Consider the following 130,528-nt stretch of genomic DNA (forward strand, 5'->3'; position numbering starts at 1 on the left):
AAGTAGATCACAAAATATTATGAAGTAGAAGTAGAAGTAGCAAAAATCAGATATACTTGAGTAAGTACCAGAAGTAGAGGAAAACTACTCGAGTACTTCGAAACAGTAGAAGTACTTCGTTACTGACCACCTCTGGTACTGTTACATATTCATTCAGCTACTAGCTCTGTTATCGCACCATCAATGTTTCGTTTGAATACCGTACTCTTTGATTTGTTCTGGATTCTTGATATATGTGTTATAGTTTAGATTTTTAATGTCTTGAATCGGTATTCGTCTGGACTGTGGATCAAGGGAATACCGCTGCGTAGTACACTATGAAAGATAGGGTTTCCCTCACCGCGAATGGTTTGAACAGAAACATGAACAAGGAACGGGAAATTAAACGGCGAAATCTGGGTTTGTGTAACTCTGCGAGGAACAATGAATTTGTTTTTTCAAATATAAATGGAAAACCGATGTGTCATATTTGTCGAGTTATTCATATCGCCCGATCTTTAAAAACGTTGTTATGGATAGGTTACAAGCCCAGCAATCCGTATTTTGATTTCGAGGCATTGTTGAAACCGCCGACGACGTCACAGACGCACTGCAATATCGCTAAACTCAATAAATCTGCTTGAGAAGGTGTGATTACAATAAGACTTCAACATACTGTGCGAATATTCGCTGATTCTGAACTTAGCAGCAAGCTACACCATCCCCTGACAAATTTCTAAGCTAGAGTTGTCTGATTCAACCGTTACCAGAAGAGTAGCAGCAATGTCAGTCGATCTTTTATCGCATGTTCTGAAACACGTTGCTACCTAGACTACTTTAGCCTAGCATTGAACGAATCCCCCGACTCCACAGACATTGCATATAGCTATAATTATCTGGATGCATTTCATCAGAGTGGACACAGTTGCAGAGGAAATGATGGCAACGTAAAAACTAAATCTGTGCGATTGGGGTGTTGGCTAGGCTAGGCCCATAAACAAGTTATGCAGTATAAACTCCGCAGCAAGTATAGAAACCCGTTTTACAATCTGCTCATTATCAATGTAGCAATGGTCAGTGTTGGGATAACTCGAGTCATGACTTGAGTCAGTCTCGAGTCAACTTTTTCGTATGACTTGACTTGATTTGACTCGAGTCACTTTGCCAAAATGACTTGACTTGACTTGACTCGGCGCTTCAGAAATGTGGATTGACTCGTTACTCGGAGCCAAATTCACGAATCAATTTCAAGTCATCCAGCGATATTTAGAACAATATCACCCCTCTCTCCTAGTTTGGTGTCTATAATTTCAAATACTACTCTAAGTCGTTTCGAAACCTTCCTGACTTTTTATTGTATCGTGTCTAGATCTGATAAAATTGTCAGTCCTCTGTCAATCCTCTAGTATACCTGACATATCGATCTCGCCTTGGGAAACGTACCACCTCTTTTTGTCGCCTGTCCTTTTATATTAACTTCTTTTACTTTTCATTCAGTGGTGGTGTATAATTTCGAAGACTACTCCTAGTCGTTTCGACACCTTCCCCTCTTTCATTGTATCGCAGTCTTGTGGTGTATTGAAATGATGAAATTCTTACCAATACATTGTTACAGGATGTTTCCCGTCGTTACTCCAAACTCGAATTCAAGACTCGCTGTAGTAGTTAGGCTTACCATACGTCCTCTTTTAAGAGGATTTGTCCTCTTTTTTGACTTTTTTGAAAGTGTCCTCGGAGGACGCCCATTTGTCCTCTTTTTTGAGATTTTGTCCTCTTTTTTGAAAATTTAGGTCAGATATAGAGGAAATTGCGAGTGATATGCCGCAAATTAGCGCAGAAGTGAAGCTCCGGCGGGTATTTCGGAGGAAAAGCGGTGATTTCAGCTCTGAGCGAAATGAAGACTTTTTTTTTTTTCTTTTTCTTTTTTTTTAGTCATCCACCAAGCAATGTGGAGTGAAAAACGTGTTTTTGAGCTCTGAGCGGAGGTGATGACCTTTTTTTTTAGTCAACCGACCGCAAAGTGGGAAAAATTGACCGGTTTTTGAGAATTCTACTCCGGTTTTGTATCTTGCAAATTTCTGAAAAAGTGTCCTCTTTTTGCATTTTCAAAATATGGTAAGCCTAGTAGTAGTGGCCTAGGTTAATAGGTATGCTACGAAAAATGTGTACTATATGTCTATTAATTATCATCATGTACACTTGTACAGTCCATAAAATCGCGTCCCATCAGAATCTGCAGATACGATTGTGCAACGATTATGATAGGCCTACCCTACAACCAAACTATAGAAAACTAACCTACTAGGTTAGTTATCTATAACCAAACACATTCCAAAATCAATCCACATTTCCACACGCATCAATGATCACAAACAGTTGTGTGTTGTGGGCCAGGTCAGTAAACTAAACAGGCCCAGAAAAACAATTTCCTGCGAAGCTGTGCGTTTTCCGTGATAAGGCATTAAGGCAGCTTATCTAGTTGTCCGAGTTATAAACAGAAGAAGCCTATTGTGCACTTTTGTTCGCTCAATGTTCATAGACACCAACATTTCTACGATGTTGTCGGGTTTGTGCTGGTGTTATACTGTGTAGGCTACTTCTATTCTTACTGGACTCAGTCCAGTGGACTGTATGTATAGTTAATTGTTACATGACCAATGACCATTCGCTGTCAATCTTACCATTATTGGTAGCCGATAGCCTACTCTTCGACATACTCAATCTGATTGAAAACTGAGTGGGATGGCTGGGCAGTGTTACATTTGGCTTCTTTAAGTACAGTAATGAATTGCTGAATGCCGTAAATAGAGTAGGCCTACTGAGTAGCATACAAATATTTCTCAGACTTTTGACTTGGTCTTGGTCACTTGGTAGCTGCCCCATGACTTGAAATTTTATATAGAAAAAGAGAACAAATTCCCCAAAAAGAGGACATTTAGGCGTCCTCCGAGGACACTTTGAATTTTTTGAAAAAAGAGGATAAATCCTCTCCAAAGAAGACGTAATTGTAACCCTACATGCGAGATTGCGAGCTACTGCAGTGCGAAGTGTTCCCTTGGTTGCCCTGCCGAAGTTTGCCTTTGTTGAAAATGTTTTCTGACCCAGCAATAATATTGACACTTAGGCCTACTCTCTTATCTATTGGAAAATCCATTATCACTTTTTAGTTTTGTTCGTTTCTTGGTTGTCATCAGTTTATTTACTTTCTATCAATTTTTTTTATTACTGGGTGGTATGTCTGACTGGGTGATCATAGGAATTTACTCTGTGATTGTATCGCTGCGTTGCACATCGGTGTGTGGTCATGTAATCGGGCTTTCAATGTGTTCCATATTAGCGTGCCAGCATCTATCTTTACTGGCATAGGATATTGAGTGCGAATAAGATAAAAGTTTAATTTGCCACCAATGCATTTTGCCACCAATGCATTTGAATGATATAGTCTCTCTTTTGATTGAATTCATTTTATCTGCCATTATGTTGCTGTAAAAAGTGTGTGAATTGACAGATGGGCTGCATTCTCTTTGAATGGGGCTACAGAGAGCAGATTATCACCCCCTTCCTTCGACTATGGTACGATACAGGTCGGATGCAAACATAGTTTAACGATAAGGCCTACATTACTAACTCTGCAGGCAAATGTTGGGTAGTTTCACTTTATTGCTTTACTGAGATAAGATTGTAGTGTACTTGAGTAAATATTTAACTGATGTGGAAAGTTTAACCGATCATTAGTGTTTGATTTTGTTGAAATCTTGGGCATTCTCTATATATACCGGGTAGTGTGATGCTATTTTTGCCAGATGTCTTGCAACAGAAACCATATAATGTGCCTCTCTTCTCTATACAGATACTATAAATTGTCAGCCACATGCTTATTATAGCTATGATTTGAGCCATTGACAATCCTGTAAACTTAATTTACTGCCGCACAGAAAAGTTGCATTCACATACAAAGCGACACGTGGAGGATGTGAACCATTGGATTACTTTTAATATATTTTCCGAGGGATTTATAAAAGCAGAAGATGGAGCCTCGACATAACCAACAAAGTGGAAGTAAAAATACCACCAGAAATTTTTTGAATCATTTGAGAGGGTGAGTAATAAAGGCAGTGGAATGAATTAGCTTACTGTGCAAGTCTATGCCCTTTTCAGTTTGTAATTTTCTTACGCTTCTGAGAATATTTAAAAAAAAATTCTTGACATTAATTGCTTCACTCATAAAATTGACAAGTCTTACATTTTCCCACCTATGAAGTGTTTTCACAAGGGAAGATTGGCCTATGATACATCCTTTTCATTTTATATCAGGATTCATGATGCTGTCACTCCTCAGCCAAAGGCAGTCATTGATAAAAAGGCGATTGAAAAAGCATCAAAGTGGATGGATAAGGTTGGTAACTTTAATGACGTTGATATTGATATATTGGCAATGCAGACTTAATCAATTCATGTACCAGGAAGTCAACATAATTATTGCGATACTAATACAACCCCTAAGCGCCAACTTAAACAGATTTATTTGGTCTAATTTTTCGACTTAACTGTGTAATTCATATGATGCCATTGTGAATGATCCAAGACACTATGTATATGTATAAACTATAAACTATACAGGGTAAGTTGATATCTTCAATCCAATTGCTGTAAAACAGTTGCTATAATTGTAATTTGTTGTTTTCCTGTTAAACTGCCTACTGAAGTGGTTCCAATAGTGTCATTCGTTCGTTATCTGCCTTCCCAATTTCTCTGCTTCACACAATTGGCTTTCTTTTGGAGATTTGCTAGTCAGAGATATCGATCTGACCTATTGTCTTCAATGGTAATGCATTTTAGAAACTCATCCCTTCCTGAATTTTCTTGTTTTTTACCTTCATTTATTCTGGGAAATTCCCTGCATCATATTACCAAAATTTTGCTTGGAAATCGGGGAATGCGTTCTTATGTGCACATGCACACACTTTATTTCATTTATTAATGCCTTGCTTTGCTTCATCACAAAACTTTGATCTATGAGGCGGGTGGTACGTTTACAGATTACAGAAGTGCATATTTGTATCAAAGCAGCTACTGATCCTCTGGGTTTGTATAGTGTGTCTTATTTCTATACTTCGAACCTTTGGATGTGTTGCTGAATGTCATTCACGTAGAAGACTATAAGTACTCTATTATAATGGAGTAAATCTATTGTTATGAGTTTATATGGTTGTCATACGTGAAGAACAGCCTGATTGGGGCCTATCTGTGTCAAAGTTGATCATTTGCCTCAACTTTTTATTGGTACATCTCTCTTCTTTGAGCTATGAGCCAAGCTGGTTTAGACCTAGATAAATTGTTACTAGTATTGGTAGTGTGGTACGACTCTGTTGACTCTTTTGTGAATTTTAAATTCTTGACTCATATTAACAACTTGTGTGATGCATTGCTGACTTCCCACTCAGACACTTGGACACCAAATTTCTGATTGTATGACTTCTGTAAGCTACCTATCCTGGGACCTCTCTGTCGTATAGAACTGGTTCCCATTGCCATCTCCACTGATGTTATTTATTGCTTTTCACAGCTGAAGATTAGGTTTACTGCCAAATAGTCTCCTGTAAAGGTAATTGTTGTCGGAATGTTGATGACTAGTCAAATTCATCTAGTAGTGTGATACTTAGCTGTGTGGCTTTCGCTCATGAGCTTTGGAGACCCGAAAAAATCACTTGGCTGGCATTGAACTTCCTGTACATGAGAATAGTATCATCATTGCAATGTCCTTATAGAATTTATGATGAATCATGTTTGGCATTATCAGAACCGCCACTCAGAGCTGTTTTTGCGTTACCTGGAACTGGTCAGTAAGAATTTATGAATCACACATTTGCCATGTGTGACAGTGCTGTGATCAGATGTTCAAAATGTGCCTGCCGAGGAATACCACAATTTGAAGATAATACACAACATATTTGGTAGACAGTTCAAAGTCCTTTCGCTAAAGATGTCTATCATATTGTATTGCTACATACATAAATATGTCATAAAGAGCTGGAGACGAGTTGAAGTTTGAGATATCTCAGAAACTATGTGGTTATGGTTAAATGCACTAAACATTCACAATATCACACAATGCTCTGTTTTGATACGTCTCTAATATCTGCAATGGTAATGTGGAACTGAATTCAGTTGTTCATGTTGCCAAATTACACTGCAGTAACAAATATGTGATGTCTTTTAAAGTTTTATGTGTTGGCTATTGTGACTTTCCTTAAATTACATGCTTCAATTGAGCACTTAGCAATCATAATCTCATTGAATTTTGGTTTATCCTACCAAGAGTAACAATCTCACAATTATGACGTAACATGGTTGACCAATGCTTGGCATAATAAACTGATATCTGGTCATATGCAATTCACGGACAATGTCGGGTCATTTGGCTGGACTGAATATAGGCTATCTGTACTGCTATCCAATTAATCTGCATTATTTGGAATTGGTAAGTATTGGAAGCAAGTTACTGAATTGGCCTACTAGGAACAAGTTAGGGCTTCAGTCAACCATACCACACCACACTCCCTGTTTGAGCAGATATAAAGCAAGAATGATTAGCTTTTCCAAGAATACTTGAGCTATCTGCAAGTGGCTGGTGTTAATTCACAACACAACAGCTCGGCTCGGGATTACTATATAATCTGGGCCTTCGATGTTGCCTATAATTGGTTTGGGCATAAGTTTTGAAATGTGAGCTTGCCATCTCAAACGGTCCATGTCTGCTCTTTTACCTTTAACAATTCAGCATTAATATATAGAAAATTATCAATATAGTTATGGACATATAATAATAGGGAAGATTGGATAAATGCTTCAGAAATGCATGATATATAGCCTATATTATTTCATCAACCTATAATTGCATTTTTGACTCTATTTCACCAAATAAACTTTGTAGCAACCTACAGTTCAATCCAAATAAACTTTATAGCAACCTACAGTTCAATAGTCAATTCATGAAATCGTTAGTAGCAATTATTTATTGTTTTAGTATTATAGCAACAGCTAGCTCATCGTCAAGCGGCCACTGGCCATGTAGAAAAGGTTATCATCATTCATAGCCAAGTATATTGTTTTTGTGGATATATAGATCATAGTACTATTGCTGATCAAATTTGTTTCTGAATTAGTTTGGCCAGTGGTTTTTTACTTATGCTCAAGCCCATATTGTTGTGCAGTCTGTGCAATGTGTGTCAATTGTTATTCTAAATGTAAGTAACCACAAAAGTTTCTCACTAACCGCTGGGCAATTTTAGTACTGTATATTTTGAATTATTGCTCTATTTTATGTCAGCTGCCCATTGCAGTATTTAACCTAATAAATTTGCATCAATTTGTATATTAATGGTAAGCAAGTAAATGAGGCATTGGCATGTTTACCAAAGTCTGGATCGAATATTGTTTTATGAATTGATATTCATCATGATAAACAAGAGATTTTCTGGGCACTGTTCCAATCACAGCTGCGTGATTTAAAATATCCGATATAGCCTTAATCTTGGTTTTAGTAGAAGTGGGACATTGGAAATTCAAATATAAAATTTTCACTGTAGTTGGCTAACTGTTGTTGTTTGGAATTTGGTGTTGGCAATTATTTTAAAATCCACTATTGTCTTGGATAAATGCTTGAAATCAAACATCAAATCTTCAAGGTGCATTTTGGATGGCTGTTAACCCATTATCTTTGAATTTAAGTATAAGTATAGTATTAGATTAAAGTAGCTAAATACCTGTAGGCCGTTGCTTAGCTGCAGTAAAAACTACTAACTGCCTAAGATTAAAGTACACCAATTATGTAATGTATGTATAAAGTATGCAGATGCAATAATAGCAATAACTTCTTGGAGGTACAGAATTTCAATATACAATTGAATAGTATAATGTATATTCATATTGAAGTGAACCCGAATATTTCGGCTGACACTCGTCAGGGGTACTAGTAGGGAACTAGTTGCTGACGATTACCCCTCACGAGTGTCAGCCAAAAATATCCGGTTTCATTTCAATATGAATATACTGTTCAATTGAATAATAGCAATATAGATTTTCTATAAGATTTATCATGGTCATCATGGTATCATAGTAATGAGTTTAGTTGGCCATTTATATTTTTTGATATCATCCGCATACTTTTTGGTGGAAATAATTGAGTAAAAATTGACTGTGCTGTTTCGTGTGATTTCCCAAGAGATACATTGTGGCAAAATCAAATTTTTGTATGATTTTTCTTTTCTTTTGTCCGTATCTTGTTCGTGGTTATATTTGACTTCGACACAATATGCAAAACAAAGCCATGGCCAAGATACGGCTGAGCTAAAATGAAAACCTTACAAAAACTTGATTTTCCCAATATGTCAAAAAAAGGGCATATGCGACTGTGATTCCACTGCCATGATACCGCATATGCTTTGTATTCAAGAAAAGAATTTTAGTGGTGCAGCAAGTATACACTAGAATTCTGAAATTTTGCTCAACATCATTCATGTTGCAATATAGTGTAATCCTTAAATTTATGTTTTTACAGGTTGCGAAATTCTGCCAACAGCCAAAAATGAATCTGAAAAACAGTCCGCCATATATATTAGACATTCTGCCCGATACCTACACACAGCTTCGGCTGATTTTGCAAAAGTAAGTCTATTATTTCATGTTGTAACCGTTGGTATCTGCGATTTCGATATGTATTCGCTGATAAAAATATACTAAATATTTACGGCAGTGAACTTTTGATATTATATAGGCTACCGTATGTATAAAATTATGCATTTTATCCGTTCATTTTTCCCTCGTTATTCATACAGGTATGAAAGCAATTTGCCAACATTGAATGATTGCGAATACTTTCGGATATTTCTTGATAACCTAATGAAGAAATGTAAGCAGGTAAGAAATTAGATTTCACGAACTGTTTGTATTCGGTGCGCGGTTCTTCATAAAAGCTGTTATGGAATATATTAAATAACAGGACTATATTTTATTTCATATTGACGTTTTCGTTACCTGACCAAACTTCTATCATTGCTATGTTTTTTTTTATGAACAATTTTTTTACTAAATGTCATGGCTTCATAGTAACCATGAGAATAAAAAACTCCATCTGATGCTCAGTGGTGTGTAACAAGCTTAACCTGTGGCTACAGGACAGGACAGGTACGTGTGAGTAGGCCTATTGAATGACCCCATTTCACTTGGTTTCCAGTATTGTACAGATGTACACTATGTAATTGTGGGAAATCTGCAATGTGATATGTTAGTTTCTCCTTAGGAAATCCGGTACAGGGAGTGCAGTCTCAAATTTCTTCCCTGAAACTAACATGTCCAGCTTTTGTTGTATCTTATGCTGATACTGAGAAATCTTCCCAGTGTTTCTCTACCTAAACATCAAAGTACTCTTTACCGAAAAGAGTACTGGTGTTAATAACTTTTTGCCATTGTTAGCGAATGAATTTGATTGTATGTACCAGAGATTCCTTGTCTTACTAGGATTAAAACCTTGTACCCTGTGTGGATCGATTAGTCGAAGTACTATCCATATTCTTGTAATACTTGTAACCTACTACTCGTACTTGTAATAATGATAGTTTTACAGTTTCTATGTATATCTGTATTGTTTGTGTTGTTAAGTGAATAAGGTGCGATATGGTTACATTGATGTCTATAAACTGCTCGTTCTGGAATACAAGTAGTCCTCCTGAGTCCTGTTTAACCTTGGTCCTTGGGGCTGATAGCTCATCATTCGATTTAGTAATACACCCGCATCCTGAATTTATAGTACTATAGTCTACAACCCATTATTACGAATATAACCAAAAAGCAAGTTTTTCGCCTTGCACTTGATGTGACACTGGTCATACCGTCAAAATTCTGTAGAGCGAGGTCTAATGGCTGCTACTTAACGATCTCTACCAGGTGTGCGTAATGCTCATGGGTGTTATTAGACTTGATATTAATTCAACGTAGTAAGACAGTAGTCTATCACCGACAATTTATCTAGGCCTACACTACACATATGGTACACCGTACCTGGTGTGATAAAATAAATTCATTCATTCATTAGGCTAATAATTTTCTGAACTGTACATATTATGGCTGATTTCATTAATTCTATACCTATAGAGATAGATAGTGTGGGATGCAGTGTGCGCTAATGCAAAACAGCCTGCAACTAATCGGATTTTTCTTCAGCAAATGAGATGCAAATTTAGATTGGGAATGAATGAATGCTGCTTGGTGCTATCAATAAGGTCTGACTTTGTGTCGTTTGCGGCTGATGAAACTAGTGCTCTTACTTTGCTTGGTATATGTATATATATATTATGTATATATTATTTTCATGGATTAACTCCGATGTGAGTTTTGTTAGCCCACAGTACAAAATGGTACGAAGTTTTGTGTCAAGACGAAACAAGGAAGTTGTAAGATATGACTAGAGCTACCTACATAGTACTGGAACTTTGACGTCTCTATCCATTCGTGGTGTTTCTTCCGGACTGTGTGGTGAATTTAAGGCCCTTTTGTATGGTATGCATGGTTTACACTGCCTGACCAGCCTTGAAACTATTCATTATACACTGTAGGCTAAACTAATGATTTCAAACATTGTACAAGGTAACAGTCCCTTTCTCATTTACTTGAATGGAAATCAACTTACATTGGTTGAGAACTAGTGATTGCTGCAGAAGGACTTGGAATTTATTACATCGCAATAGGCCTATAGCCTAGTTATTCTTCTGTAGTTATAAATGCAGCACTTGCAGTATTTGATAATGGCTTAGGATGCTGTAAGAGAGAGAATCCAATACGGGTTCGTTCACAATAAGAGGTTCTTTTTCGTTAATAATACTAGTTCTGTGACTAGCCTATTCAGATACCATGCTTTGTTGATTTTAGTCCACGCCAATCATGAGACATTAAATTATTATTTAAAATTAGGCATTCAAGCCATAAACTAACTCGTAGGAAGTGCATTTCTCAACAACTAAACCTGTGAAATACATCATATTGTGAGGATTTGCTACCGAAAATGCTGTGGTTCTATGATCTTTCCATAATCTGAATAGTTGTTTTTAATTTAAAATGCTGTAATCTTGAAACATTAACGCGCCATCAAGTCTGATATAGAATAAGTAGCATAATCAATCAATCAATCTCTGTAGTAATATCAGACCCAGGAGCTCTTGCTGAATTTTGTTTACCAGAAGTAGCTGAATGCTGATGCGTCAGACTTGCCCATGTCATTATTTTCGTTGCAGGCTAACAAACTATTCAAAGACGGACGTGACAAAATGTTTGATGAGAGCTCCTACTATCGAAGGGGCTTGACAAAGCTATCGTTGATATTCAGTCACATGCTCGCGGAACTGAAAGCGGAATTTCCAGATGGCAAATTTGTTGGCGAATCCTACCGTATAACTAAGTCAGATGCGGCCGATTTCTGGAAGACAACGTTCGAAAACAGGTAGAAACATCTCAATAATTAACATGGTGTAATGTCCATGGTCCATAATAATGTCCGTACGCCTCTGTTACAACTTGGGAGTTCGACACATCCAACTTTGACAAAATATGCATACGGTAACCACATTGCTGTGCTGCAAAACTGAGGCATACTTCTTGGTTGTCAATGTTAAATTATGATTGTCTGACACCTGGTTTGACTTCGGTCGTGTGTCAAGTTGGATCAGGTAGGCCTACTCGATTTTGCCATTTAGACACTGACATGGTACTTTGATACCTTATGGTACATTTTGCTTGTCGTTCCAGAACCATTGTATCATGGAAAGAGTTTCTGCAGGAACTCCACAAAGTCCATCCAATATCTTCCGGTCTTGAAGCCATCGCACTGAAATCAACTATCGATCTTGTTTGCAATGACTATATTTCAAATTTCGAGTTTGACGTTTTCACAAGATTGTTCCAGGTATGCTAGGAAATGGGTCGCCTGATACTGGTACAGCCAACTAGTGCACATGTATAATACTCAGTCATGCCATTTTTTCTCGGTGTCAGTGACTATTTTTCTGTCAATTCCATTGTATTTTTACGTATCAGTTCCTTTGTCTATTAATAATATTTGATTACCAGTTGAAAATGCCATGAGATTGTTGTACAATCAAAGGATAGGAAGAAGTTGAAACGACTTGGAATTAGTTCTTTAGTCAAACATTCATCTCGGTCTACAAACAGAAATAAATAACGAGTAGGCCTACATGCTAGCTAGACCGCGTGCTGTAATTTAATTTTTGATTATTCACACACTGGTCGCTTCCATGTAAACTAGTACTAAAGACGTGGCGTTGTGTAGGCAATATTCAATAGCCCCAAGAATGAAAACTGATTAGTTGCGAGCGGCAGCTTGAATAACCCATTTGCACGATTCTGTCAACAGACATAGCACTCGAGAAGTCACTGTCACTAGGGTTGATGTGACACACGTTTGGCTTCATGGTTAGATTTCCAATGCATTAGCCTCATGTTGGATTTGTGAATGATTGATTTGCGAATAAGTAGGCTACCAGTAGGTTGATGGTGTTATGATATTCCATTGTAAGCTACAAGAGGCAATAGTCTCATCTGGTGACTATGTTTATATTTTGATCACATTCTCGTCTGCAGTGTTATTTAAATAGTAAAGTCCCCACCCTGAGGCTAGCGTGTTGTTTGGGTACTTGTATGATTTGCTATGGTCTTGCTTACATTTTATGGAAAATTATAGGCTTACCATACTACCATGTTTTAGAGTTGAGGTTATTTACTATGACTAGTAGTTCATATATGGGGTGGGCAAGACACACGGAATGGCAATGAATCTTTTGTTCACACTCCGAAATTTATAACCCGTTCTAATTCTATCTGTGTTACATTTCGTTGAGGTTATCAGCAAAATTTTTCTTCAGTTGAACAGGCTGTGGGATTGCATTTGGCATAACATCAATACTGGTAGTGGTTTATTTGATCCTGTCCTTTGAGCTTTGCATTTGGCCATCTTGGATTGGTCTCTTGGGAGTAGCCTACCTCAGTTAGCATTGTTGCATGGATTGCTCCTTAGCGAACCTCTGTGAACCATCTGACAATTTTTGTGCTCTGCAGCCTTGGTCGACGCTTCTGCGGAATTGGAACACTTTGGCTGTCACGCACCCTGGATATATGGCGTTTCTCACTTATGACGAAGTCAGGGCGAGATTGCAAAAATACATCACAAAACCTGGAAGGTATTCGACTTATATGCCTAATTTGGGTTATCTAAATCTTAATCAATGTATTAGAAAACACTGTTGAGAACAATGATTCTTTTGCAGATGCAAAATTAGTCGTGTAAATTAATTCTTTCACACTTGGTCTATGTTTTGACATGAGCATCGACATTCGGCATTGCGATAGGTACTTGCTTGGTTGGCAATCAACTGCCAAGTGGATCCGATGGATTTACGAATTCTATCTCCACTCTTTCAAACTCTCACTTTTAGGTTTTGATAAGCTGACCTCATAAGTCTGATAGTCCCAGTTCATCATTGGGCCATTTCTCTGTAATCACAAGAGGCACAGGCCAATGGACTGTGATGCCTACGTGATGTTACTCAGAACTGTATCGCGCTTTACAACTTCCTGATGAGAACAGCTCGCCAATTCTCCTTGTCGGATCATCTTATCCGTTATTCTGTGGGAATAAAATACATCCGCGTTTTTTTGACCCTTTAACGTGAAAATATTGTATGATATCCACTTGTATGTATTTCTCTGTATGTTTGTTGAATCCTTGGTGTTGTTGTCTAGAGTCTTGCTCCAATATGTGTGCATGCCCTGATGGTAATGTATTTGAACTACGCTAGGCCTTTTGTTGTGTATGTGTAGCAATTATGGTTTGTTATTGATTTCTGTATTCTTTCATCCAAGTGGGTGGCCTTTCTCAAAAAGGCTCTGTCTAGCAACTTGAATATCCTTCAAGTTATTTATCCTGTGTGGGTTGTAAATGGATTGTCTGGCAGTAAAGTAGATCACCTATCTCCTGGATATAAATAGTGTCAATATATTCCTGAATACGCTGTTGTTGAATATCTCTGCCAAAGTTGAATGGTGGCAACTGCAGTAGTTGTTTTTCGTTTGGAGTTGAGCTCTTCTGATTTTTATGTAAATAAACTGATTCCCCTATACCTTTTCGGAATTATTTAAATGCTTTCAATTCCGTCAAATGTTGGACAAGTGCATTTGTGCTTTCAATTTCATAATCTGTATTGCACTGGTATTAACAATGATTTATTTTTCTTTCCGTTGAATTTTGCCACTTCCACTCGATGAAACCCAGTGACAGATTCTATTGTAGACCTACGCCGAAACTCAAACCATTTCGCAAATTATTTTTCAGTTACATATTTCGGCTTAGCTGCACCAGACTGGGCCAATGGGCGGTCGGCTACGTCACGCTTGATGGTCAAATCTTACAAACCATTCCTCAAAATAAGTCACTCTGCCAAGCACTGCTCGACGGCAAGAAGGAAGGATTGTGAGTAACCTATTAATTTCAGGCTTGTCGGTCGGCCTATATGCACACTGCTTGACAAAACATTTCCTGGCACTAGCTTGTAACACGATTAGTCATCGATCGTCTTTGTGTAGATAGACGCAGTATATATCGTTATTGATTTTGACATTATCGGCAGCTATCTCTTTCCTGACGGTCGATCCGCCAATCCTGAACTCTCGTCGCTGGTTGCGGAAGCCGACAATGAAACGATTCGTGTCACCGAAGAGCAGTACGAACTTTACTGCGAGATGGGGTCGACCTTTCAGCTTTGCAAAATCTGTGCTGAAAATAATAAGGATGTCCGAATTGAACCGTGTGGTCACCTGATGTGCAAGCAGTGTCTGGAATCATGGCAGGTATTACTGCGACTTGGGATCGTTATATTTCAGTGGTTCCCAAAGTTGGTGCCAGCTACCCATGGAGGTGTTACCAGCTCCAGAGGGGGCGCTATCGACGTAGTGAGCGATTGAGAGGGCGTTGAGAGCAAAATGGCACAGTATGCACTATAGAAATCAATGTTGAATATCTATCATTTAATATTTGTACACTAAGAAGAGATATATGAATATTTAATCACGTCGTTCAATCTGAAATCATCACCAACTCTCTTCATAGATGTCCATTGGCTTGCCTTATTGAGTTTTCTAACCGTTTAATCGTAACGAACACTATTCTTTGCCAGTGAGGCTTATTGTACACACAGTTATGAATTTTGAAGTAAAATGACATTTGAAGGAAATTGACTTGCACAATTTTATTCCTTGATATGTCTGTCCTGAGATTTCTACAGAGTTGTGACTTTGACATATCGCGTAGCATAGTCAGTGCCTACGAATTATATCACCAAGTAAGCGATAAGTGAGCCAAGTGAGCAATAAGCAACTTTTTGTTGATGTTGGGTTGTAGATGGGGGGTTTAGTACCGGTACTTGGATTATTGGTGAGGGGTTCTGCGTAAAAACGTTTTGGAAACTCCTGGTTACCACCTCACTCTGGTAACCAGGAGTTTCTGCATGAACTGAGTAGGCCTACTTAACAAAATATTTACATGGGTTGACTGCTTCATGCACTTCCAGTTCCAGTCACCATGGCTCTTTGGCATTGTTTTTCCAGCATATTGACTTGCATTGTCTTAGTGGATAATGATATAGCTTCCGTATGTTAACCATGGACATTGTCATGGAAATTATGCCGCTTTGCAACTTATCCATCCCGTATTGTTCGATTTCCACCCTATCATAGATTTGTTCAAAGTGACTTACATATTGATATCTCTTATCAATTTTTACTATTGACAATTGGGGTCAATGTTTTGGATTTCGTTGTTTGTGTTCGTTAGTGAGTGAGTTAGCATCTGATTCTACTGATGATGAACACTTTCTGTTGTTCTCAGAGTCTAGGAATAGACTGTAGAGGTATTTCTGTATACAGGTTGCTGGGATTTTGGTTATATTTTTATGCCTGCTGTTCTTTGGGCCAGCAGCCTCATTCTGATTTTATCTCTGTAGGAGATGTCAGCGATGCTAATATCAATCTTCACAGCGTGAAATCAGGAATAATACAGTTGCGCCTAGTGGGTTTCACACTTGAATGTGGCATCTGCACTTACCTAGGCACATTAAATAATTATAGATTATGTTGTAATTTACGAGATTGCATCCATCTGTTATAAAAGAAAAATGTTTATGGAATCTTCCCTTCTTTATTTGTTATTTCGACACAAGGTTTCTAATGAATTGAATCCACACGTCCACTGAGTAAATGTTTGAATGATCATTGACTATGTGATGAGATGATTTCATGGTTTGTCCGATTTTTTTTTTCATTGCGAGTTCCCATTGACCCATTGATTAATGGAGTAGGCAGACAGTGTGTGATATTTAAGAGTTTTCAACTTGCGAAAGCAAGCCTGCATCGTTCTGGGATCTCGGAATATGTACGCGAGAATTGATTTCATTTCTTATTATTCGAAATGGGCTTGCTATAAACACCTGTCAATATTAGATTGTCAAATATATATCCATACTGAGATGTATTACCCAATACCCAGAAGCAATTCAAACAGTCGGCGATCTGAATATATCGCGTAAAATTTGTACTATTTCAGTAGGATTGCTGAGAATAAAGCTGTCTGCATTTCGAGCGTTCATTTCTTACAACAATAATATAATTTGAATTATCTGTAAAAGTTGTCGAATGCTGTCTAAGCATTTGGCATTCATTTCATAGGAGGTCTAACAGCTGCTGAATTTGAAAAAAAAAACGCTTTGAATTTTTCATTTCCTCGTAGGTTTACTTGACCTGTTAGGGATCTGATGGGGATTTATGGTATATCTTTGCGTCATTCTATCACAAGGCATTTGTTACAGGAAATGGACAACTCGTCTTCTCCAACTTGCCCGTTCTGTCGCTGTGAAATCAAGGGCACCGAGAACGTCACAATCGAACCTTTTAACAAGGGATGTTCCTCTCACGAAAAAGCGGAAGGGGGAGACCCTTGTAAAGAGGATCTGTGAGTATTTTTGTTGAATCGATGTGATTTCAGAGGTCATTGTTGAGTTTGAGTGATGTGAATCTGATTGGGAATGTTAATGTTATGCAGGATGGCTTTTCCATTACGGTAGTTTCCAGGTGGTGTGAAGAATCTGGAGAGTCTGTGGAATTTGATCTGTGATATTTTCATTTTCTCCTCATTATAGCCAATCGACTTTATTTCATTAACGCTAGTAAAATGTATTTGACGATTTTTTCAGTGATCTCGTATGTCTAGCTAGCTAGCTAGCTAGCTACTGTAACTGTTGTTGAGTCATGACACAGACTATGATTTGAATAATCGACCAAAGGCTTCCTTTGAAATATGAAACCTCCATTGATATTTGATACTTTGAACTATATTGAAAGCATTTATAATTCTATAACACTGGTTTATGTATAGGCTATCATGCGTACTTATATCATCTGTGTGGTATCCATCCTCACTGGAAGCTTGACAATAGTTGATCACAGTGTGAGCTTATGGGCTGCACAAGCGACCAAGATTAAACCACCGGGTAGATGCCTACTGGAAACCACGATGGTTTGGTATGGGATAAGAATAGCAGTCCGCGAGTTCTAGGCTGGCCTGTGGTTGACTCATCCTAACAGATACCACAGCGCTGAGTATGTCATTTTGTGTGCTGGTATGACTAGTTGGTATAAGTACGACTGGCCATGAGCTGCAATCAGATGGGGATGCATAAAGCTCTTCATGACATTTCTTCTACTTCTAATCAGGCCTTTATCAATAAAATTCTCTGAATCACCTTGCCTTCCAAGTACACAGTGATAAAGGTGAATTATTGTAACCCACACATGCACAATGCTTTTATTAATGCCAATGAACGAGGAGGTGTGTAATGAAATTTGTGTCCAACCATCTGTCAATATATTGTTCATAGTATTGGAACCTTCTATTATGTTTTCTTGGGTATATTGTGTTGAGAATATTGCTTGAAATTTGATAATCCAATAGATGGCATTTAGTCACCTCAAACTTGACAATTATGCCATGACCGAAACTGGTAATATAGAACCGTACTCTTCAACCTTTTTCGTCGTGGTCCACCCTTTTAACGCTTGTTCGAAACTTGTACACCCCTAGCTAGATAACCGACTGATTCCGTACAGTAAGCCTAATTCACTGGTGTTCACTGTTCAACTTCCTTGTTATTCACGGCCGTGCTTTGATTCCATATATAGCAATAGACCTCATTCCAGCGGAGAGTCCTCCTGGCCCATCTGGTCATCACACTCGTGTTAAAATTGGCTGCTGGGAACTTCGCACCGCGGAGAATGCTTATAGTGCTCTGTGCCATCACTGATTTCTTGTGATGTACCTTGTGTATGAAATTTGTGATTGTAGCAGCAGAACACCCCCGCTGGCTTGCTATCTATGCACCACAATCGCGAGTATAAATGTTAGGAAAGGAATTGTGGATTGACGACTGACGCATCTTCTGGTTTTTATCTTGAAAACGAAAATTTCAAGTCACTTTGAATTGCGCCAAGCGTTACTTATATATTGGAAGGTTAAAATATCTCAAAGATTTGGGGACCAATTACTTCATGCTAACTCCACCCTGTTCTACTTCAAATGAACCGATAAGTCCGTTACCAACGTTTAAATGACGAGGAGAAACATTTGCAAAAGGGATGTAACTTGCATGCTACGTACAGCTGATATGAACATTTTACGAAATTGAACACCCTGTCAACATGTTCTGAAACATAAATTGGCCTGTTTATTGGTTAGCTAGTCATCGGTTCATTTTCATGAGGGTCTGGTACACCCCTGTACGCCCCATCTGCGTGGTACACCATTTTAAAATTTTGGTACACCCGGTGGGAGAGCCCTTATATAGAATATATATGTGCAGTTGTATAGTACAGTTGAGATGATCCCCTACTTGCTGAGTAAGTACAATCTGAAGTAATTGAGTTGGCACCTGGGTTTGTAACAGGTCATTTGTTGGGCCAAGCAAGTAATATGCCGAGTTTTTATCAATATTGCACTCTAGTTGGCTCCATTCAAGTTTAGGAAATAAACCTTTCTTAAATGCCCACCTCCTGAAGCCTATCATATTTGGTGCTCATATTCGAAAGAGCACTCAGTTGAAAGTTAGTTTAATTTGATTTTTTATCTTGACGCTGCCACTTCATACACACTGAGCAATGCTAAGTCCAGTCCTGGTCACGAGTTTTACTGTATTTGTATTGTGTTCAAGTAGCCAAGTGCTGGGGTATTCGGAGATCTGAATTCTATAGTAACGTTAATGTCTATTTAGGAATGAGGCGTCTTCGCCACAGAAAGAAGAGGAGGAAGATCTCTTTGGTACTGTTGGATACATCGATATCAAGGTACTCACCTAACCCTCAATCAATATCGCATTTTCATGGCAAGGCGATTGTCTGGCCATTTTTGGTATTCAGTACCGTTATTATTAAATGCTTCGATTTCCTGTGTGTATTGGTATTTAATTAGGATACTGTTTCCAGTCCGGACAGGGTAATTGGAAAGCAATGGTTGAATCACCATCATTCGCTAATGAGAAATATATTACAGAGTTCGCTTTGAATGTGTGTGCTTGTCTGATGTGTCATAGTTTGTCTTAGTGTAGTGACGAAACCAGCAACTGGACGGATTGATGTTTGTATTGCGAATTTGCGTGTGGCCATTAAAAAGAGATCATACTTTCCCCTGTGATGTGTGTGACAATTCGGCATTCCTTTTCAAGGGTCGACAAGGCGGGAGCTCGGTGGACACGGCCTGTGCTGTGCCCTCCCCGAATATGCCACGGAGAAACCCGCCTCAACCTGCAGAATCCATGGCTGTCGCGGGTCATGCTGCCGCAGCTCCGACTGTTGTGTCTAATGGACGGGAGTCCCCCACAATACCGCTGGCTACGGCCGCCAGCTCTAATGATACCGTGAGTGTTTTTGTACTTTACGATCGGTCGACTGATCTAGTGGTAGGATTCAGCCCATTCGCACAGGTTCTATAGAACCGTCCCATTAAATTCTACGAGATCTGCAAGCTGATTTGCATTGTTGGTTACCTTCAATGACTTTTTCTAATAGAAGTGGCTGGAAAATATGACATTTGCAATGGAGAAGGCTGAAAATAAATTTAAATATGACTACCGTACCTGATACATCATTGCCAGCGATTGCCATGACTTTAAAATTGTACAATGTACACCTACGCACCTGATTGGTGTCGGACCGGCGTTATTGAATATATCAATTTGGAAAAGTAATGATGTTGTGCCTCAACTTGATTGATGCCTCAACTTTTCGGCAACAACTTACTCATGGCTGTATTTATGTTTTTGAAATTGTCCGCTTCAAATTCGCATTCTTCAATTTTCCATTCAGTTATCACATTCTGTTCATTCTCGTCCTTTTCAGCCTCCACAATTATGTTTTTTTCCCTCGGATTTTTTGCATGTAGATCAGTAATGTAAGCCTTTTTCGACGCTATGTTATTTTTAGTTCTTTAGCATATTGAAAACTGGTGTTACTTCATCGCAGGCACCCACGACAGACACCTTGAACTGTCCGGTTCTTCCTCCGAGACCAGGGTCGCATTCGCCTGTGGTAATGGATCAGTCGAGGTGGGTGATTGTCGGGCAACATGCATATATCTTGGAGATTGTAGTTTGGAAACGAATATGATACGCCCAAGCAGTGGCGTATCCAGGGATGGGGTTTAGGGGGTCGGAAGCCCCCCCTTTTCAAAAACCTAAAAATTGATGTCAAATATAGCCTCTAATATTTGCTAATTTATTAGTTTAACATATTCGTTTTTACGTATGAGAAGGCGAATATGGCGTCTTAATGTTATTTAAGGGGACTAACACCCCTAAAAAATATTGGAATTATGCGCCGAATTAGTCGAAAGGATAAAATAGGTCATTATAATTCGCTAATTCCATACGAATTCTGCGCTTGTTCACTGTTCAGCTACATTTCAGCTGTGGCAATTGCTGACGTTCTCAACTTTCTTCCCTCGATTTCTCTCTCGCCTTGCTAAAACGAGAGACGCATTTTAGGAAAATCTAATCTAATTGGCCGACGCGATACGTAATTGCAAAGACGAAGTTGTCGGCAATCAACATCGCTCGCGAATTCCGCTGCACCTACTCGCCTTGAAATCCTAATTAAGAATTGCACGCGGTGTGTTGATTGATCAGCGAGACGCAGACACGACGGCACCAGTACGACAATGCTATTCTCAAATCCACATTGTATTCGCGATTATTGGCGAGAAATGGCCTAGGATTGACAAAATACAAGCCTAGCAATCCACGTTCCCGATTGTTAGGTGGCTTGCTGTCGTCCAAATACAGGCCTATGTTGTCGCTGAACGGGAGAATTTATTAGGCCTAGTAGTAAAGTTAACCTAATTATATCGGCTGACAAGTTTCTCTGTCCATCAAGTTATTATCCCAGTGTGTACTCTGTATTAGTTGACTGACTTGCGTGCTTGCAATTAAGGTCTAATTATCTTCGCGCGGACTACACGCTCAGCCGTATGGCTAGTAAAGCCATCGAAAAGCACACATTCGCGTACGACGTACACTGTTCAGTGTTCACACCACACCTCTCTGTGGCGATCGCGATCGCCCTCGTTTATGCTACCGCCCTATTCCGCGCTTGTTCGTCCGCTGCGATACTACCGACCGTGCGCATAATATCGTCAAAACCGAACAAAATCGCGCATCTCTGACCGGAACTAGGCGCTTGAAGACGGGCGGCGTTTGCCGGCTCATGACTAAATGTGAGCATTTACGAATTTCTTTCAGTCATACCGTAAAAGAAACGCGATTTTCAGGCAATGTCCGTATCGTATTCGTACATCTCCCACTCACCGCAAATCTCTGTTTATTATTAAACTATAATATATTAAATATTCGCCATGGCGTGGCGACGAGTGATCGTAATGATGACGTCACGATAGCCAATTTCGTAACGCAAACCCCCCCCCTTTTCGCGCTCTGGATACGCGCCTGCGCCAAAGCTATGTATGGTAGACTAAGTCACATTGGTAATGCTGCCTGGTCCTACCCCAGTAGTTTAAACGCTCCAAGTGATGGTGGTGGTGAACTTTGAAACTTTCGTAATCTTAGCAATACTGTGATTTGCTGTCGTCAGATTAATCGTAAAGTTGTAAAAATCAGATTTGATTTAGTAAATAATTTTGGATCTCCATCCCAGCAATGCTCCTGTCCCAATTATGGGGCTTATGGTACTGCAACAACGGACTTGCCTGCATGTTCTTGCGTATCAAAAGGTTCCAAACTGCTGATATAGTTTGTATGGTCGTGGAAACTTATCGCTGCGCAATCATAAAGTTTTCATTCACTATTTTAAATGGCGAGAAATGGCCTAGGATTGACAAAATACAAGCCTAGCAATCCACGTTCCCGATTGTTAGGTGGCTTGCTGTCGTCCAAATACAGGCCTATGTTGTCGCTGAACGGGAGAATTTATTAGGCCTAGTAGTAAAGTTAACCTAATTATATCGGCTGACAAGTTTCTCTGTCGATCAAGTTATTATCCCAGTGTGTACTCTGTATTAGTTGACAGACAAACGGATTGCTTCCAGCTGACCAATTTCAGAGGGCAGAAAATTAGCTGTTTATCTTCTATGGCTGACGTACTGTAGTGAAGGCAAAGTAATATGTCATGAAGTCACGCGTAGATCGATAATTGTAAGTAGGGGGAACCCGGTTGGAGTACTCGGGAAAAAAGAGGAAGTGGTTTATCGCTGACCATTCATTGTCAATTGCTGGAAATGAAGTAATAATGAGTTTACTGGCTAGCGTCACTCTTCACATTTCTATTTACTAGGGAAACTAGTATTGTACTTCATGCTAAATAAATTCATACCCTCATGTGTAATAAATTCATACACATCACTTCACAGGTTTCTGTAATCTATGTTATGCGTCGATTGCGATGTCGAATCCAAATCCTTGCAATCAGATATGTGTTCTGTTTCCTTCACTCCTTGAATTACATCTACGTTATTCCATTCACTTTCTTGCCAGTAGCCCAGCTCTGCCAGACTCATTTGAAATCTGGACTGTGAGATTGTCGTCATCGGTGACATGCAGCACATGATATTGGGTGATGGCTTATTACGAGTGACATTGCAGTCGTCTCGTAATACTGCAATTGTGATTCCTGATATTTCAATTTTCAAGTTTTCCCAAAGTGATCGACTGCAATTCAAACTAAATTGAGGAAACCGATTGCCATTGATGAGCAGTTGAGTTGAGTACGGTTTTACTGTTTCTTGCATAAGCATACGTTTTTTAAATCGAGGTAAAATTATGTGCAATGTACATCTACTATACAATTCTTGGGCCCACTTGAACTTTGAAATTGAATAGTGTCAACGCAAGAGGCGCTGATGATATGCTGCAGCACTATAAAATTGCTATGGAACTGCCTGTTTGGTAGCTGCTGTATTTATGTGACGACAGCGTCCAATACTTTGTTGATACTTGCCATGAATAAATGAATCTATCAATTGGTACTATACTTCATTACAGCGATCACGTCCCGAGGTCCAGAAGCCGCGAACTGGACAACGCGGATCTTCGGATTACTTACATGGCGGCAAAGGTACTGCTTGTCGTAGCTGTTCGTTAATTATATTTTCCGTACATTGCAACATCGTCCCGCAATTTCCTAGTCCTCGAGTTTGTCTCCGAACGTATCGCCATCAGTCGCTCGTCGAAGGGGTCTGCAACAACGCCAGAGACCGGTCTCGAGTATCATTGACAGCGTTGCAGCAAGTGAGTACTTGTTTGACGGTGGCTGTGTGATATTTGGCTTCCTTCTTCGTGGTTGACTGATATCTTGGCCATAAAAATAGAGTAATGTATATAGTGGGGATGGTGAAAGGTTCAGGCTCGTGGGAAGAAGAACTTTTTTGAAAGGTTCTGTGTAAACGTGAACCTATGAGGCTATGACGTCATGTAGCTTCATACATATTGCTTATTCCAACCATATATTTCAGTGAAATGATTTACAAGATACCTAGCAACGACTAAGGCCACAAAGCTGAAGTAGGCTACATGCTGACTTTTTAAACATCACCAAATGTATTAACTGGAGCAATCAAATGCTATAATGATCCCACAAAATCAATATCTTCCGTCGCTTTGCCAACAATTCTGACGAGGACTTGCAAGGGAATATAACCTTACACCTTAACGCAGTCCAGTCCGGACTGGACATACGGCTGTTCAAAAATAAGATTTTTTCCCGAATCTTGCGGGCTCCGTGATTAAATCGTTAGGTTGCCTTGAAAAACGATGCACACCAAATTTGGATTCATTCCAACCAGTAATCGCTGATTTCGTAGAGTTTGAAAATTTTGAGTTCACCCATATATGCAAAAAAAAATTTTTCCAAATTTTTCTGTCAACCCCATGAAATTGTTGCGCTGTCTTCAAAGACGATGCAAAACAAATCTGACTCAATTCCAACGAGTAGAAGCTGAGTTATTTGAGTTTTTCTATGATAATTTCATGGGGTTTACAGAAAAATTTGGAAATTTTTTTTTTGCATTTATGGGTAAACTCAAAATTTCTAACTCTACGAAATCAGCGATTATTGGTTGGAATGAATCCAAATTTGGTGTGCGTCGTTTTTCAAGGCAACCTAATGATTTCATCACAGAGCCAGCAAGATTCGGGAAAAAAAGTTATTTTTGAACAGCCCTACTGGACAATGTATTCGGCGTCTGACTATTGCTACATTGATGTTGAGCAGAGTGTAAAACTGTTTTCTACACATAAACATGTTATACAGTAGCCAACACCCCAATCGCGCAGATTTGGTGTTCATGATAGTCAGGTAGACCGACAGGCGGGAGTGACAACGTTGTAGAAGAGTGCAGAGCTCTGACTGCTCTGACCAAATCTGTGTTCAGACCCCGTTATTGTTGCCCTTTGATCTCCAGCTGAATGTGCCAAAATCAATGCAAAGACCATGGATGTGTAGGGCCATGTATTAAATGATTTTTTTGTGACTTGTAGTGATTCCTTGCTTGTACAAAGCGACTTGCTAAAGGTCCCGGGAATAGTTCTGTTGAACCTCCGATGCTCTCTAAACACTATCCTGTTTAAGGCATTTTGGTGAAGATTATTTGCCCTTATTTATTTTGTCCTTGCACTTTTCTGGTGCAGTCCTCAGCATTATTTTGATACATTGAAATGTTTTCCAGTGCGTGACAGGCATACGATGCTACCTCCCGGAACAATACATGAAGGCCACGCGATGACCAACGGCCGAATGCATGTGAGTGTTTCGCTGCTCTGGAATTTAGGATATTATTCCTATCAAGTCATAAACTATGTAGCAGTGCGAGGGAGAGGCCGAGCTGGTGGTAATTTTTTTATGCAAGACTGCCAGGAGTAGCTTGTTAATAATGCTGATGCAGTGATGTGACATTGTAATCTTAATCATAATGTAAAAAGCACACTTCGTTACAATTTTACATGCATTTTACGACTTACGACCTGTTTGAGTTTGCTGCCAGAGTGGTCGATCAAACAACCAATTAGTAGCGCTGTAGAGGGTGTGGAACAAGACAGAACATGTACCTTTCTGAAATAAGAAGCAGTTAGAGCTCTGGTCTCTCAATCTGCAAGCTAGGGATCAATTCACTCCGGCATTTGTTTTCCTATAATCTAACCACTCGCTAGCACAATCCATTATAATGTTGGTCACAAGGAAAATAAGTTGCTGCAGGAAGGACACCCATCATAAACCTCAGCCATACTACAATGCGGATCATTGCTCCGCTTACACGAAAGCAGATATATGGCGAAGTGATTTACAGCTGGAACTACCTGTACTACATGAACCATTAGTCTTATCGGGGGTCTTTAGATTTCTGTTGGTGCAGAAGCAAGTCTAACAGAACTATCACCGTTAGTATCGTTAACGTCTGAAGCAGACATGGGGTGATTACTTCATGAATGTAATCGATTGCGATTACGATTACTTCTGAATGACGCGATTACGATTACGATTACATTGGAAAAGTAATCACGATTACTCACAATTACATTTATTTTGCATCTTAGCAGCCATGTTGGAAGACATCTTAGAAGCTATGCTGGATTGCGCTGAAAAGGCCTAATGAGATAACAAACTCCCTTTAAAGAAGATGCGTCATTTGTTTGTTAGGTCATAATGTATCCATTGCCCACTTTCACAGAGGACAATTTATCACGCCCAACGATTTGCATTCTTGCCAGGGCCATAAATGCTGCACCCCAAATTTCCCAATAGGGTTGAGAGCGAGCTCGAAGGGGACTCAAAAAGTATTTTGTAAACTAACATAAGTTATAGAGTATTTTCGAGACATCTGATTAACTTGAAAATCCTCTCTAGATCAATGATTGCCAACCGCGGGTCCGAGAGCTGCATGTGGCTCTCAGCTAGCCAACTTGCGGCTCACCTTGACGTCGGAATATCCAACAAAATAATAAAAAAATCAATCTATAACAAAAAAATTGATATTCAAAAAGTTCACTTGCTTTGCTTGGAATCTGGAGTTTATAATTTAGGGTGAAGACCAATTCCTTTGGTGTCGATTAGCGATTCTCTACTCAGCAACGATTTCGTTACTCAACTCGCGTCAAAAAGTATGCTCACACTCAAATGCGTCTGGATTGGCTCTCAAATTTAAGTCTGCTCATCACCAGACCTAATTAAGTGCAGGTGGCGTTACAAGACATTTTACAACGCCATCTGACCAGCAAACCCATGGATTATTTGACTTGATTGTTAAGTTCAACGGCCGCATTGAATGAATGCTTTTAAACATTATGAAAATGTTTTCACGTCAAATTGTAGTTAATGTGGCCAACTTGAGTTGCTAGACATGCAGTCAGATATAAAGACATGACAATTTGTTTATGCGTGTCAAGAAAGTTTTTCTTTTAGTCTGCTACGTTTGAGCCACGACAATATCTTTTCATTATATAGCAAACCGGAGGTCACGAATGAAGAACATACACTAAAGTAATTATAACAAGAAACCGGAGGTAATAATTATGAATTACGTTGCCCCAGCTCTACAGGTAGGTAATTGTGTGGCGAGATAGCGCAGTGGTATAATCCACGGCTGCAACATCAATGGGCTGCGGATTCGAGTCTGAACGAGGTCGACTTCGGAATTCCTACCTAAGTGTTGGAGGTTTATCTAGGCTACTCCTCGCCATCTCATCCGCGTAAGGGGTGTCTTACAAAAAGCTTAGAAGTGGGCGGTGCTACAAGTCGCCAGATACGGAATCGAAAATGCATGAAATTGGCCTGGTGTCAATGTCTGTGGTAGTCGACAGACACTATGATTACCTCAAATAAGTAAACTCTACAGTTATATCCGACCATCGCTGACTGAAAGAGGATTAAAAATTAATAGTAGAATATTGCAATTACTGAATTTCTTGACGAAATTCAGTCTTCAACTTGAGATTACCACCCTACGGGGGCCAAAGACCAACAACGTTGGGACTGGGAGAGGAATTGCTGTTTTGGTCCTGGTTCCAGCTACAACCCATGCTAACATGATATATAAGCCCATGGCCATGGCGGCAGGTTCCAATGTTGAATAAAGAATTACGAAATAGCGATAGGTGCCCTTTTCAAGTAGAGTCATATGAGAAGAAGACGAAGCGAATATAAAATTCTGCCTTCAACTTAATACAGATATTGTCCTGCAAGCTGTCGTTACGAAAAATGGCAAAACGGCTTGCTTATGATATATATATAACCAGCTGTTGATTTTTACTGCATCGTTGTGGAAACCGCAATGTTATATTTGACGAGTACAAAAATCCGGTGTACGTACGTACTGGATAGGCCTACTACGTTACAAACTGCGTTTAACTAAGCATAAGCATAACCAAACATCAACACATAAGTTACTATTTTAAACTATAGGCAGAGCGGAAATAAATTATATACTGCTGCGAGGTAGTGGCGTGTGGAACGCGTTGATAACCTGATATACAGCACGGCGGGTGTTCTTACAATCAGACCATATCAGTTTACAGCGTAGCTGTAAATTGCTATGATCGGACTAATGCACGACGCAGGTACATCGAATATCTATTTACTGTGAATACTACTTACTACACAATGACGCGCAAAGCTGATAGGCTGCTTCTGACGTAATAATGAGCAGTGGCGTTTGAAAATCAGACGTTTGTGCTGTCACGAACCTGGTATAACATCTTTTCATTGTTCACGAAGGTTCAGTTTATGTCATAGTACTTGTACAAATAAAAAGTAATCGTTCTTTCACAGATAAATCGATTAGATATGCGAAGTAGTCGATTACGATTACGATTACTTCGGAATTTTTTCGAATGTAATCGATTGCGATTACGATCACTTGAAAAATGCTGTAATCGTCGTAATCGATTACGATTACTAATCACGATTACCCCATGTCTGGTCTGAAGTGAGGGCTCAACATGGCGTGTATGGGTTCATGTGAAAAGAATTGACGGTCACAGATGCACATGGCTGCTGTTGCGTGTAACACTGTCTCTTGCCATTTTCAGGCCTCCAACGAAGTTCCGTCCTTTCCAAGTGTTTACGACTATGCAAGCGACATTTCCCTGCCGCCGCCACCTCCGGTCCCTAGAACCGCCACGACACGCTCTTCTACAGCTAGTGCCACGGCGGCGCATTCTAGGCGCAGAGTACCATCTGAATATGACTTCGATGGCGGACGGTATGGGATGTTTGTACATGGGCTGGGCACAGTGATTCAAGTACTCTGATCCAAGTAGTGTGTTAGTAGCAATATTTTACTCCCTTTTCCAACCGAGCGAGATAGTGTAATGGTGATGTGTCCGGCTTCTTGATCGGTAGGTCGTGGGTTCAATCCCTGGCTGGGTCAGACCAAAGACTCGAAAACTGGTATCCGCGGCTATCTTGCTAGGTGCTCAGCATCCCGGATAGCATTGAGGAGAAAAATTAGTGGTGCAGACTACATGACTTTACTATTGCATGTCCATTAGGGTTGTCCATAATTTGGAAAATCTTACGAATCCTCCGTTGTAATGTCTTATTCTATAGATTAGTGATAAAAAACGACACTGAGCCTGAAAGAAGCTCACAGGAAGACCGTTAAGATTTCGTGCAAAGCGTTTGAAAGTAGCTGCCGAAGAATGGGCGTGCCACCGACCATAGAACGGCGAGAAGACTAGCAATCAGGAAACCACGGCTCTTGATTAGCTGATCGGCTATGCTTCAATGACCACGACAGCAGCAGCTTGCTGTGTAGGTGATCAAGAAGTCTGCTACCGGCGGCGATTCTGAAAACGCATTGTATGTAGGTTGACAGATAATGATTTAGGATTGATTCAGGGTATGTTGAGGCACGAAATACATGATGAACAACAACAGCTGCTTCACAAAAACGTCTAAAGCGTGACCGCTTTATTGTGAAGGAAACCGCCATAGCCTATATGCCTTGTTTTCAACGAGGGAAAGCATAGGCGCTTATGCAAATAGCGACGGATTCCTAGTTTCAGAAAGGCTATATCATTATTGAATACAAAGATAAAGCTTAACAATGACACTACAATTTGTGTGATCTTATTGGGCTCAGGTTGTAGTACATAATTGAAGTTTTGAATGCTCTAGGGATCGGCTGAATCAAACGTCGCTTAGGCTTGGCACTTGTCAGATGTTTACAGCAAATTGAATTCACTTGTTAGTGTTTTCAAAGTCCCTAATGATGTCGCAGAAACGATGTTTAAATGCAAGAACAGACTATGCTTGATATGATGTACAAACTATGCAGGATGCTATGCACTATGCAGCATTGTCTGTGCCTACTTTTACACCCCTTTTCTGCGCGATATTAAGGACTTTGACATATCACGTCCAGCATAGTTTGTGCCTACTTTTACACCTCTTTTCTGCGTCATCATCAAGGACTTTGACAACACTTGCAAGTGAATACATTTTGATGCAAGCATCTGATAAGTGCCAAGCATAACCCGCTGATTCAGCCGATCCTTGGAGCTTTCAAAACTTCAACTATGCACTACAACCTGAGCCCAATAAGATCACACAAATTATAGTGTCATTGTCAAGCTTTATCTTTGTATTCAATAATGATATATTCTTTCTGAAACTAGGAATCCGTCGCTACTTGCATAAGCGCCTATGCTTTCTCTCGTTGAAAACAAGGCATATAGGCTACGGCGGTTCCCTTCACAATAAAGCGGTCATGCTTTAGACGTTTTTGTGAAGCAGCTGTTGTTTGTTCATCATGTATTTCGTACCTCAACATACCCTGAATCAATCCTAAATCATTATCTGTCAACCTACATACAATTCGCTTTCATAATCGCCGCCGGTAGCAGACTCCTTGATCACCTACACAGCAAGCTGCTGCTGTCATGGTCATTGAAGCATAGCCGATTAGCCAATCGAGAGACGTGGTTTCGTGATTGCTAGTCTTCTCGCCGTTCTATGGTCGGTGGCACGCCCATTCTTTGGCAGCTACTTTCAAACGCTTTGCACGAAATCTTAACGGCCTTCCTGTGAGCTTCTTTCAGGCTCAGTGTCGTTTTTTATCAATAATCTACAGAATAAGACATTACAACGGAGGATTTGTAAGATTTTCCAAATTTTGGACAACCCTAATGTCCATCTTCGATGCATCTCTATGGTGCAGGCGAAAATTTATCTGATCTCTCTCTCTATCCCTCCACGAAGAGTTATATTGTAAACTAGAATTTCAGGTTCAATGCTTATTTCCCATCGTAGAAGCGTTGAAAGCTTGAAACCTCAATTGATCGTATCATAGCATCCAGTATGTGAAGTACTGTATAGTCGTGCTCAACCCACAGCATCGTCGCATAGTGCGATGAAATAGGTAGGATAAAAAATACTAAATATTTTTACTCGTCCAAGGTCATAAGGATACTGTACTATAATTTCTGGCATAGTCAATTCGGAATCGGATCACTCATGTACTCGATTTTGCCCAGCCCTATTTTCTAGTTACTGGCAAATAGCCAAAGTGTCTAAACCACATTAATTCGTATTCAGGACGGGCATGGATATTCCCCAGCCGCCCAGTGCCCCGCCACCAACGATTCCACCACGACCCGGTGCAGCTAACCATCCGGATCGAGTCCCCTCTCCGCCCCTCGGTCCCCCACCCCTGCCTCCGATGAATATCTCGTCTTCGCATAACCCCAGGCCGGGGTATTCCGCAGCGCCTCCGCTGCCGCCTCCCAACAACCCGACCCGCTCGACCACCAGCAAGTCGGGCCACCGGCACCCCAATCACGTCATGACCTCAGAAGAACCCCCGCCTTTGAGCCCGCGCGTCGCAGGCACCTTCAACTTTGGATCTCTGCCGGAGGAGGCCCCGCCCAGGCCGGCGCGGTCTCACGTCCAGTCCAACGAGCTGACCGGCCCACACATAGGCACGGACCCGGTCCCGCTGGTTCCGCCACCACGCCCCCCGAAAAGTTCAGCTGCGGCCGCGGCGCCTCCCGTGCCCCAGCGTAGGTTGTCTTCATCGTCTTTGTCTCCTTCGACGCGTCGCAACGGGCGTCACCCGCACGACGCGTCGCGCTGCGATATATCCGACCACGACATAGCCGAACTAATGAACCAGGGATACTCGTTCAGCGAGGTCATGCGCGCCTTGTCGATAGCGAAAAACAATTTGCCGCTCGCCCTGCAGATTTTGAGAAATTATGTGCAGACCGCGACCTGAGGCGCTTCAGCGCTCTCGTCCTACTGCAGATCACTAACTTACGGATAGACACCCAAATCTACTCATCACGATTGAAAAAACATTGTAGTTTACCGTGGAGAAAATAAAAGGCAGCCTAATTGGTAGTCCTATGGCTGGCGACCCAAGCTCTAGAATTGAATACAACTGGTCCTAATCGAAAGCTAGCGTACTGATTCCGTAAATATAAATAATTCGGGATGGTTCCATTGCCCTGGCCTGATATATTTTGTATTTTTTGAGTCTGTGCGACACAGGATAGACCAGTTCTATTAAATTTTAGAGCCTGGTATCACACTACTATTTCTGCTGATTTTTCCCTTCGCAGTAGTACACCGTTTGTTTGAGCGTTACGGTTTAAGTTGCGTATCTATCCGTAGGTTACTAATCTATAGTTGGACACTAAAAAGCCTTCTACATATGCATAAAATAGCGGTTTCGTCGATGCTAGCTACTCTCGTTTCTCGCTTTCGCGCCTCTGTTCGGACATGCCTTAACTGCTCTGCCAGTGGTCTTCAACACATACCGTGCGATGCACGCGCACTGCAGTCCGCGACAGCAGACTTGGACAATTAGATAATTCTAGTTGTATGGTTAGACTAATTCGAGCGAAATGCCGGTAAAGTAATTTCAATCCGAGTTGTGAAATGTCTCATCTCTGGTTTTCCTGAAAATGATACAGGATGACTGTGTACAGTGCTAAACAAGCCAAACTGAGTGTATGGTCATTGGTCAATGGTCATCTGACATTCCCATGCCTAACGAGAATTAACTTGATATTTGCTGTATTTCTAATTGGGAATTTAATTAAATTTCCAAGGTTTTTCTAATTCTAACCTAATTCGGAAAAGCTGAAAATGTTCTAGTTGTCCAGCTCTGCGCGACAGTCCGATACGAACGCGCGACTGTGCGACACGCGCGTACCGTTGTACTCAGCTGTCATGTCCTGTCTTCTTGCCCTGTATATACCGTTCGCCGGACTCGTGACGGGCCTCGCCTGTCCGGTGCTTTTCGCTCGCTGGATCGTGTGCTGTCGCGTCGCGGAATGCTGCGGATCAGCGCAGATGTATTATAACTCTTTCTTATGATTTACTTCGCTTGTTATCTATAGTGATGCAATCCGTTTTCGGTTAATCATGTACCGTGTTTTGTGCCTGTCGGATTTGAGAAGCGACCTTTTCCCGGTTCCGGCGCTACCAACCGTTTGTATATTATTCGCGTTCGATGACTTTGTTACAATTTCTTATTTATTTCGCTGCAAGCGCGTGTCTATATCTAGCGCGCATCGGAATGCACCTCGTTTCGTGTCTTGTAAACCCTGGGATTTCGATTTCCTTCAGCGATGGCTTGTTGTTGCTGTTGTTATAGCTTTCACAGCAATTTATGTGGACCGCGAACTTACAGTATCCGTTGCACCCCAAGGAATATCCCAACTCGTTGAAGCTAGCTTCATTTGTCTCGCTGAAACTTCCTCCATCTGTGACGGCGCTGTTGACGGACGGTGACACGTAGATGCGTGTGTGGAATCCTTTTTTGTGCTATCCGAAAATTCGTTCACAGTCCTTTGCTGTATCGACGTTGGCGTCGTGTGCGATCCTCGTCTTGATTATGAGTTGCTGACCGGGTTTTAGCAACGTTGTCTCGGAACGGCATGACTGTGAAGGTTGTGACTGTAAATACTCCTGCCAATGAAATCAATGTTTATGTATTTGGTTCTGACACCGAGGCGAGTAAGGGTTATCGCTGCAAAAGATGTCAAGATGTCGAGACCAAATTACTGTATACTCCTCCGCAATCGCTTGCGTTTCATGATTTCTCTACCATTTCGTTTTATATATTTCTTGTCTTATCAATCGGAAGTTATCTGCGTCTAAGACCATTTTATGGATGTTGTTATGGCGTGACCTTAGGGCGTCCGTCTAGAAATAAAAACCGTCAAACCGGATGATTTTTGGAAGGGTGGGGCCGCCAAGTGATATGAGGCAGGTCACTTGAGCGACCAGGTTCAGCAGTATTTAGAAGGGGCAACAGGGTTAATGCCAGTGGCCGAAGCGATAGTAGCCGTTGGCTGATGTGGAAACCGGATTGCGCGCGGAAGACTAGTCTTCGATACCGATGTGTCATGGCTGAGCTTCATCAGAAATTCGAACGGAACTATGTTGAATCCCGTCTTGAACAAGTGATCGAGTACAAAATTCTAACTGCTTAAGACACAGTGAATTATTGTAGGATATCTCTGAGCGTTGACGAAGCTGATGCGCCACAATTCATCTTTGAGACCGTATCAACGCAGCTTTGCCGACCGCTGTTCCACGGAGCACTAGCGGTTTCGAGCTGATCAAGAAACACTGAAGGCATAGCCTGCATATGGTAGGGTTGCCATACGTCTGGACATGTCCGGAATTTCACTGCTCAAACTGTGCCCGGGAGGAATTTCTAAAATATGCCTAAATGTCCGAAATTTTGAAGACTTGACGTAGGCTCATAATTTTTTCGTAAATTAACATTAAAACATTATTTTTGGGAATATTTATGCTGATGCATGATATGTTTCTTCGCGCTGCGCGCGATTTACTATCACGTATATTGTTTTTAATATGGAGACTACCACCCTCCTAAAAACTGCAATAAAAAAATTATAAAGAACCTTCTTTTTACTGAAATAGCCTAATTGTAATCGCAATTATAGGAAAACGGTATATTTCTAGAGACGGTTAAGGCCGTTTAAATTCTTCATGCAAAGATAGTGGTTTAGAACGTGGGGGTCGTTTGCCTTTATTCTGGAGTTCGCGAAGATGTTGAACTTAATCAGCTTCCAAAAAAGCCCGTGAGTAAGTCTGTGCAAGGTGCTAACTCCTTTTAGTAATCAGCTCGTCAGATTTTGATCTGGGACTCGGAAGATTTTCAAATTGGAGATGGAGTCGCGACCATAAAAGGTTGGAAACCAGCATTATGCTAAAATAATCTTATCTGTGTGACATGAACATGGCTTGACGTCGTAACGATGTACAATTAGGCCTACGTTCTCTGCATTTTCGAAGTCATCGTCCTCCACCAGCTTTACCGCTAACTCGGTTAAAGGTAAATAGTTGGCATTTACGCGCTATCACGGACTCGCTAATTGGCGGCGCTGATGATTTGAAATCGCAGTCGCCGGGCGTTTAATCTTATGGGGTGGCCGCCACCCCATAAATGTGTCATTGGGTGGCTGCGCCATCCCGTAGCTCGGCGCCAGTGGGTGTCCTGACTGCAGTGATTAACCAACTGCGCCACTCGCTTCCCCAAGCGACGTCCTATAAATCTTGCAAGTCGTCAAGTCGGCAGATCAGGAATCCTAATGAAGAATATCGACCTGGTGTAAATCTAGAATTCGAAACAGCGTGATACCAAATCAGCAACAACAATAGCCACAACTATTAATAACGTATATAGGCTACAGACATGGGGTGATTACTTCATGAATGTAATCGATTGCGATTGCGATTACTTCGAAATGACGCGATTACGATTACGATTACGATTACAGCAAAATCAGTAAGTAGTCGATTACGATTACGATTACATTGGAAAAGTAATCACGATTACTCAAGATTACATTTATTTTGCAAATTAGAAGTTATATTGGGAGACAATATATGGATTGCGCTGAAAAGGCCTACATTTCTTTGAAAAGATGCTTCTTTTTGCTTGTTACGTCATAATATACCCTTTGCCCATTTTTATAGAGTACGATTTATCCACTGAGCTATATCGCCCACAACGATTTGTATTCTTGCCACACCGCCGCACCCCAAATTTCCCAATATGGTGGGGAGCGAGCCCGTAGGGGACTCAAAAGTATTTAATAAACCAACATAAATTATGAAGTATTTTCGAGAGATTTAATTAACTTCTCTCTCTGGATAAGCTTGATTTTGAAATGCATACGTCTCCCCTACAACAAAAGAAGCATACATAATTTATGGTAGGGTTGCATTTAAAACAAGTGGTTGTTAAAACACTTTGTTCAAAACATGTTTAAAACAGTGTTTTAAACAAAGGCTTTGAAAAAAACTAACTAGTGTTTTTTTAAGTTGTAAAATTATGCCATAATTGTGTAAATGATTTCCAAAAAACATGTTTTATGAGCCTACGGACAATTACCACCCGATTTAGCCGACGTACATCGATATCGGATGGTTGGAACCCCTCAAAATAATCTGTTTAACAGTTATAGTACAGATATTTCGTCAAAAGAGCTTTATTTACCCTATATTTTGAATTGTCAATGTCAATCCACATTGGTGACGTCATGGCTTAAAAAACAAAAACAAACATGTTTTAAACACGGCGGGTCTTGTTTTAAACATGTTTGCTTTAAATTGATTTTTGTTTTAAATGCAACCCTAATTTATAGCAATAGGCATTTAGGTTCCAGTCAATACCGTACCACGACACACCAAAAGACATATGCAGTTTCGACCAAAACGCGACTTCACGAAGTGTGCTACTAAAGAAAGAGCGTGGCTGAAACATACGATATGTGTCCATTGTCAATAACCGCGCTGGGTGGGCATGACTAAAAGCCCTGTCCTTCCAATCTGAGCCCACAATGCAAATGCCACCCGGGCACCCACCGAGCATTAAAGACATGACAATTTGTGTGTTCGTCTCAAGAAAGTTTTTCAGTTAGTCTGCTACGTTTTGGATACAACAATATCTTCAGATCATATAACAGACCGGAGGTCACGAATTAACAACATACACTTAACTAATTATAACAAGATACCAGACGTTATAATTATGAATTACGTGCCCCCAGCTCTACAGGTAAATCTGACCATCGGGGGCAGAGAGAGGATAAAAAATTATTAATAATATAATGCAATTACCAATATTATTGACGAAATTCAGTCTTCAACTTGAAAATATTACCCCATTGGTGCCAAAGACCAACGTTTGGACTGGGGGACGAATTGCTGTTTTGGTCCTGATTCGAGCTACAACCCACGCTAGCATGATATATAGCCTATGGCTTTGACGGCAGGTCCCAATGTTGAGTACAGATTTGTGAAATAACGATTGGCGCCCGTTTCAAGTATAGTCATGTGAGAATAAGATGAAGAGAACATAAAATTCTGCCTTCAACTTAATACTGATAATGTACTGCAAGCTGCCATTACGAGAAACGGCAAAACGGCTCGGTTATGATATATATCAGCAACTGTTGACTTTTAATGCTTCATTGTGGAAACCGTAATGTTTTACATGATCAGTACAAAATTTCAAATCTACGTCCGGTGTACGTACGTACTATATGGGTCTACTGCTCGCCAAGCAGCAACGGTCAAACTGCATTTAACTAAGCATAACCAAACATCAATACACAAGTTACTATTTTAAACTAAGCAGAGTGGTGATAAATTATCCTGCTACGAGGTACTGCCGTGTGGAACGTGTCGATAACCGGATATATACAGCACGGCGGGTGTTCTTTCAATCACATTTATGTACGTACATCGATTATATATTTACTGTGGATACTTCCTACGCAATGACTAGCAAAGCTAATAGGCTACTTCTGAGCAATGGCAATTGAAAATCAGACGTTTGTGCTATCACGAACCTGGTATAATATCTCTTCCTTGTTCACGAATGTTCAGTTTATGTCATAGTCCTTATACAAATAAAAAGTAATCGTTCTTTCACAAAGAAATCGATTAGATATGGGAAGTAGTCGATTACGATTACGATTACTTCGGAATTTTTTCGAGTGTAATCGATTGCGATTACGATTACTTGAAAATGCTGTAATCGTCGTAATCGATTACGATTACTAATCGCGATTACCCCATGTCTGATAGGCTAAATTTATAAACCATGTTGAGTGAACGAGATAAATTTGCCACACTGCCTGATGATTATGAGAGTAACCCCCAAATTAGCAGCTTCGTCAAACTTGTAGGCTATACTTGTTTCAATTTCCCAATTTTCACCATAGTTACCACGTGACCAATTTCAGTTAAAAATGAGCGGATAGAATTCAAATAGCAGCACAACTTGAATAAGCATAGCAGATGGGAAGCAATCCATCTTATAATGGCCACTTTCCTCCCTTCATATATGCCCATCGTTCAGGTAATCCCAAATATAAGAGATATGGAAAAGGTATCGTAGACCTTCGCAATGAACGCATGCAGCGGAATATGCCGTTGGGCCGTTTTAGAAGACTGGCTGGCTGATATATATTTTCAGATTATAAAGCGAAAATTCCCTCTTGAATTGCTCCGAAAGCCTGAAAGTATTCATCAAACTTCAATATCAAATCAAAGCAAATGCTACCATGCAGTGGAAGATTCATTATTTCGTCACATTTCCAATTCATGATGACAAAACCTGACCCTTGGACGAGTCGTGACTGAAATTTGTGAGTTGGACTCGGACGTGAGCTTTCTTAGAATTACTCAGACTCGGGCTAACTCGATGGCAAAATGAAAATGACTCGAGTGGACTCGGAGTGATTCGGAATGCCGTGAATTTGTTAGAACCATGGACGCAACACAACTAATCGCGTATCAGGGGAACAGAAATAGATCAGAAGGTCGCAGCTTGGTATTTCGCTATCTAAGCAAGTAGTTATGGCAACCATTGGCAATCTGTTAGTTATGCATTTTTGGTCGCTAAACCATGTTATTATATAAGGTCACTTAAAGGAGGTGTTACGCTCCAACGATGTAACAACAATGGACCGTTCGGCGTTCCGAAATTTCAATCACTAGGACACATTCAATAATATATTTATATTATTTGAAGATATTTGGCCATGAGATTAATAAATAGCCGAGGCCTGCTTATCAGAATTACACCCGAATCCTGGCTTGGAATACAATGCTCAACCTAAAAATGTTTTGATGTCAGATCAGTCTATTTTATCAATCTGTTAAATTCAAAATATTCATAGTTGCTGCAAAATTATAACCCGGTTGCTTTCATGATGGCATCAGACATTTGTCCACCCATATGGTGTCTATATCTTATAATAAATATATATCAAGTACAACAACAATTCTATTCAAATAGGTATAAATGTGATGATTCTTTTCGTGCCAGGTCTAAATTGATACAAGAGTAAATCACATTTTGACGATGTGTGATTACTGCCAGTCTGCTGGATCGCCTCACTTTCAATAGGACAATTCATTCCCACCAAATAAGGCCTACTTGGAAAGATATAGAATACCCTTATAAATGCTGCGGCCCGCGGCGCCGTCAAAACTGGAAAAATGTCCCGCGAGCACATTTGAGTTTGAGACCTCTGCTCTAGGGTTACTATACGTCTTCTTTTAAGAGGATTTGTCCTCTTTTTTGACTTTTTTGAAAGTGTCCTCGGAGGATGCAAATGCCCAAATGTCCTCCTTTTAGAGATTTTGTCCTCTTTTTTGAGAATTTTGGTTAAATATAGGGCAAAATTCGACTGAGATACAGTAAATCAGCACTGAGCTAACGCTCTGGCGGCTATTTCGGGAGCTGAGCCGGAAAGTTGACCTTTTTTTAGTCAATCGACCACGAAGTGCAAAAATTTTACCATTTTTTCAAGATTTTCCTCCGGTATTGTAAGTCTGAAAATTTTGAAAAAGTGTCCTCTTTTCAGGTTTCCAACATATGGTAACCATAGAATACTCACTCTTGCCGCTTTTCTATCGCTTTTGACTGTAGTGAAATTGAACCGCTCATACTCAATTATTAAAAAATACTGACGACCCAGACACGAGTATTCACATTGGTTATATTAGTAAAAATAACTTCAAGCTTCAACATACAGAATGCTACATTATATTTGATGTTAAAATTAGACTACGGTAATGATATATTGGCTAAGTAGAAGGGTAAATAGAGCGATGTGCTTGAGTTGAGACCCATTATTTACATAAAGCATATTAAGCATACAGCAGTATTAAGATCGTGCGGAGTTCCCATGATGCCGTTCGTCTTCCTCCGGAGCCCTCGACTCCTAAAATGAGAATAAGTTTCTGTATAGGCTACTCGTATATAATCTGGCAATACTTAGCACTTAGTAACGTATAGAAACGGTGATATCAGGGATGTCCATGTCCATTTAGGGCTCTTCAAAAATGACTTTTTTTTCTCAAATCGTACTGGCTACTTGATAAAATTGTTAGGTTACCTAATTTAAGCCTACACACAAAATTTGGTTCAATTCCAGCCAGTAACCGCTTTGCTACAGGAGAAGAAAGTTTCTATTCATTATATAAAAATAAATAATTAAAAAATTGAAAATTTTCTGTTCCCCGCATGAAAGTCTTAGGCTGTCTATTGGAACGTTGCTCACCAAATTTGGTTCAATTCCAACCAGTGGAAGCGGAGTTATTGCCGTCGAAAAATTTGGATTTGAATAAAATAGTATTTACGGTGACCGATTATTTGTTTATTTATTATAGTTGTGCTCACCGTAAATACTATTTTATTCAAATCTAAATTTTTTGACGGCAATAACTCCGGTACCCCTGGTTGGAATCGAACCAAATTTGGTGAGCAGCGTTTCTATAGACAGCCTAACACTTTCATGGGGTGAACAGAAAATTTTCAAATTTTTCATTATTTATTTTTATATAATAAATAGAAACTTTCTTCTCCTGTAGGAAAGCGGTTACTGGCTGGAATTGAACCAAATTTTGTGTGTAGGCTTAAATTAGGTAACCTAACAATTTTATCAAGTAGCCAGTAGGATTTGAGAAAAAAAAGTCATTTTTGAAGAGCCCTAATGTCCATTGTCCAACTCACAGGCGCAGAAAGGTTAATGGCCACGAGCCACGAGCTATTTTTTGAGATGACATTTGCTTTCAAGTTATTGCCGGTATCATGTATTGCGGGCATAGAGGCCCTGACGCGACACGATATTAGTCGCAATGCTAAACCTAGATATATTGCTTCGTTATTGAAAGGCCATAAAAAGACCTACAAACATAAGAACAAGTGATGGCGGGTCAAACTCACAGCAGAGAGTCGCTAAATATTCGCAAACGGTAAGCTGAATTTTTCGAGCAAAATTTTCTAACAAAACAAGTAAAAAGTTGTGAGAATGGCAACGTGCATGCTCGTTTAGTGTTTTTTCTATTCTGTCAGCGCCATACATAGACTGCTCCGAAGTTCAAATGCATAGAATTTCAACCAAAGATGTTTCAATGACGTGACAAATTGTAGTATATGAAAAAGATTCACAGTGCAGAACCTACCAAGGCTATTTTGTGAACGTGAACCTCTAAATTTATGAGGATTACACACAGAATGCGAACGTGAACCTCACGTTTACACCAGCCCTAATATTAACCTCCGCGATGGGATGATTTGTTAACTGATATAACTTGATCCACTCACTCCTCAGTTCTCAAATTGTAACATAACGTTGCTCTCCGAGCCTAGATATTTAGTTATTCACGGCAGTACCGACACGCTACCTGACCATCGCAATGTAGACGGCTATATGTCTGTGATTCGAATTTGCAAGCGTGAACATCACTTTCAAAGGAGTTCATTCCTCGCTGGTGATTAAAAAGAAGATGAGGATTTGAAAAGCTCATTGTCACGCAGGCGTCGTCATGTCTGCTCTTCTATATACGATCAATCAGCGTATCGTGCAAAGCTGAATTCAGCACGCGATATGTCGTGTGTACAGCGAATTAGCGAGGGGGATATTCATTGCGCCCATGGCAGCAATTTGGATTTTTCTTATGTACAAAACTTCACACCGAGTCAGATTTAAATTTTTGAATTATTCATCGCATGATACAGACAATAATTATTTTGCGCGTAATTTCAAATTTTCGAATAAATCTACCGCGGCACCGTTGAGAGTCGTAAATGACACACTATAATGTGCCTCGGCATACCCTTGCCATGAATATACTGATAAACATAAATAAGAGTACTCGCGCTCTCTAGAATGGTTGATTGTATTGCGTTACCGCCGGCTATAAGTTTTCAGACTATCGCTTTTTCCCACGCGGTAAAACGTCGGTCTGAAGCTAAGTATACGGAAAATTAAACACTCACTTTAGACCCCATTAGTTTGGTTTCCGCCATTCTCAAAAGGAAAGTGTCCCAGCGATGGAATAGCATGCATGTGAACTGGATCGACAGGATAACGACGAAAAACAGGAGAAATGCGAATGATAACGGATTGAGCTGGAAATATACATACGCAGAACGAATAATTAGATGGGGATACCATACGTCCTCCTTTAGGAGGATTTGTCCTCTGGACTTCTAAATGCCTTCTTTTTGGCATTTCCTTCTTTACAGTTTTGACAGGTAAACTTGAATACAGGGTCACTACGATAAATTACGCGAAATAGGTAATGCGGACGTTCGAGCGGATCATCCGGGAGTCGAATGAAAGTGACGAACTTTTTTTTACTATTTTTACACCACAGAAGTAGCGTAAATAATTCCGGGAGTTGACTCAAAGTGATGACCTTATTCTTTAGTCAACACATTTCCCGAAATTATATCGAAATCACTTTCGGCAAATCTACTTTTATGAATTATGTAAACTGTTCGTCCTTTCAGGTTTTCAAACTATGGAAACCATAGTATTAATGAAGGACGCCTTCGTCACCCCAAAATTTGCGACTTATTCATTGTAACGTAGTCATTAATTACTACATCACAATGAATGCATGAGGTCGTGTCATTGTCTACATATTTTTCGCCTTCCAAAATTTTGATCCTGGATACGCCTACGATGATGCATCGCACATGCACACAATTTAATCAGTGTTTCTTAACGTTGTCGACAGCGCTCAAGGGGCGATATGAGGAGCGCTGGGATCAGAGTGCAGTATGGGGGTCGATGAAGTAAAATGGCGTCACAGTAGAGGGTGCAGTAGGGACGTATGATTAAACAGTAGAAAAAAGTTCTGTATATCCCTGATTTCTCATTGAAAATTAACACTCGACAAAATCTGTCACACCCGAAATTTTTCGTCGCGCTACGCGAGAAATATATATAGCGACAATGTTTGCAACATGTTTCCATGAATGCAATGGTTGATTATAATTCATGCAACATTAATTGCGCGTACTTTTAGAACGCCAATTCCCCGATAAAAAAAACTCCCATCACGCTACCTCGGGTTATTTTCCACAAACTGTTTCGAACTAGATATTTTTACCCCGCAGCGAACAGCGCGTCGAAATCGAAGAAAGACGCACTGTACCACTTTTAAGAGTGAGAGATCTTTGTACATTAAAGATGCTCTGAAGCTTTTTAGTCAAAATGATTAACTAAATATATTTTTATTTGAGTGATAAAATTGAATCGTCAGCATATTTCTTCATCGCATCATAAAGGATATGTTTAGTGTTGTGATCCGCAACCTTACACGAACGTGATATAATATGGATTGTATTGTTTGGAATGCATTCATGTTGAAGTTCAGCGACCAGATGGTAGCAGCCCGAACCAGATGGTTGTTATAACAACCTTGATTTGATCCGAAATATACCACATTCAATTTTCATAGCGTTAATAAGTCGAATGGTCCATGGGAGCGATATAAGCTATTTATTTCCAATAGCGAAGTCCCAACCAAAAAAGACCTACCCGACTACGAACTCTTACCCTTTGTTTTACTACCGTCTCTAAAAATGGGGGAGGGGCGCCAGACCGAGGAAATTTACGAAAAAGTCGATGCAGAAAAATGGTTAAGAGCCACTGATATAAATTATCCAGTTGCAAATTGGTATGTCCTGATAGGATCTACTAAATAACCTGAATACGATCAAAGGTTGAAAGCTTTTTCACTAGTAATTGGACCAGCAGCCCAATTAACCTTAGCGTCATCATAATGTCCTAACACTGGTGTAGAAACAGGAAATCGACAAGGTCGCAACGTTTTCTCCGTCTAATTAAAGGAAATGGTGGAAATCCTGGAACTCGTGATTGTGACGAACGATAACACCTAGGGTTACCATATTTCAGCAACCCAAATTCCGGACTTTCTTTAGCGCCCACTAGTGGTCTTCAAAATGAGTTATGACGTCACGGCAGCAAAGCTTTGCTCATAGACCAGAGGTGGTCACGGTCCGGTTCAGGAGTATGTGGCTGTGTGCTGTGTAACCGAGACCGAAAGCACATGTTATCAGCCCCCTCCCGCCCAAATAAACAATGATTTTGAGCCCACAATATAGGGTAATAGATGCAACTTCTGAAGGGGGGTATGCTTGATATATGAATCTGGTTTCCATATGCATCCGGCCGTTAAATTATTTGAATGAATTCTGTCAATAATATTGGTCGTTCCATATATTACTATATAGATACTAACTACTCTCCGCCCACATGATCAGAGTTAGCGGTAGTGCTGGTGAAGGATGATGAGTTCGAAAATACAGTAATTGTATATCGTTAAGTTATGTTCATGTCCTACCGATAAGCTTGCTAATCAGCCTTATGCCGGTGCGCACCACGGAGCTTTATAAACACCCCACCTCCAGTGGTATCCAACCTTTTATGGTCGCGACTCAATCTCCAATTTGAAAGTGTTCCGTGGCCCAGATCAAAATTTTACGAGCTGATTACTAAAAGAAGTCAGCGCCTTTGCCCGGATTTACTCATGGGGTATTTTGGAAGCTGATTACGTTCAATATATTCGCAAACCCTAGGATACAGGCAAACGATAGTAAATCGCGCGCGGCGCGAAGAAAATATCCTTCATCAGCATAAATATTCCCAAACAATATTGTTTTTATGCTGATTTACGAAACAAATTATGAGCCTACGTCAAAATTCCGGACATTTGGCATATTTTCGAAATTCTTCCCGGACGCTAGTTTGAACAGTGAAATTCCGGACATGCACGGGAAATTCCGGACGTATGGCAAGCCTAACCTAGGAGGGTCGGGTTTGTTTCCTGGACTGAGGAGCAAAAAGGACAATCAAGACGATTGCAAATCCACAATTCTCTATTGATGGTGACGTTTGTTGTTATTTTGGTATTCAGTGTTTGTTTCGACTATATTGATAATTTAGTTCCCAGCCGACATTATTTTTTGCATTATTCCTTATCTGCCGACTTGTAGCATGTCCCAGTTCGATACTAGGCTTTGTGATACACCACTTACTCGGTCAACAGGCCGGCTGGCCAAAATAAACCAGCTACACTTAGAAAGGAGGTCTGGAGTCGACATCTGCCAGATTCGAGCTAACAACCGATTACAGCTGCGCAACAAATCTGCCACTATGCTATCTCGCCACCTGATGGCGCACGTGTATGATTTCTCTCGCCGCTACCGCTAGTACATAATAGCGTATGCTACGTTGCATCAGCGTAAAGGCGGTGCGGGCAGAGATTAGCGCATTTGGAATTTCTATGACCTAATCTAATCCAAATCCGAAGTTTCAAATCCTAATCCAGAACTTTTGTATATGAAAGTTCGTGTCCAATCCTAATCCGATTCTAACTTGCAATTCAGAAAAAAATGCTAGTGTATGCAAGGGAGAAATTAGAAATTTTTCTTTCACGACCAACAATTCTCTTGATTGAAGAAAACTTGGTATAGTGCTGCACCTCTCATGTTCATTGGCACCGATTGTACCATAGTGTAGTGTAGCATAAGTACTAAGCAGTTTTGGGATCAAGTCACAATCTTCGAGTCACGAGTCATTTCGAGTCATTGCACATTTTGACTCGAGTCAAGTCAAGTCAATCGATTTTCGAAAGTGACTCGAGTCAAGTCAAGTCACGAGTCAAGTCACAATTCAAGTCAAGTTGCCGTTTTGAAGTATGAGGCATGACTACGTCATTGCATTTTCCTAGCTGTCTGAAATACAGATTGAGTGGTCATTGAATCCGAACCGAATATAGAGTTATAAATATACGCACAAGAAGGCGCTGTATCACTCACATATACGTAGAACTGTTATACTACGTAAGTGATTGCATAGCCTCAGTTTATAGTTGCCAGTCAAAATGGAGAACAGAGATACAAATTGATAATATGCAATACATTAGCCACCACTACATATTCATGCGTTAGAATTTGAGCCTGCGCCAATGGTTGACGATTATATAAACTCCGAATTCAATTTAACTAAAACAAAAGGTTTGGTTAAGGTAAGAACAGAGAACAGAGACAGATATTTTGCTATTAAATTATACTTTACTACGTTAGTTTTACGACAACGTAAGCTGTAAGCTCCGATCACTTCGTTAGCGGTCAATTTATTCATGAGAGAACAATAGAGGCTCAATAAATCGGACGATCATTGAATGAGTGGTCGCGCTCACGGGTAACAGGAGAGTTTCGCGAACAATCCGAACGTATGCAAGATACAGTGATTTTTATTGACACCGATCACCCGATGACTTGAAATTGACTCGTGAATTTTGCTCCGAGTCACGAGTCAATTCACATTTCTGAAGCGCCGAGTCAAGTCAAGTCAAGTCATTTTTGCAAAGTGACTCGAGTCAAGTCAAGTCATACGAAAAAGGTGACTCGAGTCTGACTCGAGTCAAATCATGACTCGAGTCATCCCAACACTGGTACTAAGTAGCCAACATTAATAACTGATCTGAATAAAGTTTTTCGCGATTCGCCAAACGACGTATCAATGTCCCAGAAAATCGGTAAACCCAATCCAAATCCTAATCCGTTCAGAAAAAAATCTACAATCCTGATCCATTCCTAATCCGACAAAATTTCACAAATCCGTGTTTTTCAAATCTTAATCCTAATCCATGCTCATTGCTCATCTCTGGTGTAGGGTGTGGTCAGGGCATTTGGCACGCGGAAAGCACGTGACTGTCATGCCGGGATTACTTTGGTAGCTTATGGTCGATCTGTCTGCAGCAATAATTAAAGACAAAGTGACTATCGTTCTATTCTGATTTTGACTGTGTTCCATATCGAGATGGGTGACGGGATTTAGTTTGGTAGATTTTGATGTTGTCATCTAAAACTGTACCAAGTTTCAATATTGCGACGCAATGGTTAAACTAGTGATTCCGGTACCGAGTTCGAGTATCTGGTAGGTGAGCAGCTGAGCACACATAGATATATTGCCGACTTCGATAACGGAATTACCAAGCTAATCATTGAGTGACGATCCTGAAACTTAGCGCAATGTTAGGTAACACAACTACGATACACCATACCAAATTTCGTCATCCATATCGGTATTAAACACTTTCAAAATTCACATATACAAATATATCTACTTTTGCAAAAATCTAATATACTCGACTTTGATAACCTAGTTATTACTCTAATTTGAGTCACAGCCTTAAAACTTGGTACAGTGATTAGCGTTGTAATCACTAGTACCTATACGACCGACCATTTCCGTGACAATCTCCCATTTCAATGTCTGTTAGTATCACTTCACTTGTGAAAGGTGCTCTCTTTCTGGGATCTCAAAGTACGGTAACCCAACTATTCGTGAGGCTTCAAATTCAAATACAGCGCACAAAAGCAGTGAGCGATCTCATTTGCGCGCAGTCGGCAGCGCGGTGATTATAGTGTTGTTCGTCCGTGGCGCGATTTTTCTTCATAATGTTGATTTTCATACTCGACGGTGATGTTAGCCAGTTAGGGGTCCCAGAGACATTGCAGGAATACAATTTATATTTTCGTAATGAGCATCACAGTACCTTACCATTGATATGAATTTTGTGAAATTGCGCGCATGAGAAGTCAGCCCTAACAATTCCATAATTACCTTTGGACATATAGAGAGAACGTGGCGAGCCCTGCGATTAACATGTGTCTACATTATAGTGTTACGAGCTTAGGACATTATGGCCCTCTCTCCTGCATACCTGTGATTCATTTCCATTCTTGTCGACCAAAGTAATGTTAACCTCAGTCACTACAAGCCCCAAAGAAAACGTGAGGATCAGCCATAAGGAATTGATGAAGAGGTACGCTCCTGACATCTTGTTTTTCAGTTCCGTCAGTTTTGGTGCCATTGTCTCTCTATCATGTCTCTTCTCTTCGTCAGTCTCTGGTCCCAAATGTCTATTTATCAGATGAGTCCAGAATCGCCGTTCCACTGGCGTTAAACACACTGTTCTGTATCAGTTGCGTAAACGATTCCGTGAGGGCAATTCAATTTATTTTTAAATGTATCACATAACCTGTACAGTAGGAACTTACCCGATTGTCATGTCGTCTATTGGACCTTCGAAATACAGTTTGTCCTGTCAAGATAATGCAATCGTTTAGTCACGTTGCGGGAGTGAGCCATTATTCAGCAACTTAGATTACGCTGTTGTTGTGCATGATAAATCTAAAATTTGGTGCTCAAGGTTTGACCACTGTCAATGATGACGTACAAAGCAATATAATATTGCATTTTGAATTTGCATTCTAGTCGAAATACAAGCAATTATCACCGAATGAATACTAGCCAGCCATCAAGATTATCGGACGACAATCTGACACATCGATATCGACTATACTGACAAATCCTACATTCATTCAATAACGCCAAGTAAAGCATTTTGAAATGATGAAATTGATTTCAGTTTCAAAAATATTTTTGTTGTTTCTAAGTAAACTGCTCATCTGTGCCTAACATCACTATTTCTCACTAACTGAAACAGCTTCGTCGACGGCGACAGCATTCCATCGATGGGGAATCAGCAAATATGATCATGCCATGATTTGCAATGGTATAGGCACTGTCAAGACCGAGACGCTAGGACAACGGCTTCGGCCTTCTCTACAATATCACGCTTCAGGGGGAAGTAATCTTTTAGCTATAATGACGTGCCTCGCCGTCTCCATTATCGTCTTTAATCGCTAAAAAGCGTTTGTCAGGTATCGTGAATAGCTCGTAGTTCAAAATAAAATGAAGTTTATGATCATGTTATTTCCGGTCGTATTTATACTTCGATTAGGGAATATTACTTATTTTGTGGCGACTATGCCCAATGCGCATGTAAGAGAACACAGCGTTGTACTGACGTTAAGTTTCTAAAACGTGGGTGCTCAATTGTGTGGCCTATTTTGTCTCAATATTGCATTCTTGCGGTCCGTGGCCTTTACAAAATTTGAAAAGTGGCTCGCGACCAGTTCCGAGTTGTCGACCCCTGCTCTAAGCCAAGTTGGGCGTCTGATTATAAGACTAATTCAAGTCGTTTCGTATGTCATTTCATTATACCGAAATATCATGGTGATTCGATGAAAATATTTAATAAATGACTTTATATGGTGATCAGACTGATTTGAGCAAAATGCCGATAATCGAATCGTAAATTTGTGAAATGCTTGTATGATCTATGTTTAATTATATTTCATAATTTCTGGTTTTCGTGAAATTCTTCTCAGGAGAGCTGTATAGTGCGAAACTAGCGAAGCTTGATGTACAAAGATTCGTCATCCTCATGCTTTTGACAATAAAGTCAGATTTGAATTATCTGACCGTAATATTTGTGGCATATCATTTCCAAGATCAGCAGTTCTAATTATAATTCAGTTGGAAAGAAAGTGTGAAGGCATAATTCTAATTCTAATATAATTTGGCTAAACTGAAAGGTTTTTAACCGCTTTAATGCAGTTATGCCAGAGAATATTCGCACTTCAAAATATTGCTTGGTAGAATTGCTCGGGTCTAGGAAAACCAACTTCAAAAGTAACAAATGAAATCGTTTATATTTATCGGGCAATAGCTTTCGGATATTAAAATAGATTATACTTACGTTTCCGCGAGAATCACTTTCAACTCTGTCTGGAATAATGACACAAAATACATCAGAAAACAGGAACATGTACAAGGGTACATATTAGGGATGGTGTGAACGTGAGGTTCACGTTCGCGTTCTGTGTGTGAACCTCGGAAATTTAGAGGTTCGCGTTCACAACAGAACCTTGGTAGGTTCTGCACTGTGAACCTTTTGGTAAATTGTAATTTTCACTCCATTATAAGATCTTTGGCTCAAATTTATTGCATTTCAACTGCGGGCCACTCCATGCATGGTGCTGGCAGCATAAAAACTCAACACTAAACGAGCATGCACCATGCACCTCGACAACCTTAAAAGTTTTACTTGCTTTGTTGCAAAAATTTTCCCGGAATATCCAGCTTTCCGTTTGTGAATATTTAGTGATTCTCAGCTGTGAGCCTAACCCGCAATCGATATACGTAGTCAGCGAATGATGCTTAGTCAACCAATCAATGACATTGATATCGTCTTCTGATGTAAAAAATCGAACGGTCGTACTGGGTCAATCTTGATTTCATATCTTTACTGTATCATTAAAACCAAATCCGTGCGATTAAGGTGCGTGCTACTGCTGCATAACTTGTTGTTTGTGGTATCGGTAGCGAGTATAGAAACCCGTTGTACACTCTGCTCAATATCAATGTAGCAATACTCAGACTACGAACACATTGTCCGGTCTGGCTAAGACCGTTAAGGCTTAAGCTTATATTCCTTGGTAAGTCCTTGTCGAAATTATTGGCAAAGCGACGGAATGTACTGATTTTATGCAATTATTATACCTTTGATTACCGCGGTTGATACATTTAGCGACGTTTAAAACGCCGATATGTACTTCAGCATTGTGGCATTATGTGGGCCGAATCTTCGCTAGGTATCGTGTACATTAATATAGGGCATATTAGGCTATCACTTCATTGAAAGAAAGGGTTGGAATTAGCAATATGACGTCACGTGACGTCACGAGGTTCACGTTCGTGTTCACACAGAACCTTTCAAAAAGGTTCGCGTTCACACGAACCTGAACCTTTCAGAGGTTCACACCATCCCTAGTACATATATATGTGTATTAGGGATGATGTGAACCTCATGACGTCACGTGACGTCATATTGCTAATTCCAACCCTACATACATGATAACTAGCGACGACTCGGGCCACATAAAGCCACAATATAGTGAAGTATATATTGACGTTATAAACGTCTTCAAATGTATCAACTAGAGCAGGAGTCACCAACACGCGGCCCGGCGAGGTATTATTTTGCGGCCCGCGACTTGATTTTGTAATTTCGGAAGAACGCTTAGTAAAGCATTTTGAAATGCTAAAATTTATTTCAGTTGAAACATAATGTTGTTATAGTTGTTCGAAATAAGCTATTCTTCCGTGCCCAATATCATTATTCCTTACTAGCTGTGGCTTCGGTGATGGTAATATCATTCCATGGAGGAGGAATTTGCCGAAATCAATGGGCATATTGCCTTGACGTATACAATGACCCACCACTGCCAAGACCGAAACGCTTGGAAAACGGCTTCGGGCTCCCCAAAAGACTGAACCATGTCTAGATAACCCCGGTATCGATTCTTAAGCCCAGGGGTGGCCAATCTGGAGCAGTAAAACGACAATTATGCGGTCGTCGACACTTATTTCGATTAGGATGAGTTGGCGGCCGTCAATATGTAAATTGAATTAACGAATTGACTCCTTAATTAATGAGAGGTTTGAGGTATTCTTGAGGTTTTCTTCTTAATCTAGCAGTGCCTTTGTAATCTGAGCCCCACAGTACAGATGCAAACAGCAGAGAAAGTTGATGCGCCCCATAACGAAATACCAATTTGTAATCGTGTTCTCCTCATCACCAAGGAAATGTGTTTCTGTTAGGCCTACGGTTGGGTGAATCCAATATCTTTCCACTATATTGCCGATCCTAAAGGGATGTCAAGAAATACCAGCTTGCAACAAAGGGGACTAATAACAATTCAACCACCCAAAGATGCAGCACAACATTAATAACGTCCCTAAATTTTCGGAGACACCCCATGCATCAGCTTTACCGGCGAATTTAATCACATATAGGCTGACAAAGGATAAATATTTGATAGTACTATGTGAAAATATACTTGTATTATTGACGAAATTCACACAAGAATATGAAAATATATTCGCGCCTGGCGCGACTGGACAACGAATACCTGTGCATATTCATAACATAACTATACTAACTATTTGGGTTCGCATAGTAAGCCGATATCAGTAAATAGATTAGTCCGGAGTTCATCGGCAATGGACATGGACAGTTTAACGTGAGTACTTGACCTCCAGTGAATTCATTACGACTATGCACTAGTTTAGCGCTGCCATACGTCCGGAATTTCCCGGACATGTCCGCAATTTGACTGTTTAAACTAGCGTCCGGGAGGAATTTCTAAAATATGCCAAATGTCCGGAATTTTGAAGACTTGACGTAGGCTCATAATTTTTTCGTAAATTAACATTAAAGCATTATTTTTGGGAATATTTATGCTGATGCATGATATGTTTCTTCGCGCTGCGCGCGATTTACGATCACACTCATTGATTTTAATATGGGGACTACTCCTTCGCAAAAGGTGCAATAAAATATAAGCAAAAACAGCCTTCATTAACTGGAATAAGCCTAATTGTAATCGCAATTATAGGAGAACAGTATATTCCTAGAGATCGTTAAGGCCGTTCAAGTTCCTTATTCAATGATATAGAGTGGTTCCAAACTTGGCGGTCGTTTGATTTTATTCTGGGGTTTGCGAATATGTTGGACGTAATCAGCTGCCAAAATAGCCCGTGAGTAAGTCTGGGCAACGGTGCTGAATTCTTTTAGTAATCAGCTCGTCAAATTTTGATCCGGGCCGCGGAACATTTTAAAATGGGAGATGGAGTCGTGACCATAAAAGATTAAAAACCACTGGTTGTGGGGTGTTTATAACGCTCCGTGGTGCGCACCGGCATAAGGCTGATAAACAATGTTATCGGTGGGACAGGAACATGACTTAACCATGTACAATTACGCTCCCTGTATTCTCGAACTCATCATCCTCCACTAGCTCTACCGCTAACTTTGGTCATGTGGGCGGATACCACGAACCAGCTATTTAAATACTAGTAACTTTAGTAACTATATAGTAATATATGGAACAACCAATATTATAGACATAATTCAAAAAATTTGACGACCAGATGCATATAGAAACCATATTCATATAGCAACCTCCCCACTTTACCAGAACCTGCTCCGATTACCCTATGGTGGGCTCAAAATCATTGTTTATTTGGGTGGGAAGGGGCTGAAAAATGTGGTTTCGGTCCCGGTTACACAACACACAGCCACATACATACTTCTGAACCGGATCGTGCCCACCTCTGGTCTATGAGCAAAGCTTTGCTAGTGTGACGTCATAACTTATTTTGAAATCCTCTAGTGGGCGCTAAAGAGTGTCCGGAATTTGTGTCACAGAAATATGGTAATCATACACTAGTTGCGGACGTATAGCCAGCATAAGTAATCGAAATGCAACCGTGATTAGCAAAAAGGTTGCCCACATCTGCTTTGGTAGCTGGAAAGTGTTGCAAGATATCGTGCGCAGCTCATAGTTCAAAATAAAATGAAATCATGATTTTTTTTGTTGTGGGCGATTTATATTTCTTCAATGAAATATCATTTCTTTTGCGGTAACCATGCCTGTCGCTCATGTCAGCGATTACAACGTTGTACTGAAGTACAGTTATAAAAACGTGGCTGTTAAACTATGCGTTTCCTATTTTATCTCGACATTGAAGTCATGCGGCCCGTGGTCTCTACAAATTTTGAAAAGTTGCCCGCAACACGTTTTGAGTTGGCGACCACTGAACTAGAGCAATCAAAATATATATTAATGCCGTAAAATCAATATCTTTCGTCGCTATGCCAACAATTTCGACGAGGATTTACAACGGGATATAAGCTTACGACTTAACAGTCTAAGCCTAGAGATGGGCCGTGCTATAAGTCAGGAGTTACGGAAAATAAGAAGAATATCGGCCTGGTGTAAATGATCATGAGTCGACACACTCCATGGATACCCCAAATCAAACAAACAAACAAACAGTCTAGGCCAGACTGGACAATGTATTCGGCATCTGGGTTTTGCTACGTTGATATTGAGCAGAGTGTAAAACGGGTTTCTGTACTTGCTACCGAATGATCCCATTAACAAGTTATACAGCACGAGTCAACACCCCAATCGCACGGACTTGGATTTTAAGATAAAGTGAAAATATTAAGTCGAGATTGACTCCGTACGCCTGCTAGATTTTTTTTATATCAGACAACGATATCAATCTCGTTAATCGGTGGAATAAGCATTATTCGATGACTACTTGTGGTGTTTTTCGCTCTGGATGTTGTGTGATTGCGGGTCAAGCTCAACGTAAAACGAAAAGCTGGATATTTCGAGCAAACTTTTGCAACAAAGCAAGTAAAATTTTTGAGATAGTCAAGGTGCATGCTCGTTTATTATTGATTTTTTTATGCTACCATCGCCATGCATATAGTGGCGCGCAGTTGAAATGCAATAAATTTCAACCAAAGATGTTATAATGAAGTGAAAAATTGTAATATATGTATACGGTTCACAGTTCAGAACCTACCAAGGTTCTTTTTTGAACGTGAACCTCTAAATTCCCGAGTTTCACACACAGAACGCGAACATGAACCTCACGTTCACACCATCCCTAATGTGTAGGCCTATATATACTCACTAGTAAGGAGTCCTATTTCATCTCCGATCCTTCTTCGCAAATCTTCGATTTTGTTGCTTCGAGTTCTTGCGTTCCAATCAGCAATCTGTGCTTGCTGAGCTTCATTCTGCGGAGAACTACCTTTTTCTGTTTGTTGCGACCCTCTTGGTTTAATACATAGCTGGCATCGACAGATGTTTCCCCAACCACAGCTATATCGTTGGGTTTCGTCACTTTGGTCCTAGAAACATGTAATCTGATTATGTGTATTGAATTACGCTGCTCACGCAGGGTCGTAACCTCGTAAGCTATATAATTGTTTTGACAATATATTTCTAGGAACAGTCCTTTTTTCAGTGCGATGAATTAATATCTGTCTATTCGTTGTAAATTTTGCAGTTAACGAAGTAAGTTGGCATTTCAAATGAATAATAGAGACACAAAATTCACTCATCATACGGCAATAACGAAAAAAAAATTCAGATGCATACACAATAATACACATAGGCGCCGACTTTTATTTTTGCATGGGGTGGCGGCAGGCGCGTAGCCAGTGGGGTGTCGAAACCCCCTCCTTTTGAAACGCAAAACCCAGTCCTTTTGAAATGACCATTCTGATGCTAATATATAGTTGCATTCAACAACTCGTATAATCAGTGTTAACGCGGTCGCAATCAATTAGCGAGATTCGTCTGTGCAGGCAACGCAATCTCCCGCTGAGATCATTGCGAAATTAGGTTATTGATTGCCGAGCACTCGGCATTCAACTCTGGACTGAGCACTGAGCAGTGACAGGGCACAACAATTCTGGAACACGAAAGACAGACAAGAAATATGATTACAAACGCGTGCGGTCAATCAGTAATTATTCCTTACCTCCAACACAATGGGTTTTACTTAGTATTGAGTAGCTCGCATCGCGACAATTGGTTGCCGATCAACTTTGCGCTCCGAGAATATTTATCACAAAAATGGTTCACAAAATATTTTCAACGCGGCTTGGGGCCCTCATCGATGCAAATATTGCACTTTAATTTGTGGAAGGTGACCGTATATTTGGTCATCAGATCGCGATAGGAGATGGTGTTTCTCAGAGCACGCGATGAAATCTAAGTTTCTAGCGATGAGGTCGAATTTTTACATCTCATAACGATCGGTAGTTTGCTAAAATCAGCATCAGTACGCTGTGCGAAAAACATAGTAGTGATCAATTTTATCGGACTTTAAAATCGGCCGGCAAGGTTGCGATGATACCGAAATTGCAGACATGCCGCAAACCCGCAAAAATTACAATAACAGGGTGCGCTAGTCACACCTAAATGCCCGGATTCGGCAATGGCAACGAGCAAGATTTGTTCAGACGCGTGTACAAGTTTTAATCAAAAAGATACCTAAACACAAACAATATTACACTCAGAGATTGTTACTGCATGCAGACGCGCCAAATCAAACCACCGCCGATAGTGCACATGAGATATCGACGACACATTCGCATACAAATGATTTCCGCTAATTTGCAGGACTCAGCATCGATATTACGAGTTGTGAATTGACATTTCAAAAGGACGGGATTTCTAGTTTTAAATTTAAATTTAATAACGACAACGCGCTGGTTAATATCAGCCGGGAGCCTACGGCCTACGTAGGTCCCGATCAGCCAGTCGAATTAAATCGTGAAATGGTGCGATTTTAATTATCAAGGTGTTATTGCAGCAAGAGCAATATGGGCGTATGCCGCAACCTTATTAATGCGAGTACAAATCCCAATGGTTTGAAATTTGTTCCGCGATATGGTTGTGCCCGATAGAGTCCGTCCAGCAATGAAGTCTATTGGAACGTAGAAGGTTCCCGCTCCAACTAATCGATTAAATTTAGAATTTCCGTCACAGATAATCTCTTGATGCATCAATATTTGACAACGTAATTCAACGCCGTGCACTCATGCACTGCACAAAGCGCAGTATTAATAACAAATTAAAGGCTGACAAGTGACATCAAGAATATACGAATGTATAAATCCGACAAGAATTAGTAGCCTACAGTTGTTAGCAAACGAGAAAGCGCTCCTAATCAGTTATTCCTCAACTTGCGTACAGCACAATGAGGTTCCGAGTCTGATATCGCGACAATTGTTTGCTCATTATAACGACGGTTGAGCTGCGTTGCTGCATTTTCCGACAAAAGTCAGCAATGCCTTGTTAGAGTAATGAATATGCACACTTTGCGCAGGAATGTCTTTCTATTCGCAGGCATACACATTACACAAACACACTTTCCTATTCCTCGCTCCAATTGAAAAGACTATCACGAAACTAACTCAAGAATTAGTTTGTAAACGAATACGCGCGCGAATACAATTTAATTGAGAGAAGTAGAACGTGAATACGTTCGTCTGGTCAAGAGAGGAGCTGTTGTTTCTCAGCGCAAGCGTGTCGAAATCGACGCCGTCAACGAGGTCGCTTCGATTGTATGATTAGATTAGTGATTAGTTGATTACTAATCACGGATTACACTTTATTGGGGCGTTTTAAGCACTAGTTCGTCGTCGCCGACGAAGCTGAGTATCCAATTATTCACGCGCGTTTTGATTAATGCTAAATAGTTAGCATTTACGCGGTATCACGGACTCGCTAATTGACAGCGCAGACGGAGGGCATTTAAGCATTTTGCATGGGGTGGCCGCCACCCCATAATTGTGTCATGGGGTGGCCGCGCCACCCCGCCACCTCGTAACTCGGCGCCTATGCATACAGACATATAGTGAAAAGTTGGTCACAGAATGAGGTTTGAAAAGAAACGAGATATGTACACACAAATGTATAGAATAATAGATGTAGGCTATACAGTAAAAAGCTTCACAGTCACATAGAACAGATTGTACATGTTTTTAAATAACGATATGAAGCTGCAACGAAATGATCTGTTGATCATCGAGTGTACTGCAGCTTTCTACTGAAGCTGTCTGCATGAAAAGAATACCTTCAGCTGTAGATTCAACGTGTGAAGTATGGAAACTTGGTAAATTTTCCATTCCTTCAATGAACCCTCAAGAAAAGTGCTTCCTTGCATCAATATGAGGGATGGTGCCAACCCGTGAATGGTGGTGGTTCGTGTGAATGCGGACGCTAACGGAACCAATGATGTCACCAGGCGTGGTGTTGGTATAATTCCCACCGGGGCCTACGATACGTAGTATCGTAGGCCCCGTTCCCACCCACCCTAAATTTCCGTAAGTTATATATTAACGACTCGGCCATATTATGTAACAATGCTGAAGTACAGGCTGACTTTTCAAGTATCACCAAGCGTCCACAGGAACAAAATACAATATTAATTGCATAAAATCAATATTTTCCGTCTCTTTGCCAACATATTTGACCAGGACTTGCAAGCGAATATGATCTTACGCCTTAGCGGACGGGATACGTATTTTTAAAGCGTGGTTAGACTATTGCTACATTGATATTAATCGGAGTGAAACCGATTTCTATACTTGGGACAGATCTTACCTTAAAAACAAGTCATTCTGTAGAAAAACCCCAATCAGACGGATTAAGTTTTTATAATACAATGACCATATCAAATCCCGATTGATCCCATGCGACTGCCAGATTTACATCAGACAACGATGCATTCTTTACATCATGCAACTTCGTTCATGTACATAATATATTGGTTGATTAATTATCAACAATACGCTGACCACGGACATGGGGTGTATTTTGTTCTTGCTGTTGTGAGATTGCGGCAAAGCTCACAACAGAGAGTCACTAAATATTCACAAACGGAAAGATGAGTATTTTGAGCAAGCATTTCTGGCAAAGTAAATAATGAGGGTATAATGACAAATGAAAACGGTACACAGTGCAGAACCTTCGAAGGTTCGTTTGCGTACAAAACCTCCAAATTTCTGAGTTTTACACACCGTTCATGCTCGCATTTACACCATTCCTAATCGATAGGTTGCTTCAACAATGCATGAACATTTTCACACGAACCAGAACCTTTCACGGGTCCGCACCATCCAAAGCACAGCACCACTATACTGAGATTTCATCTCATTTTGAGTTATAAGCAACAAGAAAAGAACCACTCAGTAACAGTGAATGTAATACTGTACTGCATGCATTTGCGTTACTAAATGTGATCAGTTACTATACAATCAAAATGAAATTACATTGATTTTGTTATTTGAGCAATTCTAGAAGGTGGTGTCAGAATTGATTGGTGATTTGAAAGTATAGTGCAGCATGAGAAAAAGGTTAAAAACCAATGGTACGGACAAAACACTGTCTGCTAACCTCATCGCTATTGCTCTGCGACGACTTATCTTCTCTCGTGCCCCATGATACGTTATCCAAATTGCAGTAGCTATATATCGGCAGAAAGATGAAGGCGGAAGGAACACAAATGTAATACATGAACCCATGAATTAGGCAAGTCCATTCGGTAGGGTGGATGAGTCCGGTAAATGCGTACAGCGCGATCATGGAGAACAAGAATAGCGAAGTAGGATTCAGGAACGCTGCAAAATTTTTTTCAGATCTATTTGAAGAAATAAGATAACTATAGGACGAATTTTTGACATTGCAAAAAAGTTTAAATTTTGTCGAAATTGTAGCGTTAGGTCAAAAAACTGTCAAAATTGTTTACAAAGTCAAATTTTTTTGCATCCTGCATTACGTTTGTAGAGTGGATGTTTGCACTGTGGGTGAGTTTACCATTTGACATTTCCCATCGTGTAGCCTACTTTATCAGGTCTGCCGTTGTAGACGGTCCATTGTATGCTTAGTGCGAATCATACATGGTCAAATGAAACAAAAACGTTGACCTGGTGTTATGATCAACGTACGGCCACATCCTAACTGAAGCAAGACTGCTTACGCATTGGTTCCTATATCAAGAAGCGCATGATGGAAATTTGTGATTAGACAACATTGTCAGAATCAGGAAACACGGTGTGTCATCAGCAGTGTACGCACAACTTCAGTGTTGCCAGCCAACAACTGTTGTTGTTGAACGCTCTTAGTAAGGACAGACACTTTATACCCGAGAACGTAGGAAAGTATCTTTCGTTGTAGTCAGCGCTGTGGATTCAGTACATTTTGCCACCGACTCCAACTCAGAATCCGACCCCATACATTTTCAATATACCGACTCCAACTCCGACTCCTCATTCTTTAAACGTACCGACTCCGACTCCGACTCCGGCTCCAACTCCAACTCTTTTCTCAAGAGAACTCCGACTTTAACATAGTATTACCAATTTATTTCGAAAATTATATGCCTCATTGACGGTTGAATGACTATCATATAACCATTAAACAGATTGAAACATATGATTAACGATGGCACGCAAAACTTCTTCATTGTGGTACAGCTCCAATTATTCACCATGCGATTAACATGGAAGAATGCATGTCTAAATATCCTTCCTTTTATTGATATTTTATAAGTTTTTGTAACACGGATTCTCCAATACCCTAATATGTATGAATCATTCAAACATGACATATCTAATCCTGTATAATTAAGATGTAAATAAAACAAGCGAGGTATAGCTCTTTTGTATGAGTCAGCAACTAATACCCAGATATAATTTACTAATTTTCTCATTACACAATATACTGATTACATACACACACTTTCATCAATAAACATTGGTCAAAGATGAAATTTAGGAAGTAGTCAAATAGCATATAGTCTATCCAAGGACTAGGACTCGCAGTCTTTCTTACTCATTTGTTTGACCCAAGCAATATCGTTACGAAAAACAATGATTGATGGTACATAAAAATCCTTTTATTAGTAATTTAAAGATACCTTTGAAAGCAATTGTTTTTATATTAAAGAAGTTGCAGTCGGAGTCCGAGTCAGAGCTGTCTTCACAAACTCTGAATCTGAATCCAGTCAGTATTTTTCCCACGACTTCGACTCCTGCCACTATAGTTTTCACGACTCCGACTCCAAGGCGTGCTAAAAAGAGACTCCAACTCCGTTAGGCGAAAAGTTAGCCAAACTTCGATTTCAACTCCGACTCCATAGCCCTGGTTGTACTACAACAAATTTTGATGATTTATACCATAATGCGTGATTGACTACTGGAAGTCTTCATAGGTCCCGATTTGGTAACATATAGTTTTTTTTCATGTGGAAATTTGTCAGTTCTCAAGTCAAAAAGTTTTTTTAGGACAAACTACATCGTAAGGACATACAGTTTCAACCAGGAATGAAGATAAGTAGTACAATTCCAACATTATGGGTCAAAACGCCTGATTTACTTACTCGACGGCACAATTTTGTCAAAATTTAGTTTTTTAAGGTCGGAAATGTCAAAATTTTTATATATAGGTGAAAATACCCCATTGTTGAGTGAAAAAATCGCTCCACTGAAAACCCTCGGTGACTGATAAAAATTTAGTACAGCCAGTACAGCAGCTGAGGCTCATCAATAAGAGTGGTGAACTAAAAATAGGTTGGAAATCGTAATATATAAGTTCGCACACATTATACCTATATTTTTAGATGTTATAAAAATATTTTAAATCAAATTCATTTAACTGAAGAAATTTTTCTAGTGCTTAGTCACGAAAAATGCTGGTTCCCCTACATACTCACATTCAGCTAGCTGCGCAAAGACTCCAACGAGAACTGCCATCATCAAAAGCCCATAAACCAAAGTCAATATGCCTGCTACCTTGATTTGGAAGTCTTCCGAGCACGTGTAGCATATCACAGTAAAACAGATCACTGGCGTTATTGCTATTATCAAGGACCATATCACTGAAATGTTGAATACGGAAAGAAGTGCTCCTTGTACTAGGAGAACGACCGTTGACGGTCCGAGAAGAGATGCGGCCATCAGCAATCCCTGAAGTATGAAACCAATTTAATATTGTATCATTATTCAACTGTCGGCGTTCAGAGTAGCAAAAAATGAATGATATGGCTTCAGCAACGTACTACAATATGGACCGAAGTATATTCATAATTGACTCGACCGTAATCACTGGTCAACAAAATGAAAAACAAAAAGATTTGCAGAACATCTAGGAGTCGATCCTGGGGTTTTCGAGGTTGCTGATTACTTGCCAGATTGTCACTAGAAAAGAAGATAGGCCAACTCTACCTCCAAGCCCAAGATCACTGTATTTAAGTTTGAAAATTTCACTTGGTAGTAAGTAAATCTTTGACTTTTCTACTTTTATACTACATATAAATATATAATCGACCATTAAGAACGATCATGTCTTTTCAAGTAATTCCATCAATATTACCATGACCTGATGCGAGATCTTCGTTAGGCAAAGAAGCATTTTGTAAAGCCTAAAAATCGTACGTTTGCACAAAGGAAACATATTTTCTCCTGTATCAATTGGTCATTTTACCAAGACGAAAAAGAAGTATCAAGCTATTAAATTTGTCCTTGGAAAGCCCAATTAAAATACTCATGTCTCTCATCTCTTTTGACTTGTAAATGGCTTATCTTCCTCTGGGCCGGGGGTGGCCAACCTTTTTGGCAAAAGGGCCACATTTCATTGACGAGCAATCGCGCGGCGAAAATCTTTCAACGTTTATACGTCGATATTATTTTTACTTGAGTATATTGCGAGTCTGCTGTAGGCCCTATATTGCTGGGCTCGGTTTGCAAGAACTGGACTATTGGGCGCCTGGACATATCGATATCGAAAGCTTCGGCCAACATGCGTCAATCATTCTATGCCTATGCTTCATCGTCGAGCGAGCGCAAAAGCAATGTCGCATGTTGAACGACACTTTCTCTCGTAATCGCGATCATCATTAGACTTAATATGGTACATTTAGTCGTTCATTCATGGAGGGGTAGCAATATTAAAGCAAGAAATCGAGCGAGAACATATTGTGCGAAGCAAGAAAAATAAATTTACTTTAGATAAATCTACTGTAGATTTGGAGTATTTGGCTGTATTAAGGCAAGCATCGCCTCTCTGGACGCTGGGCGATGCGAAGCCCTAATGCCCCAACCTTGAATACTGTCCAAACACTACTACTACACAGGACGAATACGGCCGCCAGGCCTTCAGACAAGATACAAGGGGCCCTATTATGGGCGCTTGTGGCACATAGTGCTGTGGTGTAATGCCACAGTGCTCGTCACAAGCGTCACGGGGGGAGGTTTACTGCGGTTCCACCAGACCCACAAAAAGATCTATCGCAGAATATTCTGCGTTATGCAGAATGTGATTCGTCGTTTGCACCGTATTTTCTCTGTAAATACTAATTATGATTATTTGCGTAATGAGTATGCGAAACGTGAGTTACATATATATTTTGCAAGTTGTATATTTTTAATTGTATTGCACTGAGAGGCATATGATAATTTTCGAAGCTTAAGACAATTACCATTTAGATTTCCAACAGCCGTGGGCAACAGTAAAAGTATGAATCTACTTTTTTACAGTTAATACGTTTTGTTGTGTTGCATGGTATTTCTGATGGCTTTGTAGTCTGATTGATAAGTGTTGAGTTTAAGCTTTATACAAGATTTGAGAGTTTCGTCCCCTATACGAGATCGTAGGCTCGTCTTTATGCTATTCTTAAATGCGACGACCCATGATAACATAAGTAGGTGGAGCCAAACAAAGTCACTATACAGCAGTATACAAACCCAGTGTAATGTGTGATACGTCAGTGACGTGGGGCCAGGGGAGGCAAATGCCTATTTATTTAAGCCTGAAAGGAGAGGTAAAGCGCGGTCATGCCATGTCTTACCTGTGATAACGCAATTCATCGTAAATATATTTGAATTTAAAATAAATGATATTAAACGAATGTAATTATCGCACTGATTCTGACTTGACTTCTCCATTCTCAAAGTTTTCGGAGATAACATAATAACGTTCCGTCACACGCCCACATTTTAACAACAACTACAAAGCTACGTCGTCAATCAAGAACGTGGATAGCTATGACGTTGTTTGTAATTTGAATATATAATTGAGAATGTCACTTCCCACGGCAGTTTATTTCTCGCCGTGGATCAAGATGACAATGTGTATTTTAAAACTACAATGTAATACAGGCACGCCGCCATGTCTCCTAGTCTCTTCGATCAGTAAACGAATCGTGCAATCCAAGATTTCGTGTGGGTACATCGAATTCGGGAGTGATATTGGTCGCCGGCGCGACAGCAACCTAAATTTGAGGAATTTGAAAAGGAGGTCCGAGCCCCTAACCCTGAATACGTCAATGTACTAACCTCCTAAAGACATGTTTATACTGCCACAAAGATAATTATACTGGTCGTGCTGAAGATTTAAAAACAAGTTGCTACAATATTGATATATTATGCAGAAAAATAAAATTTCGCAAATAGCCATATCTTATGCCCAAAACAGCCATATATAGCTCGAGATCCATAGGTTCCCGACCACTGGCACATCATATCCGTGAAAGTCTCCAACTATGATAAATATAATACCACGAAATATAATGTTGTTGATATCTACAGAGTTTGAAAATAACAAGTAGATTGAAGTTTTGAATTTTATAGTACGACTGAGCCGATTTTCTACGTAGCCCATACTGCGGCAAAATAATATTTTAGTTAAAATAGCCCCATGATTTATCTTAAAAAATAAAGTCTATTTGAAAGAAAACCATGGTCATATTCGGAGACACGTTTCTATCTCAAACTCAAGTTGCGATCAAGAAAGGAAAAGCCGAGTCCAACTCGATTCGAGAGAGCGTTTGGTATTCCGTTAGGATTTCGAGCGTTGCTCGGTTTCGAGTCTTTACTCGATAGATTTGACAGCTTGATTGATGACTGCTTGCAGACGTCTGCTACAGGGTTGGTGCGATGACATGCAAAATAAGGTCAAAAACATGCAAAATAAGGTCAGTAGCGACATGCAAAATAAGGCCAGTCGCGACATGCAAAATAAGGTCAGTCCGCGCATAAATCCAAATCTATACTTCAATTACAAATCCAACTTTTTTCTTATGAAAAATAAGTTCAAAATATCTTCCCTGTATAGCAGCCTACTTTCAACATTGAAATTCCTTATCTATATCCTAAATCCTGAGATGTTTAAATCAAAAGATAATCATGATTATCTTGATTACGAAGTCAGTCGCATGTAGAATATTATTATCAGTCCGCGCATAAATCCAAATCCACACTTCAATTACAAATCCAATGCTTTTATTATTGAAAAATAAATTCAAATTATCTTTCCTATAGTAATTTCATGATTGACATTCCCCATCTATATCCTAAATCTGAAGATGTTTCAACAAAATGTAATCAGACGATTATTACGATTACGGGGTGAGTCGTGAGTCGCATGTAGAAAATTAACAGTCCGCGTATAAATCCAAATATTTACTTCAAATCCTACTTTTTTCTTATGCCATTGACCTTATTCTGCAATCTGCATGTCGCGACTGACTCTATTTCGCATGCCACTGACCTTATTTTGCATAAGACTGACCTTATTTTGCATGTTGCGACTGACCTTATTTTGCATGCGGCTGACCTTATTTTGCATGTGACTGACCTTATTTTGCATGTGACTGACCTTATTTTGCATGTCGCGACTGACCTTATTTTGCATGTGACTGACCTTATTTTGCATGTGACTGACCTTATTTTGCATGTCGCGACTGACCTTATTTTGCATGTTTTTGACCTTATTTTGCATGTCATCGCACCAACCCTCCTCGACGTCTGCGGTTATGTTAATTGCTCTCGATCTGGCAATCCGCGGGTTTAGATGTGATGTTGGTAGCCTTGTATTGCCTTCAATTACGACAACACATTATACTAGAATTATACGCTGGATGTATAGAAGAAATAACACCGCTCAATAACATGACTGTTTGACATAAGCCTACTGTAGTAGCCAAAGCAAATATTTTCAGATAATGAAACATCAGACTTCATTCTGAAGTCTTCATGCGCAAGCACAAGCTATTCATTGGGTTACTGCGCGGACCGGCGGTTGAGAACCACTGATCTACATTACAGGAGAAAATGGATTCCGTGGCGATGTGCCAATTCAATATTGGAACAGATTAGGAAAAAAGGTCATTAATTTATACTTCAAACGACCATTCATTAATTTGCTAAGACTGGCAACTTCAACTTCAAAGTGTTTTGCAAATAGTTCGAATTCACCCTTATTGATCTTACTACTCCAAGTTGGTAATTTTTCCATAAACCACAACAAACCATCTATAAACAGGTAAATTAGGGTTACCATACGTCCCCTTTTGAGAGGATTTGTCCTTTTTTACTTTTTAAAAGCGTCCTCGGAGGGCGCCCTTTTGTCCTCTTTTTTAAAGATTTTGGTCAGATCTACGACCAGATTCTACTGAGATGCCGTAAATCAGCATCAAAATAACGCTGCGGCGGGTATTTTGGGAGCTGAGCCGAAATGTTGATCCTTATATTTTGTCAACCGACTACGAAGTGGGAAATAATTCACCATTTTCTCAGGATAACCCTCCTGTTTCGCAAGTCTGAAAATTCTGAAAAAGTGTCCTCTTTTCAGATTTCCGAAATATGGTAACCATAAAATAGATGCTAGTATCAGTAAGATACTGGCAACTTGGCAATTAAAATGTAGATAAATAAATTCTAATACGACAATACACCTGTTTCCAGTAATATTTCGCTGCTATCTCCATATCACAGCTAGCAGTGCGTTCATCCCGAGGCTGCATTTAATACAAAGGGTGTTTTGAAACACTTTATTTGAAGCAGGTTTTAAACAGTGTTTTAAAAATGCCTTTAAAAGTTTTTTTCAATGTTGTATAATTATGCCATATTTGTGTGAGTACTTTCGAGAAAAATTGTACTAGGAACCTATAGACGATTAGCAAAAAACAAAAATAATGAAAAACATGTTTCAACCTACGGCATTGTTTTAACACTGTTTGTTTTAAATTTATTTTTGTTTTAAATGAAACCCTAGTTCGCACACTAGTTTCACAAGTCATGAAACTGTGTCATTTCTGTTGTAATTTCTAAGAATCCCGTATACTTTGCGTTGTGTCTTCGATCGCTGACATACGACATGAAGAGATTGAAAATTAAATCGATTCATCAAGGCTGCTCAAATTGTCTATGGGATAATTTGATTCGAAACCGGTAGAATATAAACGACGGAAGCCTATAACTTCCGATCTTCTGATGTTCCGACTCATGTTATACATTAGGCTTACCATACGTCCTCTTTTAAGAGGATTTGTCCTCTTTTTTGACTTTTTTGAAAGTGTCCTCGGAGGACGCCCTTTTGTCCTCTTTTTTGAGAGTTTGTTCTCTTTTTCGAAAATTTAGGCAGATTTAGAGCAAATTGCGAGTGATATGCCGCATATTAGCACAGAAGTGAAGCTCCGGCGGGTGTTTCGGAGTGAAAAACGGTGATTTTAGCTCTGAGCGAAAAGATGACCTTTTTTTCTTCTGGTCATCCACCTGGCAATGTGGTGTAAAAACGTTATTTTGAGCTCTGAGCAGAAGTGATGACCTTTTTTTTTTAGTCAACCGATCACAAAGTGGGAAAAATTAACCGGTTTTTGAGAATTTTACTCCGGTTTTGCAAGTTGAAAATTTCTGAAAAAGTGTCCTCTTTTTTGATTTCCAAAATATGGTAAGCCTATTATACATAGCAGATTACATTTGAACAACGTTGATTGTGATTGCTATTTCACTTCGCTGTTGAAAATATATCCTACTTGATATGCTATATATCCCCAAGATATATTTTCATTCTCGTTTACAGCAACACGTGCATCCAAAAGAAGATCCAGTATATTCGCCATAGTTGAAGGCCCCCAACGTCTAAAACACAAACTCACAATATTACTTCACATATGTATTCCGCATCCTTACGTGCAGTCAGGCTCGGATTGCGGTAGGCTAATTTTCTCCGATGATTTATACAATTTACCTGCGTTGTTTGTAGAATTCATTGAAATTCTCCGGAGCAAAAGTGTAAGAATCGGATGTTGAGGAATACTCTATTTTGTATCCTTTTTTTAGCATCAATGTACAAAGCCATCGGTCCTCACCTATTATTAAATTGATAGTTTATTTGTACTTATACGTGGATTTGACATTCTAGCTGCACTAGAATGACTAGATGGCATTTTTACGACCCGCAATATTCTTTAATACCGTATACGAATCACGTAAAACACCGTATCTGATACAACTTTTTCAAATTCTGCTTCGACTAAACTACGGGCCTTATAAAATGGGGAAAGGCACCATGCCATGATACTTTCTAAAGCAGGGTGTTCGAGTACTCAAAGGATTTTAACAGTCCATGCGAACTAATTACGACCATTTTCACAACTGCTTACTTACTTGAGAATATTTGAAGTCAGTAGATTCTACTTCTACTTCAAGTAGTTTCAAGTTGCTTTTTAAAGTACTACTTCTACTCGTACTTGAGTACATTTTTGCGTCGCTACTTCGACTTCTACGTACGTAGTTTTTCTAACTACTTCGACCACCTTTTAGCGATTGTTAGAGTTGCGCTTTATACCTTATACCTTTGTTAAGTATAGAGTACTAAAGTATAGAGTCGTTGCTGATTGTTATTATTGTATTCTTCCTCATTTACTCCTAACATATAAGAGAAGCTTGCCTTGATCCCATTGAACTTTGTGTCGAGCTTCAGTAGCTCTCTGCATGTATGTTCCTGCGACATTCACTTCGTTCAAAGCACTCCCACGAAAGAGACTGAAGCATCCGGGACTGCATAATACGCAACCCAGTATGTCCTCCGTCGACTTTTGCAGCCAATGCCCGACTGCATACTCAAAATGTTGAAACCATACCACCGGTCCGCTCCCTAAGCATTCAACAACAGCAAATGTCATTACGCCTGCCATGCCTGGACGTTTGCTTTCGACCAGAAGAAATAAAGCATATACCTCATATGCATTTTTGTTGCCGCGTCTACACGATTATTAAGAGGCGATCTCCAGTGTTGGGATCGAGTCGCTGCCTTCGAGTCACGAGTAATTTCGAGTCATTCCACTTTTTGACTCGAGTCAAGTCAAGTCAATCGATTTTCAAATGGGACTCGAGTAAAGTCAAGTCACTCGATTTCTGGAGGTGACTCAAGTCAAGTCGAGTCAAGTCAAGTCAAGTCACGAGTCAAGTCACAATTCAACCCAAGTTGTATTTTCTAAGCATGAGACATGATAACGTCATTTTATTTTGCTAGCCGTCTGAAATACAGATTAAGTGGTCATTGATTTTGAACCGATGAACTAATATAAAGTTAAATATACACGCAAGAAGGCGCTGTATCGCTCACATATACGTAGAACTGCTAAGCCTTAGTTTATTAGTCACCAGCCAAGATAGAGAATAGATTCGAATCGATAAGATGCAATACATTACGCATTTACAAATCGATATGATACAATTCGAGCCTGCGCCAATGGTTGAGGACTGTCTAAACCAGTGCTCTTCAACCTTTTTCGTCGTGGTACACCCTTTTAACATTTTCTCGAAACTCGTACACCCCGGACCATATAATGCACCGAAAACGCAGAAAGCCGCATTTTGATTACATATTCAATACGTCCGGATTCCAGCGGGGAGACGCCATGGCCCATGGACGACAAATACTCAATTGAAATTTGCGACTGGGAACAAAACACCACGGAGAGCTCACTTGCGGTGTTATGTGCCTTCACTTATTTCTTGAGATATGCCTTGCGTAAATTTTCTTATTCTAGAAGCAAAACACCCCAGCAGGCTTACAATATATAATTTATGTACGAAAATCGCGAGTATAAATGTCAAGAAAAGATACTAAAATTATGTGTGCAGTCGCGCGCAGCGCGAAAATTTTGCCCCTTGAATGGATTGCATCGAACATTTTGGTAGTTTCACATAATATTGCCAAAATTTTATTCATTCTCAGCTCACGTGATCAGATTAACCCGTAGAGCTGATGGAGGGTATCTTCGAACATATTGGGCACAATATTAATGATGCATCTTCCTGTTTTTATTAATCACTTAGTTGCATGTTGTTATTTCTTGGCATCCCACCAGGATTGTTTGTATAGTTATTATTATTGTTTCTATTTCTCATCAATGACAGTGACGATAATCGCATGTTTAGAATTTGCGCGCCACGACAGTGCATTTCTTAAAGTTTAGTGTCTTTGCTTTGGTTAATGAGGACGACTTTCGCTTGCACGCGCACTCCCACTGTTCATTCTTTCTCCCTAACGTGCGTCCACTTTCAGGACTCTGCTGCTGTCTTTGGAGCTCGGCTCACTCTTCTTATAGCTAGGCTTTTCAAGACGCTACGACGGCGGCGAGAGAGCTAGATAAACCCCCGACACATAGCATCATGGCTGAGCCGAGACTCGAACCAGCAACAATTGGTTGCATAATGACTGCCGCCAACACACGCTAATTTAAATATGTGTAGAAGGTCGCAAAATTATGGGTTTGCGGCTGAATGAGATCGTTCGTCCGAAGGCTGAGCACCTCTGGCCTAGCCGAAATAAGGATGAACATTTGAGCAAGGCTGCAACGTATAGTAAATGCTAAATACGAATCAGGGCTCGAGGTTACTGGACCATCATCTAACGCAGTGGTTCGCAAACTCGACCCCCTGGCTGCGCAAGCATGTATTCTGCGCTATTCATAAGCTTGCCGCAGGAAGCACCAATTCAAAATGTCTGAGCTGTAGCGGTGGTTTCCTCGAGAATCATAAGACAGATATCACAACCTGAAAACATGCTAACTCCACCCTGCTCTACTCGAAAAGGGTGTCCGGTCAATACCGAGAATGGACATTACCGAGAAGGCAATACATGCAATACAGGAATGTTATGCATATGAACAGGTCGAGTGTGTGCATAACGGCGTTGCCGCATTCGGTATCAATTCTCGGGGTATAAATTTTTCGTCAACGTCCGTTATATTAAGCTAGATTCTTGGCATTGACCATTCTCGGTAATGCCCATTCTCGGTAATGTCCGTTATCGGTAATGTCCATTCTCGGTAATGTCCGTTCTCGGTAATGCCCATTCTCGGTAATAGCATTCTCGGTAATGTCCATCTCGGTAATAACATTCTCGGTGATAGTATGGAACCCTCGAAAAGGAAGTAATCACTAATCAGTCCATTACCAAGGTTAACTGATGAGAAACATTGGCTTGCTTTACGATATTACACATCCAGTCAATCTGTTTTAAAGCGTAAACTGGCTTATCTATAGTGATAGGTATAGTCATCGTATCATCGGTTCATCATAATGTGGATCTGGTACACCCCTGTACTGTACACTCAATCCGAGTGGTACACAATTCAAAAATGATGGTACACCCTGGGGTGTACGAAACACACGGTTGAAGAGCACTGCCATATTGCTCATTAACCTGTGCGTCAACCTGTACTGACGAATAAACCTGCCTTTGTGATAGCTAGCCATCGGCTTATTGTAATTCGGATCTGGTACACCCCTGTACACCCCATCCGAGTGGTACACCCTTTGAAAATTCTGGTACACCCTAGGGTGTACGAATTCAACTTCAATAAAACAAGAGGTTTGGTTGAGGTAAAAACAGAGAACAGAAATCACTTTACTGTACTAGTTTACGACAACGTAAGCTGTAAGCTTCGATCACTTCGTTTGCGGTCAATTTATTTGGTGAGAGAACAATGGAGGCTCAGTAAAACGCTCAATCATTAAATGATTGGTCGCTCTCACGGGTTACACCAGCGTTTCGCAAACAATCTGAACATATCCAAGATACAATGATTTTGATCGATACCGATTACTTGTGACTTGAAATTGACTCGTGAATTTTGCTCCGAGCCACGAGTCAATCCACATTTCTGATACGACGAGTCAAGTCAAGTCAAGTCATTTTAGCACAGTGACTCGAGTCAAGTCAAGTCATACCAAAAAGGTGACTCGAGTCATCCCAACACTGGCGATCTCCTGATAATGGTAATTTAACTTTGGCACTCTTCAACACTATTTTCTAATGCCCAATAACAGGACTGCAAATTGATTGTGTACAAATGGCATAAAACTGATTGCTCTCATATTGTATCATTCAGTTTACAAATAATAATTGAGTCAACCATTCCCACTCTTTTTTAACTTATACTTCGTGTGTTTTTGTGGTATTCATGGTGTTTGTCGACTACTATGGTCATTTACACCAGGCCGATATTCCTCTTATTTTCCGTAACTGCCGACTTTTTTAGCACGGCCCACATCTAGGCGTTTTGTAAGACACCACTGACGCGGATGAAATGGCGAGGAGGAGCCTTGTACCAAAAAATCTACAGGCTATACATCGGATTAATACCAAAAGGGATAGTTGTGCCAGATAGCAGCATAAATGCGCAAACCTGAATATACAATGATGCAAATGATTTACAAAGTTTATACACGAAGAAGTTTGGTAATATTACAGACTTATTTACTAAACATACCAATCGGATGAATCCTTCCACAAGCTGCCCCAACCTTTTCGTTTTTCTCCATAATGCTTAACAAATAGAGAAGAGCTTGTGGTTGGAAGTCTACATCGCCGTCCAGAGCAAGAATATATAAATTATCGACATCAATGTCCTCACACTCCTCCTTGGCCAAGTATCGTAAAATGTAATTTAGATACATGCACTGTGACCATCTTTTCTTTTTTCTATTTACGAATAAAATACACTTTAGTATTGGTGCACCGGAAAGTTAGAAATGAATTAGTAGGCTATACCTTATTTTCTCAGCGTCTTTCAAATGGATGTACATCATACTTTTTGATTGCGGCAGAAATATCTGGATTCTGCCTCCGTATGGAGTCTCCATTTTGACTGCCGCCATGCTCCTTGCGCCGTCTTTCTCAACAGTGCTAGTGCGTGCGGAAAATTATTCGAGTTATTTTTCCCTTGCACCAAACGAATGGAAAATAGCTTTTCTCGCGAGATGTATCTTTGTGTGATGGATGACTAAATTTACGTGTCATTAGGCCATATGTATTGACATTATTAGTCTATACACCGTATAGTACGCCAATTCAATCAATGTTGGCACAAATCACAGTTGAAATGACTAGAGTCAGCTTTGAGTCGCAATGTTAAATCAGACAGGATTGAATGTGCAAATATCTTACCGTAAAAATGCGATAAAACCACGAAGTAGCAGATTCACCTCTGTATCCACAAATTATTATAAATATAATATAATATTAGATCGTTGGGTTATATTTTTCATCTGAACAAGTCACACACAATATACAATGCGATAAGACACAATGCGATGTCATGAAGAGATAGGAGGATGTCGAACGACACGCATCAGTAGCGATCCTTTAATCTAACATCCACCTCGGCCTGGAGTGCCCGATGTCACAGTTCTTTTCGATGTCGATCTTGTTGAAGCCGCGGCCCTTTCTACTAGTTCTTTCCATTCCGTGTGAGTGCTTTCTTTCGTCGGGTCTTTTTCTGGGCTTTTTTTGTCGCCGTAAGGATGGCGAAGGGGCAAAAGGAGCCCATACAAACCTCCGACGGGAATCGAGCCGGCTCCGACAGATTGGTGGGCGCTTATCGTTACCACTACGCTATCTCCCCCGCCGAAGCCGAGGACGATTGGACTACAGTTCATATATTGCAGTGGTCTTCAACCTCTTTCGTCGTGGTACACCCTTTTAACATTTACTCGAAACTTGTACATCTCTGACCATATTATGCATCGATACCGCCGAAAGCCGCATTTCGATTACATATACAATACGTCCGCATTCCAGTGGGGAGTCGCCATGGCCCATCGACAACAAATACTCATATCAACTTTGCTACTGGGAAGTTAACACCGCGTTAGATCACCGTTGCGGTGTTCTGTGCCTTCACTTATTTCTTGAGATATGCCTTTTCTCATTGTAGAAGCAAAACATCCCAGCAGGTTTACAATATATAATATATGCACCAAAATCGCGAGTATAAATGTCAATAAAATATACTAGAATTACGTGTGTTTTCGCACGGGGCACGAAAATTTTGCCCCTTAGATGAATTTCGTAGAAAATGTTGCTAGTTTCACATATTACTGTCAAAAATTTATTTCTTCCGAGCTCACGTGATCAGAGTATCCCGTAGAGCTGATGAAAGGGTGTCTTCGAAAATTTTGGGTACAAAGTTAATGATGATGCATCTTCCGGTTAGTTGCATGTTGTTATTTCTTGGCCTCCCACCAGGATTTTTTGTATTGTTATTATTATTATTTTCACCACACATCAATGAAAGTGGCGCTAATTGCCTGTTTAGGATTTGTGCGCCACGACAGTGCATTTCTTAATGTTCGGTGTCTTTACTTTGGGTAATGAGGACGACTTTCGCTTGCACGCGCATCCCACTTTTGATTTTTTTCTTCATGCTCTTTCAGGACTCTGCTACCGACTTTGGAGTTCGGCACACTCTTCTTCTAGGTTATTCAAGACGCTACGTTAATAGTGGGTTGCAATGAGGAGCCCAAATAAACTTCCGACACATAGAAACGTAGCAGAACTGAGACTCGAACCAGCAACATTGGTTGCATAATGACGGCCGCCAACAGACGCCAATTTAAATATGTGTAGACGGTCGCAAAAATATGGCTGAGGGCTGAATGTGACCGTGCGTCCGCAGTTTGGCCACCCCTGGCCTAACCGAAATAAGGATGAACATTTGAGCAAGGCAGCAACGTATAGGAAATGCTAAATACGCATCAGGGCTCGTGGTTACTGGACCGCACCATCTAAAGCAGTGGTTCGCAAACTCGATCCCCTGGCTGCGCGTGCACAATCATGTATGCTGCGATATTTATAATCTTGCCGCAGGAAGCACCTATTCGAAATGTCTGAGCTATAGCGATGGTTTTTTCGAGAATCATTAGACAGATATCGCAAGCTGAACACATGCTAACTCCAACCTGTTGTACTCCGAAAGGAACTAGTAAGTCCATTACCAAAGGTTAAATGATGAGAAACATTTAGGGGAGGTTTGGTACCGATGGATCACTGGGACCGAAAATACTTTGAAAATTCTCTATGATAATTCCATGATTACACTCCGTGAACTTGTCTACAGCTGCATGCTGGCAAAATCTTTCCTCATCCACAAAAAAATTCGACGGGCGCCGGCTATGGGGTCTCTCACAGATGATTTTTGTTTTGGGGGGTGTAATCTAAATTTAGATCGACATATACATTTTTCTTTGTAACCTTCAACACGAACAAACCAGCAATAATTTTTATTGTGAAGTGCAGGGCTTGTATCAGGCTATATAATGGCACCTATTATTTTTTCAGTACTTACCCTGAGTGGACTTTTTTTCGATTCATGTATAAAATTCGTAGGGTGGGGACCGATGAAACAATAGCCAAATCAAGCAAAATAATCAAGCATACTAATCATGAAACAAACGAAACATGCCTACGTACAGAAAATCTTTATGTAATAATTGCATATGATGTTTTATCGCCATAACGAGGTATTTGGGAGTCACACTGTCGATTTTCGGGCAATATGTATGTACCCAAAAATTTATTAGTCCGAGCCTAAATCGAAACGTGATTTTATGACAACATTTGAGGTAATATTTATTCTATTTTTTGACAGTTGCGACCAAACATTCTTCTTTGGCTTGCTGCAGCTTAGATTATAATACTGAGCAAGAAAAGTAATCACATTTGAGATTTTTAGGGTATATGTGTCATAGGTCCCCGGGTCGTGTGTCATTGGACCCACCGGGTGGGGACCGATGACACGTTCGAGCAACAAATTTTGAACGTCCATAAATATTTTTTGAAAAGACGGATATTCATGCATATGTGCGCGATAGGTGGAGCTTGTATCAAAGTGCTGAGCCAGCAAAAGATCTGCTGTTTTCGGCCGAACATTTCGGGGCCAGCGATAATTTTCCAATTTTTGATCCATCGGTACCACATCTCCCCTACTTATGACATCACATTGTACGGTATTACACATCCAGTCAATCTGTTCTGAAGCATCAACTGGAGTATTTATTGTGATAGCTATCGTCATCGTCTCATCGGTTCATTATAATCCGGATCTGGTACACCCCTGTACAACCCATCCTAGTGGTACACAAAAATTATGGTACAACCTGGGGTGTACGAAACACCCAGTTGAAGAGCACGGCTATGTTGTGATATCCTTCCTCGGGTATCTCAAATATTTTCCTCTATTTTGATGCGTTGATTTACTGATTCGATATTCCGTCAGCATTGTTTCACGACATTTCAAATTTTCGGATGCTGACTCACAGCATGGACAGCTGCATTGAGCACAAGCTCGCGTACTCAAGTCCATTGTGTGCTGTGGCAATGCCATGCAATACAGTCCACAGCTTTATCGATTCAAATCGACGTTATCGTTGTAACCAACTGATGTGGTTCGTTAAAAATCACTTATTAATTTGTAATGAATAGTCACCTAGTTCGAAAAAAGACGTTGGGATGGACGGTATACTCGGCCTCATAAACTAAACTGCTGTATGAGGGGATTTTTAAACGCTCGTCCTAAAAGGTAATAGATGGACCAGTCTCTGTGTGTAGGCCTACAGCTAATGATTCAATGATAATTCTCCATCGTGAATAGCATGAAATCAAAGAGAATGGTCGAATCAGAACGCAAATGACAGCCCAGTATTTCCCACCGTCATCCCGTGAGTAACTTGAATGCTTATTGATCGGGTGAAGCTAAAGTTCTGGCAATACAAACCTATTCACTGATGTCTCTGTGCAGGTCTATTCCATTACGAATGCATGTTTAAATTCAGAGGAGGGCCGGTTCTATCACAAAAGATATATTTGCACCAGGAACTGTTACGAAAAATCATTAAAAATAAACAGCGATGCAAACCGGTTCGCTGATCTCACAATGGCCCATGAGTATGTTTTGTAGAGCCGGCGTAAACCCGACGAATCCACCAACTTGTTGAAATCAAAGTAGATCAAATCAATCTGCAAATCGTTCTTATAGTTATTGCTTCGACTCTAATTTCCCACGACGACGAAATGAACATGACTCGAGTCGAAACTCGAAATCAGAGAGTGGCTGGCCATCTCGTGACTTGGTTACAATCTTACAACCAAATATCCTCACAACCCCACAGTTTGAGACGAAGACTCAAGGATCTCGCTTAGCTTGTGATTCGAAGATGTGTCAAATATATAAGTGATGTCTTGGAACAGCAATTTTAAGATGTCATACAGCAGAAACTTTTTGGAGCAGCGATAGCCTGTTGGAATATTTTCGCGCAAAAAGAATGAATGGAAGAGGTCGTTCATAGGGCCAAAATATCGTTTCTATAGAATAATATGAGTCCATTTTAATTATGCATGAGATGACTAATATTTGGTTACTCACTCTGCGGCAAGGGGTAATATTTTCATCAGCTTCTCAACGTATTCATTAACATGATATTGTCCGTTGCCCTTGTTGGTGATTGCACCGTCGAAAAAAACATGCACCTGAAGTAAAAATTTATTCAAATACACGAATATTCCATGACTTTTACGGAAGTAGACAGACCTCAAATTCGAATTTCTCGCCTCTTGCTTTTTTCTGATATTTGTCAAGTCTGAAATGATTTGCAAACTGATGAACCTCGATTTTTATACATTGAAAGCGGCTTTATCGTTTGGAATTTAAATGATCTTAAATGATTTCAATGAAACTTTGCAAAAACACTAACATGGACCATTTGTATTATCATACTAACATCCATGTTTATTACCTCATTATACTTGTTAAGATCTGTCTCATTTCATCATCAGTTTCGTGCCAAAGCGTCATGCATAAAGCAACTCGTGGCTTTCCTCTCTTTTGGAACCTGATCGTATGTAAAATTATCAACTTATAAAGGACATAAATAAACCAAATTATAAAGTCATAGGCTTAGTTTCAACTATATATCAACTTTCGTCGAATCCTTTCTGTCGTTATACTATCGAATGTAGTAGTTGTTGTTATCGTTATTGCTGTTGTTTATATTGTAAGATAATGTGATCAGCTACTATGGTCTTTTGCACCAGGTCTAAAGAGTCTGAGAAATCCATTGCCGTTGCAACTGTCTGCCGGTCGGGATAAAATATCATCGGTCACTATAGTAAGATCCGTGGATCTAATAACAGGTTTGTGATCTGAAACGGCATGCCTAGAGATTCGACGCTGTTCACAATCAATTAAAAAGTGATCGAGTGTAGTCATATACAGTAGTAGTAGGCCTATGTATCGTATCCATTCGCAGGCCGCATTATATAAAGTTGGGATAGTGAGCCAAAATTCAACAATGATATTTGATTATATAGTGACCGACTATACACGGGAATATTACATGTGTGTATATGTATATTTAAAGCAAACGAAGTATTGATTTGATGATAACGTACGTGCGTCTGAAAAACTGACGACAATTTATAAGCCGGTCGTCCTCATTGTCAAAAATTAGGTATGAAAGTTTGTCTTCCCGATTCTTACAACTGGATGTAAATTAGAGTGCGTGAGCCGCAATCTGTTCATATATTTGCTGATTGTACTTTTGGTTACTTCAAGACACACAATGGTGACAGCATCATAACCATGTTACCTCTAAATACGCTACTACAATATAGAAATTATTAATACTAATGGGCCTATTTAATATTTATATACTTCTATACATTGGAACTAATCTATCTAACACACTCGCGAGTCGGTTTTTCAAGTACAACACTAAAAGTTATGAGCCTTTTCGTGTTGCCAATCTAAAATCACACTCGCGGTTCGAATTAGGTCATTTACGTTTCACTTCCTGTGGTGTTTAGCAATTAAAACATTTCAAAATGCATGGACCTCGAAATCGGGCTATCGCGTCATCAATGAAATTTAAAAAATGCTATGGTACGACTGTAACTATAATAAGAAAAAGGTGAAAAAGGTTCATTTTACGCAACCTACTTTCGTTGTCCCAATTGTCGATCGCTGTTGCTGTGTTCGTAATAAGTTGTAGTGTCATAAGTGCAATTAGCTACTGCTTGATTTGAATTTCCTAACGACGGTGGCGCAAACAGCCATAAATGGCGATACCTATCACTCTTTTTCGCAATGATAATAATATTAATAATAGTAATAAACTGTACTGAATGGATGCTGATGCAAACTTTACAGGGGCATGCGGAAAAATACGACTGACAAAGCAATACTGCTCACTTCTCAGTTCTCATCATTACATCACAAGTAAGCCGTCTGTTACCGATGCCCATCAATTACGCTGAAAAAATCATCCACACCAGAGGTGTCAAACTCAACTTGCGCCGCAGTCCGGATTCAAACCTTCAGATTGCTCCCGGGCAGGAACAACCGAATGATTTTAAAATGTTATCTCAAAAACCTATACACATACTATTATATGACAACGTTTTTCAGATCAAAGGGGCTCCATTCGAGCTCCGACGTCATTCGCAAACGATAGGATTGCCAAATGTGTGGTGATTCACTGCAGCGATAAACCGCTAAAACAGTGTCTGTACCGACGATACAAGTTGGAATATTTCTATGCTCCATTTGTCTTAGTCCTAATCTGGCCTTAGCCTTGTAGTCTTGTTTTGTGAGAACTTTGTATATTTAACTGTAAACGCAGAAGTTGGAACTTGTTTCATCAGTACTAAATCCCGATTCGTGTTTTTGTGGAGGCCTGGAACTTTTTCATACAAAACGGTGCGGCAGTGTGATGGCAAATACTTGGATTTCATTTTTGTGATTATTTTATTCTCCAAGTAACCTAACGGTTTCGCATTGGCGTTTACGCTTCTGTTAAGAAATACTCTTCAAATGTACTCGAGTCGCAAGAAGCAAATTTCAATATTTACAGTACTTTGTATGAAGTGATGCCAGATACTCGCACGATCAGCGAGGATTGCAAGTGAAACAACACACTAAATATATTCTGGTCTCAAATTAGAGATGAATTTCGCAAACATATTTTGGTATCAGCCGTTTCCTTCAGAAAGCCTCCGTGTTTGAATTGGAGCAAATATATATATATATATATATTTTTAAATATATGTACCATAACACAGGTGGGATCTCCAGGTCTTGAGGTTACTGGACGTCGCTCTCTATATATCTCTGAATGGCCATGCCCTCATTACTATTAAAAAGTTATGTCGAATTCAATGATATAATTGTACAATGTACATACGTATAACTGAAGCAGGTGCAATATGAGTCTATACTCTATAGGGGTGGGCAAACTATTGAGCTCGCGGGCCACATTTAATATCTGAATCCATTCGCGGGCCGCACTATATAAAATTCGGATTATAAACTAAAACGCAATATTGGTATTTGATTATATAGTGAAGACATAATGATAATATATATGCCTATTTAAAACAATCCAAACATTGCTTTGACGATATCGTACAGAAACAGTGTGGAGATTTCATAGGATGGTCGACCTCAATAACTAATATGTCAAAACTATAGAGATGAAAGTCGGTGGTCCCGATTCTTAGAACAGGATTGAAATTTAAATCTGTGAGCAGCGATCCGTTCATAGATTTACTAATTCCATTTCTGGATCAGTTCCAGGACACACAGCGTAACCATGTTAACTTCAAACACGCTTGCACTATGTGTAGATAAAATGTAAATAGCCTAATTCTGCGCATGCATAGCACGAATCTACCCAAGGCACGCGCAAATCGTTTTTTAAAAGCACATCACGGAAATAATTAAAACTGGAGTGGCCAATCCGACATCACTCTGGTGATCCGAATTATGTCAATCTCGTTTAGGATTTCTGTGATGTTTACCAGTTGAAACTTTTCAAACTGCGGGGGCCTTGAGATCTTGAGATTTCGCGCCAGAAATTAAACATAAAAAAATGAGGTATGGAGTATTAACCTCAGAACAGTGGTTCTCAAACTTCTCCCTTCACCCCCTTATAATGGTAAAAGAGTTTGCGCCCCCTTATCCTCATATCACAAAATGCAACCAGGATGCTAGCCAACCTAACAAATAGTTTTATGGCATGGAAGGTGACGACTGTGGATGAGAGATTTTCTAATATGAAATTCAGACTAAAAATGCAGAGCAACGAGTATGAACGGGATGTAGATCGCGCGAAGCGCGAATTTTTTTTCAGATGACTCAGCTTCGCGCCCATCTTCAGATGCTTTTACCCCCAATGCGCCCAGTTTGAGAACCACTGCCTAAGAATTATCATGGTGAAATATACTGGGAAAAAGTTTAATAAAGTCCCAGCATTATTTCAATTTTTATTACACATTTTATCAATATTTTTGATAAGTTTCTTTAGACTCTCGTGGGCCGCACAGAACGGTGTGGCCATATCACAGGATAAAATGGATTTCGTGGCGAGGTTTCAATTCCTTCAGTGGGACAGATTTGTAAGAAAGTTAAGGAATTTATATTTTAAACGACTGTTTACTAATTTGCCGAGAATGACAATTTCAAATCGAAAATGTTTTGCAAACATTTCGAAGTCACCCTGTTTCATCTTGACATCCCCAACATTTCATTTTTTCCACAAACCCTAACAAAACATCTCTAAATAGCAATACGTTTGTATCAGCTGGGATATTGCCAATTAGACAATTAAAATGTGTTTGCACAGTCGGATATTTTATCTCAGACGACCATTTCAATGATGGGAGTCCTAAAGTTTTAGCTATTATGAAGCGAAACAGACTCATGCTTTTCCTAATTAAAAAAATCAAATAAAAAATAGGTTGTCGGTCAGTGTACAAATTTAGAGTCTTCGTGGACCTCCTGAAAATGCTTCACGGACGCCTAGGGGTCCGCAGACCCCCGGTTGAGAAACACTGGCTTACTTTATTGTCTATCGCTGTAGACGACCCATTGTCTGCATCATTAACGGTCAAATTGAAACAAATAGGTTGATCTGGTGTTCCGTTCAACCTCACCGTACCGCAATAACCTAACTGAAGCAAGACTGCGTGGGCATTGGCTTAAGCGCGTGATGAAAAATTGGGATGTAGACAACATTGTCAGAATGAAGCAACACTGTTTGTCGGCAGAAGTGTACGTACAGCTTCAGTGTTACCAACCAACAACCACTGCTGTTCAACATTCTTTCTTCGGTATTGGCAAGCTACTGGGGAAGTACAGAAATTTTCAGCCAAAATTTGATTTTTTACTGCATATGGCTATTTCCAACCGGACATTTACGTGAGGTATTATAATAAAGTACATGATTACTATACCGACGGCTCAGGCCTTATGTCACGACGCTGAAAAACATGCTGACTTCTCATACGTCATCTAAAGTATCTACTGGAACTATCAAATGCTATATTAATTCCACAAAATGAATATCTTCCGTCGTTTAACCAATGATTTCGACGAGGACTCGGCTAGACCGGACAGATGTATTCTTGAAAGAAAAACACTGGTTTCTATACTTGCGACAGATATTATCTCACATACAAGTAATACAGTAGCCAACGCCCCTATCAAATGGATTTGCTTTGTACTATACGATAAGGAAATCAAATGAAAATAGATCTCGTACGCCTGATATATCTTTACATTAGATATAGATGAATTCTTTATATCAATTTCGTTGATGTGTATAATTGATTGCTTATTGGTGTAGAATGTTTTATTGCTGTAATTTGGGCGAATATTTAGAGCAACTTAAAGAGCAATCACCAAATAATATTTACTTTATACTTACGATTCAGATGTACGAACTTGCGTATGCTTACTGCTTCGATTCATCATCATATCCTCGCAGATCATGGGTCCAGCAAAGTTGCTTTTATCGAAAAGGTTCTCAATGCTATGAGAAAGGATAAATTACCATATTATATACATTTATCTTTCCTCTGTACTAATGAGATTCAAAAAAATTCACCTGGACACTGATATCATCTTATATATAGCCTATATCAAAGGAGAAGAGCATGGTCATCTCTCGAACCCTGTTTTAATTAACCAAGAAGAAACCACAAATTATTATCACATGCACAACTATAGTGACCGCACCTATGAACCAATGCAACCTCTAAATAAAGATATGGAGCTATTGTTCCACTAGAACTATCAACTATGATTTAGTCTGGTTGGGGCATCATTTTTTCAGGTTTTTTATTGTAGCTACAAGAGATGGTGTGAACACGAACTTTTGTAGACGGGTCAAACACAAGACGTAGTATGACGTCACATTTTATGATTATGAAGAACATATTCGCTAAGACATAAACTTCTATATAATGTATGAGAATTGAGGACCGAAGTAGTTTTTTTGCAACGCATTTTCAATGCGACGATCAACAACATACTCCCAAATCTAAAATCGCAATGCTTATCGTGTCCGGACCGAAAGATTTGGAATTGCTATAAACAAGTTTGTTCTCTATGCATGACTGCCTAATCGCGTCGAGAAAGTACAGCAGTGAAGATATATCGTGCTATATATTTCACACCGGGTTAAGAAACGGAAGCGGGAATGGAACAGGTCGCTATGCAAACATCATTTTGTTGCAGTTCCGTTACGGTGAATTTCTGAAAAATATGGCCGCGGCCAGAAAATCTATTAAATCTGTTCTTCAATTTGAGAGCACATCATTTTTAGAGCGCAGTGCTGTAAGATCCCATTACAGTTGTTCCCAGTCATTCATAACTTTATAGCACCCTAATAAACATATTTTATGCGTAAGTATGACAGGGCTGGATCAATTTCTTGAGTTTTCTGTAGGCTATTTGAGATAGGCCTTCTAACTGTATGTCATAACAGAGATTGCGGCTAACATTATAACACACATGAAGATTCATATTTATTCATAAACTCGCAGCAATTTTGACAACGTATAGCTGTCAGTAACTATAGGAGTCCAACATAGCTCTATATCGAAGGAAATGCGATAGTTACTTCCTCCAAGATCTTTTATTGTAATATCGACGGTCTTTCTAGCTGAGAGATCCAGCATAAGTAGGCCATAAGCGGATCTAACTGTGAGACACAAAATCCAACACACATTCTCATTTGCAGCTAGATGAGGTAAGATATGGGAGGAAGAGCCTTACCTATATAATCTTAACAAATATGCAAAAATAATGATAATAATATAAAATGAATATTCATATTTGGTCAGTCTACTATAAATGAATAATTTTGAATGAATATTAGGGCAAGTTTTTGTTGCAGTCAAATCCGTGGGAAGCTACATTTATTTTTCACAAATTTGCCTTAAAAAGTTGCATTTATGGACAAGTGCCTTGAAATTATTAGGGTATGAGATGCTCGAATCGATCCGTATCCAAGGCACTGTAGCAAAACTTTGTGTTAGCGACTTCAACAAAATCAATAGCCTGAAAAATAGACCCAGCAGTGAATATATAATTTTCAGCGCTCTAGCCTGAATGTACGTCAAATAAGAAAGGACCACAAATTTAAATGAAAGTAAAATAATTAGGCGTTCTATTTACATATAGAGCCAAATATTTGCAGTAAAAAGTTGGTTGCAAGAAAAATCGAAAAAACTTGAAAAAATTTGGATAAAAAATCGAAGAAAGTTGCAAAAAGTTTCATGAAAAATCGGAAAAGTTAAAAAAAAGTTGCATAAAAATGGAGAAAGTTGCAAAAAGTTGCAATATAAGAATCTAACGAACAGCTTAAAACACCATACTACATAACTTGTGAGTGTTTAGGGGGCTGACCGTTAAAATAAGTAGCAAAAGCTGCAAAAACTTGTCATAATGAATATGCAATCGAGTAAGAAGCATGTCACAGGTTGAGCTATTTTTAGATTTGAAGCAAACTGTACTCGGATTTTCTTGCAATTAAGTATAAATTCAAGCGGTAGAAGGTGTTTCTGTTGCATTTCAAAAATGTTAATGTTAACGGTGCAGACAGAACTATAGGGCTTCTATGGAGAACACTAACGTGAACCGACCATTCACATCGTCGTCAGTATAGCTAACTACTTTGGCCTAGGTAGGTAGGCCTACCGTGTTTCGTGGCATTCTACCACAAGGATGAGTTACTGGTGATTTTAGCTATTGATAAAAGGAAAATTAGCCTACAATATGCCTACATGTGTAGAAAGTTGATACGATATAGTTCAGGCGCGGGTAACTTATCAGTCGGCGGGCCGGATATGGGGAAATGAAGTAGCCTACTTGGCTGGCCGGAACTATTAACCTTTAGTAACTATAATTTGACGTAGTAAGCAAATATTGGAGAATTGGAGAAGACTGTGACCACCGGTAATATTTTTATCATTTAAGACCAAAAACTGTCTGCGGGACGCTTAAAGTCACGCCGCGGGCCGGATCTGCCCCGCGGGCTGCATGTTGCACACTATCATTTCACGGATTATAGAGAGGCATACCCCCACACTGAAATTTCATTCTCCGTCCACATATGCGACGCTACTGCCAGCATGGGCAGAACTCCTGTGACAAGCCCCAGAAAAACAATCCCTGCTATAATCCCGGCCTCGTTATATAAATCTGATGTTCTCCACCCAATGAACTCGTTAACACTCGGTGTCGCCGCTGCTGTGATAATGAGAAACACGAATTAATAATTTATAATTGTATAGCTTTTGGGAAATTTTGGGAAGGAAGACTTTTGGTTAGGAGAGTAACTTTTACGTATTGAAAACATACAGATGGCGTTTTGAGGTAATGTACCTCCCCCCTCCGGCTACCGAACTGAAACCCTAGTGCAGCCTTTAGGCCTATCATATGCAAAAGATCTACTGGATGCGTTCAGTAAAAGTCATTTTTTACTTTGTCGAAACTCCGAATTCTGACAATCATTACATCATTATGCGGATGACGTCATAAAGAGAATACAACGCCGAGTCAATAGTACGCGAAAGAAGTTTGTTTCAATGCTTTATTTGTTATCTCGTCGGTACTTACTTATTTTAAAGAACTCCAACAAAGTACTGTCTGTAGACTGCGTGCTGTAGGCCCCCGTCACGGAGCTCATTATCAGAGTTATTAATGCCAATGGTGGGGTGAAGCCAAATCTTTGGATTTTTATTTGGCAAGCTACGACCCCAAAATAAAATGTCGCAAGCGACACGAACATGTTGGTTATACCGGTGTTCCAGAACGATGATACCATGCTGAAAAAGATATTGCCACGTTATTGCACTGGGTCTTTGCCATGGTCGTGATTCCTAATTACAATACGGCAAAAACCGATTAATATAATGTTATAAAATTTGTGCTTTTTTATAGCATTTACCTTCATTTGAAGTCAATTGACAAACTCAACAACCTCCGAACAACGCTAATCCGAAATGAGTTAATCATACCGAAAAACTAATTAAATCACAAAATATGCCATTTCCAGCAGATTATTTTGTAACCTTGCTCCGCGACGCTTTATACATACTAAAAACCAACAATACGTTCCACCTGTCGCCGCCGCGCCTACTCTGCTAAATTGATTTTACGCATGGTGCTCACTGCTAAGGTATTTTGTTGACGTGAAAGCTTAGGGTGCATAATTCATGAAATCACGTATCATACCTGTCACAATCAGTGTTGTTCCAGTTCACATTGATAAAGCGGACCGCTGTCCCATCCAAAGTATTTGCGACGGTTGAGTCATGTCCTTCGATTGCAAAATGTATGATAAAGCAACAGCTAGCTACAAATGGACTGTTGCATAATTATTTGAATTGACATTATATCTATTGACTGTTACTTGTAACGATTATCCTCAGCATACAGCAAAGTACGACCATTTCGTAACGACTGTCCTTGACTCCATCGTCGTCATTACTCGAACCAACAAAGTTCCAGTGACGCACAGACACGAACATCAGGGCTGTTGCAAAAAAAATGATAGTTCGTGTGACTCGGATCCATGTGACTTGGTTACAACCCTGGCGTTTCGTAATTGCTATACCAGCTAACCGCAGAAGCTCAGGGAAAACACTAGGGATGGTGCGAATGTGAGGTTCACGTTCGCGTTCTGTGTGTGAACCTCAGAAATCCAAAGGTTCACGTTCACAAACGAACTTTGGTAGGTTCTGCACTGTGAACCTTTTTTATATATTATAATTTTCACTTCATTATAACACCTTTTGTTGACATTTATTGCATTTTGACTGGACTGCGGACCTCTGTATGCGTGGCACTGGCAGCATAAAAAATCAACACTAAAATCAACACCTTGACAATCTCAAAATTTTTTACTTGCTTTGTTGAAAAAGTTTGCTCGAATCACCATCTTTCAGTTTGTGAATATTTAGTGACTCTGCTGTGAGCTTGACCCGCAATGATACGTAACATGAAGAGCGAAATACACTACACTACATGTAGTCAGTAGGGATGGTGTGAACGTCTGAAAGGTTCAGGTTCGTGTGAACGCAAACCTTTTTGAAAGGTTCTGTGTGAACGCGAACGTGAAACTCATGACGTCACGTGACGTCATATTGCTAATTCCAAGCCTATCTTTCAATGTAGGGATAGCCTATATTAATGTACACGATACCTAGCGACGACTCCGGCCACATAATGCCACAATGCTGAAGTACATATTGACGTTTTAAACGTCGCTAAATGTATCAACTGAGTCAATCAAATGATATAATGCTCCCATAGAATAAATATCATCCGTCGCATTGCCAACAATTTGGACGGGGACTTGCCAGGAATATAAGCTTACGCCCTAACGGTCTTGGCCAGACCGGACAATGTAGTCGGCGTCTGAGTATTGCTTTATTGATATTGAGCAGAGTGTAAAACAGGTTTTTGTACTTGATACCGGTATTAGGCTACCCGACAAGTTATACAGCTGTAGCCAACACTTGCTCGAACGGATTTAGTTTTAATGATATACAGTAAACATATGAAGTCAAGATTGACCCCGTACGCCTGCTAGATTTGTTCGATCAAAAAACGATATCAATTTCATTGATTGGTTGAATAAGCATCATTCGCTGACTACATTATAGGGTGTCGCTCGTGATGTTGTGTGATTGTGTGGCAAGCTCACAGCGGAGAGTCACTAAAGAATAAACATTCACGAACGGAAAGCTAGTAAAATATTTGAGATTGTCATGGTGCATCCTCGTTTTGTGTTGATTTCTTATGCTGCCAGCCCCATGCATGGACTGGCCCGCAGTTGAAATGCAATAAATTCGAACCAAATATGTCATAATACACTAAATACAGTGAAAATTCTAATAAATGAAAAAGGTTCACAGTGCAGAACCTACCAAGGTTTTGTTGTGAACGCGAGCCTCTAAATTTCCGAGGTTCACACACAGAACGCGAACGTGAACCTCACGTTCACACCATCCCTAGTATAGTCAGCGAATGATGCTTATTCGAACAATCAACGGAATTGATACCGTCCTCTGATGTAAAAAAATCTATCAGGTGTACAGGGTCAATCTTGACTTCATATGTTTATTGTACAATAAAAACAAAATCAGTGCGATTGGGGTGTTGGCTACTGCTGTATAAGTTTTTAATGGGGTAATATATCGGTACCCAATTTGCACTCTGCTCAATATCAATGTCGCAATACTCAGACGCCGAAGACATTGTCTGGTCTGGCCAAGGCCGTTAAGTCATAAGCTTATATTCTCTTGCAAGCCCTCGTCGAAATTGTTGGCAAAGCGACGGAAGATATTGATTTTATGGGATTATTATACCATCTGATTGTCCCATCAGTTGATACATTTGGCGATGTTTAAAATGACAATATATACTTCAGCATAGTGGCATTATGTGGCCCGAGTCGTCGTTACATATCGTGTTCCTGTAAGGCTAGATCACTTCACTGAAATGCAGGGTTCGGATTAGCAATATGACGTAGCGTGACGTCATGAGGTTCACGTTCGCGTTTACACAGAACCTTTGAAAAAGGTTTGCGTTTACATGAACCTGAACCTTTCAGAGGTTCACACCATGCCGAGAAAACACTGCTTAAATGAGGGGTCTCCAACTCAAACGGGTCGTGGGCCACTTTTCAATTTTGGAGAGGCCGCGGGCAACATGGCTTCAATGTCGAGATAAAATAGGAAACGTAGTTTAACAGCCACGTTTTGATAACTCTTCGTCACTACAACGCCGTTCTCCCTAACATGGGCGACGGGCATAGTTACCGCAAAAGAAATTATATTTTATTGATTAAATACAAATTGTCAACAACAAAAAATCATGATCATCACTTTCATTACATTTTGAACTATGAGCTGCGCACGATACATGGCAACACTCTTCAGCAACTAAAGCAGATGTGGCCAACCTTTTTGCTATTCACGGCCGCATCTCGATTATATTTATGTTGAGTATGGCCGCATTCTAGTGCATAGTCGTAATGAACAAACTGGGGCAAAAACCCTCGTTAAACTGTCCAGTGTCCATGTCCATTGCCGGACTAATCTATATACTGATATCGGCTTACTAATGCGCACCAATATCGTGAGTAGTCATGTTATGAATAAGCACATGTATTCATTGTCTATAGACGCGCGGAGCACAAATTTTATTTCCATATTCTTGAGTAAATTCCGTCATTAATACCAGTATTGTTTTACCATAGTGTCCTATAGTTTCACATATTACTATCATATATTTGTCCTTTGTCAGCCCGTATATGATCAAATTCACCGGTAGAGTTAATACAGGGGGTGTCTTCGAAAACTTAGGGAAGTAATGCTGTGCTGCATCTTTGGGTGGGCCAATTGTTATTAGTCCCCTTTGTTGCATGCTGCGATTTCTTGACATCTCATCAGGATTGTCACTATAGTAGAAAGATATTGGCTTCACCAAAACGTAGGCCTACCAGAAACAAATTTCCTTCGCGATGAGAAGAATACGATTACAAATTGGGATTTCTTTAAGGGGCAGATAAATGTTCTCTGCTATTTGCATCTTTACTGTGGGGATCACATTATAAATGAAACTACCATATTAAAATAAAAAATCAACTCGATTTGAGCCGCTCCTAGCGAGAAGACAATTTCAAGAATAATTCAAACCTATCAATTCGTAAATTCAATTTACAAATTGACGGCCGCCAACTAATCGAAAAAAGTGTCGACTGCATAATTTTCTTACACTGCAGCAGATTGGCCACTCCTGGACTAAAGAATCGATATTGGTGTTAGCTACTGCCTAGACATGGTACTTGATGGCAAACTATCTCTTCGTAATGCTTATAGTGTTTCGGGCAGCCCGAAGTCGTTTTCTAAGATTCTCGGCCATTGCACGCCAAGGCCATATGTCCATTCATATTGTCAAATTCATCCTCCATGGAATGATATTATCATCGCTGAAGCCGTATCAGCTAGTGAGGAATAGTGATATTGGGCACGGGAGAATGGCTTGTGTCGAACAACAGCAATATGTTTCAAACTGAAATCATTTTCAGCATCTCAAAATGCTTTACTAAGCATTTTTCTTAAAATACAAAATGAGGTCGCTGGGCGCAAAATAGGTGACCCTGGCTTAAATGAAAGTTTTGGAGACGTGATTAGAATGTCCTCAACAATTGTTAACAAGGATAGAAAAATTATATATTTCTTTGGCAACTGTATAGCGACCACTCCAACCCACTTCACTTAATCGGTGTCTTAAAAAGGCTTAGGACAGTGATTCCCAACATTTTTGGACTTAGCCTATCGCCTCTTATCAAGCTCCACACAAATTTTCGTTGCTCGAATTTATCGATCCGAAAAAGAGGACATATGAAAGGGAAATTTATTCACCTAACTCTGATCGCTGGTGAATTGACTGAAACAAAGTGTCATTCTTCTGAGTATTTGCTCGGAAAACCGGCTTTCGCGTCTACTTTCCGTTGGGTTGAGCTTGAAGAATTAGCCGTCTTCACGTGCATATTTTGGCTGTAGTAATGAAATACATCTCACTGGACGTTCGAACATTTGCCCCCCCCATCGCTCCCCGGCCCCCTTTGGTATTTCCCCTTGTTTCTCAAAATCTCCTATTGGATGGCGATATCGTCCACGTTGTGAACCCCTTGTCTAGAAGTGTGCCGTGAGCACTTTCAGCGCTTAAAGTCGACAGCCCAGGAATCATGTTGTTTAACATGGTGTAACATGCAAAGTTGTCGAAGCGCCATAAAACAAAAGAACAACTCTGGGCTGTTTTACAAGTCAAGTTGGTAAATACGGAATCAAAAATAAAGAACATCGGCCTGGTGTAAAAGTGACTAAAGTAGTCGAAAAACCATGAATATCAAACAAACAACAAACTCACAAAGAAATGTAGCGGCCACCGGCCCGGCTGACTCCTTTCCGTCCGACTGTAGATTTGCTGCAATTTGCCAGCAAAGAAGACAGACACCAACCAATTGAAGGACCTGTTGTAAACACCCCATGGGTTGAAATTGTCGGTTAATTATCTTCGAGCGACCAGTCTTTAAAGCGGATATAGATATAAGCAAATCCCACCAGTGCAATCAAGCGTGTCGCCAATTTCGACGCAGGCCGTCTCAATATGTTCAGATCCTGATGGTTTTGTGTGCTAGAGTGAATTTCGTCACCAACCGGATTAGTCGAAGCTTGCTGTTGAACCCTTCTCCAGGACTGCCGGATTTTTAATATTGCCGGTACAAACGCGGTGAAGGAAAAGAGAATAACGGCCAGAGTTGCCTCTATCTTTGGAATCACCAGCAGAACAAGAACGGCCTGCCCCATTGCATCTAGAGATTCTGATATCAACGGTCCATAATCCTATAATGAGTAAATGAATAGAGACGTTTTCAAGAGGGCCTATATAATGCTGATAGTTTAAGTCCTTGAAACTCCACAACAAACTTAGTAACAGGAAGAAATGTAAATTACCTTAAAATTTCCATTTTTTAATGGGAGAGCCAATTTGCCAATCTTTTTGGTCAATCTCCATGTTGCATACAATATCGCAATTATATCCGGAAAGCACAGGCATGTCATAAGGATCAGCATCACCATGTAGCGCTCATAGTTGGACCCTGACACTGGCAGGTAACGCTCACTGGTACAGTTGCTTGTTGAATAATTTTGGGTGTACGCGTTGGCCAGTATTAGGAGAGTACTCTGGATGAAAATATAATAAATAACATTTCGTATATTGTTATGATTAGATTTCAATATATCTACATAATTACCTTCACAGTGAGGCCTCCTACGATGATCCCTCCAAAAGTGATCACCAGCACGAGAAATTTTGCGACTCGTGTCGCAATTCGTATAAGAGGTCCCTCCTTCTTTTCGGGTTCTTGTCTTTCTTCATGTGTGAATTCATTTCCGTTCCACTCACTGCGTTTGTGATGAACATACATGTCAAACCACAATACCGATTGCGTTAATCTGTCTCGTTTTTGCTACAGTCAGACTATATACAGAGCTGGGCACAATGATTCGAGTACTCGAATCTGAATCGAGTCGAGAAGTAAAATACGATTTTTAATGAATACCGTTATTATACGCTCTTCGCCACTAGAAGTTAATTTATCAACGAGGGTTTAAATATACGATACTATTTTCCACTTTGGTACCCTTGAAACCTCAAGTGTCCGTATTGTAGCATCAGCACCGTAACTGCCGCACCCCAAACCCCCTAATTGGGGGGCCCGAGCTCGAAGGGGGCTCAAAATTATTTCGTGAATTAGCATAAATCATAGAGTATTTTTTGAAAATTCATGCAAATTTTTCAAAATTTTTTTGCGCTGCGCGCGAATTCCAGTAGCTATTTGTCTTTATTATTGGGTATTGGGACAATACCGCGCCAGTACCCCCCAAGACATATAATCAAGTTTTGGTCCATATAACATGCAACTCCAAGAAGTGTGCCAGAACGATCGGCAGCGAGAAAACATTGGCCGAAAAGCTCTATGCCCTTATGCTGACCGAAGACTTCGTTATGTATACAAAATACATATAGGTTTAATTGTCCATAGGCGCCTAAATGACTGGCGCCGAATGTTGCTGACTTTGCAATCTGAACCTCACAAGACAAATACCATCCCGCTGGGGAAAATTTTATGCCAGTGAAGAAATACCAATTTGAAATCATGTGCGTCTCTTAGTTTAGAAGAGCTCACGTTTGGGCGATTCTATATTTTTTGTTATAGCAGACTGGAAGTCACGAAATAACATCATTTAACGAAGTCATATCAACGGGTCCGGCCGCCGAAGATGTTTAATTATTATTTACGGGCCCTCCCGTTTTCAAGACACTTCACTCGGCTCTACCGGTGAATCTAATTACGTGAGTAGAGAGGACAATAAATTGATAGCATAATATATATGCAGTCGCCGATCTGATTGACCGATTTTATCTTAAATTATCGAAAATTTTCGCGCATGGCGCTGCCTCACAATACAGGTGATTTCGTGACAAACGCGAACAACGTGATGGGGGAGGTCGTTTTACACCCTATAGGTGCCCAAGACCCACGTTTTTGGGGGCCTGACGAGGTACTGTTTCGTTCCTGCCAATGGGTATATGTCCGAAGATGTTTATTTATTATTGAGTCGTCCTACCTTTTCAAACACACCTCACTCAGCTCTACCGGCAAATCTGATTACGTGAGCAGAGAGACGATAAAAATTGATAACAATATATATGCAATTCCCGATCATACTGACCGATTCAATCATGAATTCTAGAAATTTGACGCGTTTCGCGAGGTTAGGCGACAAAAGCTGTTTCACTAAACAGACTCCCAACAATATGATAAATAGCAGTAAACAGGGTATCGCTGGAGGGGGGTCTGGGGGGCTAAGCCCCCCAGAAGTCCGGCCTATAACCCTATGGGGGGGGGGCCCAAGACCAAAGTTTTTTTGGGGGGGGCTGAGGAAGTGCTGTTACGGCCCTGTGTAGCATACAAAACATAGTAAAACGCTAAGCACAAAGCAAATAGCACATTTACGATGTCATGCAATAGAATCGCTCTTGGTCAGAAATATACCAAAGTATCTTTATTGTGATGAATCACAGGCATTATATCCTTTGTGGTGGCATAAAAGGTATGTATTTGAACTTTGACGTATTGTATACTGTTATGACATCATAATGAGTAGTACTCGAATCACTCAGGTAGGCCTACTCGATTTTGCCCAGCCCTAACTATATATAAATGTGAAAAGGTCCGGTTTTCGAGTATGAACTGCATTGGGTTCGACGACAGATGCTTTCGATGCTCGATTATAATTCGGTAAGTTCGTTGTTTTTGGGTCACAACTTTTTAGAAGTGGTGTAAATTCTAAGTTTTAGTATCAGTACAATCCCACACTGTTTTATACGTACCGATTGGCAAGTATAATGTTCCCGGCAACATTAACAAAACTCTTCCTCCGAGTTCTTATTTCCGGTGGAACATGATTGCGAATGCTTGGGGCGGGTTGATGTTGTTGCGGATTCATACCAATTATTCCTGAAGTGTTAGGAGTGGGTTAAACGATTCGAGCCTGAATTCCAATAGTTCTCTTTCCAACCGAAAGTAGATGCTCTTGAGTATCAAAATACTAAACACAGCTTTTCCCATCAAGAGTGGTTTTGTCGGCAAAAATTAATATTGTTCCGATACTGAACTTGAACCGACTGGATGGAGCATGAACCGGATCCGGATTGTATGTCCGACCGGATTTTCTCATTTTTAGCCGGAGCTGCTTCGGATTCGGATCAGTATAGTATTTTTTACTATGAATATGACAGTCTCTCCCTGTCCCACCGTCGAATCAATAGTTAAAATGAAACGTTCATCGAAATAAATTAGATGCACCAATTTGGCATAATTTCCTCAGATAAGGGTTGGGTTTGATCTTTGAGTTTTTAAATTCCTGTTTGCATTGTTTCAATCAACATTCAATACCATCCTGTGAGTAGATGATTTATATCAGCGTTTTTGACGTGTCATTTCTAGAATCCGGATTAGTAGTCGGACCAAAGCGTTGAAAAACATAATCGGAGTAGGACCAGCAAATTTGCCTATCCGTTCAGCAATAGTTCCCAACATGATAGCCCTATAATCTCTATTTGTTAAATCATATAATATCATTTGAAAGATGCATAACATTACGCACTGTGGATGGTGTGGATTTATTTTGAGGTCGCGTTCGCAAACTAACCTTGGTAGGCTCTGACCTGTGAGCTTTTTTCATTTCATTATAACATATTATGTTTGTTTGTTGGTTTGTGGTATTCATGGTGTTTTTTGACTATGATTATTACAGCATGGCCGATATATTCTTCGTTTCTAATCCACAAGTGCGGACTTGTGGCACGGTCCACATCAGGGCTTTTTGTAACAAACCGCTTACGCTTGCGCGGATGAGACGCAGGGACTTAGAAAAACCTCCAACACTTCGGTAGGAATTCTGGAGTCGACCAGCACGGTCGGATTCGAACCAGCAACTCCATTGGTGTTTCAGCTGTGGATTGTACCACTACTCTATCTCGTCACTAACATATTTTGTTGAAAGTTTTTGCATTTCCACTTCCGACTGCTCTCTGAATGGCGCTGCCAGCACAAAAAGAAGTTCAGCATCAAATGAGCATGCACCATGACCCTTTCAGAAATGTTGTTCGTTTTGTTAGAAAAGTTTGCTCGAAATATTCGGCCTACTTTGAGTGAGCATGTTTAGTGACTCTATGTTGTGAGCGTTACCCGAAATAATAACAATTATCATCAAGGAATAAGGATCGACATAAACGGAGTTGATATTATAAAGAATGCATCGTTGTATAATGATATATGATCTGACAGGCGTCCGGTGTCTATCATGATTTGATATGTTTATTGTATCATGAAAACCAAATCCGTTCGATTGGAGTGTTGGCTTCAGCATTACTTAATTTTGAGGTGATATTTGTAGAAGATATAACTTAAACTTTATTCAATATCAACAAATAAATGGTTTGACGCCTTAAAAGACATTGTCTGGTCGAGCATTGAACGTTGAGGCGTAAGCTTTCGATTCCCTTGATAGTCCTCGTCGAAATTGTTGGCAAAACGGTGGAAGATATTGATGGTATGTGTGTCGGGGGTTGCCGACCCCTGATGTACTATATTACGGAAATGTACTGTTAGAACACGCATTGTGGCGTCCCGTGACATCATTGTTCCATGTTCATTTGCACGTTCACGTCATAGTACCTTTTACAAGGCTTCACTCTCATCAAACGGAGTTGACTTTTATGATACAATAAATATATCAAAAAAGATTGATTCCGTACACGTGAGAGTTTTTTTTACATTATACAGCGATGCATTCCTTACATTCATTTCGTTGATGTGAATAGTTGATTGGCTGATTCGCTGACTACCTATACTTATGTTGAGTGTATTTCGTTCTTGCTATATAGTGTGATTGCAAGCAAAGCAGTCGGCAAGGTGCGCGGTCGTTTCGTACTGAATTCCTTTTCACGCTGCCATCGCCATGCGCAGAGTGGTACGAAGTCGAAATGCAAAGATATTCAATCAAATATGGTAAAATGACGTGGAAACTGTAATAATGAAAACGGTTTACACTGCTGAGCCTACCAAGGCTCGTTTGCAAACGCGAACCTCCGAAATTAGAAAATCCGAAAATCCGAAATTCGGAGGTTCACACACCGAACGCGAACGTTAACCTCGCGTCCACGCCATCCCTAACATTTACAACAAGTGCATTTCCTATGGGGTATTTACAATTGGGGTTATATCCGTTATTCGTGTCTATCGTCATCAGATCTGTATGAGTGCGTCTTCGAGGAGGCCAAGTTTGGTCCATATATTATTGTGGCCAATAATGATTGACTTGCGGAAATACAAACATTGATTCAATTCCACTGCCTCGTGTTATTCAAACACAGTTTCCAAGTGGATTACGACCTATACTCCAGCTTCATCTTTACAAACGAGCAATCAATGTTGGCTAGATTAGACCTGCCACATATTATTATCGGGACGACGAGCGAAAGTGCGCAATTATTTATTTTTGACCTTACTATGCTATTCGATTTAGCTGTTAATATCGATATTTACAGCGAAGAGCAATGAATCTATGGTAACTTCAAGGTTGATGTTTACATAATCCTCAGCATTTTGTGTTTTAGAAACCGAGTGAATTCTATTATTGCTTTGAAATTTGTCAGAGGAGATTTCTTCAAATCTATCGCCAAACTCACCTGTGTGTTCTGGTGGCGTTTCTGTTTCAATAAAACTGACGAACGAGTTGTCAGCATTTCTTTTCAGACGGAGTGTGACACCGGTAGAAGACGAATGTTCCGTGGCTTCAAAAACGCTCCTTCCAGCCTCCGATACAACAACAATATCTATCTTCATTACATCTGCGACAGCCTGTCAGTGTTAGCAATAAATCGATATAATGGCTGCACCGAGATGTGGGGGTCTATAACTACCTGTAAAACTTCATCGTTTATGACTTCGATATGCCCATTCGGTCCGTTAACGGGAGCATACTCGGGTTTCCACAATCCTGATTTCTTCAATCTTTTCACGCACTTCGATTTCAATTTCGGAATGTGTTTTGACGTGAATTTGACATTCTTCCGCTGACATTGATCGCAGATAGCCTCGTAAAAACTTGAAGGCCTGTCTTCAACGTCGGTTGGCTGAGAAGGAGTCATTATTGTATTCGGGGGAGATTCAACGAATACATCATCGTTGGAACTTTCGTCGTTGGAACTTTCGTCGTTCATATGAAATTCGGAGATATTTGCAGACAGGATATAACTATTGTAGGCAGATTGCTCAAAATCACTGCAACTCGACAGTTGACTTCGATTGTTAATAAGATGGACTCGTTAATATTTTGTGACTTTACAATTTGGAAACTCACGGTATATAGCTACACTGTACAATGTACTGTACATACTGTATACTAGGGCTCTTCAAAAATCACTTTTTTTCTTAAATCGCACTGACTACTTGATAAAATTGTTAGGTTACCTAATTTAAGCCTACATACCAAATTTGGTTCAATTCCAACCAGTAGCCGCATTGCTACAGGAGAAGAAAGTTTCTATTTATTATATAAAAATAAATAACAAAAATTTGAAAATTTTCTGTTTACCCCATGCAAGTGTTAGGTTGTCTATAGAAACGAAGTTCACCAAATTTGGTTGAATTTCAACCAGTACAAGCGGAGTTATCGCCTTCGAAAAATTTGGATTTGAATAAAATAGTATTTACGGTAGTTAGTATAATAAATAATTAAAGAATTGGACACCGTAAATACTATTTTATTCATAATCCAAAATTTTCGACGGCGATAACCCCGCTTCCTCTGGTATAGACAACCTAACACTTTCATGGGGTGAACAGGAAATTTTGTAATTTGTTTGTTATTTATTTTTATATAATAAATAGAGTAACTTTCTTCTCCTGTAGCAATGCGGCTACTGGTTGAGATTGAACCAAATTTGGTGTGTAGGCTTGAATTAGGTAACCTAACAATTTTATCAAGTAGCCAGTGCGATTTGAGAAAAAAGTCATTTTTGAAGAGCCCTATACTGTATACATACTTAACACAACGTATTATGCAACCCATGCACTGCAAGCTCACAAGAGCAATTTTATTTTATGAAATTATAGATTGATAGGCGGCCTACTGACACAAATGCGAATGGAATCACGGTATGTGTACCCTGTACGGACCCACGGATGTGATATTTTAACACAGCTTAGAATCAGACTTTGTCAAAGTATATCGTCAGCGTTAGCGGTAGTGCTCTGGTAAACGGAGAAGTAATTTAGTAAATGTCCAGTCAATTACAAGTAGAAGCAGTTTTTTCAAGAATGGCGAAATACTTTAACTGAAGGAAAAAATGAAGGTCCCAAAAGTATGCAGGTAATTAGTTCGCAATAAAGTTCGAATTGAGACAAGTAATTAGTTTTACATAAAACGGTAATTAGAAACGGAAGTGATATAAAAGCAAGTGCGAATAGTTTACGTAAGTCTCCGAAAAGTAGAAACACGTCAATACTGTCCATCTCTGTCAAAACGAAACTGGGCCGTTTTTTTAACGAAAAATATCTTTTTCAGCCTGTGTGGTTAACGGCCGAAGATGTCGAAACACAGTGTTTAAGAATCAACGGCAGCAATAACATTAAAAAGAATTGACTTCGAACTTAAGTGTGATCGACACTTGAATGACATATCGTAGATTCCTACGATCAACATTGATCTTACAAGGGAATCCGAGCAATATCATCAGTATTGTATCCGTTTACATCACGTTTTATCATAAATTTAAAATATACTAAATTGCTTTCGAACTGCGTGTCGTGAATAACGAACGGTCACAAATAATGGCAAGCAGCACACCGTGAGTATATAGTATATGTAATTGCTAGTGACTAGGCATTAGTTAGGATGGGCCCCGACGGTGGCATAACGGTCAGAACATGCCAGTTCGTGACCCCTCCCTCAATGATCGCTGATGACCTGGTGTTACAGTTATGGGAATGGCTGATCACTAGGGCGGTTTTTTCTTACCTAAAAACGGAAGATTTTGACCTAAAAAAATCTAAATTTTGACTTTTTTGACCTAAAAAAACTGAAATTTGACCAAATTTTGACCACACGTATGCAAGTTAGGTGTTTTCGCATATAACGCTAAAATTGTACTACTTATCTTCATTTCTGGTTGGAACTGTCTGTCCTTACAAAGTAGATTGGCCTGAAAAAAACGTTTTTGGCTCAAAAACTGACAAATTTTTACATGAAAAACTAGTATTTTAACGAAATCTGGCCCTATGCAGAATTCCAGTAGTTACATTACGTATTCTGGTAGAAATAATTAAAATTTGTTGTAGTACAACGAAAGATCATTTCCTACATTCTCGGGTAGAAAGATTATGTCCAAGAACGGAGAAAGAACGTTCAACAGCAGCATTTGTTGGCTGACAACACTGAAGTTGTGTGCACACTGCTGGTGACAAACCGTGTTGCTTCATTCTGACAATGTTGTCTATATCACAATTTTTCAGCTTGCGCTTCTTGATATAAGAACCATGCAATGTCCAAGCAGTCTTGCTTCAGCTAGGATATTGCGGTACGTTGACCATAAAACCATGTCACTATTTGTTTCATTTGACCGTTTATGATTCACAATGAGCAGACGATGGCCCGTGTACAACGGTAGGCCTATAAAGTAGGCTACAAGCTGTAAAATATCAAATGATAAGTTCACCGACAGCACAAAATCTACGATACAAACGAAATGCAGAGGTCAAAAAATGTTTGACTTTGTAAACAATTTTGACAAATTTTGACCTAACGCTACAATTTTGACCTAATTTTGACTTTTTTTGACATGTCAAAAAAATCGCCCTACTGATCACTGATCAGGTGATCTTTCGCTGATGAGATAATAATGAGCAATAAGCTGCAGTAGGCCATGCCTTGATAATGAATCGGTAATAAGTTTGGTTCAGAACACTGCGGTCGCTGACAAGGTTGTAACAACGAGTAATTTGAACATCAGAGTATTCGTTTGCGGCAGTAACAAATGGTCGGGAGTGTTTCCTGTGCCTACTATAACATTTATGAGAATCTAATCCTTTTTTGGTGATGGAACTGCTGAATCGTAACCTAAATAGTACAATCCACTTCAAATGTCGACTTTCACCCAGCTGCGTTCGGATTATTCGCGTGACCGGCGACCGTCATTCCGCTGTTTCACACTTTCAGAATCAATACCAACTACAGTTGTGTGACAAGAATATGTGACGAGAATATCCAATGACTGTATTAATTCGTCATCTCGAAACTTAACTCTTAACAAAAACGCGAATCGAATAATTACCTACTGGATTCAGGTATTGTACGGTTGAAATTCCTTGAGTTCATTTTTTATAAAGAATCTTATAGTACGGCTTTGGAATCCATTCGGGAGATGAACGATAGTCAAATTGAGGCAATCAAAATCGAAATATATTGACTTTGTCATAGTGTTAGTTGAAATAGGTTTTAACACAAACATTGCAGCCAACTTTCACCCAGTCCCATTTCGGATCAATTATATTCGCGCTATCACCATTCCCCTGTCTCGATATTAATACAATCTCTCAAGGTCTACTATAGCTGTGCGACAATTATGGAATCGCGAGTAACAATCACTGTGTATTCGTTGTAACTTATATTAACACTGAAATAGTGTCCGTATAATAGACCACATTATGAGAGTACGTAAATCTGTGCGTAACTTGGCAACGTATCAGAATAATCCAAAGAAACGTCGACACGATTTCGCGAGAATACAATCATTGCAACTTACAAGCTATATCAATCTGTCTCGGTGGTATTCATATTGCACCTATACCTTTCTTTTATTTCAACTGTAATCTTCGGATACTGTATTTTTGGATTATTCGCGGGAATTAATAATGAATATTATTGAGCTCGCTACAGATGAACTCACCATGTTTAATTCTGTGCGTAACTCAGCAACTTATCCGATTGACTCAAGGAAAAGTAGACACTATTTCGCAAGCATATACAATCATTGAAACTTACAAATTATAACAATCTATCTCGGTTGTATTCATATTGCACTTATACCTTTCTTTTATTCCAACTGTAAAAGGCACTGATATTAATTTGATGAAAAAGCACACATGGCAAAAATATTACCGCGATTGTATATCATACTGATTAAAATAACTGCCAATATTAGAATGCAAGTCGTCAAACTTTTTGTTTGAAGTGACATTACAAATTATAAAATTGGATTCATTATCGTCTATATCAGTCATACAAATTGCATTACCCCCGACACCGAAATCAACCTACTTTTAGTTGAATAAAAACAAATCATTTAGCTAATGGTTACCATATTTTTGTAACACAAATTCCGGACACCTTTTAGCTCCCACTAGCGGATTTCAAAATGAGGTGTGAGAACATTGTTGATCAACATGACGTCACACTAGCAAAGCTTTGTCTATCGACTAGAGGTAGTCACGATCCGGTGTGTTGTAAGTTGTAACCAGGGTTGAAGCCACCTTTTTTCAGCCCCCTCCCGCCAAGATAAACACTGGTCTTGGGCCCACCGTAGGGCAATCGATTTAACTTCTGGGGGCCTACTGCATCTGGTGGTTAAGTGATTTGAATGAATGATGTCAATAATATTGGTTCTTCTAATTTGATCCTCTCTCGGCCCACATAATCAGAGTTAGCAGTATAGCTGGTGGAGGATTAAGACTTCGAAAATGCAAGGAGCGTAATTGTACATCGTTAAGTCACATTCATGTCACACCGCTAAGATTAGTTATCAGCAACCGAATGGCACCGGCTGCAATTTTCGAAAAATTTTACTTCAATTTTCAAAATCGAAAAACTGTGCCTTAATGGGATTGGAGCACGGTAAACAATGTAGCGTTCGATTCAGAATTTCAACGCGGATCCGATTGCGCCACTCAAATCATTTCGAGCTCTGTGTCTGGCCACTTATATCAAGAGCAAGCCGAGAAAACGTTGGTTGGAAACAGAAATGCTAAATTGCGGACCTTATGAACCTTAGTATAGGTATTCGACGACCATACAGTCTGGTGTATTGTATAGGCTCAGAACTCATCGTTCTAGAGAGCCCTGAGCCGACGGTCTACGTCTAGCGGGCGTTAATTTCTAATCGAAACAATACCGACCGTTTTAGTCAGCTCGTGGCAGGCCGCCGAGAGAGCGAGTCATGGCTAGTGATGCGCGCGCGTATGGTAACTTCTAAGGCTTATAACTCAAACTGCTGTGACCCTATATTAGTCATTTTAGTATTCGTAAACGGATATTTACAGTCCTTACCATAATGATTTACTGCAAATGCTTATCATTACTACAACGTGAGATATATATCGATGTACGACAGCTCTTTGTATACCCAGACGCACGCTTTTGCGTAGGTATAATCGCTGAGTAATATTGTATGTATTCCGAATTATACTTAACCATTAGCCGTTATTTAGTATCATATAGACAACAACAATTCACAGACACAATCTATGAAGGTGTATGCCTATTAGAACACGATATATTTCACGTTATGTGACGGGTATTCAGCCTTGTGTTTGAAGCTGGTTCAGTAGTCTGACGGAATTCGCTTCCCGGTTTTCAAATGAAACCTTGAGCGATATAGAACTAACTAGTATAGTTGCTTTAGCAAAATATAAACAGAAACTGACAATCGCTATTCATAGCAGCAAACTACAGCTGGTTATGACGAATAAAACCAACTAAACAACAGTGTATATGGCGGGTATGAGGAACGCGCGTGTCTGCGAAATGATGCTTCGGCGAATATTTTTGTCACGCAGCCTATCACATGGCTTTTGATCAGCTTAGATGTAACTAATGAAACTAGAATGAAACCTACAGAACGTTATCTGAGAGTGGTCAATGAAGCGCGCGTCGCCAAGACAGTGTATTTTGCAACATATTCATCTACGGTATTTGATATCCGATTTCGACGTCTTAGATATAATATATATCAAATAATATGGTATCAATGAACTTGCACAAACAATATCTATCCGCGGAAATGAACAGCAACGACCTAGCACGATTAGAACGGGATATATAGTGGTTCTGTTACAGTACGCTTCCCTCGTACCGGCAATGGGTAAAAATACCCACGCCGGCGCCAAACGGGGCCTGTGCGCACTGCACGACTGAGCTATGTAAACACCGCACATCCGGTATTTTCCAAGCTTTTATGGTAGCGACTTCAATTCCAATTTGAAAATGTTCCGCGGCCCATCTAAAAATTTGATAAGGTGATTACTAATTAAAGGTCGGCACATTTGCCCAGAATTACCCACGGCCTATTTTGGAAGCTGATTACGTTCAACATCTTCGCGAAACCCAGAATAAAGGCAAACTATCCCAAGGTTTAGAACCACTATCTTTTAATAAAGCATCCAAACGGCATAAACAGATTGTATGAACATACCGTTATCTTGTAATTGTAATTGCGATTACGATTACGTATTTCTGTAAATGAATGTTATTTTTATTTTTTTTGATCGCAGTTTATGCGAGGGGGGTAATCCCCATATTAAGACCAACATATTTTATACCAGTGCTTTTCAACCTTTTTGAGTTTCATTCGCACTTTTTTTGGAAAATAAATTTCATTCGCACGAACTAATCGAAAATTGTTATACATAAAGAAGGTAAAGGTAGGCCTACTTAACAACATTTTGTTCAGATGTGCAATAAATTGACTACTATGTAGCTTAAGCTATCAAGTGTCTCATTAAAAAGGCAATTTTTTTCGCTCGTTTTGCTTTCAACTATTTCACTAAAACGCTTCCCAGCCAGACAATGTTGTTGGGAATTTGTACAAGAACGTCTACTAGTGCTTGGATGGCCAGGTCTTATAATCTGTTCTGCACTCCGATCCAAAATACACCGTATTTTTCGCGAGTGAAAAATGCTTTCCGGCAGAAATCGTTTTTGAGAGCTGACTCGAAGATCCTGCGAGGCCCCAGTTTGTCGAAAAGATGTTTGTGTTGAGGCTTTTGCCTTATGTCTTTGGAACATAAGGTGCAAAACGAACAAAGTACATTAGAGCTCGCTACCTTATGATACGTTGCTCAAACTTCTGTCTCTATGTGGGTTACTCTTCAGCTCAATCTAACTTGATAATTCATAACAGTTTAATAACGGTAAAGCTGCTTTTAGACTACCACCAAAATGGTAATAATGGCATCTCGCGACCCGAGCCTCACAGATGAAAAGGAATTCATTTTTAATATTACAGTTGTATGCTACGATTTTGTATGTATGACATGCAGAACGTGTACACCACAATTCTACCCACGACAGTTCTACAAAACATGTATGACGCACGCGATTTCAAATTAGGGCGAATTAAATTCCTCTGCGTATCGCAGTTGTACTATACTGTCTACTCAGATTCCAAAAACTGGACTATTCCGTGCCGACAACGGAGCATATCCAACCCATCTCGAAAGGTTTGACCATACAGCATCGATCATTTTTAGACTGAGGTTTTGTCGCCGCTTATATTTTTAGCACCGCCATTTATCAGCGGTTTGTTCGCCAAAACTTTACGTCTTCATGTGCCCGACGCAGAACGGGTTAGCCTCGAAATAAATGAATCTCATAGGCCTGAACTCGCTCGTTGAAAATCCCTACAGTGCTACAATAATTCATCCCAACGGTCTTCGACCATGTTTTCCAGAAAAAAACAGTCGGACAAATTTAATCATGAATTCTCACGATAAAGCTATATTTTCTGCGTGTCTCGCTTTTTGGCTACAGTACCCAACACAGTGACCTTGGATATGTAAAAACTATCACAGGATTTTTTGCAATAAAATCAATAAATATTACTTACATATTAACTGATAGCACCGTGTCGACCCAAAATCATGCCCTTTGCGGCCCATACTTTATTAACCCATAAAGAGGTAAAACTTTGCGTAACGCAGTAACTTGCAAATGTCAGTCTGATATGATGATTGTTTAGCGAAAGAGAGTAGAAAGTCAATTCGAAGTCATTTTTTCAGCCTGTCGCAGGCTCAGACAGGCTGATATACTGTATTGTCTGCCACTAGAGAAATTGCAGAGATCTCTATACCGCCACTAAACCAGCTTCCAAACCAAGCTTTTGGTTACGTAATAATTATAGTGCGGGAATATTAATTCGCTGTACGGCTCGTGAGAGCTACGATTGGTAGTGCGTCGTACTAAGTTTTACAATTGCGTCGCAACTAAAAAAGTTACACTGACCTAAAATTTCCTAGAAGGTTTATTTGAATTATTCCACGTCAGAAATGTTGGCAATTAACCACGATTTTTATTCGCACTTGATCCGAATTTTCATTCGCACCATTCGCACCACCTTCGTCATTCGCACTTAATCCAGATTTTCATTCGCACTATTCGCACCACCTTCGTCATTCGCACTACAATTTTTTTCATTCGCACAAGTGCGAACCGTCACACAGGTTGAAAAGCACTGTTTTATACTAAATCGCGCGTAGCGCGAAAATAAAATTCAAGTACCACAAATTTGCCCGAAACTAATATTATTATGTTGATTTAGGAAAAATATGAGCTTACTTCAAAATTCCGAACATTTAGGCATATTTTAGAAATTCCTCTCGGACGCAGTTTTACCATCGAAATTCCGGACATGTCCGGGAAATTCCGGACGTATGGCAACCCTAATTTAGCTTCTACTCGTTATGGTTTCTAAGATTGCGTTCAACAATTGATTACACTGGTCAACACATATTTTTGGGCAGACAAAGTAAGAGTGGTTTTAGGGGTTCTTAAGGGTAGTGATTCCGACTAAGTCCTTAGTTTTTTTCAAATTGGCTCTAGTTTTGGAGATAATCCACGGGCCTATTTTGATTAAAATCTCATATTTTCCCTGTATGGGCTAGATATGAAAATCGGCTCAGTCGTAGTATAAAGTTCAGAAATTCAATTTACCTGTTATTTTGACACGCTAAAGATTGTTTTCAATCAAAATGCATCAACAGAATTATGTTTCGGGGTATTAGATTTATCACAATTGGAAACTTTCACGGATATCATGTACATAAATAATCTTCAATGATGTATATAAGTATTCACCAAAATACTCAATTAACGTTGCATAAATTGAATCAGTTTTATGTCAATCATCTATTGTAAATTTGAAACAATCAGTTGGAATATGATAGGCTACAATTAATTTATCTTAAAGCTCAATTGTTTTTGTGCGATTTTCTCCTGTAAGCAATTTAGTGCGGTTTCTGGAAAGTTTCCAGCAATGGTCTGCCATAGTATGTTCATCTCATCTGCCCTGATATCTTTCTTTTGTTGTTTTGATGTCTTGGTGGAACCTCTCCCTTTGCTAATCAACAAGCTGATCTAGAAATATATCAAGATCACTGAACAGGAAATGAACTTTTATGCTCGTGTTTGTTCCAAGTTTCCATATGCAGATACGAATTTTCGGACCAACTGTTAGTGATTGCTGGGTGCTTTATGATCATCTAAAAGTTTTTATTTACTATACATCTTAGGAGAAATTCTATGCATGAACTCCTTTTTAATATGAAATGGGAATCTTTTATCCGTATTCGAATCTGAAATCTATCAAAGATACCAGATTGAAGCTTCTCATTTGATAGGGATACTAGGTATACCCACTTTGTTGACTCAGCGGGAAATTATCCGTTTACAAGTCAAAAGAAATGAGACGGATATGAGTATTGTAGTTAAGCTTTTCAGGGATAAATTTTATAGGTTTATACTCCTCTTTAATCGTGGTAAAATGACCAATTGATACATGATAATGTGTATTTCCGTTGTGCAAAAGTACAATTGTAAGGCTCGACAAACTGCTTTTTGACAAAAAAATAATAATATTGATAGAATGACTGAAAACAACATGTGGGTTCTTCTTCATATAGTCAATTTCACTGGTCATGAAAATGATTTTTTTGGCAGAACATCTAGGAGCCGTTTATGGGGTTTTCAAGGTTGCTGATTACGAATATCTCATTAGTTTTGACAAATTGCTCTACAAAAGAAGATATTTATACCCCTAAAAAAATCTCAAAATCACTGTAATGAAGCCGTGAATATTTCACTTGGTAGGAAGTAAATCTTAGATTCTACTTTTATACCGCGCATTAATGGATAATTGACTATGATGAACACTCATGTCGTTCTCTGTTATTCCATCAATATTAATATGACCTGATGCGAGAACTTTGTTCGTTAAAAAAGCATTTTGTCAAGCCTAAAAGTTGTACTTGTGCACAATGGATATATATTTTCTCCTGCACCAGCGTTGGGATCAAGTCACTACCTTCGAGTCACGAGTCATTTCGAGTCATTGCACATTTTGACTCGAGTCAAGTCAAGTCAATCGATTTTCGAAGGTGACCCGAGTCAAGTCAAGTCACTCGATTTTTGGAGGTGACTCGAGTCAAGTCGAGTCGAGTCAAGTCAAGTCAAGTCAAGTCAAGTCACGAGTCAAGTCACAATTCAAGTCAAGTTGCCTTTTCGAAGTATGAGGCATGATTACGTCATTGCATTTTTCTAGCTGTCTGAAATACAGATTGAGTGGTCAATAAGTGTGAACCGATGAACGAATATAAAGTTAAATATATACACGCAAGAACGCGCTGTATCGCTCACTACTAAACTACGTAATTGCATAGACTTAGTTCATAGTTACCAGTCAAAATAGAGAATAGAGAAACGACTTGATAAGACGCAAGACATTACCCATTTAATTGTTATGATACAATTCGAGCCTCCGCCAATGGTTGAGGACTGTATAAACGTATAAACTATATTCCAATTCAATTTCAATCAAACAATTAGTTTGGTCTAGGTAAGAAGAGAGAACAGAAATAGACATTTTGCTAGTAAATTACTTTACTATACTAGTTTACGACAACGTACGCTGTAAGCTTCGATCACTTCGTTTCTGGACAATTTATTTGTGAGAGAACAGTTGCGGCATAGTAAAACGCATGATCATTGAATGATTAGTCGCTCTCACGGGTTACACCAGCGTTTCGCGACCAATCCGAACATCTGCTAGATACAGTGATTTTTATCGACATCGATTACTTGATGACTTGAAATTGACTCGTGAATTTTGCTCCGAGTCACGAGTCAATCCACATTTCTGATACGCCGAGTCAAGTCAAGTCAAGTCATTTTAGCAAAGTGACTCGAGTCAAGTCAAGTCATACGAAAATGGTGACTCGAGTCTGACTCGAGTCAAGTCATGACTCGAGTCATCCCAACACTCTCCTGAACCACTTGGCCATTCTACCAAGATGAAAGAGCATTATAAAGCTATCAAGTTTGTCCCATGAAAGCTTAATCATAATACACATATGCGTCTCATCTCTTTTCACTTGTAAATGGATAATTTTCCGTAAAGCCAACAAAGTGGGCACACCTAGTATCCATATCAAACGAGAAGCTAAAATCTGGAATCTTTGATTGATCTCTGATTCGTATACGTATAGGAAGGATTACAATATCATATTAAGAAAGATGCTCACTGCATGAAATTCTTTCTGGGATGTTGTAAATAAAAAAATTTGGAAGATCACAAAGCACGCAACTACAAACAGTTGATCTGCGGGAATTGGTATCTGCTAGGGATGGTGTGAACGTGTGGTTCACGTTAGCGTTTTGTGCGTGAACCGCAAAAATCTAAGGTTCACGTTAACAAACGAACCTTGTTAGGTTCTGCACCGTGAACCTTTTTCATGTAGTACAATTTTCACTTCATTATAACATGTTTGGTTGAAATCAGACATGGGGTGATTACTTCATGAATGTAATCGATTGCGATTACTTCTGAATCACGCGATTACGATTACGATTACGATTACAGCAAAATCAGGAAGTAGTCGATTACGATTACGATTACATCGGAAAAGTAATCACGATTACTTACGATTACATTTATTTTGCTTCTTAGAACTAATCCTACAAGATATATTGAAGACAATATAGGGATTGCGTCGAAAAGGCCTGATGATATGACAACAACTTTCTCAATAAATGATGCGCTATTTGCTGGTTACGTCATAATGTACCCATTGCCCAACTTAATAAGGGACGATTTATCGCATCCAACGATTTGCATTCTTGCCAGGTCAGTAACTGCCGCACCCAAACTCCCCAATAGGGTGGTAAGAGCGCTCGAAGGGGACTCAAAAGTATTTGGTAAAACCAGCATAAATTATAGAGTATCTTCGTGAGATTTGATTTACTTGAACATTTTTTTTCGAGCTTCGCGATTTAAATGTCTTTTGATAGCTTGATTTTGAATGCATACCTCTCACCCTCATGAAAAAAGTATGCATAATTTACAGGAATAAGCATTTCGGTACCGGTCATTACCGAGCCAAGACATACCAAAAGACATATGCAGTTTCGGCCAACATGCGACTCCAATAAGTGAATTACTAAAGAAAGAAGCTAGCCAAACTTTGAGCATGTGTCCATTGTCAATAGCCGCGCTGGGTGTGCTTGACTAATAATCATATCCTAAAAATCTGAGCCCACAATAAAATGCCACCCGGGCCACCCACAGAGGAATAAAGACAGGGCAATTATTTGTGCGTGTCTCATGAAAGTTTTTTTTTTCGTCATCTACGTTTGGGTGACTGCAATATCTTTTGATGTTATATATAACAGACCGGAGGTCACGAATTAACAACATACAATAAATTAATTACAACAACATACCAGATGTTCTAATTATGAAGTACGAGCCCTCAGCTCCACAGGTAAATCTGACTATCGGGGGCTGAGAGAGGCTTAAAAATGAATAGTAATATAATGCAATTACTAATATTATTGACAATAATTCAGTCTTCAACTTGAAAATTGACCACCTTATTGGGGCCCAAGACCAACGTTCGGAGTGTGGGACGAATTGCTGTTTTGGTCCTTATTCTAGCTACAACCCACGCCATCATGGCATCAAAGTGGATGGCTATGGCAGCAGGTAGAGAATTGCGAAATAACGATTGGCGCCCGTTCAAAAGTATAGAGTCATATGAGAATAAGATAAAGTGACCATAAAATTCTGCCTTCTACTTAATACAGATACTGCACGCTGCCGTTACGAGAAAAGGCAACGAACGGTTAGGTTATGATATACATCAGCAGCTGTTGATTTTTAATGCTTCGTTGAGGAAATTGTAATGTTTTATTTGGCGAGTACAAAATTTCAAATCTTTGCTCGGTGTACGTACGTACTAGGGATGGTGTGAAACTCTGAAAGGTTCAGGTTCGTGTGGACGTGAACCTTTTTGAAAGGTTCGGTGTGAACACGAACGTGAACCTCATGACGTCACGTGACGTCGTATTTATAATTCCAACCCAACATTTTAGTGAAGTTATTGCCTATATTAATGTACACGACACCTATAGCGATGACTCGGGCAACAAAATGCCACTATGCTAAAGTACAAATTGAAGTTTTAAACGTCGGCAAATGTTTCAGCTGGGGCAATCAAATGGTATAATAATCCCATAAAATTAATAACTTTCGTCGCTTTGCCAACAATTTCGACAAGGACTTGCAAGGGAATACAAGCTTACGCCTTAACGGTCCAGGCCAGCCCAGTGTTGGGATCAAGTCACTACCTTCGAGTCGCGAGTCATTTCCAGTCATTGCACATTTTGACTCGAGTCAAGTCAAGTCAATCGAATTTCGAAGGTGACTAGAGTCAAGTCAAGTCACTCGATTTTTGGAGGTGACTCGAGTCAGGTCGAGTCAAGTCAAGTCAAGTCACAAGTCAAGTCACAATTCAAGTCAAGTTGCCTTTTCGAAGTATGAGGCATGACTACGTCATTGCATTTTGCTAGCTGTCTGAAATAAAAATATAATGGTCACTGATTTTGAACCGATGAACGAATATAGAGGTAAATACACGCAAGAAAGCGATGTATTGCTCACATATACGTAGAACTGCTAAATTACGTGAGTAATTGCATAGCCTCAGTTCATAGTTACCAGCCAATAATAGAATAGAGAAACGAATTAATAAGATGCAATACATTACCAATTTACATACTGATATGATACAATTCGAGCCTACGCCAATGGTTGAGAACTATATAACCTAGGTTCGAATTCAATTTCAATAAAATAAAATTAAATTACTTTACTATACTAGTTTACGACAACGTTAGCGGTAAGCTTCGATCACTTCGTTTGCGGTCAATCTATTTGTGAGAGAACAATGGGGGCTCAGTTAAACACACGATCATTGAATGATTGGTCGCTCTTGCGGGTTACACCAGCGTTTCGCGAACAATCCGAACATATGCTAGACACAGTGATTTTTATCGTCACCGATGACTTGATGACTTGAAATTGACTCGTGAATTTTGCTCCGAGTCACGAGTCAATCCACATTTCTGATACGCCGAGTCAAGTCAAGTCAAGTCATTTGAGCAAAGTGACTCGAGACAAGTCAAGTCATTCGAAAAAGGTGACTCGAGTCATCCCAACACTGGGCCAGCCCGACAATATATTCGGCGCCTGAGTATTGTGACGATATTTATTGAGCAGAGTGTAAAATGGGATTCTATACTTGCTACCGATATTACCCCATTAACAAATTATACAGCAGTATAGCCAACACCCCAATCCCACGGATTTTGTTTTTATGATACAATAAACATATGAAGTCAAGATTGACCACGTACACCTGCTAGATTTTTTACATTAAACAACGATATCAATTCCTTTGATTGGTCGAATAAGCATAATTTCCTGGCTATACATGTAGTGCATCTCGCTCTTGATGTTGTGTCATGCTGGTCAAGCTCACAGCAGAGAGTCACTAAATATTCACAAACGGAATACAGGTTATTTCGAGCAAAATTTTTGAGATTCTGAAGGTGCATGTTCGTTTAGTACTGATTTTTTTCTGCTGCCAGCGCCATGCATTGAGTGGTCAGCAGTTGAAATGCAATAAATTTCAACCAAAGCTGTTATAATGAAGTGAAAACTGTAATATGTCAAAAAAGGTTTGCAGGACAGAACCTACCAAGGTTCGTTTGTGAACGTGAACCTCTAAATTTCTGAGGTTCAACACACACAGAACGCGAACGTTCACACCATCCCTGGTACTTACTGCATAGGCCTGCTGCTCGCCAAACACCAACAGACAAATTGCGTTTAACTATAAGCATAACCTTTAACCAAACACCAATACATAAGTTGCCATTTGCAACTAGGCTGAATGGTGATTATTATCCTGCTACGAGGTAGCGGCGTCTGGATTGTTGCGATAACCTGATATATCGCTCGGCAGGTGTTCTTACAATCACACTATACAATGTACGTCGAATATCTATTTTTAACATACAGTACAGTACAGTACATTACATACAGATACTTCTTACGCAATCCTGAGCGAAGCTAATACTTCTGACGTAATAATGAACAGTAGTGTTTGTAAATCAGTCGTTTGCGCTATCATTAACGTGGTATAATATCTTTTCCTAGTTCGCGAATGTTGAGTTTATGTCATAGTCCTTGTACAAATAAAAAGTAATCGGTCTTTCACAAAGAAATCGATTAGATATGGGAAGTAGTCGATTACGATTACGATTACTTCGGAATTTTTTCGAATGTAATCGATTGCGATTACGATTACATGAAAATGCTGTAATCGTCGTAATCGATTACGATTACTAATCGCGATTACCCCATGTCTGGTTGAAATTAATAGCAATTCAACTGCTGGCCACTATATGCATGGCGCTGGCAACATAAAAAAGTCAACACTAAAATATCGGCATTGTTCGAACGATTGGAGAGTCGCCACGGGTCATTGTTATGGCCATTGTGTTACGGTTACCCGATTGTTCTGCACAATGCTGATATTTCAGACTTGGAGGACGGATTCTAGGTGGATCAGTGCCTGATCAATATTTTAATTTATATTTTCGGAATCGGTGCAACAGTAGCTTTCGATCAAGACCAGATTAAACAATTTCTGCGCTCGGAAAGATAGCTTTTGGATTGCCAGAAATCCTACAGTCGCTTACGCAAAACAATTCTCCACTCCATCCTCAGCGAAGCGGAAGGAAGCTTCAAAATCGGTCGTTGCCGTTTCATGTTAAATTTCTATAGTACAACCGTTGTCTGCGTGTTTTCTATGTCAAACAGGCCCATACAAACGCAGCATACAAGTATCAAAATATATTCATTCTTCTCGCCGTGTCAGGTCGCGAGATGGCATTTATACTAAGATTTGGGTCTCGATCTAAAATGTTTAAGAACCGCTGTCATAGAATCATCGATTATACCACACTCTGAATTTGATTCCGGCCAATAGTGGTTTAGTTACTGTCTTCCACTGTGAAAATATAGTTTATAGAAACTAAAATTCTCGTTGATAAATTTATTCTTAGTAACAAAGAGCGTAAATAACCATACTCGAATATAATCATCTCCTACTTCTCAACTCAGATCATTAGAATTGTTATTCGATTCAGTTCGAGTACTCGAATCATTGTGCCCAGCCACAATGGCGAGTAGCGTATAAGTACGTTCCATCGATGCAACATTGATAGGTTGTAGGTTCGAGTTGGACCAAGGTCGACTCAAGAATACCTTCCACGCCATGGGTTCCCAGCCGTTTTATGGTTGCGACCCAAATATCGACTTGAAAATGTTTCACAATCCACCTCTTAATTTGGGATGCTCATTAATAAAAAAACTCAGCACGGTCGCCCTGACCTACTCACGTCTATGTGAGAAGCTGGCAACCATGCGCAGAGTAATACCAAGTTACCACTCTGTTGAAACAGGTACTCATTTATTCAAATCATGCCCTGCACCAGTCAGCATCAGCGGGATGTCTGGTATTGCATCTTGGCGACTAGCTTGTCGATGCGTGGCGCTGTTGTTGGATTGCCTAATCTTGTTTACAACATTTGCTCGCGGCACCCCTGAGCAGTCTAATCGGCACACTACTGAGCCCCGGCACACCGGCTGAGATACTTAATACAAGCGTAACTTGACGACTCCACGACACCAAACTTGTCAATGCAATGAACCCTGTCTCAGCGACTTTTAACCGTCGTAGTATCATTAGTCTATAAGTGAAGGAGCCAGAACTCAAATATATGCAGCTCCTTCATCATTGATTATCTGATATCGTCGAATTGTTGGAGATGTCAATTTGAAAATATTACATTAGTATTGATATTGCACATAAGACTCAAAAAAATTGAAAGTAGCCTATGACAGTCGCTGAATGTATTTCCATGACGATACCCTCGACATCAGGGTTGATCATTGGTGTACTTGATCCACTTATAAATCAATATAGTTGGCATATTAGTGCTGGCACTTTGATATGTTTTATATCTGACATTCGTCGTGTGTGGAGAACGCTGCAAATCGGTTATTTTTGTCAAATGGTTGTTGAAGACAAACGCACAACGCAAAAACAAATATGTTATGTGGGCCGAGAGCTCTCGCGCTGATAGCAAGTCGAGGCTCGTGAACGTGATAAGTTGTGTCCTAATATCCCGGTGTATATTCTACCTTTATTAAAATACATCGGCTTATTATCTGCCAGAAATTGAAGCATGTTCATTTCAGGAGTTTCACTCCAGAAAAATACTGCGTTTCGAGTCCGACCGAGGTCGACTTCCGAATTCCGATATCTAAGTGTTGGAGGTTTACCTAGGCTCCTCCTCGCCACCTCATCCGCGTCAGCGGTGTCTTACAAAAGCCTAGAGGTGGGCCGTGCTATAAGTCGGCAGTTACGGAAAAATATGATGAATATCGGCCTGGTGTAAATGACCATAGCAGTCGACAAACACCATAAATACCCCAAAACAAACAAAAAAATACTGCGTCCGTCAATGAAGTCATTCTCGCGACGCCCTCATATCTCACATAGCATTGTGATCAGCTGGAACAGCCAGTTCAATGAATAAGCATTCTCTTTTCTTTTTTTTAGTTCGACGATTTCGCGGTAACTGCCCGGATATGATCATCAAACTAAAAAAGAAAAGAGAATGCTTGTTCATTGAACTGGCTGTCCCAGCTGATCACAACATACAACAAAAAGAATCGGAAAAGCAATGGAATGTGAGAAAATGTGGCGATGCAAAATAAACATTGTACCGATAGTCATTGGCGCTACAGGGGTCGTAAGCAAAAAACTCATGAGACATATCCATCAGATTCCTGGTAACGTTCGATTCGACATGATCCAAAAGATCACGTTATTGGGCACTGTGCATATTCTTCGGAAAGCCTTGAATGCACCACTGGACTAAATTTATACTAGTGAATCACAGCATGATTTCTGTAATTTCGATTCTTCATTTTCAATCATCTCTACCTCTGCTCTGTGACCCTTGCCAATTCTTCATCTACTGCAATTCTGTAATCTGTCTTCTCCATGAATTGCATATAGGAATAACAGTTTGACTGCCCTACTGAAATTTGAAAAATTTACTCCAATCTCGCCATTTTCCTCTGGGTGCAGATCGCTCCCCGGATTATGTGTGTATTGACCAGTTTCTTACTGTGAATAAAGAATATAATAATAATGAAATAACAGAAACGTGTCAAAATTAAATGGATGTCGTCTGTATGAAACCATTATATTTCGTCTGCACTGCAGCCATTGTCGACGGAAAGGGCATTTATTTAAAATAAACTGCATCGACGCGCCATCGTGCGATCTATACCACGTATAGCCTACCGCAGATCACTTCCTCCTCACATGTCCTAAATACGATTGACAGCGATGGTTTTTGATTGATAGTACTTGAACCTAGAATCCACCACATATAGCCTTCTATGGTGAGGTCGAAGAAAATGTTATGACCCTCACTATTCGAGATCGTACGAGCCAGCAACAAGGCGATAGTTTACCCCACCCAAAGTTTGGCCGTGCTGACGCATGCACGCAGACCGAAGAAGTGATAAGCTCCGCATCATTTAATTTTCGATAACTATAATAATAACTACACTGTATGCAGGTGTGAAGCCTTGCGCCCAAAACCATTTCTTCTATTATGACGTTCTCCCGACACCGTTATTTCTAATTGCTTTCGGTACGAATTTATCGACGACGCAATTAACAATAAGAGAACGGGCGAGTGGCAAAATTAAGTATATTGCGTAGTGACTTACTAGACGTTTGGTTCTCCAACTCTTTTACTACTCCATAGTCACATTCGAAACCTCTAACTTGTTGGTAGGTGCTCAGAAGCACCTTAACATTGGTTGTTATGGATAATAGTCATCGCGGCAAAGCGACCAGCAAAAAAAAGGGTTTATTTATATTTGTTCTATCAACGCAAGGCGTCCGTAACGCAATTAAATAAATCGCACTACCTCGCTCAGTAAATACTCACACGTTCAAAACTCAATAAAAATGCTGTGATTACTCGACAACGGCTTTACTGCTAAGGGTCTGTAAACTGAATAAGTGTTGCTATATTCTTTTAGAAGGTAAAATGTTAATTCAGCAACATCGTCGCGAGCGAGTTTACAGTTGCCATTTAAACCGGAAGTACCATATTTAATCCATTATATCTCCTTAGTAGGGCTAGTTTCTGCAACTTTTGCAACTTTCTATACAGCTTCCGACAACTTTCTAGGTAATCAGAATTTAGATACATGATTTTTTAAGCTGTTTGTAGTAATTTTATATTGCAATCTTCTGCAATTTATTTTTATCATATTTTTCATGCGAATTTTATCATATATTGCGCAAAATGTAAAGGGGTGATTTAACATAACATGCCATGGTTCTATTATCTTTAATTTGCATAACAAAGCGTTATTGATTACTGGGTGTATGCTAAAACAGCTCTAAAACTAAAAAAGTCTGAGTTCACTTTTCCAGATTAGGACACGCCATGGTCTGCTAGATTACGATATGATAAGTAAATGCTAGATTGCAGAAGATCTGTTTCAAACGTTATGATGAGCCATATATACTGTGGGCAGTGGCGGTTCGTCCTATAGGGCAACTGGGGCATTGCCCCACCTAAAATTCTGTTCAATAACAATTTAACCATTTATAGACGCACAGCAATCAATATATACCGAGATCACAGCGAAACCAGCGTTCCTCTTGTGCTTTCGCTTGCAAATGCCCATACATAGCGAAGTCTCTGCGAAAATCGAATTCTCTTCTGTGTTTTCGCTTTGTGAATGCCTAGCCGGGGCTTGCCCCGGTAGCGCTCATAACAAGCTTTCACTATCTATTCTCTCAAAGTCGCGCACAATAAAGAAACGGTGATTTACTCTCTCCTATTCGTAAAATGGCCGAGCAACCGGGGCAAATATGCCTGGTCGCCCCTAAGGTGTGATGTAACAATCGTATCTATATCTGAACTCGGTTACCGTAATATGCGTTGAGTCGACTTTTTCTGCTATAGGTCGATTTTGACGGTGTTTCGCACCATGATAATTCTTGAAACTTGGTATGATATGTTGTGAAAGTAGTATTTAACACTGCTCCAAGTTTCAGGCTTGCTACTTAAAGATAAGGGTAGTAATTCCGTTTCCAAAGTTCAGTGTGTCATGTATCTATCTATCATGTACATTGTACAGCAAACAGATTTTACTCAATAGCCGGTATTGGTCTCCATTGATTTTGACGATGCTCTATACCGAGATCGGTCATGACATTTGGCACGGTAAGTGTTAGTATCGACCGCTGCAACAAGTTTTAAGTTTGTCACTGAAGTATGTGGGTGATAATTTCGTTTCCAAAGTCGAGTAAGAGCTGACTCTCCATTTATCGCTAACAAATTTACGCAAAAGCCGTTATTGGTCTCTATTGATTTTAACGATGTTCCATACCTAGATATGTCATGAGCTTTTGCACGGTATGTCTTGATTTTAGTATCGAACACGGTGACAAGTCTTAAAGTGGACACTCAATGCTTGAGGCAGTAATTTCGTTTTCGAGGTCGAGTATGGTAGAGATGCGCGCTGATCTGATACTTAACCTACCTACGTCATTGCGGATCTCACGCAAAAGCCGTTGTCGGTCTGTGCTAATCTATAGTCTGCGTTCCATAACGAGATCGGTGATGATATTTCCAATGGTATATCTCGATGATCGCATGAAACAGCTAACCAAGATTCTCGGTTTGCATTCAAATATTCACATAATTTTATGTTCGCCAATGTCCATTTCACCGTGAAATTGTGGCCTTCAAACCATTTGCCTACAATCCCTGTCAAATGCGACACCTATTTCATTTTCGATGTCGGCTAACGGCTGATCATTCGATCAGCCTATTCCTCGGTCTATTTTACTCAAAGTTCGGTGTTCGTCTGTTTGTATTGATTTTGACAGTGTACCATACCGGAATGGGTTATGGGATTGCGTATGCTACTTCTCGATGATTTCTTGTGACAGTATACTAAGTTTACGGCTTTTATTCATGTATTTATTGATTAATATATTTTCCAACGGCGATTTCGCAGCAGACTTATAGACAGTAAGCCGTAAGTGTTGTGTCACAGTCTCCAGTTTCAAGCCCAAAATGTCCTATGTTGTTCCGAGACCGAAGTTCCGAGGCTGCTGTCCTTAGTTCTTCAAAGACCATTCAAATTGATGTTGTGGATTCAATATGACAGGCCCAATCTATGAGATAACAATTGCGTATGTGTCCGAACTCGCTGACCTTTCCAGTTGGGCTTACGCAGTCTCTCGAGTTCTAGTCATTGGAATTAGTCAGGTCAAGTCAAGTGCGAACATGAATCGTATTGAATCTTTGCTCCGTACGTAGTTTACGTAGTTGCCTTTAGAGCGAAAATTAGAGGTCTAGAAGTTGTCCAGTCTATTGATCCAATCGTACGCCGGGTGCCTCCCCTTTGGTTGCCTATTATCACCTGGTCGTAACCAGAGATGGCCACAGTCCGGTTCAGGAGCCGGAGCAGGATTTCAAAGTTTTTTTACCTGGCCGGACTGGATCCGGATTTTGAATTTACGGTGACGGTCGGATTTTAGCCGGATTTTTTTGCTGTGATATGATTAATTAGCATTGTTCTGGCAGGATTTTTTCGGATTCCGAACTGGATATTCACCTGCCGGATTTCTTTGGACTCTGAATTTCCAATTGCCAGCCGGATCCGGATAGATTCGGATCCCGAAATTTTGGAATCCGCCCATCTCTGGTCGTAACACACCAGGATCGTGTACGAAACACTTTCGGACGGGCTTAGAAAAATTAGGGTCTATCGATTTGTGTAATCTCTAACTCTACCATGAAATCATAACGCGTGCTACTAAGGATGACCTGATACTTGATTCGTGGCATAGGGACGATTCTTAGTTCACGTACATTTTGTAAAATAATCCTTTGATTAAAAATAAATGAATAAGACATTTGTTACCACACTTCAAGTCACGGCTCACCGGCAAACCTCTCGCGGCACCTACGTTAAAATCACTGTTGTCGGGAAATTCATGTGACCATCATAAAGTTACTTTTTTACGTTGGAAAACGCCATTGTGACGTCATGTTGATAAAATTCGCTCGCCCACCACCCGATATTGTCACGAGCCGCCACTGCTGTGGTGAAATATTCCATATGGGCAAAGGGCGACAATGCGGTGTGGACGGAACCACGCCAACCCGCTACCCAAATTATATGCAACGATACTTTCGTTAAATTATCGAATGTGACTATGGAACGGAAACTCCCGTTTTCCCATTGTTAAGTCACGCTCGACTGAATCTAGCGACTTTGGTCAATCACAGCGCAACAATCGAACAATTTGCCTTAGGTTAAATGGCATATCACACTTATAGATACTCGACTTTGATAACGAAATTACTAGACTAATCAGTCAGTGGTAATCTTGAAACTTGCAACAGTGTTAGATGACATCATCAAGATATACAATTCTGAAGCTAGTCGATCATCTTGGTATGCAACACAATCAAAATCAACATAGACCGATAGCGGCTTTTGCGAAAAATCCGTTACGCGCTAGGCTGCGCGCACCTATATACTCGACTTCGATAACGAAATTACCACCCTAACCAGTTAGTGGAAATCTTGAAATTTGCTAGTGTTAGATGACATCATCAATATATACAATTCGAAAGCTAGTCGCTCATCTGGGTATGCAACACAATCAAAATTAACATCGACCGATACCGGCTTTTGCGAAAAATCCGTTATTGGCAAGGCTGTGCGCACAGTGCGCAGCGCAGCTGCGCACCTATACAGTACATACTCGACTTCGGTAACGAAATTACTGATCCAACTGTGTAGGAAGAGCCTTTAAATTTCGCACAGAGTTAGAACGCATAATCCGAATAATAGATACGAAATCTCGTCATCTCTCCCGCTATGGAAACACCTTCAAAATCTATAGAGCAACACAGGTTTTTGCGTAAAATCTGTTCCGCAGGCAGGCCTATAGGCTAGATGCAAGACCGTAACAGCACTTCGTCAGGTCCTCCAAAACGTTGGTCTTGGGCCCTACATAAGGTGATCAATATTGGCCGACGCCGAAATGCTTATTTGAAGTTGCGTGCATTTGTATATTGCAAATGTTTACGCAAAGTGCGCTATCGCATAATAGATTTTACGCGAGTATATAGGTGCACGCAGCCTAGCGCGTAACGTATTTTTAGCAAAAGCCGATATCGGTCCATGTGGATTTTAATTGCATACCCAGATGAGCGACTAGCTTTCGAATTGTATATATTGAATATGTCATCTAACACTGTAGCAAATTTCACGATTACCACTAACTGATTACGGCGGTAATTTCGTTATCGAAGTCGAGTATAGGTGCGCGCATTCTAGCGCGTAACGGATTTTTCGCAAAAGCCGCTATCGGTCTATGTTGATTTTGATTGTGTTGCATACCCAGATGATCGACTAGCTTCAGAATTGTATATCTTGATGATGTCATCTAACACTGTTGCAAGTTTCAAGATTACCACTGACTGATTAGTCTAGTAATTTCGTTATCAAAGTCGAGTATCTATAAGTGTGACATGCCATTTAACCTAAGGCAAATTGTTCGATTGTTGCGCTGCGATTGACCAAAGTCGCTAGATTCAGTCGAGCGTGACTTAACAATGGGAAAACGGGAGTTTCCGTTCCATAGTCACATTCGATAGTTAAATCATACTGGCTACTCCGTATCCACTGAGCGCGAAGCGCGACGAAATTTTTTAGTGAAAATCAGATCTACTTGAGTCAGTACCAGAAGTAGAGGGAAACTACTTGAGTACTTCGAAAAAGTAGAAGTACTTCGCTACTGACACCCTCTGGTCACAAGACAAACTCACTTTTATAGTTTTGACTCGAGTCAAGACGAGTCATTTTCAATTCACCCCCGAGTCCAGTCCGAGTTCAAGTCAGCTAGTATAGGGTCGAGTCCGAGTCAGAATGTTTGACTCGAGTACGAGTCGTTATGATCACAGATCAGTTTTCAGATCAATCTGGTTCAACCCCCTTTTTTCAACTCTGCTCGAGTGATATAGAATGGCTCATATTCATAACATAGTACTTTTTATCAGTTTTCACAGTTTACGGCCTTATTTCCAAGTTTCAGGACTGATAGACGAAATACAAATAATGCGGTAACTTTACTATTCTTCGAAGTTACATAGAATGTCTGTCTTGGCCGTTCTAGTTTCTAGTCATACGACTTGGTTCGCGTCAATACAAAAATAGACTCGAGTCGAGTCAATTTACACATTTGAAAAAATGACTCGAGTCAGCTCTAGACACCAAAAAATCGCGACTCTAGTCGGACTCGAGTCGTATCATGACTCGAGTCATTACCACCCTGGGTATTGAGGCCCCATAGGGTGGTCAGTTTTCAAGTTGATGACTGAATTTCGTCAATAATATTGGTAATTGCATTATATTGCTATTCATTCAGATTTACCGGTAGAGCTGGGGGCACGTAATTCATATTTATAGCTTCTGGTATGCTGTTATAATTACTTCATTGTATGTTGTTAATTCGTGACCTCCCTTCTTTTATGTAATCAAAAGATACTGTAGTCGCCCAAACGTAGCAGACTAAAAGAAAAACTTTCGTGAGACGCACACACAAATTCTCATGTCTTCATTCCTCTGTGAGTGCCCCGGGTGGCATTTGCATTGTTGGGGCCCAGATTGGAAGGACCGGACTATTCGTCACGCCCATAGACCGCGGCGACTGACAATGGACAAATACCCAAAGTTTTGGCCAAGGTCATTCTTTGGTAGCGCACCTTGTGGAGTTGCATGTTGGCTGAAATTTCATACGTCTTTTGGTGTGTCGTGGCGGGGTAAAGATCGTCACCGAAATGCATATTCCTATAAATTATGCATGCTTTATTTCATGAGGGGGAGAGGTAAGCAAAATCAAGCTATTTAGAGACATTAAATCCCGAAGCTTGAAGAAAATTTTCAAGGTAATTAACTCTCTTGAAAATACTCTATAATAGTTTAGGTTGATTTATGAAATACTTTTGAGTCCCCTGCATAGAGTTGGGCAATGGGTGCATTATGACGTAACAAGCAAAAGATGTATGATTTATAAAGATAGTTGTTATCTCATCAGACTTTTTCATCCCAAGCCTTATATTGTCTTCCAAGATCTATTCTGAAATTAGTTCTAAGAAGGAAAACAAATGTAATCGTGAGTAATCGTGATTACTTTTGAAATGTAATCGTAATCGACTACTTCCTGATTTTGCTATAATCGTAATCGTAATCGTAATCGTGGGATTCACAAGTTATCGTAATCACAATCGATTACATTCGTGAAGTAATCACCCCATGTCTGCCAATTTATGTTTTGAGCGAATGACATCAAAAATATAACATAAATGTGCAGTTTTCCAAATAACTCTGTAGCACCTATGTAAATGCTCCTGTTGCCCACCAGTGGGCCATGGTTAACAGTTTGAGAACCCCTGGCCTATACTCAATCAGGTCGCAGGGCACAGGGAAAATGTCGCGAATGACTATTATATCAGTTGTTGTGAAAGTGAACAGGTATAAAACGATTCTGATCTCTAACGAATATAACAGAGAAGGAACCAATTTCATAAATCATTGTCTTGGCATTGACAATATTGCATATTGTACTTTTTGTGGCATAGCATAGACAAGCACCACCATAGCAGGAACGCCTCCCATGATCAACAAAACTGAATGCGTTTTTTAAATCAGCAACGCGTAATTAAAACTTCGGAATATTTTTCCCTTAACGAGTTATAAATGCTCGTTTTGCCATTTACTCGCATAACGTAGTCTGAACTCATCTGGTACTGGAAAGAATCGACGATACCAAACCTATCAATGCCATGAACCCTATCTCAGCGACGCTCAGCCCCAGTAGTCATCTTTGTTCTGCCAGCAAAGGCGCCACAATTCACATAAGCAGCTCTTTCATAATTGATTTCCTACTATCGTTGAATTGCTGGAGAAAGTAACTTGAAAAGAGTAAGCAACACTAGTGTAGGCTACATTGCACTTCGGACTTCGGAAATTGAAAGTACTCTACGAAAGTCGCTGCACGTATTTCCATGACGATATCCTCGACATGACGGTTGATCGTTGATCTTCGTGATCCATTTATACATCAGTGTAGTTGGCATCTTGTTACTGACGCATTTATATGTTTTATATTTGACATTAGTTGAGTATAGATGACGCTGCAAAATAAGTTGCTTTAGAAGACAAACAAATGTAATTATCGCAAATACAAATATGTTATGTGAGCCGAGAGCTCTCACGCTGAGGGCAAGTCGCTGCTCGTTATCGTGATCAATTGTGTCTAAATATCCCGGTTCTATAGATTCTACTATTAATAATCTACAGGGGATCAAAATATGCCAGAAATAAAAGAATGTCATTTTCAGGAGTTTCATACCAGAAAAATGCTGCGCCAACGTCGCCTACTTTCTTTACCTCTGAAGTTGAAAAACGACTTCGATCAATATAAGAGCAATATTACTGCAGTGCTTCTTTAGCTGAAAACAGTTATGACGTTTTGAGCCGCAAACTATCCTGTCAATTATGTCATTCTCACGACACCTTCATATCTCATATTGCTTTCTACGAGTTTGTAGCGACGACGACAATAATAATGACCGAAAAGTGTCAAAATTAAACAGATGTCGTTTGTATAAATTGCGCTCCCGCCATTGTCACCTGAAAAGGCATTTATCTAAAATTGGCTGGTTCGATTTGTCATTGTGCGATCTATACCACGTGCTCCAGACCGGGGATCACTTCCTCTTCACATGCACAAAATACGATTGACAGCGAGTGTTTTTAATTGATTGTACTTGAACATAGAATTCACCACATATAATCTTCTGGTGCGATCAGAATATTTTATCACCATCACTATTCCAGATCGTAGGCCTACTATAGCCAGCAACAATACGATAATTTAACCCACCCAAAATTTGGCCGTGCCGCACCAGACTGATGAAGTGATAATCTCCACGTTATTTCGCTGTCCATGATTATTAATGATAATAACTCTGCATGCAGTTATGAAGCTTTATGATCTCTTCGATTATGACATTCTCACGAGTCACGACACCGGTATATTTCATTGCTTTCGGTACTAGTTTAGCGGCGACGACGTTTAAAATAAAAGGACAGGCAAGTGGCAAAATAAAATATATTGTGTTGGATTCGCTAGGGACTTCGCTAGAGAGAGATTCGCTAGAGCAGTGGTCGGGAGCCTATGGCTCGCGAGCCATATATGGCTCTTTGCCAAATGGATGTTTTTGTTCTGAATTGATCAATATTGCAGCGACTTGTTGGTAAATTTTCATCACGGGCAGAATAATTAGTCTCGTGGTAGTATAAAGATGTCTTTGAGAGGTAAAGACAATGCCGTCTTCAGGTTTAGGGGCTCGGACCCCCTCTTTTCAAAATCCTCAAATTTAAATTACTAACACACCGGCAGCCAATGTCACTCGTGAATTCTATGTACCCGACTCGAAATATTTAATTGTGCCATTCGTTGATTAATCAAAGAGCATATAGCATACATGGCGACGCTCATTTCAAAAAGCAGTTTTCAAGGACATATTGTCTTACTGATCTACGGCGCGAAATGAACTTCTGTGGATGTGACATTCACAATTACAAACTCGAATTACAAACAACGCCATAGCTATCCACGTTCTTGATTGGTAAGTAAAGCTCTGTGCTGTGTAGTACCGGCGATAAAATGTAGGCGTGTAGCGCAACGTTATGTTACCACCGAAAACATTGGGAATTGAAAAGTCGAAATGCATTCGGATTTTCCAAATCATTGTGACAGTCACATTCGATTAATATCAGTTTTAATAAATTCTGATCTATTTACGATGGATTGCGTTATCAGCTTTATTTTCGAACAATATATACCAGTTTATAAATAGAAAATATGGCGCACACGAGGAATCCCATGCAGTGAGTTCGAATTAGTGGTAACATGACGTCACGAATTTTCAATTGTGACGTAACAGTTGATTGTCATGTATGGCTCTTTTGGAGTTGAGATGGAAAAAACAGGGCCAATATGGCTCTTGGGACAAAAAAGGTTCCCGGCCACTGCGCTAGAGGTTCTCCAGAGACAAATTCGAAGCCTTTAGCTCAGCGGTTCTCAACCTTTTTGACATGCGTCCTCCTTGGCGATGGTCAAAAAATTGCGCCCCCTGACCCCCCTGCACTTATCGTCATGTCAAAAAGAGCGCATAGCATAGTAGCATAGTATAAATATGGTATATATCACGTCAAGTTTGAATCCCCATTCCAGTTGTGGAGTCTTACATTTCTGACAAATTTCCCCCGAAACTTGTTTGAAAATACCAAAAAAAAAACATTAAACAGAACATCAATTTAAATCAAGGTAGGTTGCACTGAGACTAACCCTAATGCTGGCAGTGACTACAGCGAGCACGGCGTCGTTCTGTCCTGCCATGCTAAATTTGATCAGTTTTGGAATTGAATAAAGTTGTGTTGATTTAGGGTAGCCTAATTGAGGGCGAGACCAACCAACCTATATTGTCTTAGGCCAGGGGCGGATAACTTGTTTAGTCGGCGTCCGGATATAGGAAAATTAGGTACTAGGCGAGCCGGTTAGCTATATCGATACATTGTTCGCCTATTTATCCACATATACAAGGAATGATTCATATTTATTGAATGCATTTTAACGGCAGCAATGGCACGTCAAAGTCATTTCTCGCCGATAATAACGAAAACAATGTGGATTTGAGAACAGCATTGTCAAACAGGCGCCGCCATGTGTGCTTCCCTCCGATCAAAACACACGGTGCAAGCCCTACTCCCGCATGCTGCGCACACACGTATATACTAACATACAATCACTAAAATTTGACGTTTAAGCAAGTCGTGGAAATTTCGGCAGACTGGGGCCATGAGCCACATTATCGTGTAAGACGGGAAACCATACGCTGGCCGGACAAAATCCCGTCGCGGTCATATGTTGCCCGTCCCTGTTTAGGCAGTGCAGTTCGCCAGCTATTAACAACAGATACCCAGCGCACCGAGATTTGGGCGACTGCCAAAGCTACGAAGTAATGAACGACTTACACCAGGGAGCTGCTCTAAATCTTCAAAGAATATAGAAGATTTGCTCAAATGAAGTTAAAATCAGCCTATACTCCTTTGAGCGCGACTGCTGGAGTTGGTATTCGGCAAGCTTTCTTCAATACGAAATCAGTTTCATCTTCAACAATCGTATTCTCAGAATGGTTGTTAAACACATGATTCGTCACAATTTATACAGACTTTGTCAATTTTTCGCCCCCCTGAGAGATTCCCGCGCCCCCAGGTTGAGAACCACTGCTCTATCTTGTTGATAGGTGCACGGAAGCACCTTGACATTGTTCGTAATGGATAATCGTCATCGCTGAATGCGACCAGGAAAAAATCACAATAGCTTATTTGTATTTGCTCTATCGACGCAAGGCGTCCGTAAGGCAATTAGAGAAACCACACTGGCTCACTAAGTACATACTCACACATGCAAAATTTAATCCATTGTAGCTCACAGCTTTTTATACAACTTCCAGCCCTTTTCTAGCTACTCAGAATTTAGGTAGTATATGTTGTTTTAAGCTGGTTGTAATAATTTGATATTGCAACTTTTTGCAACTTTAAAAAATATTTTTCATGCACATTTTTAATGCAACTTTTTCAAATACAGCGTAGAATGTAAAGGAGTGATTTAAAATAACACGTATAACATTGTTCTATTATGTTTGATTTGTACAGCAAAGAGGTAGCCTGTGTTTAATTACTGATGGGTTCATCGCAATATTATGTATGACGCAACGGCTTGCAAGCTACAAGCTCAACTATACCTCAACCCATGCAGCACGGCCGTGCCCAACTATATGTAAATATTTCGTTTGATTAATTCTCAGTTGTTTAAATTTGAGAAAGCTTCTCATTTCAAGGACGCCAAAGCGAAACCGCCGAAAATTACATGTTCACTCGGTCACCCATTTCAATCTATTGATCTTGTTAAAGTCGCCAACAGTGAGTTTTGCTGCAATGCCTTGAACCAAATTCGCATACCTACGGAGTTTGGTGTGTAGTAATTAACTTTATTTGGAAAGTTGTGGTGGGGTGGGCTATCGCGATTCTGATCGGCTTTTTGTTTTATCATGCCCCTCCTTGCCACTTGATCCGCGTAAGCTTTTAAAAGCCTAGAAGTGGGCCTTGCTAGTCGGTAAATGTGGATTGCGGAATCAAAAATAAATATTATCGGCCGGATGTAAAATGGCAAATGTAGTTTAACCACCATGAATATCAAAAATCTAACTAACCAAATTAGTCTGCTATGCAGTAGCTGACAGTTTAATGCTGTCATGCTGGTCTCAAACCTAGACAACATAAAAGTGCATGCAGGATCGATTGAATAGCGAAGAAAGAAAAGGAACAAGAATATACAGCAGTGGTCGGGAACCTATTGACCCTATATTTTCCATCTTAACTCCCAAAGAGCCTACTATACTACTACGTCACAATTGAAAAATCGTGACGTCATGTTAGCGCAAAATTCGAATTCACTATACATGGGATTCATCGTTTGCACCGCGTTTATCTGTAAAAACACGTACTAATCATGCTGGTTGCTTTATTTGAGTAATGAGTATGCGAAACTTGAGTCGCATATAGATCTTTCGCAAGTTATATATTCTTAATTGTATTGCACTGAGAGGCAAATGATATTTTTCTAAGCTTAAGACAATTAACATGTCGATTTCCAGCAGACGTAGACAACAGCAAACGTATGAAACTACTTTTTACACGCTTTTACAGGTAATGCGTCTTTTGGTGATGTATGGTGATCGTGGTGGCTTTGTATGGTCTGATTAGTTCGGTTAAGCTGCATACAAAATTGAGACTTTCGTCGGTTATACGAGATCGTAGGTTCGTCTTGATGATATTGTTAAATGCGAGGATCCATGATGACATACGTAGACGGAGCAAAACATGGTCACTACACATCAGTATTCAGGGGAGGCACGTGAAGCAGTGCCTTACCTGTCTACTAGATTTTGAACATTTATACTACGAAAATCACGCAACTCGCCTATTTATTGTTCGAAAATGTATCGTGAAAGGAGAGGTAAGGCATATACGTGAGGCACGGCCGGGATTAGAATAGCGCAAATCATCGTAAATATCATGGAATTTATAATAACTACATGATAACACTGGTCAACACATATTATTTTTAGGCAGACAAAGTAATAGTGGTTTGGAGGTTCTGAAGGGCACTGATTCTAAATATGACCTTGTTTTTTTTTCAAATTGGCTCCTATTTTGGAGATAACCCATGGGGACGACATGAGGGTTTTTCATAATCAATATCTAATGATGTGCAGAATGAAATTAGATAAAAACTACGATTTTTGTTCTTACCAAGTGAAATATTTAATGGTAAATACATTAATTTTGGACTTTTTTAGGGGCATAAGTATTTTCTGAACAAGAGCCAATCTGGCGAAACTATGTGATATTCGTATTCAGCAACCTCGGAAACCCCCAGAAACGGCTCTCAGATGTACTGCCCATTTTTTTCATCTTATAGACCAGTGTAATAAGCGAATGTAATTGTCGTACCGATTTCGATTCGACCTCTCAATTCTCAAAGCATTCGGTGGTAAGACAACGTTGTGCCACACACGCCAACATTTGAACAGCAACTACAAAGCTACGCTGTGAATCAAGAACGTGGATAACTATGACGTTGTTTGCAATTTGAATTTGTAATTGTGAATGTCTTTTTCACGGCAGCTCATTTCTCGCCGAAGATCAGGAACACAATGTGTATTTGAAAACTGCATTGTGATAAAGGCGTCGCGTTGTCTGCTATTCTATCAAAGACATGTTTATCCTGCCACAAAAATAACTATACTGGTCATGCTGAAGATTTAATAGCAAGTTGCTGCAATATTTATAAATTATACACAAAAATCAAATTTTCGCAAAGAGCCATACTTTATGCCCAAAAGAGCCATATATGGCTCGCGAGCCATAGGTTCCCGACCACTGATATACTGTATACACCCTACAAATCCTGAACTGGTAGGTTATACAAAGGGACCTTTCGAGTATCTCCTATCATAAGAATTAATAAAATAATATAAATGCATCTTTTTACTGATACTTCTGTTACAATTAAGTGCAACTTTTTATTGATTTCACTGATCAAAAACTTGCTCAATACATTAGTCATGCTACGCACCGAATGTGCATCGCGGATAACTAACCGCATTTATAAAGGCAGATTTGTGATATTGATATTTGTGCAGACGCGCTGTACAGTGGTAAGGTACCACCACAATCAATGCCGCGTAACGTCTTCGTTGAGCTTTTACAGGCTGCAACCTGTTCCGTTGAGTTTAGCTTTAACGATATTATGTTTAGACAAATGACGGTGTAGCGATGGGTATAGTACCCTGGGACCTATTTTAGCTAACATTTTCGTAGGATATTATGAGGGCCAGCTTCTCTCCCAACGTGAGTCCGGCAAACCACTGTTGTATCGCCGATATGTGGGTGACACTTTTGTCATATCCAGGAATGAGTGTGATCAATTTCTCATTCGCTTAAACTCGCTTCACCCGATCTTGTAATTCACAATTGAAAAAGAACGCAATAATACACTATCCTTTTTTGACGTCTTAATCGAAAAGCACAATACCAACAAATTTCAAACGTCTGTCTTCAGCAAGCCGATATTCACAGGTCAATACCTTCGTTGGAATTCATTTAGTCCTCGACGCCGAAAAATCAATCTCATGCAAAGAGCGTTGATGATATGTTCGGGTAACAAACTGAGTTTAGAACTTGACAACATCCGCATAATCTTAGTTGATACCAGTTACCCTGAACACTTCATCAATCGCGTCACAGAGAGGAAATTAACGAAATTCAACGCAGAAAAGTCAACAGAGCCAAACGAACGAACAACCAAAGGTGCTTATATCAATCTACCTTGGATTGGCCCCATTTCCACCCGCTTTGAAAAACAATTGATTGCTGCGCTCAGTAAGTGTTACGACACAGTCAAGACCAATATGTTTTTACGACTACACAACTCCTCCTTTCAACACGCAAAGACGTGCTCCCTACACTTCAACAAAGTAATTTAG

At 39.9% G+C, this 130,528-nt stretch overlaps 2 protein-coding genes and 1 long non-coding RNA gene across 3 annotated transcripts; 2 read left to right on the forward strand and 1 right to left on the reverse strand.

Moving 5' to 3' along the window:
• The first annotated feature begins 3,194 nt into the window (after positions 1-3,194).
• On the forward strand, positions 3,195-33,821 carry LOC145450802 (uncharacterized). The gene is made up of 18 exons (XM_080329308.1): positions 3,195-4,078; positions 4,294-4,375; positions 8,540-8,646; positions 8,817-8,898; positions 11,268-11,473; positions 11,779-11,935; positions 13,105-13,226; positions 14,378-14,515; positions 14,673-14,892; positions 16,905-17,047; positions 19,359-19,431; positions 19,809-20,000; positions 20,605-20,687; positions 23,634-23,706; positions 23,777-23,879; positions 25,316-25,389; positions 28,671-28,843; positions 31,180-33,821. Exons 1-18 carry the CDS (start codon positions 4,008-4,010, stop codon positions 31,856-31,858), a joined length of 2,778 nt encoding a protein of 925 aa, XP_080185434.1. The 5' UTR covers positions 3,195-4,007; the 3' UTR covers positions 31,859-33,821.
• On the forward strand, positions 17,054-17,739 carry LOC145450803 (uncharacterized). The gene is made up of 2 exons (XR_013918591.1): positions 17,054-17,616; positions 17,651-17,739. It is a non-coding gene; the product is annotated as an uncharacterized LOC145450803 (long non-coding RNA).
• Positions 33,822-39,621: 5,800 nt separating the features above from the next.
• On the reverse strand, positions 39,622-97,143 carry LOC145450801 (uncharacterized). Its single transcript, XM_080329307.1, has 28 exons — positions 96,744-97,143; positions 96,510-96,681; positions 93,648-93,774; positions 91,504-91,654; positions 91,202-91,432; positions 90,809-91,090; positions 90,615-90,717; positions 86,086-86,208; positions 85,908-86,028; positions 85,290-85,498; positions 84,752-84,920; positions 82,093-82,197; positions 77,125-77,220; positions 76,920-76,968; positions 76,755-76,858; positions 72,104-72,238; positions 71,823-72,034; positions 67,988-68,194; positions 67,286-67,406; positions 67,071-67,176; positions 60,972-61,224; positions 58,655-58,878; positions 54,375-54,594; positions 49,579-49,607; positions 48,032-48,075; positions 47,695-47,947; positions 41,927-42,058; positions 39,622-39,866 (listed from the first exon to the last, which is right to left on the reverse strand). The coding sequence occupies exons 1-28, from the start codon at positions 97,041-97,043 to the stop codon at positions 39,810-39,812; spliced, it is 4,335 nt and encodes a 1,444-aa protein (XP_080185433.1). The 5' UTR covers positions 97,044-97,143; the 3' UTR covers positions 39,622-39,809.
• Between the last annotated feature and the right edge of the window lie 33,385 nt (positions 97,144-130,528).

Source organism: Botryllus schlosseri, chromosome 11, assembly GCF_051294905.1.
Source record: "Botryllus schlosseri isolate E-star chromosome 11, Bs_hap1, whole genome shotgun sequence".
Classification (NCBI taxonomy): domain Eukaryota; kingdom Metazoa; phylum Chordata; class Ascidiacea; order Stolidobranchia; family Styelidae; genus Botryllus; species Botryllus schlosseri.

Bases quoted from the DNA above. Each gene is read 5' to 3' on its own strand.
- LOC145450802 (XM_080329308.1), top strand. From the start codon at position 4,008: ATGGAGCCTCGACATAACCAACAAAGTGGAAGTAAAAATACCACCAGA. The intron at 19,432-19,808 runs GTACTCACCTAA...TTCCTTTTCAAG, and splicing joins TTGGATACATCGATATCAAG to GGTCGACAAGGCGGGAGCTC. The intron at 23,880-25,315 runs GTGAGTACTTGT...AATGTTTTCCAG, and splicing joins CATTGACAGCGTTGCAGCAA to TGCGTGACAGGCATACGATG.
- LOC145450801 (XM_080329307.1), bottom strand. From the start codon at position 97,043: ATGAACGACGAAAGTTCCAACGACGAAAGTTCCAACGATGATGTATTC. The intron at 91,433-91,503 runs GTAATTATGTAG...ATTTTCATCCAG, and splicing joins TAGGAGGCCTCACTGTGAAG to AGTACTCTCCTAATACTGGC. The intron at 72,239-76,754 runs GTGAGTAACCAA...CGCACGCACTAG, and splicing joins ATATTACCCCTTGCCGCAGA to CACTGTTGAGAAAGACGGCG.